The sequence below is a fragment of the Dermacentor andersoni genome, chromosome 6 (genome assembly GCF_023375885.2).
Source record: "Dermacentor andersoni chromosome 6, qqDerAnde1_hic_scaffold, whole genome shotgun sequence".
NCBI lineage: Eukaryota > Metazoa > Arthropoda > Arachnida > Ixodida > Ixodidae > Dermacentor > Dermacentor andersoni.
Genome location: NC_092819.1, coordinates 42,348,445 through 42,492,623, shown reverse-complemented (window position 1 = coordinate 42,492,623; position 144,179 = coordinate 42,348,445). Strand labels below are relative to the sequence as shown.

Sequence of the window (144,179 nt, the reverse complement as noted above, 5' to 3'; positions counted from 1 at the left end):
ACGTTAACACGGTATAGTCCGGCAGTTTATAGCCTTCCCACTACCTCTTTGTAAACTGAGAACAAAGAACCGCAGCATTAGAAGGTCCGAATCAAACAAAACTCGAAGGCTACTTAAATCTCGCGTTATACAACCCAACGTAAATCATTTCGACATTGAATAATCGGTCGTTTAAAACCAGCCTGAGAACGTGAGGGTTCCATGAATAACGCAACCAAAAACAAACAAACAAAGAAAAATACGCTCGAACAACGACGATGTTACGTTGCGTGCGGCATCAGAACGCGTGCCGCGATGCAGGAACGAGGCGCGGCGGATTCGAAGCGGCGGCAGCGGCGAGTAACTCATTTGCAGACCGTTGAGCGCCGCAGATTCGAAGACGCGATAACCACAAAGGCGCGCACGTTTTGCGAAGAGAGAGAGAGAGAGAGAGAGAGAGAGAGAGAGAGGAGCAAAGCCACGCGGGAACACCTAGGAGAGGAGACGAGCAGCAGCGTGTTTCTGAGCCAGCCAGCCAGGTTTCAGGCGAAAAGAAAGAACACAACCAAAACAAAGCCAAAGCCTAAAAAAGCAGCCATAACCTGATATAAGGCACTACTACGCGCGGACAGCGGCGAAACGAGGCTCAAAAACGCCCGCGCCGTATTCTCTCCGGCTAAATCTACCGGCCACGATCTTGTACGAGAGTCGGCCGCAAGAGTCGATCTCGAACTCTGTTTGGGGCCCATAACTTATCGGGAATTGTTTTGGGGCACGTCCCCTTCTTCGTCCAACTCTCTCTCTCTCTTTCTCTTTCTCAGCTCTTCTTTCTTTCCTCTTCATTCTTGCCCTTACTTCCGAGTTCGGCCGCCCTTCGCGCATTAGCTTCTCTCCTCCTTTCCATCTCTTCAACGCTTCTCCCATTCCTCCTCGCTGGTTTCATCGCCACGCCATCTTGGTCGCCGCTCCGACCGGCTACCCCCGGAGGCCGGGGCGAAGAAAGGCTGGGATGAGAGCTTGGAAAAAGAGGAGCGTTCCGGGCCCGGCGGACCGCCGCTATTGCCCGCGATAGACGCCTCTTGTGTTTAGATAGCTAAACAGAGGGAGTGGTCGGGCCCGCAAACGAATAATTAATGTGCTCCTCACGCTTCCTTCCACTTCATGACCGGGGTTAAATCCGAGTGCCTTTTCTTCCGTCGAAGTGGAAAGGCGCCCGCTTCCTCCCCTTCCCCCGGCCCTCTCGGCGAGCCCATCAAAAGCAGCAACAACAACATCGCGCCTTTTGTCTGCGACCTATAGGAGCGCGTGGCCGTGGGTCGGGCGAAGTAAGATGACGACGAAGAACGAGAACAATAACAACCACTAAAGAAAACGGCAAAAGTGGTGCGCGGCGGGGGGTGCATTAATCTCGAAGCTCATTGGCCCACCTCCTATACCTCTACGCGCCATCTCGAGGGGGGCATCGATAGTCCGTGCGCGGAGCCACACGGAGACGTCACGTTCGAATCGCCCGTTGCACGGGGTCGCTTCGTCCGCGCGTTCCCTGCTGCAATTTGCACCGACACACTTCGGGTGGGGAGGGGGGGAGAGTGATAGGGAAGACCCGACCGCAAGGAAAGGACATCAGCCACCGAACGGCATCACTCTCAACTTCACTGCGATATCTGTATACCCAACGCTTCGCTTGAACGACCTCCTCCGCCCGTTCCCGAGAGAGCTCTCGCTTCCCGAGGAGGTCTCAAACAGACGCTCGGATCAAGATTTCCGTCCAGTTAGAAGAGACCTGAGTCATTGAATGGACACTCTCGTGACCACATAGAAAAACAAATGTGGAAGAATTGGGCTTCCTGGATTCTCCGCAGCTTTCTCTGGGCTTGTCATTTCTTAGTCTTAGATCGAGATGCAACAGATTGAACTGCGTTGTAATGGAGAGAAAATTTAATCGACCTTGACCAAACGCACACTAATGTGCATGCGGTGGATGAGAAAGTTGCCTTCAAGCGTGCGGATATAATTTGGCATGTTCGAACGAATGACATAATGAAGATGAAAGCAATTAATACACAATAAGCCCTTCGATAACATTTATAACAAATCAATGCTTTAAATGTCTTCTGCAGTGTTTAAGTTGTAGTGTGGACATTTAAGTGACCGCGCATTCTTTTCGAATAAGTCTTGATTTTCGCATCGGTTCGACGGGCAGCGCCTCATGTGATGACTGTGGTCGCGAGAAGGCTCTTCAACAAGTTCTGTGTTACTGTCCTCGCTACAATGTACAGAGACGGTCAGTCGCGATAGCGCGCTTTGATCAAAGGCCTTTATCGGAGGAAATCATTTTAGAATGCCGACCTCACAAGTAATCGCAGCTGAAGGCGATGAGGACACTGTTGCAGCTTTTAAGGACAAGAGGCCTACATAAGCGGCGGCAGCCTGAACTGGTGATCGTTGTGCTACAAGTGATCATATGTTGTGATAGTCTGCGGTGATAGTGATAACAGACGAAGAGGAAACGAAAAGCTTTGTACACCATGTACATATAGCAGGTAATAGCATGCACGTAGCGATGCCGAAGAGCGCACCAGCCCGACGGGGTGACTGGTGGGCGACTCTCTCTCGAATAACGGGACAGTTCTGCCTTAAATCCCTTTGGCAGGAACGAGGCAGGGCCGGTGCCGACGTCAACCGCGTCGCTTTCCACTTTCGCATAGCAGAAGTCCAAGCTACATACCACCGGTCTCCATGGCAAGGGGTCAGTAGTTCTGTGGAATTCTGAAGGCTGTCAGTGGATTAGTCGGGGTGCTCTGCGCCCCCCGAACGCCTCACGGAGAGGGTTCGGCAGTTTCCTGGAACTTTGCAGGTTGTCACCAAGGGCAACCACTTCAGAAGAACGAAGGGAGAGGGGGAGCGTCCGTTGCCTGGATGTAGGTGTGGCACAACACTGTGCTCCCGCCATCTCTCTCTGCTTTCATATAACTTTACCTTCCCCTCCCTCGTTCCCCAGTGCAGGGTCGCAAACAGGATTTTCCCTTCTAGTGAACCTCCCTGCCTTTCCCCTTCTCTCTCTCTCTCTTTCTCTCTCTGTGCAGACATATCAATCTCTCTCTGTGCGACATGTTTGCTTTCATTTTCCCCGTTGTATAATTTTAGAAGGAACGTCGCATGCAGCCAATGTAGAGACCCAGTCAAGCTGTCTAGAGCGGCTTTTAGCCCTGAAGACCATGCAGATTTTCTGGATAAATAACGATTGATTGATTGATCGATTAATATCTTAAGTTGTTTATGGATGCGTGTATGTGTATTGCCTCGCACTTGTACCAGTAGTAGTAGTAATAGCAGTAGTACTAGTAGTAGTAGTAGTACTAAGTAATAACTGTGGCAAAATACTACAATAAAAACCGCATAGTAATCAAGAAGTAGCTAAATGAATAAATGTTCATTACCGCAATATGCATGTTGTGGTAGAGAGAGAGAGAGAGAGAGAGCATGGAAAGGCAGGGCAGACAACTAGGCTGAGTCCAGTTGCCTACCATACACGTCGGAGGGGGAGGGGGAGTGAAAGAGAGAGAAGGAACACATGAGTCTATATCGCACTTTCATATGCACTAAGTTAGGTGCTGGTTGTCTACTGTCGGGCACTCAAGTCTGTTGCCTTCAGGTTGTGAAGAAGCGCTCGAATGGCTTTCTGGGCTAGTGTGGTAAGTGTAAACAGAAGATTAGAGGTGGGCGAATACCATTTTTTTTTAATCCGAATCGAATTCGAATATTAAGTATCGAATATTGACTCGAATAATCAACCGCAGACGCATATACGTACTTAAACCATAATATTTGTTTCTGTATAGTTAGGTACCACGCCTGTGTGCCTAGTCAAAAAAAAGAAGAAAGAGAGAAAGAGAGAGACAAATTATTAGGGCCAAATAATCAGTTTTAGACACAAGATTATGGATTGTCATTAAAAACTGCATGAATAGCTTTTCGGCATCTTCAGAGCCTGGTTGCAAACAAGCTTTCAAAGAATGAATGGCTTCTGTACTAGAATCAAGCTTCACAAGTATGCTAAATGTGTGGTTGCCGAAAAAGAATTAAGAAGTTGTGGTAAAAGATAAGAAAATCAAGAAAGCTGCTCAAGGACTTGTGTGCCGTAAACACATGTACGAGGGCCAGTTGCAAAAATAGAAAATCATTGCTCGTAGCGTTAAAGATAAAAAAGCTACATGACTAGCAAAAACATTAAATAGCGGACTACAAGCAATTCTCACAGGTTGTCAGGAAGGCTTCTTCTGTGAAGACGAAAAAAAAGTTGTCCTTATTTGCTTTGTTTCTGCATACATGCCTTCGAAAACAATTGCCATTGTCTTGCTGCTGATAATTTGCGATACCTTATTTAGCAGATGGAGAACAGTAACGCAATTTTAACAGTTGGTTGTTGTGAAATATTCGGTTAGCTTCAAATGTTCGAGAATACCGAATAGTTCCTTTTCTAATTCAAATACGAAAAGCTAGTGTGGAATATTCGATTCGTATACGAAACTTCAGATAAGCATCCACCCTTACGGAAGTTATATTAAGGTTTGGTGTGAATAACATTAAACAACTTGTTTTGTGCAGCTTAGTGGTTGATTCCAGTAACACGTATTGTCCGGTTAATTTCCCATAGTTAGTATGGAGTCTGGAAATGAAAAAATTATTGCGTTTTGCAAATCTTGAATTGGTGCAATTGCCAGTTGATGACAGAAAAGTGACTGATATATTCAAGGTATGTCTAACGAATTAATATCCGATAGATGTGGAGCGTAGGCTCACTCCTCGAAAGGAAGCGTAACAGCAAGTAATATAATCTACTGGAGGTTGCAGGAAGAGGAGGAGGAGGGGGAAATAAAGAGAGAAGGCAATGATGTTAACCAGAAATGTGTCTGGTTGGCTACCCTACTCTGAGGGACGAGAGAGAGGGAATAGAAAAATGAGAAAAAGGAATTCTCAAGGTTGAAACGGCGTGAGAAGGGAAGGCCCTCAATGTTATACGTCTTGGTGCTTGACGCCGGTGACCTACCACCGCCCCTCACCAACCTCAACGAGGTCGCTCACTCCGTAGCACGAGGCCTTGTCAACCGTGCCGAAGACAGCGCAGGTGCACCCGCGTAACGCGATCGCCTCACCAGTTACAACGACCTTACGAAACCAGTCTATCTCGAAAGAAGAACCTTCCCAATCCCTCATCACAAGCTAAACAGAGCACAGGCAACCCCCTTCGCCTGTTACAGACAAACACGTACCCCTCACTAACACGTTACCATAGGATCTACCCAGACATCTACCCTAGTAACACTTGCAAGATCTGTAAGACTCAGGCAGCATCGCTTCCCCACATGCTACGGGAATCTAAGCACCAATATTCGACAATTAATACTGTGATCCTCTCGTCAAGTTCTTGAGTACGCCTCCGTGGTTTGGGGCGACACTTGTAGGTTAAATTGCGAGTTTCTCGAAAATATGCAGAAAAAGTTCCCATCTATATTTAAACATCGATTCTGCCAAAAGCCTTCCATCTCCATAGAGCTAACACAGACACTCACGTTACCTACCCTCACCTGTAGACGAAACAAATCGAATGTTCTTATTATTCACAAATTAATACATGGAAAAATCCGCTGCTCGCACTTCCTTTCTAATGGGCGCTTTAACATACTGCAGAAAGGCACAAGGCAACAGCGCGCCTTTCAGCCTTCAAATTTTTGAGACCCTCTATACGAAGTGCAGGCAATATATAACGCCCATTCAGATTGCCTGTATCTCTTCATGCCTAATTTTAATGTTTTGCTTAAAGGAGTTGCAGAGGAATTTCAATAACTGAACAAAAACTCTCATATATCTGTTGTGTGTTCCGTCATTCTGTAATCCTTTTTTCTGTTTCTCCACTTTTGCTTTGTATTCTCTTCGGGTACAAATTTTATGCGCTCTTAAAATTTCTATTCGCGAAACTATTATTCTTTTTTTGTGCGCGCGCATGTGTGCATGTGTGCGCAGGCTTGGCATATTCTTCCTGTGCATTATTTTGCCGAGTTCGCCAGCACCAAGATCCTCGACTCGAGGTTGTTCCTGCGCACTTTCATAAGCACCTTTAATTGACTGATTGATAATTATTATTATATGAAAACACACACGCACACACACACACACACACACACACACACACACATATATATATATACTTCTACTACTACTTCTTCTACTATATATATATATATATATATATATATATATATATATATATATATATATATATATATATATATATATATATATATAAGTGTGTGTGTGTGTGAAGGGAAATGGCGAGGAGCAGGTTGCCAACTGCCACCAAGAGGGGCACAAAGCCTGCCTACTCTTTTAGGAAGGAGGGGATAGAAAAAGCAAGTTAAGTAGAAGGAGACGCTGCCATAGTGTACGGCAATAATTCGACGCATTAGTTCGTGGACGTCGCCTCGCCTAACTCGGGGCGCAACACGCCCAATCGGATTGCCACAGGGAAATCAACGGATGTCGCCAACATAAAATTGAGTTTTTCGTATTATTGCTTCAATTAAGTTTTAGAAAAGAAGTCACTGCTCAGAACGTAGATATGCTTTTGACATACACAGCTGTATACAACGAAATACTTCTACTACTAGTGCTACTACTAGTGCTACTACTACTACTACTACTACTACTACTACTACTACTACTATACTACTACTACTACTACTACTACTACTAATAATAATAATAATAATAATAATAATAATAATAATAAAGAAAAACAAGAAAAAGAAGAACGTTGCAAGCTCCCGGCCTCAGGAGCTCAAAAAAAAAAAAAAAGAGCTCGTCGTCTCTTCTTCACGTACAACAGCAGTGTTTCAACGTGCGTTCTGCGGAAGTGGCGAGAAAGACGTGCCTGGCGGAGGCAGGCCGGATTGCGTTTTGCAGGAGCCCAGTTACGCAAGTCGATATCCCATTGGCGGCTCCATTAACGAGCGTTTCGCAACGACGTTCCGCCGAGCAATTGCCGCGGGCGATCGCTTTCGAGGCAACGACGGTGATGTATGGCCTCCCTCGCGTGCTGCAACCGTCTGCGCCTCGGTTGCCGCCTTGGCTCGCTCTCTCCCTCTCTGAACCCTGATTGACCTATGCGGGTCGGCTTCGCCGGAAAAGAGACTCCGGCGGGTCTGGTGTCAAAAAACGTGGCAGATTGCCACAACCCGAGTTGCGATACTTCGAGAAACCCACTATTCTGCGGGAACTGGATTTCGTGGTAGCCTTTGTATATATAGAGAAACACATATACCAAGCCTTCCGTTCCCGAGTGAACGGGCCCTCCTCGCTCTATAAAAATTTTTGTTGTTGTTGTCGTTATCGTTGTTTCAGGCAGTGAAGTGCGCACAGGCACTGAGAAAGCGTACCTGACACGTTCTGTCTTCAAATGTTACACATAGGGTTGCTTCGCCGAACTGCGTCAGCAAGTAAATGAAAATCTTGGCTTGTGTTATAGATCGAACGCACGCAAGGACCACAGACACAAAAGCGATCGCACTCACAAACGTGTGCCCGTGAACGACGGGTGACACTTGAGTTCTGCCGTGACACACGTCGTCTTGATTCTGAGAAGGGCTGCAGGTTTCCCTTTACAGGAATCGGGCTCTTCTTTTTTTGAAACGGAAATCGAGTCACGAGAAACTCCTAGGTGGCTTCGATGAAGGGGTAATTTGGATCTGGTAAGCAACGAGTTTTAGGTGTCTGCTCGACTATCTCAGTGCCATGCTCATCAGCATGCTGCCTAAATATCAGACGTCATGCGAAAAGATATAGGCGAAAAAATAATTAGCATGGTCTTTCCCATCGCTTTCTGACTTGCTCTCGCAAGCCTAACGGACATCACCATTCTGCCCACAAAGTATTCATGAATCGCAAACTAACAACAACCAAAACTGTCACGTCACCCCTCTTAACCAATTGCGTAATCGTTAATGAAAACACGAGAAAAATCCCGCGAGCTCCAGTAATACAAAGCATACACAATTGAAAAACCACCAACTGCCGATTGCGCAAACTATACTACTAAAATATGCGTTCATCCTAACCGAACAACAGCATGAAAAGATTATGCTGCTGGCAAGATTTTTCAACGTGGGTCACACCACCTCTGCTGTGGTGCGACGAGGGCTACCTGCGTTATGATGGCTGTGCGCATGCGCGTCGCTCTGAACCAATGGCGTCTCCGCCCTTCCTCACGTGCCCTACACGTCGTGGCGTGCCTCAGCGGTGGCTGCAACCTCCTGGAGAAAAAAAAGGAACAAAAAGCCACGTGCGGCCGAGCCGCGACGAGCCGAGCCGGGAGGCCGCCGCGGATTCCGGCGGATACTCTCGGATATCCTCATCGGTCTTGGCGAAGCGGCTCGGCTGACCGGCAGCCGACCATAATCGGCGACCGTCATCTCAGCCTCTCGCCGACGGTATTGAAGGAGAGGAGGGTGTGCCGCTGCCTTGCAGCCGTCGTCTCTTTGAAGAAAGATCCCTCCTCGGAGAAAGCGCAAGAAAGAGAGAGAGAAGAAAAGCAAAAATTCTCGCGGCGCGCCAAAGTGATAAATGTGCGGCCCAACCCACTTCTTCAATCATACTTTCGAGCCTTCCATCGCCCGCCGTGGCCACCCCGTCCACCCGAAGTCTGGCGCGCGAGCGGAGTATAATCACAAACCTTCGTCTTCTCAAGAAGTTGGAGGTTAAAGAAAAAAAAAAAAGAGTAAGAAAGGTCTCTTCTCAAAGAGAAAGGGTTTTCCGGATTACGCAGCCATCCCCGACGTCGCCCGGCTGCAACCCGACGCGAAGGGTGCTCACGGCGTCATTGAACGTGAGGCGGCCGCGGAGTCGAGTATACCTGCCGCCCAAAAGGCAACGGGACACTCAATATTGAGCAAGTTTCCATAATTCATCATCGCGACGGAAGCTTACTTTAGGTCTGTCGCGCGAACGTTATAACGACTTCGCGAAGGGTGAGACGGAAACGCCTGCGCAAGGGGCTCGTTCGTTCGGAGGCGGTAATCACACCACCCTCTCGGACACACACACTCCATGGCGCTACACACAACGGCTCACACTGGGCGAGCGAGCGCCATACTGGCTAAATTGCAGTCTCAGTCACCGGAGCTGATTTAGAATTGAAAGCTGGCTGGGCTCAAAGTTCACTTCATCCCTTTTCAAAAACGACACCGGGAGCGGTCGTTGGGAAGATTGATCTTTCCTTTATTTTGAAAAAAGTCAAGCCCGTAACCGAGTGGCAGGAGCTCGTTGTTAGTATAGGGACGAGGACCTCCCTTGGAGACGGAAGTAATTTGCGCGCATATATAGCTGAATGCCGCTTGATACATGTGGCGTAAGGCAACCGGTAATGAAGATCTTTAGATATGCGGTGCGAGGGCATCGCGAAAACGGCCGAGATGCTCGTAACCATAAACGCCTGACGTTCTCGGTTGATGTAACCGTGCCTGCGTGAGGTGCTGAGACCAGATCAGCATTGCAGATAGGCACCGTGCTATAAGGGATATAAAAAAAAAAAGTTCGCTACGGAATCCATTTGGCGTACTGCATTCAAGGAGATCTTTTCCGATGAGATGAATTTAGAATCAAAATGCGCGCCTAAACCGGCCCCTAAAACGTATTGTCGCATACTGGCTCTTGACTGAGAGCGTGCTTTTTGAAGATTCGCCAGATAAGCTCTGCAAACTGGTCCATCGGCAGGGCGGTGAATCAAGCGCTGCTCAGGCTAAAGGCCTGTAAGGCTTTAGCACGCCTTGCAAGTAGGAATTTAGATGTTCTTATGATATTTAGATCCAGACATTGGGTCGAAGCTCTTGAGGACATCAGCGAACACGGGAATATGAAACGAACCGGAGTACCACCACATCCACGCGTGTTTATTCCCGGATGACAGCATACTACAGAGCACGGCTGTAGACCTTCGACATGGTGCGCTTAAGCTTACGTGCGCGTGTGGTATTACAGATAGCCAAATTTATTCCGCAGCCTTCCATGATGATCTGCCCTGATGATCTGCCCTGATGACACCTACGCAGTCAACCAGTCAATAATGTAAGATATCACTGTACGGCAATTCCGCGACATTCGCAGCAAGCCTAACGGTGGCATTCTTAATAACAACAACAACAAAAAAAAAAAAAAAAAAAAGCTAGGAGACATTGGCTTGCTTGATATACGGTTACTTTCCCCGGTGACATTTGAACAGACGTTCAGTCGGAGTATTATCCGGCCTTGATCGCTGGTCTAAATCCACCTGCGGCTACCGCAACCACCACCACCCACTAGTATGTGCCAGACCAGATTATAGCCTACACCGCGAGAACGACCAACAACATCAGCCAGGATAAAGCTTATCCTGAAACGTCGTATATCGGTTGAGTGGTCAGATGTTCAACAGTACACACCCTTTCGATATGATAGGGAAAGTATGGCAGATTTACTCAATGCGTGTTTCAATGCGTGCTTGACTCACCGCGGTGCCCGAGTGGATATATGTCGTTCTACTGCTGGGCTCAGTCGATGACACACCGCTGTCGGAGGAAAAGGTCCTCCGACCTTGACCTACAACTATACCTGCATTCACAAGGCCACAAAAGTCATACTGCGCTTCTTGAATGTATCTGGACCGTATACGAACGCTTGCGACTGCTAGCGAACATTCCTCAGTGAGTGTGTTCAAATTGCCTGCCTCTATATATTTTTCTTATCGTTCCTTCTTCTTATTATCTACCTTTCTCCTTTTCCCCTTCTCCAAGTGTAGTGTAGCTAACAGAGTCTGTCCTCGGTTAACTTCCCTGCTTTTCCTTCTTTCATTTCTCTCTCTCCCTCTGCTGCTGCTGGGCGTGCGGTCTCGGCTTCGTTTCCCGGCTCCAGCGGCCGCACGTTGATGCGGCCGAAATGCAGAAACGCTGGTGCACTTAGCTTTAGGTGTACTTTAAAGAACACCAGTTGGTCAAAATTAATACGGAGTCCGCCAGTGCAGCTCCTCTCATAACTCAACTGATGCTTCGCGACGTTAGAGCGAATGAATGAATGAATGAATGAATGAATGAATGAATGAATGAATGAATGAATGAATTATAATGGCGGATTATTAATGGGGAATTATTAAATGGCGAATTGTTATTAATGGGGATTAATGGGGAATTATCATAATGAATGAAAAAGTCCTGCTCGACCGACATGGTGAGCGCTACGCACAAGCCCGTTTCTTTCTTTCGACGTTCCAATATATCCCGACAGCACTTGTGCGTCTGTTCACTTTTGACAGCCTAGCGCTGACGTGACGTTTACTTACATTGCGATTCCCGGGAAAAAGGTGCCATTGTTGACGCTAGAGCTCGTCTCCGCACATTCTTTCATAATCAATACAGGAAGCATTCATAATTCGCTAATCTGTTTTAGCACGTCGTTTCGCCTTGTGCGCAATTATGCACAATGAGCACGGGGAGGCGCGTTTCATGTTAATTAGTGTTTACTCAGAGCGGATCATGTCTGATGGCCAAGCAAGCCCTCCGGCATAAATATTAACTTTGGCGCTAAGTTCGTCTCCGGAAGTGAGACTTTTCTGTTTTCGACCTCTGAGGAAAAACACATCCCTAGCCGCTTGCGAAGGGAGGTCTTACGGAAATTGGAGAGAAAGAACAAAATCAAAACGCAGAACGAAAGTCGAAGCTCTAATAGAATCAAGAAAAACTTCACAGTACTGTCGCGTTAAGTTCCTATCCCAATCTCAGGCTTGGTATGGGGATTGAGGACCGGCGGCGGATAGCCGCCCACTTAAAAGTCGCTCCGAACAATATGAGTCGGAGAAATCTCGGCAGGCTCGAGATTTGCTTCGTCGCTTATCAAAAACGTTGGTCGTGAGCGAAGAAAAGAAATGGATTTGAGATTGAGAGAGCGCAGGGCCACCGCCGAGAAGTTTGGGATGTCTTCGATCATCTGGTTGTTTCGCCGATTGCGGATAACAGCCGTGGACAAAAAAACAATAAATAAAAAAAAAAACTTAGCGCGAGTTATCAGAACTAGGCAGCTGGCCCAGGCAATGCGCGGAGGGGTGTCCCAGACGAAACGTATAGGCCAGGGACGCAGAAAACCGCACGGATTCAATCAGCGCTTGGACAGGGGGCCTGTCATCTGTCTTATTTCGCTTCGGCGACGGTCAAAACAAACAAACAAACAAAAATAGGAGCGGGCAATGTCTGTGTTTTTTTCTTTTTTTTTTGCCACAGCGAGACAAAATAGCCGAGGGAAAGAAGTCGAAGAAGAGGAAGAATAATGGAGTTGAGGAAAACAAAATGCCGTTGAACGAACGATTCTTCAGAGCGTGAGGCAGGGTGCTGCCGATGCTGAGTGGAGCCACCCTGTAGCGTCGACTCGTCTGCTTCTGGACAGCAATGACAGCGGGCCACGTTGTCATCGTCTGCGACCGACGGTGTAACCAAAATACCATGCAGCACTTTGGAAGCTGCAGCGGCTCTTAGGTAACTTATGTACGCCGAATTAGCGAAGCGCATGTGAAAGTTGACAATTACGTTCACTAGATGTTGTTGCGGTTAGTTTGTTTAGAATTGTGTAGTCTCTTTGCTACCTTCTGTCTAAACGATATCCGATCTCAACAAATAATTTTCTGAGACAAGAAGTTAAGGACTCACAGGAACCGAGGGTGTCACGTCGTTCGCTATCGCTGTTGGTGGTAGCACCGCACGTCGACCAATTTGGCTGTCGTTCTTACGTGCTGCCGACAAATACCCAACTTGCTAGCAAATAGCCTAGAAGGTTTGTTGCTATTGACCTGTATACTTTAGAAGCTATCCCTGGAGAGTACAACACGCGAGAGTGCTGACAGTTGGTAGAGTGGTGTATAGACTTACTCCACAGGTTGTGCGCGAAGAGCAGCAAAGGGATGAATGAGTAAGGTAGCTGGTAAAGTGTCTATAGAAGCCCACAGAATAAAAATTTGTAGAAGTGGGCAACCTAGCAATCTGCCGCCCCCCCCCCCCCCGCCCCCTGCTATCTCCCCCTCCTGTATCGTACTTCTACCCACCGCTTTCATAATTCTAGCGAAATGCCCGTATAGAGTGTCATGTGATGGAGACCCAGATAAAGATGTTGCAAGGAACTGTTTAATGACTACTCCCGGCTTACTCCGGGGAAAATGAAGTTGAGAGCCAAATAACAAGTATTGTAACCTTATTTAAAACGAATATTATCTTGTATCAGCTTGGTGGATTCGGGGCCTGATGGACACGTGCCAGCAAGAGCTCGGACTATCCTGCACTGTTTTAAACGCAGACGACCTCGTCTTCGCTCGTCCGCTCCTACTGCGAGCCGCTTCGCATGCCGGACTAGAAGAAGCCGGCAGCGAGGCTGCAGCTCCTAGAGTGCGCAAAACACACACGCTCGCCGCGCCGCCTGGAGAGCTGCGGTGGCGGCAAACGGTGGCATGGCGTGCACAGCGTAACCGCGGACGGTTTGTTTTGCGTCCTTGGCGCGCTCTGACAAACGACCTGGTTCTCGCGGCTGACGTTTACCCCAACGGGAGGGCAGCTGCCCGGCTCGTGGCGGGACGCGCGACGGGTCGTAGGACGCTGACAAAACACAAACGGCGAGGGGGAAGGGGACGGGGGGAGCGCAAGAAAACAGGACGCTTCGAGGTCCTCGGGGACTGTGGAAAATGCGCCTGCAGTGAAAGGAAGAAAAAGAAGGCGAAATACTCGCCGTTACGCATTCAGCGAAACCGGAGAAGAAACGAAAACGGCCAACGAGGGCCTTCTTTTACCTGGATTCGGAAGCGAAAAGAAACAAGGCGGGTACGCAACCGACCGCGACTACCGAGAGCAACAGCGAAGAGAGATCGCCGCGCGCGAATCTGCTGCTTGTCATGTCCACGATGTGCGCTATGCTTGCCCGTTTGCCGTCACGGTCGGTGCTTCCGGCTCTCCCGACTGTTTATTTCCTCCTCGTGGAAGTCGTTTGACAGACGACCAGAGCTCGGGCGAAAAGGAAATGATGAAATAAAGAAGAAAAGCAGCAACAGATTCCCTCAAGACATTTCACAAGCTTTCTCTTTCTGCGATGCAACTTGCATCGACCTAAGATGCTACTAGTCTTGATCTCGGCCCGTATACTTATTATGTAACCATCTCAGACCATGTTCAAATGATGACGCAAGGAGAGGGGGGGGGGGAGCTTTCGATTCTAAAGAATGTTAGCCTGGCAAATAAATGATTCTAATCACTAAGCTTGATAAACGACAGCAGCAGACAGCGCTGTTTTAACCGGAAACGTTTTAAAACCATTATTCGAGGCAATTCAAGGGAATCTTTAATGGAATGAAAGAAAAAGAAGAGTATTGCGGTCCTGAAAAATGTTGACATGTTGATTGATACTCGCGGTTAAATGAAGTCAGCAAAACCAAAAAAAGAGGCATTATTGTGGGAAAGGCCTATATTGCACTTTGAGCCAGAAGTGTACGGCGCTTCGTGGCAACCATAATGTCATGCTGACTTCATACATTTCACTGCATTTTCGCATCTTCGCGTCATTTGATTGCAGTGAAAGCAAAAAAAAAAAAAAAAAAAAAAAAAGGGGAAAGAAAAACCGCCGCGGCAGCTCAATGACTAAAGCGTTGCGCCGCTAAGCTCGAGCTCATGGGTTCGACCCCGGCCTCGGCAGCCGAATTTCGATGGGGTGAAATACGAAGACGCTCGTGTGCTTAGATTTGGGAGCATGCTCAAGAACTCCAGGGAGTCAGAAGTAATCCGGAGTATCCCACTGCGGCTTGCCTCATAATCAGATCGTAGTTTTGGCACGTAAAATCCCAGAGCTGAAGGCCACAAAAGGTTACCGTATTTACCTCCTACTGAGTGCTTCTTTATTAATATATTGCAAACTAGCCTCGCGACCCGATGATCCCACGCTAAGCTGGTATCGTAATTACAAAGCGTTGTCGCTACCCGACATTTAGTTCTCAATTGCTCTGTGGCCGTGCCACGCCCCAGACCACTCGGAACACAGCATCATAGCGGTCCTTCTTCATGAATTCAGGAGGATGATGTGGATCTATCTTATCGTTTCTCCTTCAAGTTCATTTAATGCAAACTGAGCGTGCTAGCATAGCCAACAGGTTATAGTTACAAAGATGACGAATATCATCCGTAGGCTGAATCAAGAAAACTGCAAATCACAAACACAGAAGCAATGCATATTTGCTCCATGCGTACGATGCTATAATAAGGCGCCTTCAGTGGCAGGCAAGGAATTGCTCAAGCAGAGTGCCACAGGAACATGTTAATTCCCTGAGTGCCGCACAATCTGTGTTGATGTAACGGGTGCGAAAGAGAAAACTACACCGTTGACGATAGTGGCGCCCTGCTATATCAGAACAAGAAAAAAAAATGGTCACGGAAAGATAGAAAAGAAGTGGTCAACAATGGATGAACAAGAGAGCCTCAGCCTGAAGTCATAGTTTTGACAAGGACACTTAGCTAAGCTGGTGTTTATTTTAAATGCGCAAGCATTTCTATGCTTACTCAACGACGAAACACGTCTGCCCGTCCGTCACGTAAGACGAGATCGTTTTTAAGATAGGACCCCCAGCAGCGACTGAATTAACCTTCTTGCTGTCTCTCGCTTCCACGCGAACTAAGCGATGAGAAGACAGCGCACACGAAGCTATCAGCACACGGCGCCCTCTGTCCACATCGCAGATTGATTGATTGATCGCGGCCGCACAATAAGCAGCCGCCGCCGGAGTACTGTGGATCACGGTTGATAATAGTTGATAATGGTTCGCTTCGATAAGAGGCAGCGTCATCGACCACATCTACGTACGCCGTCTACCATACGTGACACTGTTCAATTACGTCACGTACTACAGCATGCATCGTCCAGTGCGCTTCTTTAACGAAGCAGCGGCATCATCCAAACGCACCACCATATAACGTGAGTGAACATTGCTACTACTCGCCTCTTCGTCGTCGTCTCATGCTGGTCTCAGTTAACACTTCGGCGTTGCAATAACGCTTCTCCGTTCGGTGATTCTTTAGTGATGCTGCTCGCAATTATACCAAAATTCAGCAGCATACGACGATGAAACAGCGGGGCCTAATAGCTTGCATCATTTAGATAACTCCCATAGGGGATTGTGTATGCAATCTTTATTGGACGTTCATTGCGGATCACTCCTATATAAGTTTGATATGGCACTCACGATGAAAGGTAAAAGGAGAAAATAGGCCAGCTAGGCGGAACTGATATTTTGTGCAGGTCACAAGAGAGAACGCGTGAGCACATATGGATTCATTTTAACCTTGGTAACGTTGCTACACCAGCTCTGCCGATGGTGGCGGTTACGAATGCCAAAATATATTTTATTACGCGCTGCGCTCATGCGGGATTCGACCGCGACTGCCGGGAAAGACCAACTTTTCGGTACGACGTTACCAGCCGCGACGCAAACTTATAGCGCGGCTTTTCAGAGTTTATATGTGAGAAAAGTAGCAGCTGCCGATGAAAATAACACGGTGTTTATGTATTGTGACTTTTTGCGCACAATACTTAAGGAACATTAGCTGCTCTGTGAAATTTATAGCTATATAGCACCATATACGTGGCCGTGTCTGCTGAGGCAACGATGCATGCGAAAATCTGAACACAAACAATTTTTGCACGGTGGTTCGCATTCGCGCTCTACATCTCACCTGAAAGTGGGAATGCTGTGTGACAGCGGATGCTATATTAGTACTAGTACGGCTTTTATCCAGAATAGTAATGCAGTAAAACCAGGAGTGGTTGGTGGGAACTTTGTCCACTGTGTTACAATGGTCGCGCAGCGATTATAATCTGACGCGAATGACGCGACTCACAGCATCTGGCGTCGTGACGCTTAATGTCATCGGTTAGCCGCTTTTGTACGCATATAATGAATGCAGGGCTTACAAGCCTGCTAATGAGCCGATGAAGATGGCTCACTCATGTCTGGCTGTTATCGAGAATGTAAGCTAAGGGTGTGTTCCGATCCTGGCTGACATCGGAGAGAGTCTACGTAGATGGCTAAGGAGACAGCTAAGGCAGCTTCGATCCCAAGTAATGGAACGCCTCTGAGAGCGTGTGAAATATGATGGGAAGGCGCCTCTGCGACGTGATGCCACCTTGCATCGACCAACAATAAGAAAAAAAAAAGTTACGAAAGCACATATTATTTGTGTACTTTAACTTCTTAAGTCTCGTTGTGTTTTTCATATATGCTTGCGGATGGGAGGGAACCTGTGAAAAGCACAACGTGACTTGCATTAAGCGCGCGGGAAAGCGTGGCTCCATCTTCTTGTGCGCAGACGACCTTCCCGTCGAGATTCCAAGCTTCCCGCTCGTCTTGTTTGGACAGCAAGGTACTCATGTCGTAAGTGATAGGGAAGGCATTTTTCAGGCGAACGACGGTCAGGGACGCAGCCGCAGGGAGCTACACGAAACGACTTGTGCGTGCTGTAGACGGTGGGTATATAGCCTGCATCTCTTTTGACTTCAATGCTGTTTTAGCGTTGCTGTCTTCTTTGACGTCTTCGTGAGAAATGGAATGATAATTAAGATGACCGCTTCTTGCTTGGCCGTCAACTTCGCTTGTCTATGGCGAGTATTGGAGCGCAGCTTGAGATTAAAACTACAGGCAGCCAGCAGGCCTGGTGTTTGGTCGTTTCCCCTTGTTTCTCTGCTTTCCTTGTGTTGAGAAACATAAAAAAAGAACTATTCATGCCATGAACATATCGTCCATATATCGAATTTATTAACTAATTAATTAATTCATTTGATGATGATGATGATGATGTATAGGGTGTTGAGGCGCAAGGGCCAGTAAGGGCCAAAGAGCGCCAAGAAATGATATGATAAAGTGAATGGTGTGGTCAATGGCAACGGGTATATGGGAAATTGCTGTATAGCGACCTAAAATCATTCGCTGTAAAGTGTGTAAATGCATATGTATTAATGCTATGGCAGTGATATGCGGGGTGTAGAGGGATTCGTAGGGTGAACGTAGAAAATGCGCTACGAAGGGGCGGCAGGCTAAGATGTGTCAATGGCAGCAGCTCTACTGTCTCGCCAAAATTCTTAGAACATAAGAGCCTGGCGGCAAGCGCAATACAAGACGCTACCAACGCAGCAGCGTCCTCTCAAGAGAGACCGTGCTACGAATTTCTTGGGTTTATAATATGTAGCGTGGAGACTTCATTTAAGATACTTAAAACTGGCTTGGTGCCAAATAATGGTTCCTAACCGAGAAACATTGCTGGGTGAAGTGGGATATGCTTTCCGTAAGCTAGTGAAAAGTGCTTTTTCCTTTCAGCCACTGCTTCCGAACGCTCCAGCAGCGCGTGAAAACTATGAATTTCAATTAGGTCGCATGGTCTCCGCTCCTTCCATCTTGCACTCTACTTTGTTCTCAGGCTTGGTTCTGAAAGTTCACACAAGAGTGATTGCCTATAGCCAAACCGCGTTCGGAACGTTGGCAGCGCATTTGCGTGCTTTAAACGCTGCTAACACCGTGAGGCTTCGACAGCACACCTGCGCTGTGACCTATAAGGAGGTCGCAAAGGGAAGCCACGTGTATGACATGGACTGCCGAGCGGAACTCCATCCCGGCGCTCTAGAAAGAGCTGTAAACAAGCGCAATAGGGAAACAAATAAGTAAAACGTCGCGTCGACTGGACAGGCATGCAATGCTGCTCGTATAGAGTAAAAGCTATGCCAGCGCACGGTGTTGCAGTTTGAGAATGCGCGATGGTGCGGCGGCGACCGTATACGTGTGCGTCTCGTCACCTGCGCGAGGGCCTCGTTGGGGGCGGGGAAAGAGGGGGGTTGACGTAGTCGTGGGAAAGGGGAGGGGAGCAGGGAAGTAAGGAGCCGCTTGAAGGTGTGTGCGACGTGGAACCGGGCGGTGCGGTTGCCGCCTCAGCCGGTGACAACAACGCGCTCCCCTGTCCCGCGTGGGACACGACACGAGAGGGCTGTCTGTGTAGCGGCGAAACCCTCCGTGTTCGCCTGTCTATCTCGGCTGTCAGGGGGCGACGCAGCCTTCTTCGTCTAGCCGACCGCTCCCCTCCCCTCCGGCCCCCGCGAAGCGCGGGGCATCCAGCTGCACGTCCTTTCTACACGGTCGACTGGCCTTTCAGTGAGACCGCAGCCGGAGATATGGGGCGCCGAGGAGAAACAACACCGCGCCTTCCGCCCGATAGCTCAAGTGCTGCTGCATCATAAGGCCTTATCTGGCCAGCGGAGCGAATGGTTAAAACAAGGTTGTATCACCTGGTGTGAAGCTCCGAACGAGACAGAGGTTTACGTCCCTTGTACAACACCTGTTGGTCACTGGCTAAAAGAAAGCAAGGCGAAGAAATGCGGGGAGGTCGATCAGGCGAGCGTCCGGTTTGCTACCCTACACAGGGGAAAAATGAAAGTGGAAAGGCATTCACTCTGCTTACCTGGTGAGCGATACGAAGGATTAAAGAAATTGCGCAGATCCAACGCACACGTTGAAATCTACGTGAAGAGAAGCTTTCGTGAAGCTCCTAATTAAATACATAATTGAATGCGTACAGTTGTTAAGAAGTTGTTAAGAACCGTTACAAACTTACTTTACTCAATACTCTTGCCGAAGGAAACGTGTCATTGCACGTAAAATAGGCACGTTGATAAGCACCAGTTTGATCGAACACCTTTGCGTAGGTGTTAAGTGCCGCCCATTGTTGTTGTTGTTGTTGTTTACACATACTAGCTAGAAAATGAAGCATACTTACTGCAGTTGCATCGATTAGTTAAATAATGAATTATTATTTATTATTATTATTTGTTTTGAACACATATACAATTAACAGGAAAGGGACAGTGAGGAGCAGGCTGGCAACTGCCACCGGAAGGGGCACAACGACTGCCTAAATAATAAATCACCAACTACGACAAAAACCAGTACATTTGACATTGAAATAAAGATGAGAATTTACTATTATGGACTTTTAGTAGTAGCGACCCCATGAAACGGGACCACAGAAGCAGAATACAAGGGAATATTGGAAAAAAATCGCACTTGTGTCTTCTAGCGTATTGTTTAGTAGAGAAAGCAAAGTTATCGAAAGAAAAAAAACAAGGAACAAAAACGAAACGAAAGAAAGAAAGAACAGAAGAAATAAATAAATAAATAAAGGACTGACGTGTTTCTTCAAACAAACATCGAGCAGCGCTCCTTAACACCTTATGAGTGGAAGCTCAACAACTCAACACGGCAGCACGTGCGAGCTTCTTCACATGAATCGAATTCTTCTTCCGCGAGACGGTCACAATGCCCCTGCCAATCAAAACGCCAGCCGCCCCCCTCACGAAGGCGGGGCGTTCTCCTCTGGAAGGCGGCAAGGGCGCAGAAAGATGACATGCTCAGATAGGGCTCCTTATCTGAGCTCCGGTTCCTTTCATTCCTGGTGCCTTCTCATACGTTGAGGCCTTCGGCAATGCCATCCGCGTACTATAGGATGCATTCAGCACGCGCAAGCACGTGCACCCCGCTTCCTTGGAAAAGAATAAGTATATATATATATATGTATGTATGTATATTTTTTCTTTCAAAATACCTTACTTTCTCACTTGATGCCGTACAGACCCTTGTAATAGCCACACACGCTCCGTGCATTAAACAAATGTTGAAAACAGACGAAACAAAATAAAACAAAGCAAAACAGAGCAAACAAACAAACACACAATTTTAAGGTTATAGCCGTATGTAATCCAACCCATAAACTTTGTAAAAAAAAAACATTTTTTTGAGAAAATGTCCCAAGTGTGGATTGCCTGTGAATTACTGATGTCTAACCGGCCAGAAATGGTGTTACGCTGGTGCATTTTGAACAGTACTTGGTGGTGCTACTCAGCCTGTACATTGAATTCATAATCTCAATAGAAGGCTACGTCCTCAACCCATACGATTGCCTTTACTACGACTACGTTCTTAACACGTATACAGAATGCGATATCCCAATACAGGCTGCGAGGTACATTGATTGCTTGAAGAATTTGTTCTTACGCCCCAAAGCAACGCATCACACAAGAATGATATATTGAAATGGTGGCTCTAAGCCTATTTGGGGAAGACGAAAAGTTAAAGGTAGAGAGCGCTAAGCCTATGGAAGCTTCATGCACAAAGTCGCAACGGGCTACGCGAGACGCTGTTTTCGAGGGCTCCGCATCAATTCGCCCGGTGATGCTAGGTACACGATCGCATTACCGTTGCGAATTCATCGTAAGGCGGATGCCATAGCCAGGCACCGAACCTACGACCTCGTGTACACCAGGAAAACGCCGTTGAGACTGAGCCAATCTAGTTTCATTTTGTCAAAAATGAAAGAAGTCAGTTCCGCAGACTTATACTTGCACGTTGGGGGAAAAAATTACTCCTTTATTTCAACTGCATTGCCAGCCATGCTTTGCCTTACGCAAAATATTGATAAGAAAGGTGCAGCTGTTATACAGATGTATACGGTACTTGCTTGCCTACAGCACGCGTTCCCAATAAAAGCAACTGAATAAAAGCAACACTGAATGCAAGTGTTTTGTTGGAGCACCTGATTTGTTCTTTCCCTTCTGCCTAGAGCGTCGACTGTGTGCAGTGCTATGGAAAAAAAAGAAATAATAAATAACTAAAATGAAAACGAGACAATGCACCGTGACATGCCGGTAGGCGCAATGTGGAACCCTCTATAGGGGAGGCTTTGAGCGGCGCAAAGAATACTTCTCGTCGCCGCTCCCTTGTCAGAGGCGTTCACGGTGTATACCTGGAAGGCGCGGAGCTGCTGTGAAACGTCATCTTCATTCATTGAAGCGACACCTCGGCCTTACACAATGTCCGCGTTATCCACAAGCCCTTCTATTTCCTGCTACTGTTCTTTTCATTTTTTTATTTTTTTATTTTTTATTACAAGGTGTAAAAACACCTACCGCTAAAAAGAACTTCGCCTCTTTCTGGCGGGAAGCGTACACTGAAAAACATTGCATCCAGAATAGTCCCCTAGCGTGCATGAAGAATAATTTTGTCAGGGTAAAAACACTCGGCAATAGCAACACCCTGTTTCATATAAGAAAGATATGAAGAACGACGCTACTGAGCCACGCCCCTAAATGTGTCATAAAACGACTGCTCATTAAGGCAGAAGGCCTGCTGATGGGGCAGGAGATATCCACAACGCTTACTGCCACGTATAGGAGCCACTGCACCTTCCTTAAAGAGTAGAGACGCACGAAGGTAATAAATAATACCATTGGTGAAAGCTTTGACTGGGGGAATAAAAAAAACGAAGCGCTAAAAATACATAAAATCTTCCCATATTTACGACCTCCATAAAGAAAGCCTCGTCTGGTCACTCAACAGAGAGTCACGCATTGCGCTGCTACGAAGTACAAAATCGTGCACGCCAGCGTGCAGACGAGAACAATGGCGCATAACACGCGTGCCACGCCACTGCCAGAAAACAACAACAAAAAACAAACAAACAAACAAAAAGCTACATGAAAGCAGTTCATCCGCCGTGGCCATTCCAGCAACAAACGACTTGTGGTTCACTGCTAATGGCTCGGTTAGGATGACCGCCGGTCGTAATCTTCGCACGTGTAGCGGGCTAAAAGGTAGCGCTTCTCGGAACTCCTCGTTCCTCTCGTGGTCATCTGCCGAGGACATTAGCAACGATATAAGTTAGCCACGCTTAAGTAGACCGACCTAACCAAAATTTGTTGCTCTACCTCTGTTGAAAAGCAATGCGGCAGTCTCGACGCCTCGCGGAGACTGATGGCGAGTGCTTCCGCGCGCTGACGTCACTGGGAACCTCCGCACGACGCCTCTCTTCCATAGAATCAGACACAGAAGTACCTATGGCTGTGGAGTCACAGAAACATTATGGTGGAACCGATTCCAACGCTTTTCGTTACATGCATGGGGCGCTTTGCGTCGCTACGCTTCAGGGAGGCCTCCTGTGAGTTACATTTTTTTGCCGTACATTATTACGGCACATCCATCCAACGTCGTCATAACTTGCAAATATAATTGTCAGTCCTATGTCTAATGGTGCCGTCGTTTAACGCCTCCCAGAAAATGCACCTGGCCTGGGAGTTCGGAGCTGCGATGAAGCGATGCTGGCTGGGCAAATATGTCTGCCGCAGGACGAAGAGACGAACGTAATGCACTGCAAGTTGTCTTGCCCACGCGCACTTCCCTCCGTCTGCTCCGCTCGCGCCAATTATCTCGGCATGGCAGCTGCCACCATCTTCACAGGCTGCGCTGTCGCGTGTTACGACAGTGGTTCCGGGTTCTTCGATTTTTTATTTCAATCGGTCCAAACAGCGCGCTTTTCAAAGCGACGCCCGCATCAAAAGCCTGTAAATTTTCCTGCCGTTAAACCGTTTCGCTGTCTAGAGGATATAACACCTTAACGAGCCTAGTTGATCGCTAGAAGACGGCCGTAATCAAGACGAACCGTTGACGCTGCCGTTTCATCCCGCAGATCAATGCTAAAACCGGCTTTCCTCTGTAATCTCTTGCCGAGAAGAAAGTTTATTCGCGGTAACCAACTCCGGTGCACACGTGCTCTGACTCCGAAAAAAATAAATAAAAGCGCAGCAAAGTTCGTCGCGTACTGGCTTCTGAGCCAGAATGTCCCTGGCCTCACAGGAAGTAAAGTTCACCACCTTGCACGTCGGCATGCATTAAGTCCTGCATAATCAACGATATGTATTTTTATAACGCCGAGAAAAAAAGAAGGAGCATTATGAATGTAGGACAAGGCTTCGGTATGCTTCCGCACCGGGGATGTAGAGGATATCGCTTCATTCTTCTACGTGAGATCGGGCACATGGGTAGCACTACTCAATCTAGGAGTATTCTTGGTTCTCTTCGTTTCTTCTCATAAATTCCGACAAGAGCGGACACTGCGGACATCATCACTTTCAGCGGATTCTGCTATCGTACACAGGCAAGTGCACAGGAGTAAGCGTACCCAGGTCCGAGACCTTCCCTTCCGCGCAGTAAGAGAGAGAAAAAAAAAACAAGAAACGAAGAGATGAAAAAAAGGTGGGGGGAGGGGGGGGGGGGACGTTGCCTCAGCAAAAGAATCTAGAAACTTTCCTCGCAGCCGATCGCAGCCCGGCTTCTTGACCCAAAAAACGAGACTCTCGCCTTCCATGACGCGAGCCTCGATCTCTCGTCGAAATCCGGCGGGATTCTTGCGGTCGTCCTTCCCACTCGTTTTTTTCATCGCACTTTGCGCTCTCGGCGCGTTTTACCCGCCGCCGCCAAGTCGGGGATTTTTTCGTCGCCGTGAGCGTGTTGAGCCCTTTAACCCCGCGTAGAAATATGACGGCCTAAATAAACGTGACGAATGAGAGAGGAGCCACGGAAGCGGCGACGGCGCCGAAGCGATGTGGCGAAGCGAGGCGCGGTGGGGAAGCTTGCGAGTCCAGGGTGTATATGCGATATGCTTGAGCGGCTACGAGATAGTTGCGTGCAGAAAGCTCGGTGGAGAGGAAGCGGAGGGGCGGGGGCGGAGTTGTCTGGTTACCTAGTGTTTAACGACGCGATGAGTCGGGCGCAGCTGTCCAAGTTAAGTTATGCGCTTTCTTTTACAATCTTCAGTAAAGGGCTACAAGAGTGCGCAGTATCCCCGTATATATGCGTATACGGTCTGATAAGTTCTCCGTTTCCTGCAGGCTCTCCGAAGGAGCTAAAAAGAATAATTATGCATGGATACCGTGTTCATTTCGCAATGCTTGTAAGAAGTATGTAGTCTTAGCGGAATGCATCCAAAATGCGCCAATAATACGTCCCCTGCATTATTTGTTTCTCTGCATTGTCACTGGTGTTTCACGTTGTAAGTTTCAGGGTGGCAGTTCCCAGCCGGATTTGTTAACTGTGCCGCCGCGCCACAATGATACAAAATTCTTTCTCTTACACAGCCGCTCTTTTTTGCACGTTCATTGAAGACACGCTGGTATTCATCTAGCTATACGCCGTTCTGTAACCACAACGCATACAGTAATACTCAAATGGGCATTGAAAACACTCTCTTGTCGCCAAATTTCTCTCGTCATTTGTCACTTTTGTGGGTCATGTTGCCAAAGTATGCTGTGTTCCATAGCATAATAAATGTTAGACTCTGTCGACTATTAACAGACTAGAATGAAGTTCAAACGCCGTAGAACTGCTGAGGGGCCTCGGTACTAAATCTCTTGAGGATCTGCAATGAAGCCAACAAAATCACACTAAAGGTAGCTCAGGATATGCATTTATGAAGCAGTAATTTCTCGAAACGAACGTCAGTCACACGCAGGCAATAGCTTTCTCGATCTTTCTGTTCATCCGCCAAGTTTTGTCAACGTTGCACCGAACTCGCTTACTGGTTATAGAGACCAGCGTGGGCCTGCTGGTAGTGAGACGCAACTAGAAAACGCCTCGAGAAAAAGAACACGTAAAAGAAGTTTAGAGAAGGTTTAAGTTGGAGCGGGGCGGTGAAAGATTGAGCGAGCAAAGGGGAGAGAAAGGGGTCGCTTTTCTTGAAAATGCAAATGACTCGAGAACTATACGGCGGTGCTCGGCGATGCACGAGCCATCTGACTTCTTCTCCTCTGGACCGGAACAGGGAGCTTCTCTCACGGAGAAAGAACCTCGGCAGTACCGCAACGGCGTTCTCTCCTGTCGAGACTTCGAAAAGCAAGGAGGAGAGAAGAGGAACCGGGGCAGAAAAAAGAAAAGAAACGAGAGAGGACGCAGAGGACGCGATCCCAACGCTCTCAAAACATGCAACTACTAACATAGATCATCGCCGAAATGCCCAAATAACTCACACTTCTTCTCTTCACAAGCGTTTTCTCTCGGTTCACCGTGACGAGATTACGGCAAAGTTGAACCAGCACACACGGTTACGCTCAACTACGGGAAGAAATAAAGCGTAGAGCTTAGGAGAGAGCGGAAGAAGAGAGGTTGGGGAGATCGGGTGCTGCCACTAGAAGAAGAAGAAGGAGAAAAAAAAATGAAAGGCGCGCGTCTGGAAATCCCCGCGCTTCCGCGCTTGCAGAAATGGCTAGTAAGTGCGGCTCCTCATAATACGCGTTCTCGCTCGCTCCTATGCATGCGACCTAGTCGAGGCACAAAAAAAGAAAAAGAGCCGACGCGGTGAAACCTGAGCTTTCGTCGGTCGTTCGAGTCGCCATATCCAAATAAATTAAGGGTCTCAGGATCGTCTTAGAAGAGCCCGCCCGTAAATAACGGCTGCTTACTCTTCTTCGTCGCACGCCTCTTGTTAAGCCTCTGTCCTTTGAAGGCGCGCTTGCACTGAACGCTTCGCGGGGTTAAAAAAAGGAAAAGCAGAAAAGAAACGGTGCAGTGCTGAGAGTAACGTGGTGCGTACTTGTTCGGTCGCTGATAGCGCGCATTGGAAAGTACGCCGTACTTCAACGATGTTTCTGGCAAGCCTGTTTCTTATAGCTCGAGAAGCGTGGTCACGAGAGCACTTTATATATTATTCACGGCGAATTTTGGGAAGGATGAGGGTACTACAGGCGCTTAAAGCTACGCAAAAGAAAAAAAAAAAGCTGTATAGGTCGAAATTGGGACTGCCAAGTGAAAAAGCTAGCAGTGGAAAAGCGCATAAGAAAATGCAGTACTATATTGGCAAATGTTATTCATCACCGACAAAACATTTAAAATACTTTTTATACCCACAAGCAGAAGTACTACATCATACCAACACTTCAGCTGATGTTCGAAATAACTGCCCCATGTCCCCCTTCATTAAAATAAGTAATTCCTACTGCTTTCTTCTGAATTATCGCTGAAGCAATGGCTGCCTTCACATGCGACATATTGGAGGGAGGCAATCAAAGCTACTACTTCCTGAAAGACACACGAAATATCGTGCTCAGCGTATATAAAGGGCAATGGGATATCGTTTCTTCTGAAAAGTAATTGTTTGTTGAATAGCAAGCCCTCTAAATTACAATTAACTTACCTGATAAGCAAAAGTTAAGGACAGAAGGTGGGGTACATGTAGTTAGATAATTAAATACTGATTCGCGCATACGAACGCGACTACAAATTAGCTTACTGACCATGTAGTATTCTGATATGTGGAAGGCCTAGCATTGTTCAGTCGCACCTTTAGCGACACTGCACGTATTTCAGTCACACTGCTTCATACCCAAATATACGGGACACCGAAGAAGTTGAAAAAGAGGAGCGGGAAAAGGAAAAAGGCGCCCGAGCTCGCCGCCATCACGAGCATGGCGCTGGCGTCGAGGCTTGACACTTCCGGTAGCCTGCTTATGTGACTCCAAGAGCGCGCTCTTCCGGTGCCTCTCCCGCCACCCCTCCCACCTCCACGCTGTTATACCACCTTTTACAGGCTGCGCGTTTCTTTCCCTTCCATCTATTCTTTCTTTCTCTTTTATTTTATTTTATACCGGAAACCTTCCGCGGTAGAAAAGGATGCCTGTATGCACCACAACTCTCCTCCTTACCATTTTTTTTTTTTTTTTGCTGACGCCCATACACGTTGTTCTTATGTGTTCTTCGTAGCCGGTAGCGCGTGTTCTTTTTTTTTTTTAATGCTTCGTAAGGGAGGGCAAAGGGGTGGCTGGAATTGCTCTTGGAATAATGGGGCGCAATATGAAAGGAAGGTTTTCTTTCACCCCGCTTGCACTGCCCTGGAGCTCGCGCTAAGTCTCGTGCGAGCTTTCCGCTGCGCCCTCTAGCGCCCGAAAATTTCTTCAATGGCGTGTCGTCGCGGGAGAGCGGAAAGTGCTTCATCATGTCCATGTTTTCTCGGTGCCGTCGCGTGCGTCGAGGGGCAAGACGAAGCCGCTCCATATTGTGAGCCCGAGAGCTCTACTTTACGACAAAAAAAGAAAAAAAAATCTAGAAGGAAGTCCAGAGAAAGAAGAGAGGAAAACAGGAAAAAGTAAAGATGCGAAATATTATGCCCAGAGAAAACCTTTCGCTGTTCTGTAGGAACAGGACCCCCTAAGATAACGAAACTTCGTGATCACCTACTTTGAGCGCTCAAGCATGCAAAACTAAGACGCGTGCGAGCTATTTCTTTCAGCGCGGCATTTAATGCATGTGCATACGGAATTCAACGTTCAGTCCTAACTTGCTGATCTGTCTTGCTGGAGCAACTTTACAGACTATAAATATGCGTGGCGGCTGCGTTTGTTGATAGATGAAACGTTCCTTTCTGCGTTCCACCTTCTACTGGGCGCCTAACTTGTCTGTAAAAGAGAGCAGGAACAATAGCAATGTGACAGAGTATGAAAAACTTTCTTGACATGCTGAAACTGCTAGTTACACATTGTAGTTGCTGAGCTCTCTAAAGAGTTGCCTAAATCACTACAGTTTTCGGCATGACGTGACATACTAAAAGCTGTGCAACAGCTCTTTTCGTCCCTTAAGTCTGCTTCATTGAGATTAAAATGAAACGATGGGAGAATATTCTCTATCTCTTCTTTATACGCCTCCAGTACTTTTCAGAAACCTCAGTAGTACCCCTAATACAAACGATAAAAAGTTCCGCACAACTTCGTGAAAAGGAGCAGAATATTTTAGAGATATCCAGCACGTGAACACTTTAGTATCAGTATAACGTAAAAGGCGTACTTTATATTGCACAACACCGTAAAAATAAATAGGTTAATGGACAACACTCTGGCAGAACAGCCTCACAGTGGCGTCTTCCATGAGAGCAGCTTAAGATCGGTCACATTCGTTCGTTATAGTCATTCAGTCACTCAGTCGTTGATGTTCCGCGGCAGCACAAGAGCTATGAGAAACGCCTTAATATAGGGCTACGTATTAACCTTGACCACGTGGGCTTCTTTAACGGAAACAGAAATTTTGACAAGCGGTGATTTGCACAATCCGCCTCCCGAAGAACACCGTCACTGCGGCAGATAATAAAAACCGCAATCTCGCGCTCAGCAGCACGACAGTACTCACTTTGAATTCTGCAATAAGTTAACTGCTCGCGCTTTGTCGCTGAAACGCGGCGTCTGTGATTCCAATGCATGTTACGCAACACAGTATCAGTGTTGAAATAAGGCTCAAATACGTGCCTCGCCTTTCGTTCGCGTCTGGCAGTTGTCCAAATAGTTGCAGCAGCTTTCAAAATACTTGCTGCGTATTTGCACCGGCGCCCGAGAGAATCGGCTGAGCCAATGCGTTATTCGCTCGACGAAGGCACCGATCGCCAAGAGGAAATTGCGAAGCGAGTCTTGGTAGGGGCAACGCAAGACTTTGTCCAGCTTTGTAGCTAGCCTTGAACCGGGAGAAGCTGCCGCCTGTGAGACAAGCTATACTGCGCGCGAATGCTGTCGAACGGGGCTATGTTTAGACAACTCTCGCCATCCAGCATTCAGTACCCATAGCGACAGCCATCGACAGGAACAACCGGGGCAAACAGAACATCTCGAGTCAAACTGAGCGGCCCTCGAGACTGCAGCGTCGTATGTTACCCGATTCGCGATGCATCGAACACGCCACGACGGGCGCAAATAAGAACCGTGCTGCGTCGTTGTTCGCTGCCCCTGGGCGATGTCGTGCCTGGCGTTCTATTCAAGGGAAAGAACCAGTGTGTGCGAACAATACAGTTTCGACACGGTAGGCGGGCCACGGGTACTGGCGGCGCTGTAGAAATTAAGGGTGGAGTAGGAGTAAGGGCAACGGGGAGTAGCCTTGGATACAATATCTGCTCACAAGTCACCAGTGCTATCGTTCGTTTCACGCTTGCGCTGTTATCACGCGGCTATCAAGACAAAGGTCTGCCAATACCTATTGTTTATACACGCTGCAGCGTTAAGACAACTCTTCTTTAGGTGACAACTACAAATGTGTGAGAAAGATCATGTGCCTTCGAGAACACCGTCTCAATTGGTTAGCGTGTTCGACATCTATTGTAGTATGTCGCAGCATCTTTCGCAATATATGTAAGAAGCTTGCTCCGCTCGTAACATGGTGTCACCTACGTTTTCCTAGTGCGTTGCTCGATTCAATAAAAACTGACTCAAGCATCTCGAGACACAATACAACATTCATCCGGACATAAACCCAAAAGGGACATGACATCAAAGAAAACGACTTCAATATACACATAAACAAACTTCACATACGCTTCTTCGTCTCCTAAGTGACAGATTCCTTCGTTCTGCAGTCCCATGTGTATTTATTCGATGAACAAAGAACACAAATGATGTATGTAAACTACACTTTCCCAATAGTAGTAAGCGGGGCTTAAAGTACTGACCGGCCAGTTTGCAACATCCCCGGCAGAGTCGGTATAGCATCCCTCAGACAGTGGTAATGCATCCAATGTCAACGTTTCACCCGTTGGCACGTTCCGAGCATAGCCAGTCGGCATAACCAGACCTCCAACAGATCGGGAGCTGTGCCGGCTGGCGATGACATTGCAGGCTGGAACGCCAGTAGCCTTCATTAGCAGTGGCACATACACAGCCAGTGACGGGCTTCCTCACTTATCCAGTGCTCCCGGTAGTTTGGGATCAGCGATGGATCTAGAGCGAGAGACTAACGCTTCGCCGAGCCTGCGCCTGGAATGCGGCGTCTAGACTTAAACCCTGTATTTTCAAGGGACCCACCGTGGCACAGTAAGGCCCAATAGCATCGAGTTTTGTTGTATTACGTCACAGTATAGTAGAGAGATACACAAACTTGCTCCGGGACATTAGTAGAGAAGCGTGTCGCACAGAATAGTAATTTATGAACGGCACTCTCCAACAGACCCATTAGAAACCGACGTTGTCACCTCTGTCGTCTTTCCTTTCAGGTCCGATTCCATGGGTCACGCCAAGGCGTAGAACCTTCATTTTCTATTTTCTCCATTCTTGTTCTGACGCTTGCGATGAGGGATGAATGCAGAAATCATCGGAAAGTCATACTTAGCCGTGCGTTAACGAATTACCAATGTTCAAAATAAAACCGGAGACTCCCCAACGGCGTGCAGTATGGCTCACAACACACGTTGCGAAAGTCGAACATTAAACAGTAGCTAGCCGTTTGCACACTGGCTGAAAGCACCTTAGGTAGTATGTATATAGTAAGGAGGCATACTTTCTGCGAGGAGTGATCGCTGAAGGGATGACTGAACGAATGCACACCAGCGGACATGTGCGGACTTGCAGTGCAAGTGACTCTCATTGTATCTACAGCCACCTAGAAGTGCGCTCCTCCCAATAACTTATCTTTTGTGCAGCCAAGACCATTAGTCTATTCTCTCCATTGCTCTTTCTGATTTTACTCTCTTTCTCAGTGGCGATTTATCATTCATGTTGTTGGGACCATTGACATCTCTCGCCTATTTTCGCTGACATTTGGCACTTAATAGCAAATCACTCCAGGAATCTCAGAGGGAAACTTGAGGTGCTAGCAGTATACGGCAAACTTTAGCAAAATATTCACCTCTTCATATACTCTGAAAGGTATTCTAGTGTGGACTGCCCAGCCTGTGAACTAACGGCAACATTGGATCATATATTGCGGCAGTGTGAAGCCATCGGCTCCTCCTTCAGTGCAGATTGGTGGGCTGAGCTCTTGGGCAGCCCCGAACTTAACGACCAAACCCTGGCCGTCCACAGTGCCCGCGATCAGGCCATCATGCTTGGCTTGGCGGTCCCTACGTGGGACTAGCAGGGTGGCGCAGGGTCTCCCCTGCGTCTTCTCTGGATCGAATAAAGTTATCTCACTCACTCACTCACTCACTCACTCACTCACTCACTCACTCACTCACTCACTCACTCACTCACTCACTCACTCACTCACTCACTCACTCACTCACTCACTCACTCACTCACTCACTCACTCACTCACTCACTCACTCACTCACTCACTCACTCACTCACTCACTCTCACTCACTCACTTTTCAGAGTTCGTCGTAACACGTACTCAAAATTTAGGAAGGAACGAAAACGCACTTGAACATAAAATCTCAATTGTCTGTCGTAACAGACACTTCACTGCAACGCTACATGTGTAAGCCCCAAGATGTCTCTCGGGAAGCAGTAGGCTACAGTTGAGCACAATGAGTTCGAAATACGCAGTGTTTTGCAAATTTTGCGCACTGTGCGTCAAAACGGGGTACCTGATTGAGCCCACCTAATACCGTTGTTAGTAACAGCTTGTGTCCGTTCACTGATTCTTTTCGTATGTGTGTCGTTATCGTTGGTATTCGTTCTTACTTTAGTCGTACATTTTACCTAATCCTCATTGATGAAACTGACGGCCGCCGGTGGCTAATTTCGCTACTATTTGTCAAGATGTAAACGGGAACCAAAGTTTAAAAGGTATCGGCATCATAGTTTTGGTTCGCGGTGAAACAATGGATTCACCTTCCGCTTGCCTTATCTGTAACGGCATGATTGACGGTAGCGGCATGATTGCTACTATGGCTGTTCGACGCCATGTTTACGACATGCCGATTGTTTCGTTCTGCATAGCTATTGGACAAGCGCACGCGAGAGAAACGCGGGACGTGACGTCATTATAGCGACTACGCGTTACACAAGCGCGCGTACCTATGTCTATGTCAGGTGGCTAATGTTAAAACGAAGATAGCATTCGCGCTGTGGCAATGAAAAGTGAAAACCTGTTTGACTTAACACGATCGTGGAAGCGGTAAAATGTCGCACAGCCTCTGCGCAACACTAGCAGCTACAACCGAAGGACAGGGGAATGTGCACAGATCACGAAGGCAGTGAAAATAACCCAGCGTCGCAAAGGGGCGAGCTGCCACAAGGGAATAATGCGAGAAGTCGTCACGTGACGCACGCGCCCAAGAAGTCTCAAAGAACTAGGCGCTTTTGACACGCGAGGAGTGTGTATGCTTGCGAGTGTGGCCTAATCTTAGAGCGTCGGGCTGATGTGCTGGAAGCCAGACGTTCAATACCGCCGCTTCCAACTATTTTCTTTACGCTGAAGTTATACGAAACTAGGCGAGGAAGGAAACCTACCTACAGTGTCTGGTATGAGGCAAAGAATTCTTCGCATTAAAAAAGAAAGAAAGCCTGCAGAGTTAATTGTACCAACCCAAAGTGAAAGCGTCACAGTCAAGACTCGCGACTGCTTTCGCGTGGTTTCTTGTTCATGGCTACCGCTTCACCTCACCTGTCCTGCTACTGTACGCTGACATAACGATGACCAGAGCTCAGTGGGCGGCGTATGCACTGTACCTTGCGTTGCAGACATAAACAACCAATGTCAGGAGAATGCATTTGGTTTACGGTCACTGTAAAATCGGGAGAGCTCATGTGCTACACATGATAGTGCGCCTTTACTTATCTTTAACGATGCGTGCTGTTGCCTGAGCCACAATCTCAGTTACCAGTAGTAGTACATTCACGCAAGTAAATACTTCTAATGGAAAAAAATCACCTGCTGAACTGAGAAAATGAGTAAAGCGGGCTTCTTCCCACAAACACTGTTATTGCGGAAAAGCCAGATTTCACGAAGGCTTTTTTATCAAGTTGAGCGCGAATGAGCGCATTGACGGAGGCAGTGTTTTGTGGCGATCAATAATATTTACCATTCCTATTGCCAATCATGTATCACGCAGACCGACAGGTCCGGGCGATGACAGACGGTGCGACAAGCCAACGATGAAGCGTGGAAAGAAGTGGAAGTAAAATCGCGTCATTAAGATTTACCGCCCCTGGTTTTTGAGGCGCACCTCAAGCAATTTTTTAACTGCCGACGGAGGGATTATAGCAGTTCTGGCTGCATCGCAACAAGCCGTGATCGCGTTTGATTTTCAGACTGCTGTTCATGACGTCCTGGGGTCACCACCTCAACATAGATAAAATCATCCGATTTTTTTTTATTAGCGGATATGCTGGATAAATTTTAACACCGCGTAGAAGCAAACTACACCATATCACATGCGATAACAACACATCTGTAATTAGACGATGAACAAGTCTCAACGCATCACATGTTGGCAGAGTTCGAATGCAACGTGTAAAAACACTGTTCTATTCATTAAACACCATACTTATAGTAAGAGAAGTACACGTAAACAGTCGTATGCATTAACGTTATCTAAACCACGTAGTTTCTTCCTCTTTCTTCCGCTGGAAGAGCAATTTTTCTTTTACTGAAACTGGAGCAAGACGTTGGTACTGTTGCATCGGGATCACGAAGCAAAGAAAGCCTGTCCGCTCCGTCTCACAGAGCTTTGTCTTCCAACGCCGCGCGCGTGCATCTTAAGCGCGTTCCATCTCCTTTACCGCTCAGAGAAACAGCCCGGGTATCCAAAGGATAGGCGCGACATCTGCGTGCTCCGGGCCCGGAAAAAGGAAACGCGCTTGCGGTGGCAGGATTAGGAGCAAGATGGATGCGCTTCTCGTGTATCACTCCGCGTCCCTTCACTGCGCTGGCTCGGACGCGCCCGAGTACTCACGCAGAAGGCCAGGCGAAGAGTGTACGTGCGCGTACACAAGAGGACACGCACACACGCGCCCGCAACGGTATCGTGCGAGACGACGTGAAGAAGGTTCACTCACCCTTCGGTCGGGCATCCCGCGTGAGAAACAGTGCAGATGCGGGTCCTGTCGGAAGAGGTGGGCGCGTATATATCTGTACGCACTCTCCTTCTATAAGCAAAGATACTACTCCCGGCTTGGTCCCGGCGTCTGAGGTTTGGATCCTTCGGCAAGGAAAGTCGGGGGCGGCTCGCTCCACGACCCAGCTTCCTTGAACGAGTTCCTATTTGAGATGGAAATATTTATCAAAGTTAGTGGAATTACTCAGAGTTGGCCTAGACTCGATGCGAGCAGACCTGGTGTAGCGCTTTTATAGGGCGGCGTCCTATAGCACACGTTGCCCCTGTGTATGTGGCTCCCCCCCCCCTTTTCCTGATGGTTTTCCGTTTGTGTCTATTTCTCACAGGGTTTCAGCGAAACAGTTTATGCCTGGAGAATATTATTGCAAGTAAATTTACGCTGTATTAGTTTAATAATTATTTGATTAATTCAATTATTCATTGTCTACCGAGAGGACTTGCTTACGAACATTATATGTGACAGTGGTGTAGCAACAAAGAAGCTTAGTTATCGGGGCAGTCTATTGTCCCGAATCAGGCAAGGGGTCGACTCACGGGTCTCAGTTTCGACTGTATTGCCAGGGGCGCAAGGCATAACTAACTCTCACTGTACTCAAACTAACTCTCAAGCATAACTCCCACTGTACGAGGCCGCTGCCTACTCACTGCCCATCCTTGTCTCGATAAAAACTACACTTTCTGCTAGTTTCGCTGTTCGTCACGGGTTAATTTCGGCTGTCACGCTTTGATGTCGGCTCAGAGGTATCTCCAAAGTACACAGACCTCTTAATGCAAGATCACATTATATTCAACTCCTTTTCTTGATTTCTGATATTTAGCTACAACATTCTGGAATGTGCCACTGGATGCCTCGGCTTACACAACATGACATACAGTTCAACGGAGGAAGCCTAAAAGCAGTGAAGAAGAAACTAGGAATAGGCAAGAAGCAGATGTATGCGTTAAGAGACAAAGCCGGCAATATCATTACTAATATGGATGAGATAGTTCAAGTGGCTAAGGGGTTCTATAGAGATTTACACAGTACCAGTGGCACCCACAACGATAATAAAAGAGAGAATAGTCTAGAGGAATTTGAAATCGCACAAGTAACGCCGGAAGAAGTAAAGCAAGCCTTGGGAGCTATGCAAAGGGGGAAGGCAGCTGGGGAGGATCAGGTAACAGCAGATTTGTTGAAGGATGGTGGGCAGATTGTTCTAGAGCAACTGGCCACCCTGTATACGCAATGCCTCATGACTTCTAGCGTACCGAAATCTTGGAAGAACGCTAACATAATCCTAATCCATAAGACAGGGGACGCCAATGACTTGAAAAATTATAGACCGATCAGCTTACTGTCCGTTGCCTACAAAGTATTTACTAAGGTAATCGCAAATAGAATCAGGAACACCTTGGACTTCTGTCAACCAAAGGACCAGGCAGGATTCCGTAAAGGCTACTCAACAATAGACCATATTCACACTATCAATCAGGTGATAGAGAAATGTGCGGAATATAACCAACCCTGATATACAGCTTTCATTGATTACGAGAAAGCGTCTGATTCAGTTGATACCTTAGCAGTCACGGAGTCATTCCGGAATCAGGGTGTAGACGAGCCGTATGTAAAAATACTGAAAGATATATATAGCGGCTCTGCAGCCACCGTAGTCCTCCATAAAGAAAGCAACAAAATCCCAATAAAGAAAGGCGTCAGGCAGGGAGATACGATCTCTCCAATGCTATTCACAGCGTGTTTACAGGAGGTATTCAGAGACCTGGACTGGGAAGGATTGGGGATAAGAGTTAATGGAGAATACCTTGGTAACGTGCGATTCGCTGATGATATTGCCTTGCTTAGTAACTCAGGGGACCCATTGCAATGCATGCTCACTGGCCTGGAGAGGCAAAGCAGAACGGTGGGTCTAAAAATTAATCTGCAGAAAACTAAAGTAATGTTTAACAGTCTCGGAAAAGAACAGCAGTTTACGATAGGAAGCGAGGCACTGGAAGTGGTAAGGAAATACATCTACATAGGGCAGGTAGTGACCGCGAATCCGGATCATGAGACTGAAAAAATCAGAAGAATAAGAATGGGCTGGGGTGCGTTTCGCAAGCATTCTCAGGTCATGAACAGCAGGTTGCCATTTTTCCTCAAGAGAAAAGTGTATAACAGCTGTGTCTTACCAGTACTCACGTACGGCGCAGAAACCTGAAGGCTTACAAAAAGGGTTCTACTTAAATTGAGGACGAGGCAACGAGCTTTGGAAAGAAGAATGATAGGTGTAACGTTAAGGGATAAGAAAAGAGCAGATTGGGTGAGGGAACAAACGCGAGTTAATGACATCTTAGTTTAAATCAAGAAACAGAAATGGGCATGGGCAGGACACGTAATGAGGAGGGAAGATAACCGATGGTCATTAAGAGTTACAGAATGGATTCCAAGGGAAGGGAAACGTAGCAGAGGGCGGCAGAAAGTTAGGTTGGCGGATGAGATAAAGAAGTTTGCAGGGACAACATGGCCACAATTAGTACGTGACGAATTAGTTGACCAATGAACAGCCTTGGTCTGGGCCGAAATTTCTCAGAACCTTCTTCTGCGCAGAAGCAGATCCCCGTGGAACAAAGTTACAAGTCCATTACCCTGAATGCTTCAGCGTGGCGCGTTCAGTTCAGCGCAGAAATGTAGCAAACCACATACACCCACGTGTAAGACGGTAAAAATGTGAATTTTCTCCTCGTTATACTCGTTTTTACTTGTTACGTTTAAAAAGGATTCTGACGCCTGGTACTCATCATACATATACGTTAGTTCTTCTTCCTTTTGTTTTGCATGTTTCTGACAGCAACCGCTTCTTCTTATAACCCTTTCACTGTTCGACTTTTTTTGTCGCCTTCCAAGCTTGCGTCAGTAACCGCAACCCAGCAGAGCACGAGGGAATGAAATCCGCGCCAGCAGCAACAAGATTATACACGGCAGACGCAATCTAATCCCAGCTCGGAGAGCCGCGTCTGCTTACACACGCACAAACACGCAAGCGCCTTAGATGCATCACGTCCGATTTCAAGGAGGGTGCGCGGCCGACCGAGACGTCGGGAGGAAGCGCTTCGTTCGGCGCAGCCAAAAAAAAAAAAAAGGAAAGAAAGGTACAGAGAGCTTACCCGCGCTAACAGAACAAACATTGCGCACTTTTTCTCTCTTTCATCATGCCCGCGATATGCGGCCGCAGATCTTGTCGAAACCACGCCTAACGGTCCGAGGCGACGCAGCGGGCTCCTGTTTCAGCACCCTTGACGCCTCTACGCGAACGAGAAACATGCCTGCTAGCGCTTGCTTGCACTCGGGCCCTCATCATGGGATGCTTCGCCTCCTATCGCGCTGGCGCGTGCGTGCGCGCGTGCCCGCATATAACTCGACCACTTCCATACAGCGTCTACGGGAATAGCCAGAGCGCATATATATCCTTCGCGAAGTAGAGCTATTCTTGCACTGTCTGTAATCGAATTTTCCTCGCGCCTTGCGGGCTCACGTTCATACTCCTCCCCCCCCCCTTCCTTTCCCTCCCTTTGCCTCCCTCTCCTGGGTGTTGTCCACGTTCCGAACGCGTGACGGCGCTCATTCCATCTCTCGATCTCTCGCTCTCTGCGAATGTTTCTTCGCCGCACTATGCAAGAGTATTGCAAAGAAGCCAATCAAAAACTGCCAAAGTAAGGAGAGCGGTCGTCGGCGGACGCAAGAAGAAAAATAGAGAAAGTAAGAAAAATAGAGAGAGTAAGAAGAAAATAAAGGAAACAAAAGGAAGGCGGGGGGAGGTGTGAATACGTAACAAGCCCAAGTTTCGGTTTCTTCGTCAGTCTACTCTGTCGTCGTTGGCGGCTGCGATTTATGCATGAGCGCGTGCTATCAGGAGGGGCAAGGAGGAAGAGGAATAGAGGGGATGCGGAGGAAGTGAACAAATAGGGCTAGGATTCGAGCCAACCCATAATAGTTTAAACAAGTAAGCAAGAAAAAGTAAACAGAGAAGAAAAGCAATCTCACACATTTCATAGTTCGTTGACATGACATATGGGATGACGCGAGCTGCATCAACGTTCACAATGAGGCGGAATGTGAATTGCGTGCGTAGAAATAGCCGACCGAGGAAACTACTTCAGAAGCCAAGTCCTGGTACTTGCACACTAACTTTGTTTTCGTAATTTTAAACAAAGTTCAGGACTAAAAGATCGGTGCACGTGCTACATGTGGAAACGCAGATATTGAAACTTTTATAAAGCAGCATTTACCAAATGTGAGTTCCACCACTTTAGCCTCAAACCGAAAGACGGCGAAGCACACTTTGCTTATCGTTGGAGATAATTAATTAACCAAGAATCAGGACAATTGTCCCTGACGGCATACTTCGAATATTAATTTTAAAAATTCAGCAGAGACACTTAAGCCTGCTCACGTGTGGGAATGTGAAAGCATTAGACAGTTTTATAGACCTCGGAACGCCATGAACGCGCTCATGCTACACATTCATGACGTGGCGCCACCTCCTCCCCATTGGCTGCGCCGCCACGCGCCCAATGACGTACGCACTTGGCCACTCCTCTAGTCAGCCAGGTGTCTGCGACGTGACGTGCGCAATGACGCATGCACTAGGCACACTTTTAGTCATTCAGAACCGTGAAGCCGCCTTTCAAGAAGACAACCAGTAATACACCACATGGTTCGTTTATGTTATTAGCACTCTATTCATCATGGAGAAGCCACATGATCGACAGACATGCCGAGCTACCGAGATCGACAAGGTCTGTCTTTCGAGAAGAGGCTGCCCGAGTGTGTAGTGTGGCTGGATTTTTTTATTCGGCACCTGAGTGCATTTTGCATCTAAACGCTTGTTTGTTTGCCAGATTTTTAAACTTTTGTTGGATTGCGTAGCATGTGTGCATTTGTTTTTCATGTGTGTCTCAATGCAACTAATTTTGGCATGACACTACTAATAATTCCATGCAATAAAGAAGAGAGAGAGAGAGAGAGAGCCACCGTGATGTTGGGGAAGCGTGCTCGTCTAGCACAACGGAGACCCGGGTTCGATTCCCACCCTGGCCAAAATTTACTAAATTTTCTTTTCAAAGCTTTTCATTTACTTTGTTTACAGGACGTCAATTCGGGTACTCTTTTGACGTGTTTTTACTCCTTGCGCCGTCGGCAATTTTTGGTACCATCTGGAGGTCACGCCGATTTTTGCGTAATGTGGCATATAACGCTTTCGCATAAAAAAGAACGAGAACCAGATTTGTGCCCAATGTTGTAAATAAAGAAAACTATTTTTGTTTGAATCATAATGACAGAAATCAAAGTTGCTTTTTTCGTCAAGTTTGTTGTCTATGCGGAAGTAATTCAGCGTTAAATGGGTCAAAGCGGGTGGCGAACGGAAAGCCAGTCTGAGCACTCTGAATTACGTATATATCACCTCATTATACAGCCATCTTCACTTCTCGTGTTAATATATCCTTCAAGAGACAAAAAGATGTGGGATTTTGCGTTCAAAGCATTAAAGAACAGGCACAACCTCCATGGCTAAAGACCGCATTGCTAGACTAGCCACCCTGTATATATGTCACCAGCCGGTGGTAAAAGCTTTGCCACATGATTTCTGGGGCGATGATCAACCACAAAAATTTTTGTTACAGCTTAATCCAAATTTAGCCGCTCTGTCACTTGTAAAGCCAGAAATAGCATCAGCATGACACTATTGAATCATTCAAAATCACACGAATTTTTAATTCACAGAAGAAAAAAAAATAGAATGCTAACGTACACGTGACGTCTGGGTGTGCATCGGGATCATCCGTCCGTGAGATGTATCCTTGAAAGGCTTCGTGAAGTTTTCAAAGCGTTATGTCTTCTTGCTTACCATAGATGATGATGGTGCTCTTGTCAGTATTATGCAGACGGACCTACACGCACGTAACCACGCACGCACATTGCTTGGCTCCACACGGGTAGCCGGCGCTGAAACTTCGCAAACCGACAGCTTTGCCCGCGAACGCACAGCCTATAGCGAGCAGTGGAAACAGTTTACAGTTGCACAAGCAACGATTTCGCATCAGCAAGTTCATCGCTCATACTGAGGCACCTGTGCCCAGCTCTTTACCTGATTGGGTGCCGCGTGGTAGAACGGAGGAGCGCATGCGCACTTCGCAACGTACACAGCCATGGACAAAGCTTGGCTGGACGCAACGGGCTCAAGTAAACGCTGATACTTACTGGCACGCGTCTTTTACGCGTCTATTATCGTTGAAAATGTCGCGCCTTCTTCGTAAGCTCCCTACAGGACGGTGTCAGCTTAAGTTAGCTGCGCGCTCGAACTACCGCAGTGCCTCCTGTTCAGCGCTGGTACCCTATTATTGCTGGCTACAAAAGCCTTAAGATGTGTAGTCGAGAAAACGGCGAGAAAAATTTGGCGAGGCTCCGCTACTCAACCTGCCGTCATAGTATGGTGACCGCACACGGGCTGAATGCGTTGAGTGTTAAGGAACTAGCGTTCTCATGCCGTTCGCGTAGTCCGAGAACTTACGTGGTCACGTGAGAAACTCCTATAGCTACATACGCTCGTGTGCAGCGCCGTCAAGTGCCTTGCTGAGACATAAAAGAAGAAAAGAAAAAAAAGTTAATGCTTGAGTGTTCCTTTCTTGGTAACGTTCTCTCAAGTGTGTATTAAGAGTCGCGTCTGCTCAAACCAAGCCAAGATGACGCGCCTACCCGTGCGCTGCGCACACACAGAGGCCGGCGGCAAACGACTTGGCCGCGCGTTTCGATTCGCGAGAGTGGAAAGTTTCGCGATAGGACCAGAGTCGAAGCGTCCGTCTCTCTCGGCCTCGTCCTTGTAGTTGTGCTAAGCGCTCGTCCGAGGCGAGTGATCCCTTTTCCTGCCCCCCCCCCCCCCCCCCCCCCCCCCGCCCTCCACTCCGCTTTCCGAAAAACTTTCGCCGGCGTAGGCGGGAGGCCTGACGCTGTGCGCCAATTGGCAGCGCAGTCCGTTCTCTCAGAGGCGCAGCCCAGAGGAGGCTAGCCGCTGACTGCAACAGATGCTGCTGGCGAGCCTCCTTCTCCTTTACACCGCGCAGTTTCCTGCGTCGCAACCGGACGAATGCCTCGAGGCATTCAGAGCTCCGCGCTATTCTCAGGTTTCGATAGCCACGCTTGCGCAGAATAAAGTCAGGCTTGGCTTTATTCTCCACACGGCGGCGCTCCGCAAAATCTCAATGCAGTAAACTTTCTTCAATTACAGCGATAGCTGCCCTTAATGCTGTACTTGCTCCCGATTTCACGGTGCCTATCACCGGTATCATGATTTATTTATCTTTATTTAGGGGTCATCACAGGGAGGGTTACAATGATAGCTATTCATACACAGTCTAAGTACACACGCAGGTATAGAGAAACACAGAGACGCAATACTGAATGCACGTTCAAATTCGCGCATATAATCTTTATCGACAATAAAGCTGGCTAATGCATTTCCCATTTCTCTTTCGTCGGAAAATAAATAGTAGCAAAAGCCGTCGCTACGCGATAAGTAAGGGCCAATGGTCCTACTATTATTTGTTCGAACACTTCTTCCTGAGATGTCGAATACACGTGTCTTTAATGTTTCTATACACGTCCCTCTAAAAACTCTAACCGATTAACCGATGATTCTTCCTGCGGAACTCCAACAGCTATAAACCACGTGTATTTAGCATATATGTAACTGAATCAGTCCGTTGGTATTTAGAGCAGATGAAACGGGCCATCAGCCCTTGATTTTTTTCTATTTTACCTTATAGAACTTTCTGGTGTGGGCTCCATAGTATGCAAGCGTACTCCAAGATAGGACAAACAACTGACTTATCCGCTATAAGCTTAACATCCTTAGTAGTCCGATGTAATTGTTATCTCAAGAAGAACAACTGTTGGTTAGTCTCTGAACAAATTGTTTCAACATGGGAATTCCACTGTAGTGTATGCGATATGATGACTGCTAAATACTTGAAGCTGCGAACATTAAATAGAGCATTTTCCCTAGTGTTATATGTAAATCGAAGCTCACATTTGTCTCTGGTGATATGCATACATGTCGTTTTATTGTAGTTGATTTCGATGTCCCATTTTTTACCCTACGCATCCACCACTTGAAGGCATTCATCTAGCTTAATATGATTGTGTACATGTTACTGGCGAATAATTAAACAATCAGCAGCAAAACGTTTTACCTTTATAGGTGGAACAAGTAATTAAGAAATATCATTATGGTATAGAATAAACAGCAACGGTCCCAAGACGGATCTTTGGGGTACCCCTCAGAACACCTGCATTGGACTTGACGTGTGGTTATCTATGCGTGCTGTTTGCTGACACATAACTAGGTAAGCTTCTATCCATTTTAATACTTCATCATTGAGTCCTAATTTACTGATTTTGAAAAGTAACTTGCGGCACGAGACTTTATCGAATACCTTCTGGATATTTATGGCGATGACGTCAGTTTGTAGTCACGCATCTATGGAGTTGTAAAAATCATGTAGCGTTTACTTCAGCTGTGTCAGGGAAAAGGTCACTTCTGAATCCATGCTGATATGAACAAAGTAGTTGATTTGTTTCCAGGTAACTCAATATGTGTTTAGCTAATATACGTTCCATAAGCTTGCAGCAGACTGTCGTCAGTGCTATGGGACGGTAATTATTTATATGCATGTGGTCGCCACCTTTAATAACCGGGATTGCTGTAGTACTACGCCAGTCCATTGGTAATGAATGAGTTCTAAGGGATGATGAACGTCTTTATTTGAGAAAAACAGAAAAAATTAATTTCTCCTCCACCAGGATTAGGCTATCATCGTTGTGGCTTCGTCATGGTGCCGCCATTTCCGCGCCATGATTGCTTACGATTCTTCAATCATGCCAATTTCGAAACTCCCTTATAGCTACGATTATGCTCGGACACACTTCTTAAAGGAGGTGGGGTGAGTGTAATCGACTAAAGCGCCGCCAGGGAAGCGACAAGATGAAACTCATTGGCACCCATCGCTTACTACAATGTGGCTAATCCCTATGAAAGAGGCCCTGATTGAATATACTCTTTATTTGACTTTGCTTACAGTTTCTGCCGAGATATTTTATTACCGGGCTCAAAGATTGGCATCTTATAGTTACTTTTGTTGCTTATAGGTGACGTGAAAGTGAGCAGTAAGTAACCCGCACTGTTGGCTAATCACTGTGTTCTTGTTTCGAAACATGGGGCCAAGAGGGGCTTCGCAATTTGATTGAATGAAAAGCTCTAATTTCCTCGCGAAGTCGTCATCGCAGTGGACTTGTGCCGTCGTCGTTGAATATACGTTGCCGCACAGTTTGAACTCAAACAGCTGTCAATGTGTGGACGGCAACTGACACTTTCCTTCGAGGAGCACTCTACCACGTTCTTCTGCAGTTTGTTGATTCTTTGGACGCGTAAGACCATGAATCACTATTCTGCGTATGTGTATAGTCACTTGTACAATGTACGCAATGCCTGAGAAAGGTTTTTAAAAAAACCTGTGTTTTCTACTTCTTGTTGTCTCTCTCTCTCTCTCTCTCTCTGAGATAGCAAGTTGAATTCTTACGAGCCGCTGCGGCATAATTGTCTCAACGAGTAGAACAAAACAAAACGTGGGAAGACAAACATGCAGGGAAGAATAAAAGCACGTGGAGCTGCGACCGTCAGCGCCCAAATGCGAGGCAAAGAAACCAATAAGGCAAGCCGCAATTATCTGAACACGAAAGTGAAGGAGTAATGTGCTGGTTCGTGCATGTCTTTTCGGCTTTGAAGACAAACTTCTGACACTACGATTCTGCAAGACAGATTCTTGGCAGCGTTTACTGTAGAGATAGGTTGGTCATACTTTGACGGCGATCAGACGATACTGACTTTTTTTTGGCATGTGCGGAGCCGGACACTAGTGGAAACAGCTCACTTGCATTCAGTAGCTCAAAGCAGCCTAAATTTGTTATGAAGGCCTGCTGATTAATCTAGTGAAGTGCTTACAGCAGGAGTTGTCGGCCTTGTAAGTTAATGCAGTCTTTGCGAGAAGTGCAGGTGATATTGGTGCTGATAAATTTATGACAATGACGGCAATTACCGTAAGTACGTCTTAGTTGTAGGCCATTAACTATGCGCACCGTCTCAGTGGAGAAAAGTAAACGCAGTGGAGCGCATCCCACTAAATGAATTAGCATGCGCTCTGTAGAGTAATCGACTTATTGTGATGGCGCATAATAACTACAATTTTTGTTACTGCTTCCCTTTGAATTACCCAGGTGATGGAAAACTCACCAGGGTGAGGCCTCTGCCAAGAATCTGGGCACGTATCAGAAAAATGAAGTTCTTGCGATATAACTGTTCGTAAGAGCATATACCAGCTTATCATGATGTCAGACATGTTATTAGCTGGCTGGTGAATGGCCAAGAACGTTTACTAGCAAAGAGTCTTCGAGAATTCCACCACTGAATTCCCATGAAGCCTGGGTATGCAGTCAGCACAATCGGGTAGCAGTATTCATTATGTGATCAAGAGAATTTTCTTTCTTTCTTTCTTTCTTTCTTTCTTTCTTTCTTTCTTTCTTTCTTTCTTTCTTTCCTTCCTTCTTTCTTTCTTTCCTTATTTCTTTCTTTCTTTCTTTTTGGCAGGTTGCACGCCGAGAGATCGTGCAGAAATTCTTTTACTTCTTTTTTTTACTAACCCACGCACTGCACGAACTTCTGGCCCCAGTAATAGTACAGCGTCAAAATGTTGTCAGTACGTCAACGACAATTTCTGAAATGGATAAGACGGCGCACCAGCTACGACGAACGAGGCGTGCAATCAACGTAACCTCATCACGCCGCCTACACGCCACGCGCTCAAACAACCTCGTGCATCCCCAGTTCGGTGCACGCCGAAGGAGCAGCACAATGCGCCGCCGCGTCGTGCAGCCGCATGCGTCGTCGGGGGACACCGCCACGACGCCGCCGCCGCAAGCGGTGGCGACGTCGGCGTCCGCCACGCGCGCCTTGCTTAATTCCCGTAATGGCCTCGCCTTCCCTTAACCCCTTTAGATCTTCTTCCCTCCCGTCTGGACCTGACACGTCGTGTCCCACGGAGCGCGAACAAGCCGGAGCGTCAACTAGCCTGGGCACCCGTTTATAGGGGAGAACCCCCCCCCCCCCCCCCCAAACTCTGGCACTCCCTTTCGTATTTCGCCTCGCCGTCTTGGATTTTACCGCTTTTCGACTGCTCACTTCCCGGCGCAAAATTTAAGAGGTCGAGCGGCGCGGTTTATAATGTGAGAGAACCCAGAAAGGGAGTTCGGGAGCGGGAGAGTGCGGGGAAGGAGGTGTAAGGGGGTCCAGGGGAAGCTGCGGCGCCTCGGGCGCCGCAACGCAGGGCGCGAGTTGGAGACGCCCGTCTCGAAGCGGAAGGAAGGAAGGGGGCGCTGAGGGAGCCGCGCCGTCTCGGCGACGAGTCAAAACATAATCTGGAACCGCCGAGACGGTATACGATCCAGTGCGGTGAGGAGAGATGGGGAGGCGGGAGCAAATTTTCCCTGACTGCATTCCGCCCTGTCGCCTAGTTCTAGACAGCGGTTTTTTTTTTTTAAGTGAGGGGGATGGGAAGCGAGCAGAGGGCTATGTTTGGCCGAGCTGTGGTTAACCGTGTCAGTGACTTAGAACTCTGAAACATGCCCGTTGTCTGTGCACCTGTTGCAAGGAGAACTACCGGCCGAGATCGCCTTAGGGAGCAGTATACGTAGACCGTGGATCCAGTGCAGCGTTAGAGCTGCAGGCAACAGTGTTCCGAGCATGCCTGCGAAATTCCGAAAACGGAGTGGCTTGAGTCTTAGCTGCTGGACTTTAGAAACGTCACTCATGGTGCATGGCCGTCTGGAAACTGTGTGCGATGTGCTCAGTGAGTTCTCCGCGGCATTGTGGCTTTGTACTTTAAATGCAGCCACTCCTTTCTGCTAACTTAACATTTTCAAAGCATCGTGAAAAGTTTGCAATATGGTGTTTGCTATGGCAGTTTTATAATGATTTTGACAACTACAATGATTAATAAGTGCAACAGGATTTCCACTGCTGTAATAATGGGAGTTCCCGAAAGACACGTGTCGGCATCGCAACTGTGTTTGACCGTGGAACGAGCATCCAGACGTCGGTTAACACGAACACGCTCTATCTCATTTGTCACATGCCGAACAACTAAAAACTTGGGCAGACACATAGCTACTCTACATGTAATTTTCATAGAAGGATTGTTCATTTCGCTAATCCGTGATCATCGCAATGAAATGTTTAATCTAAACTGTTGGTTCTCATCGTATGGGGCTCCGCACGTCATCAATTCGCGTTTCGTGGCATAAGCTAGTGGGGCAACCTATTATCTCGTTGTTCGCGTCTCTCGTTAAAAAACATCAGCCCGAAAATATACACCCGCGAGGAAACGCGTAACGAAATTGGTTTAGGTGCAGGTGCTTAAAAGCTCCCAACGTCATTTTTTCCCTTGCCATTGGACCGGCCCTTCTATTATTGCGGCAACACTGCCGCCTTAGGGTGCACCAAAATCGCATCACAATTCTGGCTTAGCCTTGCGTCGAACTACAAGCCGCAGGCGCCTTCGGTAGATCCAAGCCCACGGCTATACAGAAATCACCGGCGCTCCACCGCACAGGCGATGTTGCATCACTGCCACTATAGCAACCGGAGCCGCAAAGCCTGCGCGGAGGGCGAGAAGGAGTTGAAACACGCGCGTATATCTTCGTTACTTGACTTTGTGCCGAGAACGCGAGAGCATCAAGTTTTAAAGGAGTGCAGCTGGCGGTGAGGAAACCGTTCTGTTCTCGCAACGTCCCCTTCGACGACTCCATATAGCCGGCTCGCAGAACCGTAAGGCAGCGAGTGGGCCCACAATGCTCGCGCGCGCCTTTCACGCACGAGATGCTACCTTTGCCATAAATTCGCAGTAAGCAGGAGAGCACGCGTTCCCTCCATTGTGTTCGCCTGCTCCGGCCCGTGCCAGGCGCACTCGCCTGAAATGAAGAACGTGCCCGTAAGGCGTGTACGTACAACCTTTGTCCCAGAGTAAACAAAATAGGCGAGAACGCCAGAAGCGATTACTACCCCTACACCCCTTGTGTTCCCACGAGAAAGTACTTTACAAAACCACGCGGTGTCTAAGCCTACTCGCCCGAATGAGGGAAAGCGTGTTGTACAGCGTGCAAGCGCCTGTTGGCCTCGTCTGGGGTTCTGGCTTTGGATTTGTCTTTTTGGCTAAGCGCGCGCGAGAAGGTACGATACTGAGAGCCCGCGATGACACGCCCCTGGCTCTTGCTCCGTGGCGACTTAATCAGGTACGTAGCCTCTGGAGACGCGGTCCGGCATGCCGCTCTTCGAAGCAAAGAAATGCCGCTCTCCGGAGGAGCGTATTTTGAAGCGAGAACTTTTAATGAGTTCGCTGGCGGCGAACTTCACATACGTTAAGACCGGCTCGAATACGTGTTGTCGAGCACTCGTGCAGTTCTTAGGAAGAAATTTCGGCCCCCTTGTGAGCGTGAAAATGTGAGCCGAAGTTATTCAGCCTTCGATTATTACCAACTTTTCCTATAGTGTGAAGAGAGATGGTAATCGTAATGCAGTCGTCATAACGCTCTGCGAATTCACTTTTACTTGATGCCGATGCTAAGCACCCAATACAGAGTCATTGACTAAACACGCCTCGACAGAGCGTTGCAACGGTCAGTTCGACATCATCGCGGCCTTTATTTGCAAGAGAAGCATACTTTCAGCCACGCAGGCATCGATGGTTGCATTTACACACCGTATCACATAAAAATAAAAAAAATGATATAGAAAGAAGGAGAATATAAATATAAAGGAGGATTTCTTCAAGAAACACTTGACGTGGTTCTTTACACACTCAGCCCTTTTTACGGAAAACAGGCGCGCACAAATGCGAGAAGGGGGCCTCTAGGTAGGATGTACCGGTACAGAGTTTTTGGCTCCTCGAAAACTTTCTGGCATTTGTGCGCGCCTGCTTTCCGTAAAAAGGGCCGAGTGTGTAAAGAACAACGTAAAGTGTTTCTTGAAAAAAAAAAAAAAACTCAGTGCCCTTCCACTCCCACTCTCTGAAGAAGGATGACCAGCGAAGCTGTGTATTGTTGCGTACTCCATGGTAGCGCATCGTACTGCTGCCGAGTTCTAGCGACGCCTGTTTATCGAAGCTCGACCGACGTTACTATTGAGTAGCGTGGCGTTGTCGGCGGGCTGCAGGCATCCCGTAGACCATGGCGACCAGGCAGGGACGGCACGATTTCTAGTGCGAAACTTGCGCGGTTTATTCAAAGGTTAGTGAAGGATGATAAGAAGCGAATGAAGTGTTGTAAAGGTACACTTCGGAGCCCCTTAAATAGGCTCTCTAAAATTGTGGGAGGGATCTTGCTCCCGTCGACATCACGTGACAGGCACATAGTCTGGTTTTTGAATGGCCTTCTCCGTAGATACCAAGCCTGCAGCAAGAAAAGAGCGTCCCGCCTCCGTAGATACCAAGCCGCAGGGCCGGGATCGTAGACCGCTTATCCTTCTCTTTCGCGCGTTGCTGGTTCGCGGAAGTTCTCCTGTAGAGCTTGACAATTCGAGGAAAGGGTCCCTCTGAAGTCGCACACCCTGCGGGGCGGGGCGCCCGCCAGACCGGCATACACTCGAGACAACCATGGCGAATTAGGAAGTCACACTTCGTTTCAATGAGGCATGGTGGTCGAGAATCCATTTTGCACGGGGTGCTAGATGCCAACCGTAACAGTATGCGGGCCCCTTAAGGGCGAACTGCACCTCCACCGCGGGTCGGCCCGGCATTGCACTATCTTCAGGATCGGTCCACGTATGGGGAGTGCTTAACGCCTGCTTCCCCTCCGCCGTGGGTCGCGCCGGTATTGCACTATCTTCGGGATCGGCCCACGTATGGGCAGTGCTTAACGCCTAGTTCACTTCCGCCGCTAGTCGGCCCGGTATTGCACTATCTCCGAGGTCGGCCCACGCATGGGGAGGGGAGTCTTTCGCTTACGACATGAAAATTTCCTTGGACGATAGAGGTATACAGCTTCGCTGTAAAAATGGTCCGCTGGCGTCGTGTATAAGATTCCTTCAGAGTGCGGCAAGGTATATATCGGCTAAACTGGGCATTGTAAATGTTATCGCCTGCGAGAGCATGCGCTATCAATGAAGAATGGGACTGGCTCGCGTTTGCCATATCACTGCAAAGGGTGCAAGTGTGTACCTCTGCCGGAAAGCACATGCACATTACGAAAAAGTAAGGATACGGTGGCACGGGAACAAGCAGAGGCGATGTATATCAAAGTTTGGTGACCAGTGTTCGCTGATTGTCTCTTCACGGGAATGAGTTTAGTTTCCTGGCTGATAGGACATGATTAGGCTTGGTTTCTATCTCATGTGACCTCGCCCGGGTACGTTCTTGTTCGCACGCCTGAGGGTATATAAGTGAAGCATCGGGGAAAATAAGAATCAGTGACGAGTGTGCGCCTGTCCGTTGTCTTTAATTCTGTTGTCCGTGTTCTATATTTTTGAGCCTAAACCGTTTCTATAAGCCATGTACCAACTAGCCCGGCAGCAGACGTTACTAAAGGATAATTCTGTTGCACGGAAACTCAAAGATCAAGCCCTTTTCCAGCTGCCGTTTGAGGTCTGTCTGAGTGGCGGCGGCCGCTAGGTGGCAGTACTGTTTTCAGGCAAGCACGAGCCGACGAAAAATCCCAACCAACTGGAAGTCTAACAGCCTCGCTGAAAAAGAAAAAAAAAAGAATTAAAAGCTGCACGTGTAATCACGAGCACCCAAACTGCAGCGCGACCGCGTGAGGAAGTCCTGGGCACTTTCTCGACCGCGAGCGGCCTTTTTTTTTTGGGGGGGGGGGGGGGAATAAATGTACGTGCTGTCTGGGCGCCCAATGGCCAACGCCGGGCGCTCCGTTATTTCACCGTCCGTGTATTTATTAGCTTTTTTTTTCCTTCACACCTTAAGTCGATATCCCCTCAGAGCATTCTCGTTCCGCTTCCGTCCATTTCCTCCCGCAAACACAGTGTGCGCGAGGCATTAACGCCAGAAAGACTACAGAGCTTTTTCAAAAAGAAAGAAAGAAAGAAAGAAAGAGAGGAAACGAGGCACGCGCGCACAAGCTCGCATTCAAGCGAGAACCTCATCGGGTCCGCGGGGGTAGGTATTAGAGAAGAGCACGGTCCGCCGAAGAAAAGGACAGGGAATGAAGGAAGGAAGGAAGAAAGGAAGGGAAGGAAGGGAAAAAGGGCTTACGAAGATCGAAAGTTTCGATCACTAAACACAGTGCGAATGGTTCGCCGCCTGTCATGGGACCAACACGCCAAATCGCCGCCTACGCGTGAAGCCCGTATAGGGGCGCTTCCACGCACAATGGGGCTGGAATGAGCGTTGTGCCGCCTTGGCGGGCGGCATAGCAGCGCCGCGCCGGCCCCCGACGCCATTACGTATATGCGATACTACCTTTGCTTTTTTTTTTTACTTTTTAAATGTTGCTTTCTTAGCAAAGCGGCAGGAGTGAAAGTTCGTGCGCCACGCGCCCCGATTGATGCATAGCGGGATGTTTACCGTATAACGGTGCAGCCGTCCGCCAATGCCGCTGCGTATGTTTTGATGTCCTAAGCCGTGAATGGTGCATGAAGGTTCGATCACAACGAGCAATCGGCAGTTCTACCGGAAGCAGAATTATTGACACGTCCGGGGCTTATAGGTGTAAACATTTCCTTAGCACAAGGAAGTTGCCACTAGTTGTATACTGGCACGCCCATAACGCACCCCCCACGAGGCGTTAGAGTTCGTGCGACGTTAGTTTTGCGTCGGTCGATGAAATAACTGCAAACGAAAGAGCCGCTGTGGTTTCTTACGTTACGAAATTTTGGGGACGCTGAATGGGCACACCCGCGAATCACTTGCTGCTGTTCCGAGACTCTTGAAATCTACATTTCTTGCTATCCGTTGAGAAGAGGATTGAGCTATAGCCGGCTCGGCCACTACAGGAGGAGCATAATATCTACCTACTTCAGTGAAAGAAAAATATACGTAGGGAAAGGAGAGTGAGTGTAGAAGAGGTAGGAGATGTATATGATGTGTTCCAATTAAACACGATGAAGTTCACGGATTCATATTCTTTCAGCATTATCCACGAAGAAATGGAGGAACTTCGGTCATTCGAAATATATCCAGACGTGTTAGCCAACAAAAACTGCAATAAAGGATTTAACAAAAAGACAGAACCCTGTCGAAACAAATGCGCGGATCAAGGGCAGAGAAATAAAATAAATTTCTAAAAGTAAGAGAGCGATAGATGCATACGAATACGTCTTATATATAGGAATGCAGGCAACAGAAACCATTTCTGTTCCCAAATAATCTATCGGACCGCTGTCCACGACAAGACCGCGCACGACTGTGAGAACGATTTTGTAAGAAGTGTTCCAACGTAACGTGAAGCGATTCATTAAGCCAACTTATTTCCGCGAACAGCCTCCGTTTATTATAAAAAAAAAAAAGGAAAACGGAGAATCGCAGCCTTCATCCAGAGGTCTGTCTCGAAGACAGTCCACGCAGCACGCTTGCCTTCTACACGATCAGAAGCGGCGGTGACCGCCTGTCCCCGGCGTCGTTCTCTCCACTGTACCCCGGTTTCCGCCGGCTGCCCTTCCCCCCTCCCCCGGTCTCTATCGGCGCTTCGGTGTGCGAACCAGAGCACCTGCGTGTGTCACTTCGCGCTCGCGGTTGTGTGCGCACGCGCTCTGTCTCGCCAAAGGCCCATTCAGCGCAGAACAGCGGACTAGGCCGGGGTCCCGGTCGCCCGGCGGGCGGCGAAGCCCCCCGCGACCAACAATGCCGACCGCGTTATGGATTGCCCCTCGCGAGCGAGCGCGCGTACTCCGTAATTGGGCTTCTCGGCGGGTGCGCTACGGAAACTTGGGACGCCCGTCTCCCGGCCTGCACGCGCTGTGCGTACACCTCGAACTTTAGCAGCCACGCGCAAAGAAAGAGGACCCTTTGTGCGCCCCTTGGTGGCCCACATGTGTAAGGCCAACGTTTGCTCCCTGTTTCGACTTTCGCTTATCTGTCTTTATTTCCGAATTTTTATTCCGGCCACCTCCGTTTCCTCTCCACTTGTTTTCCGCGCCGTTCCTCTTAGGTCTGAAAGGTGCGTCCTTGTTATCGTGTTTCGTCTGCCGTTTCGCACTGCGCACAGGAGGAAAAGTAATTGCGGGAGCGCAAGAGAGAGAGAGAGAGAAAAGAAAAAGCGGGATTTCATTCCGGACGTTCGTAGTTCACTTTCATCCGCTGTCAGCGGTGTCGTGTGCTTGTAGCTGCTGCCGCTGCTGCTGCTGCTGCTGCTGCTGCTGCTGCTGCTGCTGCTGCTGCTGCTGCTGCTGCTGTCCCAGAGCGCCTTGTCACGCCATGACAGAATCATTCGGCTCTTGCAACCTCGTAACCTCCAGATCCTGCCACAACATATATATAAAGCATCCTGCGTGATCTGTTTCCGCTTTTACGTGACACTTCACCGTCTCCCTACCTGACAGTGACCTCATTTGGGAGTTCAGGCCACGCAGAGTGTCGCTAACCGAAACGAACGCTTGCGTCAAACGAAAGAAAAGAAAAAAGAAGGCATTGTAGCTATGTGTACAGCAGCCTAGCCGGCAAAACCTCTACATGGTCTCACTTGATGTGAAGCGACCTTACTGTTTCGCCTGCGAAGAGGCAGGCAGTGCTATTAGTGCCTAATCATAATTGTGGGCAGTGCTAATTGCAGCACATGCACGGTTCAGAGGCTACCTTGAAGCTCCTGAGATATGACTGCCAATTCCTTCGATGACCAGTCTTGCCCTATGCACCAATTTTAGAGAATTAGTTCACGTATAAGCGCTTGAACCTATTTAATGGATGCCCTCTATCAATGAGCGAAGTGCTTGCACCACGGTCGCACCCTAATATGTAGGGGTCATGCCGTCAGCGTCCTTCGTGGCTTCTTAATAGACAGCGATGTTATGGAATGCTTCTAAGTAACACTTCTGTTTTGTTGTGTTTGAGGTACAAATTCAGTGTTATGCTCTCCGTTATAATTTTATGAACAAGTTTAGATATCACTCATATAATCGATTGGAGTTGTGTGATTCACGGAATGTGATGTGGTGACTGCACCAAATAATTTGTCCGGGCTTCCGGTACTCAAGTCCGTGATGAGACTATATATGTATGCTTGAGGCTTGTGTTACATATGCAGTGATTGTTGTTTTCGTTTTACTCTCTCCTCCTTCTTTTATTTTTTCTCGTTCCTAGGTAGTGTTTGGAACTTGGGATAGGACAGCTCTAAAGAGGCTTACGGTTCCATTTCTCTTCACGCAGTAACAGCAGGAAAAATTTAACAACAGCTATTTTGCAGCGTAGGAGTTCTTGGGATATCGGTATCGTGCTTTTGCGATGCGCAAAGCTGCGAAAGCACTGCTGCGTCTTTTTTTCTTCTTTTTTATGTTCACCTGCCTTTGTTCCCGCATGTAACTGAATCACGAACTCGAGCGTGAGTGTACGGGGTGGTAACTTTTGTTCTAGTCTTCTCTTTGATATTTCTTGTCCTCTTCCTCTCTTCTACAATGCAGGATAGCTCTCCGTTCTCAGCCTGATTATTCCGCTTTCGTTCCTCATTAATTATCTTTCTCTCATTCTCATTGATTGGGCTATTAATTATGTCCTTGCATTTCGCTTAATAACTTACGCACCTCCTCTCAGCTATCGTTGATATGGGAAATAATTCGCCAGTCACCGACCGATTCGTTCGTTCATTCGTTCGTTCGTTCGCTTCACTCACTCACTCACTCGTAATACCTTCTACATCCTGTCGCTAGCTAATATCACTCAGTTTCATGTGAGAAATTTTCTAAAACGATCATCGTTATCATCATTAACAGCCTAGTTTATGGCCACCGCAGGACAAGGACGCGTGTCTTCAAACGATAACCAATGACACCTGTCTTTCGTAACCTCACTCCGTCATAGGCTTGTAAATTTAATTCTCGGCAGCACACGATTGCTTTTCTTATCCCTTGACAGCCCGTATGCACGAGCCTCTTAAGTTTTATAAGGAGCAACGAGCTTTATAAATTCATTTACTACCTAGGCACTCAGGCCATGTATATTTTTTTTCATTTAGTTTTAACAAAGACATTTCATTACTCCCAGCACTCTTCCCTAGGCACCACATTCTGTCGCTGTATCATAAATCATCGGTAATCTGCTCAGTGCATTCGTTACATGAGGCGCCCAACAATTCCTACTATCGTTAACCTTAACTAAGATATCAGCTACGTCCGTTTTCTATCTAATCCACCCCGCTGCCTTCCTGTGTCTTAACGACAATCACTATCACCATTTCCACTTCCATCGCTTGTTGCGCGGTCCTCGGATTGTTCTAGTGCTTTTCTTGCTACCTCCAAAGCTCAGTCTACATAGGTTGGTGCTTGTAGACGGCGTACTTAATTTACAAGGAACTATCCTGTTCCTACTCATACTAAAATGAATGTAGATCCAATGCACATATTGGAACCCATGCGAAGCGAAGCGGTTGTTCGTGTGCATAGAGTCCCAATGGCAATGTGTACAGTCGTGTTGGTATTCGCCCTATTGAACACGTCATCTCACGCAATGCTTATATTTACGCATTGAAAAGGTTACAACCTCAATGTCGTGTAACCTTTATGTTTACATACAAGGGCGTTCACAAGATACGCCCAAATGGAAACACCAAGTCAGCCTTATGCAGTGTGAGATATCTATGCAGATATCTCACGAGCACGAATGCGATGTATGACGCCCGTCGAGGATAGGATGATCGGAGGTGTATGTACAAAGAAGTACGACATACCTAAATGCATTTAACGGGCACTATGACGAAAAGCCATTCCAAACTGTTTCTATTGCATTTCTGCGATCAGTCCACCGCGATTGGTCAAAAAATATTTCGGGCTATACCCGCTTCGCCTGTCTGTCGTGTGACGTCACGAATACCACTGAAACTCCCCGTGTGATATGACGTGTACACGCTGATTGTGCGTCATTAGACCGAACATATGAAAAATAATTATTTGCGATTCCCCTCCTGTTTCGCCATGAGCCCACCGCTATTGGTCAAAAGCTTTCGGGCTGCGCCCACTTCGCCTTTCTGTCACGCGACGTCACAAAACATCAAAAGCCCGGCCCGCGAAAGTGACGTTTAAGCATTAAACATGCATTAAAATACCGAACAAAACTGATTTTTTTTTCAGTATAGCCAGATACTACACCGTTCCGAAAGAAATGTATGTTTTACATTGTAGAGTTCCGTACATATTGTGTCACAGTCGCACCTACTCATTTTGGAGGAATCGCCAATAATATGCACATTCCCCGGGCCCCCCATAGAATTTTTTTTTCTTCATTAGAAAGTTGGCTCTGCGGCATAAAACATGTGAGGCATGCATTTTATGCGCGCAGTCGACCACAGCCCTTTAGGGAGCACGGGATCTCAGGAAACGTTGAATTTCCGAGCACCCTGTAACAAGTACCAAGTAAAACCGTGCATGTTGTTCGCATGTACTTTAGTATACGGAAACAGCGTTGTGATGTGTGAGTTTTCTTGTTACTATTACAGGCTGTTCGGAAATACAGCTTCTTGCTTGGCAATTCGGTTCTTTAATTTGGCTTGTGGACAAAAGAAAGAAAATCAGATTAGGTAGATCAAAAAAGCTATTGCACATCTTGCGCTGCCAGTTTAATTAAGCGATTTGTGTACTTTAGGGATACTTGTAAGCCGTATCCATATGGGCTGGTTTTAGGCAAGGAGAGCTTCGCTTCATTGCTGCTTACAGAGCAGATGCTGTGCAGTTGCTACTTCAAACCTGAATGACGATACCGTTGAGCCTTATCTGTCGCCTCTTGGTACTTCAAAACCAGACTTCGTTGGCGTTTCATTTCGGGTATTGTTAACAACAGCATAATATGCAAAAATGTCTTCCCAAGAATCATTACCGCAATGCATGCAAGCAGCCACGTTTGCACTGTTAGTGCCGGCGCGGAAGGTGCCATCTCAACGACATCATTTTGCCTTCGGTTTTCGAGTTCGTTCTATCCTTGCGCAAAAGAGTGAGACATTTGTTTTGTCCGCTTAGTAGGCGCAACGAGAATAGTTGTCCATTGGTCGCACTTATATTGCACTACAGATGCGGAAAGTAGAATGCGCGTGTAGCATAGAACCGTAGCTCTGAGAAGAGGGCACAAGATAGATGATAGAACGAACGGCGCACTCAGAGCGTCGCGTTCGTCCCGTCATACTTCTTGCGTCTGTCTTGTTAACGATACTGTTGCTCCTTTAAGCGCGAACTGACTAGCCCAATAACAAGTTCTGCTATGCCGTCTAGTAAACCTGTTACGGCACGGCAAATAGACGAAATGACTAGTCAGTGCAAGCAGAGCTTAAATCAATTTAAATGAAAAATGGCTTTAAGCCAGCTGCTTGTCTTTGCGGCAGGCGAAGAGTTCAAAACGAACAGTCCCCTGTCTGTCTCCTTGCAAGCGCGACCGGTGGTATACACTTGACGATTTCAGCGTCCCCGAATTCGTTCTCAAAACGCTCGCAAAAAACAACGGCGGCGGAATCAGGGCGAGACACGACTCGGGCCCAAGGTCCCATTCGGCGAACAGAGCAAACCCGTTGTTCTATGGAGAGAACCATCTTTCTTCCTTGCAACCGGTTCCGCTGCGCGCCTTACATTTTTCATCCAATGCCTGCGTCAAGAGGAAGTCGTTCATGAACTGGTTCAGATTCAACGCTTTACAAACACCCACCCACACGCACGCACACACGCACGCACGCACGCACGCACAGACAGTAGAAGAGGCAACTGTACGTCTTCGCGAAGTCGCAGTTTCCGGCACGTCCCTTGGACGCACCCCAACGAATGTTGTTGTCCCATGCACAGTGGCAGCATACAGAATTTCACCAGCGTTCACACACTTTTTTCGCTCTAGGAAGGTTTTAATGGAGTGTGCCCTTCCGCCGAGATGCCATCCGAGTGAGCGCCATCCGCGTTGAGCTAATGCTGCGCTCTTTCTTTTTTTCTCTTAAAGAGTACCAACTACGTATGACCTTACTTTGTTGAAAAAGAAGTTAGACATACTCGACATTATAAGAACAGAAATGAGAGTGAAAGAGAGCGTAAACTCTCTTTCCTGTGTCAGCACGAATGTACGCTTGTACGTTTGTACCACGTTTTTCTGCCCTCGTCCTTGAAGTATAAATTGGCGACCTCACGGAGAGCAATCGCGACATATTTTTTGCATCGTGCCGCCCGGTTTCGATACATTCGTTTCACACGAAACTACAATAATGCTGACATCACGTCATAATTGTGAGCCACGGGGTGCCATGCTTTAATTCGGTGGAGGAAGCCCCTCCTCCGGATACTTCGGGATGGGACGACACTCACACCAGCCATCGCTTGGGCTTGGGGTCAACGATGCGAAGACAAAGTCCAGTGTCCGAAGTGCTCCGCTCTCGAGTCGGCAGCGGATACTCGCCCTCTACTTTGGACGTACCCCGGGACAAAGACAGTCCGCGAAAGTGCGCTTAATGGTGTGTAGCTAAGAACTGACCAACCTGAAGACTATGAAAGATGGATCATAGAGAACACGTTCTATAAGTAGTTTTTATTGTATCTGCATGAAACTGGCCTTCATGCTTGCGTTTAATTACATCCTATGTAATTACACGGCGCGGTAACCCAAGCGAATAAATAACATTAAAAAATCGGTGATCGTGTGGAACTCACCACCGAAGCGATGACAGCATAGTCGACGCGCAGCAGAGAAGTATTAGTGCGCGAAGTGAATGCGTCAACTCCAAGCGACGCACCATGCCGAAACTGCGTCGGTGACAATGCCATCGTACTCTCGCAATACATGCCCCACTTTGGAAAAAAGAGCAGTGTGTTGGAGGTAATGTTAAACGAGGCTGTTCTGCTTTTATGAGTGAATGGGTACCTTTGTTGCAACAGTGAGCCATGTTCTAAAAAAAAAAAATGAGTATTGACGGAGGTCTGGACCTCTAACTATTGGTATAGCAAAGTTTGCTAATGCCCGGGGCTGGTTTAAATGCCAGCACCGCAGAAAGCACGGGGATCGAGCGCGCCCTAGGACTGGACTGGCCAGCTACCTGGCATAAAGAGCGTCACAGTCAATATAAATATCCCCCGTTTTTCTTTCTTTTACATTTTCTTCCTTTCATTTCACATTACTTTCAAGACATTCTGTTTCTTTTTTTTTTAACCAACGCAAATGGCCAAACCAAAATCTATAAGGAAAAAAAAAAACTTAGCCTACTCTCCATACCATACCATACTCTAACGCCTATAATCCATCATGTTCCACCAACATGAAGAAATGAAAGTAGGCGGACGGAGCAGAAGTATGCGAGGGAATGGGGAGAGGTGAGGGCGTGGGGAATAATTTTCCCTACGTGGCGGAATTCGAGCCTGCGACCACGGCGACTCACCCGCCATCAAAGAAGACAGGCCATTTTATTCTGGGAATCGCCGAATTACAAGACGTCCCACAAGCCGGGGGAAGCGGGAGGGGGGACGGCGTGCATTACGACGCATTTTATCCGATATACGTGAAAGAAATAAAAGCAACTTCTCCTCCTAGAAGCGTGCAATCTTCTTGTTTCCCTCTACCAAATCGTTTGGGCGTGCCCTGCCACCCGTTCCGCTCGCGCAACGAGTAACCAAATCGCACGCAATACACGAAGCGACGATCCGATGACAGGCGCTTATGCACGCGACGCGACCCCGCCCCCCCCCCCCTCCCCCGCCATAAAAAAAAAAAAATGTCTCTCAACGAATACGCACCCGCAAAACTGCCGGCGCTCAATTTCGCAGAGTCTACACCGACACCACCAGCACGCCCGTACTTCGAACGACGACCGCGAGAAGAGCCAATAAGGGAGACGATGTTCGGAGCGAACGCTCGAACGCGGGCCCGCAGGCACGCACGCCAGCACCGCTAAAAGGGTCATGACTTCGGAATACGCAGCTTGCTTCACATCTCCGGCGCACGCTATAGAAGTGCGTGATGAGAATCCCGCCTTCCATACGATCGTGCAGCGCACGAGCATCCAAGTCCCGTCGCCGACACGCTCTCTTGAAGGATCGCACCCTCCTTTCTCCTTCGACGCGATCGCAAGCGTGATCGCGCCCGCGTGACTATGCAGGATATGTTCGTGCCAGTGCCTTCCAGAAGGACGAGCGACGCGCCGAACTCGACGGGGGCAGATCGAGTTATAAATTTAGGAGTGCCTCTCCGCCTTCCCCCTCGGCCGGGCAGCGGCGCGCCGTACACGCGATCCTGCAGACGAACCGTTTGCGTTTCTATCTTTATTATTATTTTTTCATCTAGCGTATTACCTTTCATTGACGACTCCTCATTAGAGTAATGAAAAGTTGCCGCATCAGCGCGGACTATCGAGTGAACGGCGGTGTCAAAGCACGCGTATACGGCGCGAGGGAAGGGCTTGCCCGGACGGCTCTCCGGCTGACTGGTCGCTAACTGGTCGCGAGTGAACGAAACACGAGAAGACAACCCTCCGCCACCTACGTATTCTAACACCGTCGCTCCCGCACGCCTGCTTGTGAAGGACAAAGGAATACAAAAAGTTGAGATTACTAGAAAATGACACGCAAGAAGCTTTGGGCACTCTGGATGTAGTTCCGTCCCGTCCCCCCATTCCTCCTCCGTCTTCTACTTTCTTTCTTTCTTTCTTTCTTTCTTTCTTTCTTTCTTTCTTTCGTCAACGGCGAGCTCATTGTTCGGCGGGTGCTCCACGTGGCACGACGATGGCGTGTCTTGATTTACGTCCCGAAAACACGGGTATACACCGAATCGGCTTGCGGGGCCGCTGGGCCCGCGCGGTTTGTCCGGCAAAGCGACCGCTGGAGATCGGCCTGCCTCTCTCCGGTTACGGCGCGCCCGGGGTAACGTAATTTACGACGAAAAAAGCTCTCGCGATCGCTCGTCAGCTCGCGCCGCGCGCAATCACCGACTTGATTACGCCAGCTTCCTCTCGTCCTCCAACGATAACAGCTCAGAAAGGGAGAGAAAAGAATTCAGAAATTTAAAAAAAAAGAAAGAAAAAGGAACAGGATGTTTTCGATTAGGAAAGGACCTTCCAGAAAAAGAAAAAAAGAGAGAAAGGAAAAAGAAAAGCGTGTCAGGCAAGTATGTAGACCAAGTCGCTGACGCCGAGCCGAATAACAGTCTTACCCCGTATTTTCCGTACCGCCGTCGTCTACGCGGCGACCGCGATCGGCCTCAATCTCAATCTTAGCGAAGAAGCTCGATCTCAACCCGGTAGCGGGCCTTGTTTGGTTTAGCCATTAACGGTCAAATTAGGTCAATAATTTCTGCTCCTTGCAAGGCACTCATCTTTCTTTCCCTTTTTTTTTCGTTTAGCCGGTCAGCTAGGTCGTGAGGGTCGTTCGCGTCGCCCTAATGAAAACTGGATGGGCTGAGTCTCCTTCCTGCTCTGTATATCGATGCCTCCACGCGCGGAGTGTAATTTTCGACAGCAATCAAGACGTGTAATGAGGAGAGTGGAAAAAAAAGAAGTGTCCATCGGATAAAGCGTAATAATTTTTCTCGCGTTATACTGCGGCCCCGTGCGGATTGCTGTCGATAAAATTAGCCTATTTGCGGGGCGAACCGGACTGGAGCACTTGCACCTATTTTGTACGAAGGAACAAATGGGTGATAATCGACGCGACGACAGCGAGAACGGAACGAGGTTAGCAGAAAAATAGAAAAAAAAAAGAGAAAAGAAAAGCTGCCGCTAATCAATTCCGCTAAGTGGCGCTCTAGTCGTTTCACGGATCTCCTCGTAAATTTGGTCGGAAATGACGGTTGCCTCCTGCTGCAGCTCGTTGCGAAAGTGTAAAAATTTAGCTCTAGAAATACTATTTCAAATCGTTGTTAAGGCAAGTCCACACCGTTGATTTTCTAACGCACCATCATCACTGTACGTTGTTAAGTGGCAAGATATACAAAGTAGTGTATACTGCATGGTCACGTATAGATTTATAGTTTTTAAAGAAAACCCTTGGTAGCTGAGGGACAGCTGTTCTCGCACCTCTAATAAACATTGTTACATAGCCACGGATATTGATATTGAAAGCGACGATGTAGTTCTTTTTTCACACCGTCCTGACGGTAGGCACCTTTATTTCCTAAAATCTAAATCATACTTTTCACAGACTTACACCTTTACTCAGATTACTGACGAGCCAGAAACCCACCTGTGCTAATTTTGCGGTGATGCGATCTGTTTTGGGAAACGTCATTGGGGCACTAACATAGCGCTGTAGCAACCTTGCCATTGCGTGAAGTCAATGCATTCAAGGAGGGCGCCACGTTGCAAACAGCAGGATCAATGAAGTATATAGCATGCAGAAGCGTAGACAGCGCGACAATATGAGGATCCCATACACTGTGGAACTCAATATATACGAGACACCTTTAGTGACGGTGCGTGCGCTAAACATGCTTCAAATTGCAACATATTGCTACGAGAGCAGCCATGTTGATACGCCGCTGTCGTCGTGCCATATTATCGTCGTTAGCGCCATTCAATATGCCCATGTCGTAGTCATATATGTATTATTGTTGTTCCTGCCATCGTCGTCATTATTCCGTCGTTGCCGTCACGTCATCCCAGTCATCGTGACGTCTTCGTTGCTGTTGTCGTATTCGTGTCATGTCACGGCATCATTGTCATCATACTGTCTCATGCCGTCGCTCAGTGTTCAACGTCGCATCGCTCTCGTCATTGTAGTCGTTGTCCGGCTCGCGTCACAACACTCACGCTGACTAGCCATGCATAAACACATTGTGCCATCCGGTAACACGGCGCAGAGCAGAGACCTCAGATGCGAGATAGATAACCAGATATTCATACAGCCGCAAAGTGGGAGGGATGACGCGAATAATACCTGGCGGTAAATATACAGCCTGCACGAATAATTTGACTAGGATGACTCGGTGCAGGCGTGTGAGCACGCGGCTGCTTCTGGGCCTCCGCTGGCTCCTCCTGGCGCCTGTATGATGTATGACAATAAGCACAAAATCTGCCTGCGATCTCGGAGGCCATGTGCGCACTAATGGCCTCGCGCGCATTGTCAGCGCGTAGCACGCGAAAGATCGGTGGCACTGCACGTGCGGCGCAACGCAAAGCGATCGGCATTCTCATTTCCCGTGGTGCTTTGGTGGCTATCCTGGTGCGGCGTTTGTTAGTTTCATGTTAAGAGATGTGAAGTTCATGTTAAGAGATGTGAGGGTCATGTTAAGAGATGTATACCACCAGTACAACACGCAGGTGGTACTTCTCCGCGGGCCTGGAATGTCACGCAGTTCGAAGCACAACTCGTAACGCTGCACGAAACAGGCGAAGTCCGCGCGAATGTCTCGCATAGAACAAGACAGAGCCTGGTCGATCGCATGATAAATCGCTCGTAATTCGAAACACGTTTGGCGCGCACGCAACTTCTTTGTCGTCTGATCTCACGTATCTCGGCGTTCACCCCCCTCCCCCCGTTCTTCCCTCGCATCTCGCGCTGTCCGTTCTACGCTTTAGTGTCGAGCGATGTTAGGAAAAGACAACGATACGGGAAGCGCAGGAAGTCAAAGCGATCCTAGACGTGGAACACTAAGGCCAGATCTGAGAAGACTGCACACTTTCTGCTTTTTTTTTTTTCTTCCACCAGTAGCTGGAGACGTCCCATCGGATTCCCTTCAATCCTCTCCTTTCTTCTTCGCTGTCAAAGCCTGACGGACGAACCTGAGATTGCTACGGTATCGCGTAGTAGCTGCAGGGCATATATCGCGCTCCTTCGCAAGGCGATGCGTTTCACATGTACTACTTATCTCAGGTTCTGGCGGGACCGGCTCGCAAAAGTCAGCGAAAGCTTCCTGGGAAACTCGAACGCCTACACTTCCACCACTCGTCCTCCCCCTTTTGCCCCGATGCACACACACACATAGTTCCCGCACGTGGAGTTCTGACAAGTTACGAAAAAGTATTCGCAATGACGCACCGAAGAAAGCGCGTTTTCTCGCTTCTATGCCCGTACTTGCCTTCGTCAAGGCCGTATTCGCTATGGAAACGCACGTTTTCGGAAGATACTGCGACGTCCCCTGCCTTGGCCGATGTACGCCGGTCCGCTTTCGCAACGCCAACCTTTCGGTGGGCCGCAAGTTGTGTGCGCAGTTACGGGACTCCGAGCGGAATGGCGTTTTCGTTATCGAAATTCTGGGAATCTCTGCAGAAAGCGCAGGGAAGGGGGGGGCTCTAGTGCGAGGTGAGAAAATGTGGAAATCACTTTCTGGGAAGCCAAGGGAAAGAAAAGGCACTCGATCTGGCTTCGGGAGCTGACCTATGTACGGAGAGCCGGGCGATGGGGGAAAGCAAAGTTTTGCAGATCCTCGCCGCATGCGGCGACCGCGTAAGGTCAGAGGTTGTGTAGCCAGACATACAAAAGATGTTTCACGCTAAAGTTGAAGCCCCATAGAGGATCTCTAGGCCTGAGAGACCTTTTTATATGTGCCAAGAGTACGCTGTCGACGCTCCAGTCAGAGTCAGTGCACTAATCGACCACTGTACGCACCTGCGATAGTATTTCTCACGAAAGAGCCTGAAATAGAGCTGAGCATTAACAGGATGAGCGCAAGATAAAAATCAATGTTCACCTGGCTAGAACAACTCCAGCCAGGGGGACGCAACTACTAACTATTTTGTTGCGATGCTTCGGGTGTGTGAAGGGAAAGACAAAGTGGAGCCGGCAAGACGGCAAAGTAATTTTTCGTCTTTACAGGGTATGTACACAGGTACGCACGGTGCGGTAATACCTCATTACTTTGAAGGAAAGTAGAAGGAAAAAAAAAACGTTACAAATGGCAAATGCAACGAAGTTTTAACTAACTACTCAGTATACTCTAAAGCGCTGTGACACCAGCAGCGGACTCGCAGAGATGTCGACGCGTCACGTGTCGAAGCGAATATACGCCTACAGTGCTCGCTTTGGGCCTTACCGGGAAGATTGGTACAGCGAAGAGGCCGAACCTTATTCGTCCGGCGTTTCGTCTTTCCTTTTCTGTTTTACCACGTGCGCTTATTTCCGAGCAATACAGGGCAAACGTTCCGGTAATCTTTTTTTTTCCTGTCTTTCTTTTTTGTTCTTCGTAATCTATGAGCTGCGATGCGTGAGCGGACAAACGCCAGAATCAATAAGGAACCGCGGGCGTCAAAGCCTGAGGCGTCACCGCCTCCCTTCACGGTTCGATGACGACGGCGTCGAGGGACGCGTTTTTCACTTACACGCACGACCCGGTGTCACTTTCATTATCGCTTTTCCAAGAATGACGCTTCTCTCTCTGTGTTCTTTTATATATATATATATATATATCTCGCTGTCTCTTTGTTTTCGCCTTTAATGCTCTTCGTGCATAACGTAATGACACACGTGCCTCACACCGCCGTCCAATCCAATTACAAGGCTCACCGTCGTCGCTGTCGTCGCCATCGTGACGGGACTGCGTGCGCTATTCTTTGTCGACGCCTACACGACGCAACTCGTGCGACTGGTTTGACGCGGCAGTTTCTGGGGCCCTGGCACACGTTGGCTTTCTTTTCCTTGTCGTTTCTTTCCACCACGGGAGGGACGAAAGCGCTGACTTAAAAAAAAAATAATTTGGTGTTTTGCGAGCGAAAACCACGATGTGATTGTGAGGCACGCTATAGTGGGGCACTCCAGATTAATTTTTACCACGGGGGATCTTTTACGTGCACCCAATGTACGGTACACGGGCGTTTTTGCATTTCGCCTCCACTGAAGTGCGGCCAGCCCTTCCGCCTGTTGATACACCGATGCCCTTCTTGTCGCTAGAACGAAACTTAGAACGTTAGAACGAAACTTCCGAGGACTCACTCACTCACTCACTCACTCACTCACTCACTCACTCACTCACTCACTCACTCACTCACTCACTCACTCACTCACTCACTCACTCACTCACTCACTCACTCACTCACTCACTCACTCACTCACTCACTCACTCACTCACTCACTCACTCAACAGTTGTCTAAACGTTAGCCCCAGATACATTTTTTTATTAGACAAGGAAACTTGTATTCATATAGGAACAATTGACGGAGACAAGTCCACTTGTCTAATGATGAATTCCAATGACGGAGTCGGAGCAAGTTTTTCTGCTCGTTTCGGAGCAAGTTTGTTCCAATGACAGAGTGAGGGCGGGAGTAAGGTGTTCCAATGAGAGAGTCGGAGTGGATTCAGAGCGGGAGTCACTCCGTGGAGCAGAAAAAGATGCTCCGCCAAAATCGGCGGAGTGGACCGGAACTCTGCGTGACGTATTTCCTTTACCACGTTTGTCTGCTGGGAGGCGCCACCGGTCACGACTCGCGAGGAAGCAAAAGCTGCTGCACGCTTGGCGAGATATCCATTCCGCACTTTAAAAAAAAAAAAACAGGCGAACGGCGCTGAAGAGACAAGTGACCGGTGCGGTGGTGCTGGGATCAAACAGCGGAAGGAAATGACAACACGCAAGGTATCCTGGGTAACTCGGCGATAGAAGTTCCGCTTCCGCCTTGCTCCGGCGGCGCAGGTTGTGTTCCACTCGCGGATTCGAAGGCGTTGCTCTACGCCAGAGTCGAGTGCTCGCTTGCGGAATCCGTCGGCTGCTCCGACTCCGCCATTCGAATTCAACGTAAGACAACTTTCTGGGGCATTCAAGGACAAGCTACAGGGGCGGAGCTTCTGCACATGTGTTACCGGACCAAGAAGTCCGGTAACGTTTAACAGCGCTTTCGGTTTTTCGAAACAGACGCTGGAATTGACGCAGACTCTACGTGCGACGGTTTCGCGTTTGCCTAGACGTGGAAGGGAAAAGTCGCAAAATAAGTCAACTTCAACACTTAGTGGTGTGTTTTGTCTTGTTTAGCTGTTGTAAACAACAAGTTTTCTCTTCACCAGCTTAAACTACCGCAGATGAAAATGTGGGTCTTTTTTTTAGAAGCATGCTCATTCGTGCGCGCTCTGCCTTCGTAGCTTTTCCTTCACTGCCACAGAAAACTGTCCGCGGGCATAGCAACATTCCTTGTTTGACCACGGCTGATCATTCCACGGTAAAGCGAACTACTGATCCTAAAGCAGCTATAGGAGCGTCCAAAAGGATGAAAGCTTTAAGTATCTGAAGATGTCTCGCGGAAGCTCACGATACAAGAAGCGAGAGGTCGTTTATGCTTCTGTGGCAGATGGCGGGGGGGGGGGGGGGGGGGGGGCAGCCAATAGTTCTTGGTAAATGACAGTAATGCAGAAAATGCAATATGACATTTACGATAGCACTCGTATCGTGAAGTTTCTCAGCCACACTGTAGTGGCGCGTTCACACATAAGTGTTCGAAATATGAACCAGTAAATCCCATGCTGTTAAAGTGCTGTGGTGTTAAGATTTGCTGCTAGTTGTTAAGAAATATCAATGTGCGAAGAAGCTGAGGTATACGCATTCTTCAGCAGCCCTCCTTGTGTTGCCTTTTAGAATGAGAATTGGTAATAGAACCTTTGAAATCGCTGTACATCCGTCGGAAGACGCAGCCTCCTAGTTCAACATTCCCCAAGACTCCCATAATAGCTTCATGTGTTACATTATCGTATGCGCCTTTCACGTCAGAAAATATTGCCGCCGACAATCTCTTTAGGCTTTAGGCTCAATCCTTTAGGACAGATCCTTCTTTTTACCGAGGACGATGCAACATCGCACCGTTGTGCATGTCATGGTGTGCCTCAAGGTAGAGTGCTAAGCCCCACATTCTTTAACCTTGCGCTGTTCATGTGTAAATTTACGCAGACGATATCTATACTTTGGCATCTGGGGTAATGCGTCTCCACGTCTATGCTCCGGCTCCGGCTGTGGCATCGACTGCGGCTATAGTAGTGCGAACCAAGTTGTATTGTTCTCCACTGTGAGATGCTCCAAAAACTTCGGAGACAATGACTGGAGCTGTCGTGGGAGAAGTGCTCATTGGTTGTCTTCACGCGCAAGACAATGAGACCATGAGTGGTTAGAATTAATGGACACGCAATTAGTTATGAAAAGACCCACGGCTTTGTGGGAGTAGTAATAGATCGTGACCTTTCCTAGAGCCCGCATACCTCATATATTTAAAAAAGAAACTCGCCCTGATCACCCACGCCCTAAGAATTCTTGCAGGAAAGTCGTAGGGGCATTTGTACGAGCTATGTTTCAGCTTTACGCCGTTCCGTTTTCAGTTTTTTTTTTATGCTACAGCTTGCTTGCACTGAGAAGTGCCCGTAGAACGAACATCCATGTTCTCCAGTCGCTGCAGGCTCAAGCCCTGACAATACGTCTTGGCCTTCAGAGGTGCACATCTTCGGCAGTGACTGCGGTAATCGCTCATGATCACCCAATCACAACATACATTCGCGTCGACAATTTGAGGACGCACACCAGACACTTCGCTCGGCTACACTCAGATCACTTCGCCTCCCTGCCTGCCGCTAGGCCACGGTCTGGATTTTTAGCGGTATCATTCCGGTTCGCAATGGCGCTTTACCATCAAACTCCACATCCGCAGCAAGACCATCTTTATTTCTGTGGTGCCTACAACCCATCCAAACCCTCCTAGACATTCCTGACAACGAAAGGAAAAGCGAGTTATCTTTACCCCTGTAACAGAGCACACCACTAATCCTGCATCATAACAGTGGACACATTCACGTCTACAAGCATGGTTAGGTTTCCACAGCAAACTCAGCAGCTGCAGTGTTTATTCCTTCCAGATGTATGCCATGAAATTCAAGAAATCTCGTTCGACGTCGTCGACGGCTGCAGAACTCGCCGCCACCCGTGCTGCTCTAGAGTTCGTAATTCAAGAACCGTCACAGGAATGATCCATCTTCTGTGACTCCAAGACTGTTCTCCATTGTTTGAAGTTGCCGTTTCATCATGGGCCTAATTAACTATTAGCAGTGGAAATAAGACTACTACATTCTAAAAAAAGTTGCACCCTTTGGGATGCATATTTGCCCCAAAACAATATTCGTCATCTGTCTTGCCCGCATTTGCTTTCTTTAACGCTGCGAGCCCGGTACTTTCAGGTCACGGACGGCATGCGAGAAGCGTTTTCAAGAAAGGAAACGCAAGAAAGACAGATGACGATTATTGTTGTGTGACTAGTATACACCCCAAAGGATGCAGCTGTTTTTAGAGTGTGCATCACCATGCAATCGACAAAGGACTCAACATCGCGTATCAATGGTTATCAGGTCAATGCTGTATCTATGGCAATCACCGTGTGGATGAGTCTGCCCGATCTTCCCACGATGGTATTTATTGCATAGCAATGCAACTGTCTTCGCTCGTCTTAATGGTTTGTATCTGCGTCTACAGCTCTGTCTTCCAAAATGGATATCGCGAGCTGAAGAAACCCTTCTGTGCGTCCGGTGGCTCGGAGTGGCCTTCACAAATGTCTCTTCATTTTGCATCCAAATAGCCGACAACCCTACACGCGACGACTTTGGCGGCGAGGAGACAATTGCACATTTTCTTTTGAACGCCCTCGTTTCAGTGCGCCTAGTAGAGAACTTTCAACTGCGTTAGACAGACTAGACAATCGCCCTTTGTCGAAAACCACAATCCTCCGACATAGGTCGAAAGCTTCCTCAGCACAGAAGGCGTTGAATTCGTTGCTGCGCTTTTTGAGGTCAAGTGGACTTAGTGATAGACTCTGACAAGCGTCATGGGCCACATCGCAATCATGCATAGCGTTTCCTTTTGTTTTATTTGTGTTTTTCTGCTTGTGTCTCTTTCTGCAATTTTTGATTCCCTGTGTTACCCCAGCACAGGGTAGCTACAGATGTTCCACACTGGCTAATCTCCCTGTTTTTCTCTCTCTTGGTAAAGGAGTGGGTCCAAAGTGTTACGTACGGGGTCGGGCTTCGTCCGTGAAGTTAGTGCGCATCGGTTGGTGGCAAAAGACCGACTGAGTTTATTTTCTACAAAAGACGCAGGCGAGCGCTGCATGTGTTCGAGAGGGGCAAACCCTCGGTACTTGTCCGGTGGCCGTGATGCTGGGGGCTGCGGAGAACTGTCGGAACTCGACTGGGGTTTCCGTTTCTGTTGCGATGGTGCTTCCCGCAGCTAAGAAGCGGTGTTGCGTCACTTGTACACAATACAAAGCTATGATGTCTCACCTTCTTTAACTTGTCTTGCCAGAACCTGCTGCCAAGTATCAGGAACTAAGCACTGAAACATCGAGTCTTCATAGCTGCTGGCGACTTTCAACGAAACGGCGACGGCGTCCACAGAAACATACACGTGCAAGAGCTACAATATCGCCACGTATGAATAGGAAAAGGATGATGGTCATGACTGTTGGAAGGTGCAACTGCCTAGTCATCTTAGTCCGTGTATTTCAGAACATCCGCCACGCAGCGCGCTCAAATGCGAGCTCCCAAGTTGCCTTGGTTTATGACAGTACAGCGGAGATCACCGGTAGCATAGGGCTGCTGGACACGTTGATGTAGTACGGAGCAGAAGGAAAAGATATGTTCGTGTTCATAGGGGCATATCAGGTCGAACGCCAAGTCTTACGAATAACCGCCGGTAATCGCTGTCGAGGCAATTTAGTGAAACTACGATGAAAACTAACATGTAAACATAACCATCCGTCCAAAATCGAAATAATATTTGTGAAGTATTGAAACCTAGAGCGATGCATGTGCTGCCACGGATAACAGTCATCCCGAGGAGCCGAGGGATCTTCAAGAGGAAGGTGTTTTTCTTCCTACTGAAGATTCTTAGAGACACCGATTTGTACAGCGAGGGGTGACAGCTGTCGTTGAACTATAATTTCGCTCTTTGTGGTCATTACAGTACCGGCCTTTTTTTACAAAGGGACTCTGCTGGTCAGAAGCATTCATACTGCACTGTATACGTGACGAAGTAAGAGTGATGTCAACGTCACCAGTTTGTTCGTTCTGTCACGATCATGGTGACGTAAAACATTACTTATTATGCTGCCCAGAATTCGGCGGAGAGCGAAATGCGTTCTGTGACTTGTTTAAATATACAGCACTGCCATGTGCTACCATGAAGGACCTAGCGTTTTGGCGCAACGGCCCTAGATTTTCAGGAGGGAGTTTCTTCGCCTCTTCTTGAAGTATCTTGGGCGCACCGAATTGTACAAAGAATGGCAACGTTCAGCATTACTTGGTAATCATAACCAATGGATTAATTTAGTTTAACTGCTCTGTCTGTGTGGGGCAAACTTTTGCGCAGCAGGGAAATTCTACCTTCACTCCATCTAGTCGCCTCGCTTGCCATACTTTACAAATTTAGCGACACGCTACATGCTCACGCCAGTTAGTTCAGTACCAATCACGTCAAAAGGGGATCGCGCTCGGTCATAGCAACTGCTAACTCCGTCTTCTGCGTTGATAATAAGATACTAACGTGTTTGTATAGCGGTCAAAAGAAGTGTGAAAGACGATCGAGATTCTATGCCTTGTATCAGTGTTTGGTGTTCAACTGAGCGTCGAACGCAATAAAGAAACAGCAAGGAAGCAGCAAGCAATTTCCCTAAGTGTTCGCCAAGCTTGATCAGCAGCGATCAGAACATTTGCCTGTCGTCAACTCAGCGTCAAAGATCTCTGTGTCTATCTGGCTCGCTAGAGATCTGCCGTATAGAGCACTCTCGCTTTCCAGCTTTTCCTCTGGACTCTTTGTCAGCGTATCGGAAGCGACTCGTCACTCATCGACGCTCAAGGCTTCGCTTGGGAGACCTTAAGGATCCGATGAAAACGCCATTCGCAGGCCCCTGGTGAGGTGCGCCTCGCTTGACGCAATCGGGAATGGGTCAGCACGCATCGAGCCAGGAACGAACGTGGGGGTCAGAACAGTTCTTTCTTCTTCCCGTCTTTCTCCGCTACCTCTCCCTGCCCCTTTACCCTCTATCCCCTCGTTCACTCCGAACTGCTCGCCGGTATCTGCGCACGCAGTCCGAAATCCCAGACCCCGTTTCAGGCACGTGTGGCGGTGCGAACAATCTCGATAAAAGCGTGCTGCTAGGTCATCCGCAGCGGCCATTTCACAGATTACAACAAGGCGAGCGCACGGAGGGGCGCCTCCACTGCAGAGGCGACGGACACGAATCAAAACACGACCTACCACCCCCACCATGCCACCACCCTGAAGCGCAACCATAACGAGCGAACAAAAAGAAGGAAGAGAGAGAGAGAGAAAGAGAACTATAAAAAGAAACGAACTCGCACAAGAAGGCATATTCTGCCGTCACTGCTATATCATGAGGGCGTCACAATCCGCCGGCCCGAAACAACAACAAAAAGAAGAGGGATTTCGAACAGTCAGAACGGCCGCTAGAATGACCAAAAGAAGAAAAAAAAAACACAGTTCGGAGTGGTTTGTTCTCCCCCGTCGCCTCGTGGGGTAGTCTCTACGGTTCGACGAATGCGTGAGGTAAGGCGAAGCCGTGTTTCCGCCAGCGAAAGTTGTTGCCGCGTCGCGACATAAATCAAAAGGCGAATGGGTCGTCGGGCGATATAATCACTTTCTAAGCGCCACTAGATGGCAGCGGTGCGCGGCGTTTCCCCCTGGGGAGAGATCCGCGATGCCAAACCATGGGTCGTGTCACTCAGCGGATACGGGAGGCCCATCGCCGATTCTGACTGCTTCTTTTCCCCTTTTTCCCTTTTTTTCTCCCACGTCTCTCGCCCACCTACGTGGGCAAAAACAAAGGGCCTTAAAGTTGGACATCTAGCTGACGGTTTCTGATGTAATTGGTGTAACAGTCAGATCGTGGAAGAGCATTTTGTGACGCGGGAATATTTATTGCCCGTCAACATGATATCAGATTCAATATTCACGGTGAAAATGGCTGCAAAGGCTGCCGTGTTCTTGTAAAAGGGAGACCACGTGAACAGCACGGTTGCCTACCGCATATTGCTAGTGAACAGGTCGCACGACGGTGCTAGCGAAGATGTTTAGCATTGAAGTTATTTGACTATTCTTTTTCGAGTTCAGAAAGAGTTGGCACCAAGTTAAAAGCTACCAGTGTCGTTGCGATAACTGTAAAAGAAGGGGCGCAAGTGATAAACTCCGATGAGCTGCATTCGACTGCCACTGACACACTTATGTCACTTTCACCTCCTCTCATTACGGAGAGGAATAATTCTAAGAGTATCAACGACAGTCTTGGCAAAGCCCATTTACCTTTCCCCGCTTAACCATCTGGTTACAATGCTTATGACATTTGCACGCTGCCTCTGTTTGCCGGGTGCTGCATTCGACGCTGCAAGCACCGCTAATTTGAAAAGGAGAGGTTTCTGTGCGCCTATTGAGTGGAAGAGAGCTTCCTCACAAACGTACAGAACAGTTAGTTTCTCGAAGAGACCACGATTGTGCTCAAGGATGTGTTGCGCATTCTGCGCACATCTTTTCGAGAGACTGGACTGATCAACTTATGGTGACATATTTAGCACACAAAAAAATGCTAAGGGGGAGCAATTGCGCGCCCAGTCTGCCAAGCTAGCCCCATAACCATCGAAGCTACGGAGCATGTGACCAAAGGTCATTCAACGCAAAGCCTGGTGACTCCACTTGAGACGACACCATAATGATGAATACCTCCAACATTCCTCCGACATTTTGTCTTGGAATCAGACGTTAACGAATTCTCTCTCTTTTTATTAGGGTGGGGGGATATGAAAAATAAGGAGAGGTTGACACAGTTATAAGCGCAGGCTACTGCCGTTAGCGGAACAAGCAAAACAAAAGCGAAAAAAAAGTGTATGCACTGGCGAAAGTCAAATAGTAACAATTGCAGAGTTCTACCTGCAGAAGAAAGTAAAAGGATGCTAAGAGATATACACAGTTCCGTAAACGATTGAAAGTGTACAAAAGAGTCTGAAAACACGCGCATAAGGCCAGTTCATCCTTACACAACAAGACACATAACAGCGTATAACAACGTCCGACGTGAGCTACACACATACAGCATATTATACAACATTTGGTAAAGAAAGAAGATGTAATAGTGGGGTCAACCACGATACATTTAGTAAGAACTTAATAAAATTGGTTTTTCCAAACTGTTTTTAAAAGGCACAAGTGTTCTTTCCTGTAGCTCTATTGCTGGCCATGGTCCATGCATTTCTTTATATCAGAGCGAAATGTCTCCGGTCTAACAACATGAAATTATCCTGCAGTCTTTTGGAGTATAGTATTTGTTGCCCAAAAGCAAAGCTTGCTTGTGCATACACTATTATACGCACGCTCACTCTCCGGGCGTACGTTTGAAGGTGGCAGGGTGCATGCAGTATGTATCTGCAATCTTTTCCTATTAGCAAGAAGGAGCGCTGTCAACTGAACCAAAAAGCGCTCTTGTGAAGGGTCGCGCGGAACATTTTGAGAATTTGCTAGTGCCCCTGTTAAACCACTAGCCCTTCAAGGGCCGGTGTACGTTCGAAGCAATTCAGAGTTCCCGCATTGACCCACCGATGCCGACAAGAGCTTTTGCGAGGGCATTCTCTCTGCTCCTTCGCTCTTGCTGAATGCCGCGTGGAAAGTTAACAGAGGGAACAGTGCTGATAAACAGTTCCCTTTCATACTGCAGGAGCACAGAACGCACGCGAGCTCGGCCGAAAGTAACCGTGTAATGCCCAGACACAGTTCTACATTGAGGAAAGTTAGAACAACTTTACCATTATTTCTGGTCATGGAGAGCGCACTTGTACAAACAGTTAAGATTTATTTATCATACTAGTTAATAATGACTCAATTAGTAATTTGCTTTCTGAGCTATCGACAATTAATTCACAAATCACTCAAGAATATCAAAAACGCGACTTTAGGGCATGCGTGAAATTTCGTGTGCTAAAATCAGAATTTTGGGCATTAAACATCAGCCCAACAAAGATCTTACATTGGGCATCACAAGGATAATGCACGTAGTCACGTCTTCGTGATGTAGTGTGTCCATTGCTCCACGGTTCTGGGGTGATTTTAGTGACTGAACAGCTATGTCACGTGCTGCGGTCATAGTAGCTTGCAATGCAGCGAAAATCGCCTTAGAACCTCTATCCTTTGTACCTGCACAATACCAGTCGCCTGTCTGCAGTTCGGATCACACTTCATTTTGGACCTGCGCGACAGAAGCTCCTTTGGGTAGGTTTGTATTCAATAATAAATTGTGCAGGGGGTTGTGGTACGGTCTTGTGACCTTGGGACCCTCTTCTGTATATCCTTCTTGTTGTAATCATGCTTTGAAAAAGAAAGTTTGTTTCTTGTTAACAACACTTGCTCTAACCCAGGTTCCACATAATAACTAAGCCACTTCATCTCATTATGCACGCGGCTACTCCTAAGGCACCAAACGCGTGTCTCCAAGCTGCTTAAAGAAGCATTGAAGCTTAGCGAATCCGACACAGCTGGCACGTTGCTTCACGGTGTCTTAATAGTAGTGAAAGCAAAAGTTGCGGCCCTCTGTACGCTAAGGAGTTTTATACGGCAACGCTCAAGGTGCCAAACTCTCCTACACCGGTACATATAATAATAATAGGCGCCAACGGTCCCTTAAGTATCCATGCTCATCAGTAATGAGTTATCGTGTTCGTTTCTTTTGCACCTTCGCTCTTTTGCTCAAGCGCTTCTATTTTACCAAATTTCGTCATTCTCACCGCCATGGTCACTTATCTATTGCTGCTCACGAGTCTACTTCGGAAACCGCTCTCCCCTCCGTTAGCCAGCGAGATAGCAGGAACAGCCCCAGCCAACAATGACCCTCTCAAAATAATTTCGTGATGGTGCCTTCGTGTGAAACCCCCTGGGAGACATCGAGAGATGAAACCGTACGTGCATCCCACGGGACTCGGGATCGCGCGCAGATTCCGCTACTTTCTTTAAATCTATCTTTTTTTCATTCTTAGAGAACACCGAGACCCTGTGGCTTTGACTCGGACTCGCGTCTCACGGGAGGCGCTGTGCCGGGCATTTCGCCTCGTACATCCATCTTTGCTATCGCCTGTCTCGACAGCTGACCTGTGACCACTTCTGGGACGCGGGCTATTAGGCGACTCCAACGACCTCTGTTGTGGCTGGAACGCGACGGATGCGTGAGACCACTTCGATATTGTTTCCTTGCGAAATCGCATCGTCAAGGGCCGGGAGTTCTTGGGCGGGAGTTTCTCAAGGCATGTTCTTTTGAGCGCTTCATTCTAGCGCTTTTGAAAGTTGCCAGAAGTGGTGGTAAGCGGACGGTCCATACCATGAAGGCTGCGCACTCAGAAAGAGTAAGAGAGCAGGGAATTTTAGATTTTGCACAACCATAAGTGGCTTCGGACTTTTGCTCACCCAAGGCGCCACGCCCTGCTTTGGTTCCGTTGTACCGCTTCTGCTTTCTTTTGTGTACTTTCTTGCGTTCTTTTTTATATCCGTCACTTTGCGTCCCCAAACCATATACGAGTCCCCGAAATATAAAACTCTTTAGGGAAAAGAAAATTTTGGACACCGTAGATGCGAATAACAGTTATGGGGGAAAATAAAAGAGAGGCAGCCGACTTGAGCGATTCCTTCGAAACTGCGACAGCAGCATGCAGTTCAAGCAGCAGACGATGCCATCTTCTTAAGGACAACCACTTCCTTGCGATGCACGACAACGTCGTTTCCGGTCGCTGCAATAGTGCCTGCTGTGCCCTCCTAAATAGACGCACAGACGCCACCACATTAAAAGCCTGCGTGGGGCCCAAAATTCAGCACAAATTACATAGCGCAAATGTGCAATAAGTGGTGCTCAGAACATGTCGACAACGAGATCTTTTCATCCATGAAATCGCTTCCAGCCGCATGCAACCAGGAAAAAAAAAACACAGCCTTCGAGATTGCATAGCCGTCACTAGGGCGTGGATTTTCAGTGTTGCACGGCCGGCTATAAGCTGCATATTACCGCCAGAAGCATGATTTTAACTTCCCTCTGCTTCCACAAAATTTAACATATAGCGAGACAGAGAGAGATAGAGAAGAATGAATTGAGAAAGGCAGGAAGGTTAATCAGAACAAAAAAAAATCGGTTTTCTACCTTACGCCGGGGTGTACACTGCTGTACCTACGTTGCTACCCTACGCTGATGAAAATGTTTCATTCACCTTATAGTTAGGTTGGCTTCGCTTTTTGTGACAATCGGTGCTGTATAGTGGTGTACGCCGGTGCGCTTTTTATGTCTTAAACAGATCTTAAACAGGTCCAATCTTTAAACCAGCAAGAAAAGGTGTGGACATATATCTTGCCTGAAATGCAAACATTGTCGTCCACCCGAATGTGACATGAAGCTGCAAAGGAACACCCATACGGGTGTCTCAGAAAGAACGCTTCGCAGTTGAGATCCTCGTCTTAGACTAAGATTCGAACCCGGGACCAACGACTTTCCGGGGTGGTCGCTCTACCATCTGAGCTAACCAGGAGGCTAGTTGCAGCACGAGAGCGAATTAATCGACAACTCGAAGCATAGGGAGACTGAATATGGCAAATCAGTTCTGCGGAATCCCGCAAGGGGGAGGAAGTATCATGGAAGGGAAGAATTGTTGTCCACCCGAGCGTGACCTCGTCACCTCTTGCCTGATCACGACGTGATGATAACGATAAAGACAATGCAACAGAACGACCGACGGATACACTAAATCCAAATTCTAGCTTTTACCAGCTATCGCAGTAAAAGAGCGCAAAGGAAGAAATAATGATAAATGTTCATAATTGAAAGCTCGCGGGAGATGCTACTGATGAATATTTTCTGCTGCCTGAAGTCGTGACCGATAACCAATATGGAAACTTCACACCTGGCCAAGAACAAACTATCTTATCCTTCACCTCGAGAATTTCTGCATGTACTCAAAACGTCATAACATGTGTATATTTAGTGTATTCGCATTCATGTTCTGATCTCTGGTCTTTCTATCCCTCTTCACTATATTGAAAAAAAAAAAAAACAATTATGGAGTTCTACGTGCCAAAACCAGGATTTGATCATGAGGCACGCCGTAGTGTGGGACTCCGGAACTTGGACCACCTGAGGTACTTTTACGTGCAATTAAATCTAACTGCACGGGTGTTTTCGCATTTCGCCCCTATCGAAATGCGGCCGCCGTGGCCGGGATTCGAGCTCGCGACCTCGTGATCTTTTGAAAGAAGGGGGGGGGGGGGAGGGTTAGGCGACTCGTATGCCTGGAAAACTGTTGCTTTTTGGCCTTGGCACACTTCAAAAATAATCCGTGCTATTATTACGCTTATGTGCGTCTTCCACTGAGTCACTGAGCAATGAAGTCGTCGCTACATTCAAATTGAAAAACGTAAAAGGTCAGATGCGGTATTTACGCGGCTGAACATCTCACGTTTAGCGTGGGCATTAACACGACGACGCTATTCGTGTTCTGCCTTTCACATTCAACGCTATATTGGCGCCTTTATTTCCTTTCTTCTTTCGCTCTTTTCAACAAGTCACGTTTTGACCTTGTGGTTGTCCCTTTAACCGCTTCTTGTACTTGAACTGTTCAACCAATTTTATGCTATAGGCCGGCGCACAGCAATAATTGAGCACATGGGAATAAATTTCTATTGGTTATCTATTTCTTTCTCTCTCTTTCTCACTCTCTCTCTCTCTTTTGCGCACGTTGAGTCAAGAAAAAGGGACAAAACGAACAGGAAAGCGAGAATCTCTACCACGGTCCATTTCGTGTGGATACGCTACACCGACAACAGCGTGTAACGAAGGGGCGAGAAGGCTTAGGTGAGAGGAGGCACGCTTAAATACAGGCGCCCGCCAGCAAATGACAATGGGGGCTGAGAGAGGGTCACGCAAAAGAAGGAGGAACAAAATGCTTCATTTTGGACGGCCAATTTTTTATCAATATCGCTGAAGAGCCAGGTGTGCTCACCGGAAAAGTTGACTCGTTGTTCTGACACCTTTTCATATTTAATATTCACGAGTGGTCACGTACGCAGTTGGCACGTTTCGACATGCGAATCAGTGGAGCGACTGTGACGTGTATTTCACTTCAGCCCACTGTGGGAAAGGAGCGCCTTTCATAAAACGTTAGTCTGGGACTACGCACCTAGCATACATAGGTACAGGTAATTTTTCTTTTCGTTTTATGTGTGTGATAGTAGCTGCCTTATGGTGATGTACACTGGTGTGCATATTATGTTGTAGACAGCTTCAGAGTCTGGGATGCCAGGCCTCCTTTCAAAACCAGCAGGTGTAAGCATGGATATATCTTGGTCTCTCAGCATGCATGTCTTGTGACAGTATTGAATGTTTCGTATACTTCCGGAAGCTCGCTCCCTCGTTCGTTCATTCGTTCGCTGCCCACAGACAACCACAAATAGCGAGAGACATGGACGTTGGCAATTACTCCTCGGAGAGGGCTGATCACATCATGTCGTGAAGGAGGAGGAGAAGAAATAGACGGAAATACAAGGAGGTTAGCCCGTTCTAAGACCGGCTGGCTACTCTGTGCTGGGGAAAGGCGTAAAGGGAGTAAAAGATAATGGAAAAGCGATGTTTTAAAAAAAAAGGAAAGAGCAAAAAAGAAAGGGGAGCAAGGAAAATAGAATACGGTACTGCTTAAAGTCTGTCTCTAAGACTGGTCCTCCGCGCAGAAGCGCAACAACGCTTTCAAAGCGGGATGTCTCTGCCAGTGTCCCAAGACCTTACCCTCCGTCGTGAAACTTTGCGCTAAACAAGCGGGAACACAGAAGGAAGAGACAAGGACGATCGCTTCATCATGCCTCATGCCCGCGCGCTTTTCAAGATTTATGCCTTCGAAGCACATAGTTTTTTCGGGTGCATTGAACACTACATGGATTTTACTACACTGTTGTCCCCAGTATGTTTCAACATGCAGCCACTCCATATGCTGCCGCGTATCCAACCTTCATTCTTGCACTAGCGACGCGCCTTGCTATCACGTCTGCGTGTCGACTGAAGAAGAGAAAGTCTTTAGGACACGTGACAAAAAAAGAAAAAAAAAGAAAGAACTGCCGCGCAGTGCACAATCACTGTGATAGCGTGACAAATAGTTCGGGCGGGGCTAGTTTTGCCCCTAATTAAAAAAAAAAAAGCGAACAAGAAGCTTAAGGTTCTCTTCACCTTCTGTATTTACACCTTCGGAACCAATTTTTTAGTCTGAATCCTGCATCGCACGTGCTTGCCCACACTTCACGGAAAGGCTCCACAAGAAGCAAAGTGAACTCTGACGAGACAGGATATAAAATTAGAGACGCCTCTCGTTGTTCATTTCTTTGACGTTTTGAATGGGCTCTTGCTTCTGGTTTTGACATTGCTAAAGCGCTATGGAGACTAACGGAACGACATCGGCGTTTTTCAATGCTTTTGAATGATCAGATTCGATGCTGCAGGCTTTCTAAAAAAGATTCTCTCTTCCATGGCAGCTGCGAAAGCGTGTTATGAACGTCTTTCAGTTGCTCGCTGTGTGATTTTATTGGCAAACATGCGCCCTGCAACTGCACGCCAAACCGAGTATGCTACGCAGATCATCAATTGATGACACCCTCCGCGATACCCACCGAGATACGATAATAAGACCTACGGTGTCTGTCGTGAGATGTTTGACGACCAAACACCATAGATCTTAAAATCATATCTTGCGCAGTGTCTTTTAAATGATTTATTATTTTCATTTAACAGCTTGTCTAACGTAAGCTGGCACACCCTATATATCCAGCGGCCCATATCAAATGGCACATAGGGGCTGCGCAGCGTGCTTGACGCGTACCGAAGCTGCGCAGAGCGATGAGCAGTAGATGGAAGTAAGTCCCGCGTTATCACTGCACCTCAAGAGCGGAGTGTTTGACGTCACTCAGTTACTGAGAACAGCCGTTTTGAGCCCCCAAATTCTTGGCAAAGAGGAAGAGCACGAGAAGGAGGAGGACGTTGTTGGGTGTATAAGGATCCTTACGGAACTCGTCAGCAATAGTTCCGCCCCGGTGTCGCAATTAAACAATGTTTAAGAAACCTGAAATCTGTATGTATACCACTCATTACGTCATCACTGAAAGGGTAGCACGAAGTGGGCATACAAGAAGACTGGCACAGTAATGCGTAAGAGTGCGTAGTTTGTGGGCGACCCAGCGCACAATGACGCATCGCAAGAACCCCCCGCCCCCACCCCCCTTCCTTTTCTCTCCCTGCTCGGCACAAGGCCCTGAATTTAGTATGAGAACTGTAGCCAATTGCCATCTAAGTTGATGTCACTTACGAACTTGAGCATTGTGTATCCTCGCGGAGATAACATACCATCCACGCTAGAGTGCGGGACGCCTCGACGCTGAAGTAACTGGTGGGAGTGATTTATACTAATGACAATTGAAATGTTGGCACCTGCTGTGTTGCCGGATTTTCCAAAAACAATAGATTGTCCAATGAGCAAAGGATGATCGACGAGTTTGGAGACTGCCACGCGATGATGAAACTCCTATGTGATCTTCGTGATTAAACGATAACCTGAACAAATCCGAGGGTCTGGTACTTCCTTAAAAATATTATTGTCAGTCTCGCTAACGCGTCGGACGGCAGGAACAACTTCCGAGTTTCTGTATACAACAGTTACAACTGGTTAGTAGCATCTGTGACGTGTGTCTGTGTGTCTTTGGTGACTGGGCCTTCGCGCTACAACGTGTTGTTATATTTACAAGCTCAGCTTTAAAGTTGCCGCGTATGTGGCCCGTGAAAGCCAGATAAATTCCACTCGTGAATTCCGAAGACTTGCGAGATACCAAAGAAACAGCCATCTTTTTTCCCCAGTTGAGCAGTTCAACCAATTAGCTTAATTCCCCGAATCCAACCAAACATTCTAATCTGGTTTATCGGCAACCAATCTCCCTTTCGGACTGGCATTAACAACACCGGCGATTCCACCAGTTTCCCTCGTCTCCGACATCCGAACCCCCAAGTTTGTATTGCTTACTGCTCCCAGTGAACGCTACTCACCGACCGTACGAACGGCTTACTGCCTTGCAAGTGTGCAGTTCACTTCCCGCTCTCGCAAGCCTTCCAGAGGGGAATAAAGCGGCGAGCTTAACCGCCCACTCGGGACACAGCCAAACTTTCGCGATCATCCTCGAGAGTTTCCGAACGCAACAGCGACCGTCTCCTCCCGCCGCCTGCGGGCATAAAAATCTCCGCGTCGGGGCTCTGAAGAGTGCAGCGGCACACGGATGCGCGCGGCGTTCCTGGCGACCCATCGAGGTGGGATCAAGCTCGAGGCTCATTACAATGCCTCGACAGCGGGGAAAACCCACCACCCCGGCAACAGCGTGTCTCCCGGTCCGAAAGCCGAGAAAGAAAGCAGCGAGACACTGTGGCTAGCATGCCTTCCCTCCCATCTGGCCCTGTAACTGACGAGAGCGCGGCCGACGTAGTAGCGTACTCATCACAACCAACCACAGCGGGAGAGAAAGTTTGAACGCTCGCGGAGCCCTCAAAACCCGCAAACGGTGTAAAAAGTTTTCCCGTCTGTATCGCGAGCAACGCGCAAAACGAGCGGTACTATACTATGCTACTAGACTCTGGAAGCGATGAAGGAAAGGAGGGGGGGGGGGTCACCGAGAGGAAAGCACAGGATATCTATGGTGTTATGGTTCAGCCAGGGATCTGCGTATAAGAGAGCATCGCATCGGCGCATCGCACGCGCGCGAGGAGAGCTTGTTTTGCAGCTTGCGTCCCTTCACTTCAGCCCGCTCCCCCCTCCTCGTTCGCTATCTGATCAGCTCAGGGAAGAGGAGCGCTGTCGGAGGCGCGTTGGGCAGGCTTGTGGCGGCTTCGACCGACCGAACGACCGCCCGCTGATGACCGCGGCTGCTGCCGCTGCCGCAACCGACGAGATCCCGCTCGCGCTCGCGGGCGTTGTTTAATTGCAGTTTAAACAGCGCGCAAGCTGGCTCGTCCTAGTCGTCCCGCTGGAGAACCAAAAAATCCTCACCCGTAACATTTCCCTCCCCACCTCCCCTTTCCTCCGAACGGACCTTTAGCTTCGATGCCCAGAGGGCGCGTATAATAAATGCAAGATGCACGCGCGTATCCGCTGGAGCCTGCTGTCTGAAATCCTTCCGCGTTCTTTATACTTGCCTTCTTTTGGGAAGCCGTTCTTTTTTTGGCTGATGTAAATCAATCATGGCGAGTAAAAGAACAAGAGGGACAAAAAAAAAACGCCGTTACAAGCTTTCGCTTTAGAGCCTGGAGGCTTCTCGTTCTGACGTCAGCCGCAGCAAATTGGTTTTGTTCAGCAACGATATACAACCTCTGAAGAACGTTCAGCCGCATCCTTGTGATTCAGTCTCCAAGTTTCGATACTGAAGAAGAACGCATCCTACAGACCGAGACAATTAAACCAAATCTTTGTTTCTCTCTTTATCTCTCTCACAACAGAAGATTGACCTAATGCGCAAAGCTTTCATTTCGGAAAAGGAGAAAGACCATGCTAGGGATCACGCCCGAGCAATAAAACCCCTCTGCCATTTCCCGCCAATCGAAGGTTTTCTCAGGTTGCAGAATCCTTGAACACTGGGCTTTGCGTAACGTCCCGAAAGCTATATAGCTGAAGCTGAACGCAGGTGCGCGCGCCACTCCCGGTAGCCGAGTGTAGCAGGTGACGTTATCTGCATTTACTGAGGCACTTTCGAAGAGCGGTTGCGTCACGGGGCTCCCAGTTTCTTTCCCTGATCATTGAGACAAGCACACGTGCTCCCCCCTGCCGGCGCCCCTCATCACAACTTTGTCAGAGAGAGCTGTGTGGTAGTTGATAATGTGTGTTGTTCAAAGGCGCAAGAACCAGCGATGGTCAGAGAGCGACATGACATATGGTAATGAAGGGTAATGAATTGTCTGTCTATAATGTACGAATTGTTTAAATGAGTTGCAAATGGTAGATGTAACGTGGCTGTATAAAGACCTAAATACAAGTTGCTGTAAAGTGTGTAAAATATAAGAGTAATAAAATAATGACAATGACTTATGACATGAGCTAAGAGCAGATAAGTTCCGTTACGAAGAGACGACATAATAACACGTATGCAATAGCACTGTTGCCTCAAGAGGGCCTTTGAAGTCAAGGGCTGAGAGGCGCGTGCTGTGAAAACTTCTAGCACTGCAGTTGCAGCCTTCAAGGCGAGGATGCGCTACAGGTAATCCGGACAGATGATTTATACGGTGTTTACATCTGCTAAAAACTTTAGGACCGTTTTAAACTCAAAAAGCGACTCATGGCTCAGAAAGAATGCTGGGTGAAGAGGGATGTACACACGATATGCGGAGTAAAAGTAGTTTTTACGCTGGGCTTCTATTTGAAGGAACTGGGCAAGAAGATGGAGGACTGTAAGAATGGCTCAACACCTATCACAGGTCGGAGCATGCTGTCAGTAAGGAGGTAAGAGTGTGTTCCGTAGGTATGTCCTATCTTTAACCTGCAAAGAAGCACTTCCTTGTGTCTTGTTGTTTTTTCGCATATCCATTTCCATATTCCTGGTTTGATCATATGGAGCTTATTTGACACTTCAGTATCCCACTGCTTTAGCCAAGATTTCCGCAACTCATAGCGCAAGAAAGGCGTTAACTCTGTGGAAGGGATAGCTATGTTTGTTTCTGTATACTCAAAAACTACTGACGTGGCACTTTCGTCTGCAGCTACGTTGCCTTTTATGCCTCTGTGGCCAGATACCCAGCATACTATGATGACTTGGTTGCCCAAGTACGCTGAGCACAACAAGCTGTACGCATCGTTATAAAGTGAATGCTTGTGTTTTTGTAGCCTCATTAGAACTCTAACGACGCTCAATGAGTCTATGAACACAACTGCTTTCGTAACATTCATTTGCGTTATCTGTTTAACTGCCGAGAGGATTTCTTATGCTTCCGCTGTAAAAGTGCGCGTATGCGAATTTAGTGCACCAGACATTGAAAAATACGATCCCAGAGTTGCGTAAGCAGCAACAGTAAGACATTTGAAAGCGTCCGTGCAAAATTCTGCACATGAGTACTTCGCCTAAAGTTAAGGAAGTGCGAACGTATATGAGTCTCAGGTGCGCGTTTGGATATCTCTATAAGAGAGAGAGAGAGAGAATGAAGAGGAAAGGCAGGGAGCTTAACCAGATATGAGTCTCCGGTTTGCTGCCCTACACTGGGGATGGGGGATAGGGGTTAGAAAAGATATCTCTATCAAAGAGACATCACTCTCGATAGTCCGCCACTCCCAAGGCAGTGAAAGCCGATCAGGAGCCATTAGGATATTTTCTTGACGTAGTACGCCTGTTTCTTCAGCCGACGCTTCTAAACGCAGGGACAAAGGAGTCCTCACAGACGGGCGGTTTGGATAAAGCCTCGCAGTGGATATGTCGCTGATAGTGGAATGGCATGGGTGTTCTACATTTGCTTTTACCTTCAGGGAGTAAGATAAATTTAAATGCGCGCTTTGGAGATGCAGGGACCATTAATACGACTCAGCATACAGACTTACTACAGGGTTTGTCCTGGCGACGCCTTTAGCAAGCCGGATACCCAGACGGTGAACGGGGTCTAACATCTTTAACGCACTAGGTGTTGCAGAGTTATAAGTAATGGCTGTATAAATAAGGCGTGACCGCATTAGACTTTCGTGCGAGCTTATTTATTTATTTATTTATTTATTTATTATACCTCAAAGGCCCCAGAGATGGGGTATTACATGAGGGATGGGCTTAGTTTAACAAAACAATGATTCGAGAGCAGCCTTCAAATGATGAGCGTCGGAGTGGTGCGTGACGTCGACAGACAGACCGTTCCGGTCCCTGGCGGTTTTCACGAAAAATGATCGTAGGTGAGAGGTAGTCTGCGCTGGGGGAGGATACACGGCTGTGCTGTGGTTAATGCGGCTGGACTGACAATGACCTGGTAATATAGCTGAAATGTGGAGTGGTGAATGATATAATTTGTGAAAAAGACAGTCTAGAAATAAGACTTCGCGATTCTAGATTAGTAAGACCAGCATGGGTTTTTAGTTCAGATACGCTTGCATGATAAGAATATTCAGAGTAGATGAACCGGGCTGCACGGTTTCGAATTGATTCCAGTGTATTAGATAGGTTATGTTGATGAGGATTCCAGACAGAGCATGCATATTCTAACTTAGGGCGGACATATGTAACATAAGCTAACAATTTTACTGATGGGAGAGCAAGTCTTAGGTTCCGGCGGAGAAAACCGAGGGTTCGATTCGCGGCATTGGCTAAGTTAATGACATGATGTGACCAAGTTAGGGTAGTCGAAAAGGTTATGCCGAGGTACTTATGAGTCTACGGATGAGATTTCGGCGCCATATATGGTGTATTTCCCTGATTGGCGATGCTGTCTGCGATGGAAAGAAACTAGTGAGTTTTTTTTTAGTATTTAAGGACATCAACCATTCATTACACCATAATTCAATGCGTTTTAGGTCATTTTGAAGCAAATCCATGTCTGAAGTGTTCGATGCGTCGATAAACTACACAATCGTCTGCGAACAATCGAATGTTAGAAGAGATCTCAGTAGGAAGATCATTAATGTAAATTAGAAAAAGTAGTGGTCCGAGAACTGTGCCTTGTGGTACGCCCGAAAGGACAGAAGATCGTTTAGATGGCTGCATGTTAGCAAATACAAACTGCTGTCGGTTAGTGAGAAAGCTACGTATCCAGTCTAGTACAAATGGATTAATCTTGAGACGGGAAAGTTTTAGGAGTAGCCATTGGTGTGGAACTTTGTCAAATGCCTTTTCGAAGTCTAAGAAAATCGCATCTACAGGTACGTTCAAGTCGAGGTTAGAGCTTAGATCATGAAGAAATAAAGCTAGTTGGGTGTCACATGAAAGACCTTTACGGAAGCCATGTTGAGCAGGATGAAAGAGGCTATTGGATACTGAAAAGTTTACGATCTGAGAGTAAATAACATGCTCCATTAGTTTGCAACAAACACTGCTGAGTGAAATGGGACGATAACTAGAGCACTACGATGGAGGACCTTTTTTGGGGACTGGAACAATCTTGCCTACTCTCCAGTGTTCCGGCACCACTCCTGATGACAATGATTGCTGAACAATAGCACATAACATCGCGCTCACATTCGTTTTGGTGTTTTTCAGCATTTTAACGTTTATTTCTTCGACACCAGACGATGATGTAAGTTTTAATGGATCAATTAGTTTCTCAATGCCGTAAAGACAAAAGGTAATATCAGGCATGACTGCATGATCCGAAAGAGGGAAGCGAGGTAATATGTTAACAGCTTCAATTGTGAAGACGGAAGAAAAAGTACGGTTAAGTTGTTCAGCAGTTTCGCAATCGGGAATACGATGGTTTGATACGGTGCTTATGAGGCATCTCCTGTCACTTCCCTAGGCTGCCCTTGACAAGAGCTTCAGTAGATTCACAGTCTTGAGGCATTTTACTTTAATATACTTCAGGTGGGAGATAAAAGTTAGTTTATTGCCTAATCCATAACAACTTATGTTCGCAGCTCGCAGATAGGGGTTCTCCGTGGAGATCTATCACGGGATCTCATACTATACCCCTCTTGTTCGAAAAGAGGACACGCGTACTTTTTTTGAGGGTTTAGTTTAAAACCGTTTTCGTCTGCCCATATTGACGATTTATTTAAGCCAAGCTGCACTTGTCGCTCGCAGATACTAAGATTACATTATTTGTATTCTATTTGAATGTAATCCACGTATACAGAATAAAACATTGTACGTGATATGACTGTATGGAGTGAGTTCATTTGGACAACAAATAGAGTACAGCTCAGCACACCACCTTGGTGTACACCAGCCTCCTGCGTAAATAGATGAGACAGGGCGTTATCAACTCTTAAGACCGAACGTGCGATAAGAGAGGTAATTCTGAATCATGTTCAGGAAATTGTCTCGAACTCCCATTCCAGCCAGATCACGGATAATTTCAAAAAGCCAAGTTGCGTCGTATGCCTACTCGATATCTAAAACTACTGATAAGAAAAATTGTCTGGCAGAAAGACATCATCGATATTAGTCTCGGTGCGGACAAAGTGATCTGTTGTGGATTTACCTTCTCTGAAACCGCACTGTAAGAGGTCCATTATATTGTTCGTTTCAGGAAAATGGAGCAGCCGCCGGCTAATCATTTTCTCAGAAAGTCTGCCTAGACAACTTGTCGGAGCTGTAGGCCGGTAACTACTGGCCGAAGACGGCTCCTTACCCTCTTTGAGAATTAAGGAATTATGACCGATTCTTTCCAGGTGGCCAGAATGTAGCCGGCAAAGAACATGATCTTACAGAGTCACAGTAGTGTTTTGTGGGTTTCAAGGTGTAAGTGTTTAATCATTTCATGCAGTATTCTGTCATTTCCTAGAGCGGACTTGTTACAGCAATTCAGTGAAGCCTGAAATTCCGCCATGTTAAAGGGATGATTGTATACTTCAGTGGACGGGCCTTTCCGACCCAGAGGCAGTCGCTCTGCTTGCCGATGGTGTCTTAGAAATGTACCTGTGTAATGGGATGCACTGGAAGTATGCTCGAAGTGGGCACCTTGAGAAACAGCCTCGTCCTCAAGTGTGTCTCCCTGTGTATTTACTAATGGTAGAAGACGACTTTGCTGGCGTTTGATATTGTTCACCCGGTTCCAGGCTTTTTGTTCGTCTGTGTAAGAATTGATGCTACTGATGTATTTTTGACAACTTTCCCGTTGATATGGCGCGTGTTCTTCTACCTTGTGACATAATCGCCTTGAAGTTAATTAGGTTCTCCGCGGTTGGGGAGTTACTGATGAGGTTCCAAGCATTGTCTTGCTTTTCCGGGCTTTCTTACAGTCCTCATTCCACAATGGAATACTTCGTTTCAAGGCGACCCGTTTGTTTGGAGAATGCAAACAGATGCAACATCAACAATAAACGCTGTTAAGTGTGCTACTGTATCGTCAATAATAAGTGCATGGACATGATCACAGGACAAATGTGTTAGTACACGAAACTCCATCCAGTCGGCTGAATCGGCTTTCCATCGAGGAACGTGTGTAGGACACTCAGCCTGGCTTGTAAGGTTTAAAACGATGGAGAAATGGTCGCTTCTACAAGGGTTGTTAATCGCGTCCCACTCCAGATATGGCACAGTTGTACTGTACGATAAGCTTAATTCTATGGAAGAAAATGTTTTGTGTGTGGGGCTGTAGAATGTTTGTTCTATCTTGTTAAGCAAGCAGGCGCTTGAGGAGAATAGGAAGTTTTCTATTAGCCGTCCTGTCACGTCAAAGCGAGAGTAGCCCCACAGCGTATTATGTGCTTATATATATATATATATATATATATATTTATATAACCGCTCCTTTGGATAGTTGTAGAGAAATTTGTAATTACCGAAATCGAATCAGTACAAAATCGTTCTGTTCGGTTCATCCTAGCTAACTACCATCACACTGCTAGAGTTACATTAATGAAGGGTACCCTTCAAATCCCGCTATTATCTCTTCTCAGAAAGAATCACATATTTCTCTTTTTCCTACAAGCTAATACCACAACGCATCTTTTCGCTCCCTTTGGATTCACGTTGCGCTTTGTTATCCAGCTCGTCGTGATCACGTACATAAAGTTAACGTACCCCGTGATAACACCATCGCATGCTCACAACCATTCCTTCCTAGGACTTCGATCGACTTGAATAATCTACCTGCATCAGTAGTAAGCATCGGTGACTCCCCTCGTTTTAAGAACGCACTAATCAGCATGAAATAATGTATGGTACCAAACGGTGTAATTACGTACTTATCCGGAGACATTGCCAGTTTGGTAAAGTGTATTCTTTGTGTATTTATTTACTTCTTACAACTTTTAGGGTTGGCGTCTGGCACAACGTGTTGAAAGGAATTTCAACCGACCATCTCACCCTGCCTCGTCGAAATGAGGCGTGACTTCGCCTGCTATTCTTGGCGTCCCGCTCCACGTGCAGGAAGAACTTTCTCTCACCCGCCCTTCTTCCACCAGGCCTCGTCGAAATGAAGCGTGACTTTCTAATTCGCCATGACCATTTCGAGTGTCTGCCTGTCTCCCGGAAGTCCCGCAGTGTACAGGCCTCTTTCGTGTGTGTATGTGTGTGTGGGTGTGCGAGTTTAGAGAGACCCTTTTCTCGAATTGGATCTAGAGGAGAACTTCCACGAGCCCGCAACGAGCAGAAGAGGCGGACAGGCGTCTACAATTCCAGGAGGCGGGACTACCTCTTCTTTTCAGCAGGCTCGGTATAACCAGATGAGAAAGGGCCCTCTTTCTGTGCCGGTCACGTGACGTCGACGGAAGCAAGATCCTGCCCACGATTGTAGAGAGCCTATTTAAGGGGCTCCGAAATGTACTTTTGATCACTTCATGCTCTTCTAATTTCCCTACTTCTACCATTGAATAAATCGTGCAAGTTTCGCACTAGAAATCGTCTCGCCCTTGCTTGGTCGCCATGGTCTACCGGATGCCTGCAGCCCGCCGACAACGCCACGCTACCCAATAAGTAACGTCGGTCGAGCTTCGATAGGCAGGAGCCGCTACTTCTCGTCAGCAGTACGATACGCTACCCGGGAGTACGCAACACTACCTAACTGTTCTTTTTCGGTCATTATGTAAATATTACTGCCTTTTTCAATATATTCTTTTGTTACCTGCACTGTGCATTCCTATAACTAATCCTGTATTTTTTGCTTTTGCATTATATTCTCACCCTACCCTCTGCAATGTACAACTATGTACCATGAGGATCTCATGGTACATAGAGAACCGACCGACCGACCGACCGACCGACCGAATAGATAGATAGATAGATAGATAGATAGATAGATAGATAGATAGATAGATAGATAGATAGATAGATAGATAGATAGATAGATAGATAGATAGATAGATAGATAGATAGATAGATAGATAGATAGATAGATAGATAGATAGATAGATAGATAGATAGATAGATAGATAGATAGATAGATAGATAGATAGATAGATAGATAGATAGATAGATAGATAGATAGATAGATAGATAGATAGATAGATAGATAGATAGATAGATAGATAGATAGATAGATAGATAGATAGATAGATAGACAGACAGACAGACAGACAGACAGACAGACAGACAGACAGACAGACAGACAGACAGACAGACAGACAGACAGACAGACAGACAGACAGACAGACAGACAGACAGACAGACAGACAGACAGACAGACAGACAGACAGACAGACAGACAGACAGACAGACAGACAGACAGACAGACAGACAGACAGACAGACAGACAGACAGACAGACAGACAGACAGACAGACAGACAGACAGACAGACAGACAGACAGACAGACAGACAGACAGACAGACAGACAGACAGACAGACAGACAGACAGACAGACAGACAGACAGACAGACAGACAGACAGACAGACAGACAGACAGACAGACAGACAGACAGACAGACAGACAGACAGACAGACAGACAGACAGACAGACAGACAGACAGACAGACAGACAGACAGACAGACAGACAGACAGACAGACAGACAGACAGACAGATAGATAGATAGATAGATAGATAGATAGATAGATAGATAGATAGATAGATAGATAGATAGATAGATAGATAGATAGATAGATAGATAGATAGATAGATAGATAGATAGATAGATAGATAGATAGATAGATAGATAGATAGATAGATAGATAGATAGATAGATAGATAGCAGGCAGGCTGGCAGGCAGGCAGGCTGGCTGGCTTACTTCTCTAGTAGAAGAACGGTGTGTATTTGGATGAGGCGTCTCTAAGAAGTGATCTAAGTTGCATTAGGGATTTATTTTCTTACAAGGCGGCCCTGAAAAGCATACGGCAAATGAACAAAAGAAACAAAACGATAAATAAGCGGGAGAAGGAGCGCAGATTGCGGTCGGTAGATGAAGCGCACCAGTCACTCTGGGTGTCATTTTACAACGACGACGCGGCGGTGGGAGGGAGCCCGGCGCGCTCGCTGACGCGGACCAAGGAGGGAGCCCCATTCATCACACCGGCGAAAAAGGCTCCTGACAAATTAATTCCATTCGGTGAAATTGCGCAGTGACACAGAGTGGGCTGGAACAAAGACGTGTCGTACAACAAAGTGAAAGAACTACGCCGATTAGAGCAATATGAAAAAAAATCAACGACAAAGAAAAAAAAGACGGAACGTTGAGGAAAGAGGTGCCACGACTGAAGCCGCTGAGCGCCGTTAGCCGCGAAAATAATTGTTCTCCGGCGGTGATTAATGCGCTCGCTGCGTTAGTGCTGCGTAAAATTATAGAGGGGGCGCAGAAGCGCTCGAGCCGAAAGTTTTGCGCTTCATTCTCCCTTATCTCTCGCTCCCGCGTTTCTTTATCTTTTCAGTCTCGCCCGGTGATAGGTAGAGCCGTGATGTAAGAGCTGGTAATACGTGTCAGACGCACGCGCCGCACTTCCGTACCAGTAGCCAAGCGGGGGCCCCGGTATGAAGCGCGACGGCCGGCTCGCTTCAAAATAAGCGGCACGCCGAGAATGTGAGATATATGCACGCTTCCTATAGGAGTTCGCGTCTGAGGCGAGGCAAGGTTCGGCGCCACCTGCACGGCTGCTGTCGGCGTTATTAGGATTTAATTTCCTCCACGATAGCCGTTCGGTATTGCTGGTCAGCGACTTTTCATGCCAGAGAAAGCAGTTATGAGAACTCGAAGCAATCGCTATTTATAGTATGAGCAATATACTGCGCGTTGACTTTACCTAATGAGACCACGCGGGCGTAAGTCCGGTTCCGTTTAGTCGGGGACAGGGTGAGCCTGCCTGAGGGAGCACGTTATAGGCCACAGTTCCTCGAATTCGACTGCGTCAACGCGTTGACTGACGAACGAAGTTTGTGAGATGTGCTTTGGGAGAGGCCACTACTAGAAAGATAACAGACGTCGGGAGAAATGGAGGACTGAAAAATGTTTCAGGGTGTGCGTGCCCTGTGATACCAACATCTGCAAAACTGGCGTCTCTCATTCCTCACGACGCTATATATATCGCCATCAACTGTTCTGCGTCTACGCAAACTTAAATCTTCGTTCGTGACGTAAATTTCACGCGCGTTTCAAATTTCTTCGCAAGCATGGAACATTGCGTTTTTTTTTCTATACGTTACGCCACCGTATGCTGCTGCTGCTGCGTGCACTGGGAAGGTTTAGCAAAGAACAGCATATCTGCTGTCCCTCGTCCGGAAAATGCTGATTGTGTCAACAGCTGCTCCCAATCAGAAGAAGCCTTCTCCCAAAACTTGTCCGCCAACGCAAAATGCAGCGGAAACTGAAAGCTTCCCATCGGCAGGCAGTTCGAGTCGGGAAACGAAGAAATCCTTTCGCCATTTTACAGACGTGGCAGGCAGCGAGCGAAGCAAGCTGCGCCTGCTCGCAAGCCTTCGCTTGTCAGGTATGGCGTTGTACCGAGTTATAGAGTGCTTGAAGCGCGTAAAATGCATCGGGTGTGCTCAAGAACAAAATAGAAAGAAGAAGAAAAGAAAAGAAGAGATATATATATAAATCGTACTATTGCGTCACTTTGTGTACGGAGGGACGACAGGCGAAATATTTCTCCGCAAGCGGCGCCCAAAATCAATCCTCGTCAGGAAAAGCTGCCTTCAAGTCGAGGCGGGCGTCTTTGAAAGCGGCCTCTGTTCGGAGGACGCCGACGTTATGCTCGAATATACTAGAAAACTTCAATCACAACGCGGGTCCCTAAATGGGGCGGAGCGCAGTAAAAAAAATGCAGCTGTAACAGCGTTCTGCGATAAAGTATATATCATACGCGATCGCTACACTCTGAATCAAAACGAAACACTTGGCTACGCTTTGTTTTTGTTTTTTCTTCTTTGTCTCTCTTATGGGCCGTGATGTGGCTTCGAGCGAGGAGAAAATGAGATGAAGGAGGCAAAATAGGACGAGGCGGCCAGACATGGCAGACGAGATTTACGGGGCCCAAATTGGAAACCGAAGCTCCATCTGCGCCCTCCGACCGCGCATCTGCCCTGGGCAGAGGCAAGCAAGGACAAAAGCAGCAGTGAATAAATAAAAAAGTAGGATAAGGCGACAGGAGAAAAAGAATGGACATTAGGCTATCGATGTCGTAACCGTCAAGGGGAATCAAAAGCACATGCGAAACAAGAATGTAATGGACTGTGCAAACAAGTACATAGGAGATGGTGTGTAAACGACGCAGTCCCCCGTTACGCAACAGAAGGCACAAAGTGCAAAGAGAGAGAGAGAGAGAGAGAGAGAGAGAGAGAGAGAGAGAGAGAAAGAAGGACAGAAAATGAAAGGTGCCTTGGCGAGCCTTTCTTGCTCGTCCACGCCGTCTCGGACCTGTAACTGCTGTTCATTGCAAAATCCTGTTGACACAAATGATAGAAGTTGCAAAAACTATTCCTCCGCTTTGCCTGCATTCACCACGAGAACGAGGGCTGCATCACTTTCGTAATTTGTACTCGGTACGTTTTCTGTTCTTTCTTCTTATCGTGAGTGCTTTTGTTTTGACTCCCAGGGGATACGCCTGTCGTGCCGACCATGTAGGCATAAGGATGGCGCTGTAGATCCCCTGGGTTGGTTCTCAGAACAGACGAGGCTAAAGCGGGGACTAGAACTGGAATGGCGCGCATGGCCCTATTTGTAACTGAGCTCCCCCATTGCCTGAGCACATTAAAAATTACCATAAGCAGAGAGCAAATCAGTGGCAAGTCCCCGAGGAACGTGCTATAGATAAGCGACGATCTGTACGAAGCAGGTGCGCAAAATGCTGACGTAAGTCTAGGTTAAACAAAAGTGGGCCCACACTCACAAACAGTTCTTGCGTAAACGCCATTCCTTTAGAATAGACGCCAGCTCATTCTAATAGTGAACTTACATTTACAAAAGGCAAGCGACAAGAAGCTGTTCCAAAGGAAAAGCTTCGTGAATTGACGCACTACGTTTTTCTTCATATTAATCGGCAACGCTTTCGGAACAAGGTACAGGCCAGAGTTTGCGGCGCTTTGTTCGTGGAAGCCATCTTGTGCTTGGTACTGCGGGTATTCCGCGGAACGAACGGCCCTCATGGCGGTTTGCTTGTTGCCTCACGCATACTTGCCGCTAGTTTTCTTTCGCCATGACTTTCTTGTCAGCTGCGACGTCATCAAAACCCACCGTCTCCGCGCGGGCCCCACCGACAGAAGGCGACGGGAGTGGAGATTACGTACGATTGCTTTAAGCGCGGCGGCTAAAGTAAAAGGTCCTGGTCGCCATTTAACGCCGTCGTCAACGCGTGAGTGAAATATTGCACGCAGCAAGTGAACTTATAAGAATAATACACTGCTTCTCTAACTTTAGCTTGTGCCTTACCCGTGGCTTTTTGAATCGCCCATCAGCACCTTGTTCTTTACGACATTAAGGGAACATGTTGCAAAGCGTTATTTTCATCACCTATCATTCTTTAACCAATGTTCAATCAATACTTTGCAGAGAAGCTGGCGATTAAACGGTTGGCAGCTACAGCTAAATAAAACAATCGAGGGAGTATGCGAAGACTACACTGGCTGAACTAATTCGATTAATTAGGCTGGCGACTCGATATCTTCAGTATATACGGCCAGTCACTGCCAGACCACCAACAGCATGGATTTGTCTCGTTTAGCAAATAAACCAACAGCCAGGAATTCAGTTTTAACCAGCAAAGAGCAGCGCTATTCGCCAGCTCACGGAAATTAATTTTTTTTTGTCACTGACTTACGTGGACATCGAACGGCTGTAAAGGCGCTGCTGCGCTACAACCGAAAGAGACCGGACGTAATTACAAATTCTGATTGGGTGACTGTGGCTGACCCCGACAGTGAATCATGCACAGTCTGCGCGAGATTATGCGGTGTCTTGACAAGCTGTGTGACAGTGCCCGCACAGATAGCCCTAGCCTACTCTATTCATTTCTCCATTCTTTCCTCTGTTTAGCTCATATTCAGCTTTGTAGCCCGTTTACCCTTCTCCAGTACAGGAGAGGGAACCGGAAATAGATTCTGGTTAACGTTATCTGTGTTTCCTTTGCTTTAACCTCTCTGTCTGTCTCCACTGCACACAAACTAGGAAAAATGACTAGGACCTAGGAAGCCAATGTGTGCAGCATCGTTGCTGCACTCAAACGCGCGCGCACCTGTTCTTTAACACCAGATTCTCGCGAGGCTCGAGCAGTAAATAAAAATGAAAAATAAGCAGCATGGCAAAACGACTGTGAGCAAAGCATAGCCCACAGCAACATTGTATCTTTGCTAGCAGTCTACGAGTGAGAGACGTAGCAAAATAAAGGAATATGTTAGAAGGGTACTGGTTCGGGCAAGTTGGTTAGAATTCATGATAAATATTATTTGTGCACCACTCGGAACGAGGACTGGAGACTGTGTGCGTGTCGGCCTACAGTCTTCTTTCAAAGTGGTGCGCAAATAACATTGATCGTGAAAGGAATATGCGTCCAGAGAAACGTGATCCGCTTAGAAGCCCCGCTGACACTAAGTTCCTTTTAAACATTTCTGAGGAAACAGGCTCCTCAAGCGTTGCTTCTTTGTGTGCAAGGAGTTGCACACTTTCGTCACCGAGCATACTTGTCGCTTTAAAATTTTTATTCGCACACTCCTTCGTAGTGTTATTTCGCTCACTGGTGGTGAGTGCTTATGTATATGTTATGTTATGTTCTGTGAGAAGTGGTGAGTGCTTATGTATATGAGACAGTTGCCTTGCTAGAGCCGCTTGTCGAGGAACCTCAACAACACTTCAGTCGCACGCATTGAAGTTGTAGTGTCAGGCCATGGGCCGAGGATAACTTCCTCCGACAGTCGTTGCCTGCCAACGCTGGTTAGGAAACTTTCCAGCGTCCTTCGCTCCAGCATATATGCTGGGCAATCGCACAGTATGTGTTCCAGTGTTTCAGGCATCTGGCAGTGTTCACAATAAGGGCTGTTCGATTGGCAGTACCGAATGCTGCCATGTTTTCGAGCAAAAGGACGTTAGACTAACTGCGCAGTTTCTCGAGTGACTTTCGTTTCTCGCAATGCTGCTCGCCTGGATGCGAGAGGAGGAAAACAAGGGCGACGGCAGCAGCGGCAGCGGCGGAGAAAGGCCAGCGAATCTCAGCGCCTCTGCCAGCCGGAGTGAGAACACCCTGGAAACCGTCGAGATTGTCGCGCCAACTTCTCGACTCGCGAACGGCTTCCAACATTCCCGCACGCACCACGCAGCACTCGTTGTTTCCCGGATTTCCACGGGCAATTTCAATGGCGAGCGAGCAAGCGAGAGAGAGAGAGAGAGAGAGAGAGAGAGAGACGCCTCCATGCCTGCTTTGCGCTCTCCCGAGTCCCGTGCCGGCGGCCTCATCCATTCCACGCCGCCTCGGAGCCCTGCGCCTTTCGGGCGCATTCTCGGACGGGTCGGGGGCAATCGGGCCGACACGGGGCGAGGAACGAGCGAGGCGGCGCCAGAACTTGGGCGTGCGCGTGGCATGTTTAGGGCTCCGGACCCGACGTCGTCGTCTCGCATCTCAAGAGCGGTTTGTGCTCGCGCTCTCAGCGCTCGTATTTTTCGGCCGCGTTTCCGACAGAACCGATCGCCGGCCGTCCACTCCCCTCCGCTAGACGGCAGGAACGACGAGCCTTTTTTCCCAGTTGCCGAGTCATGATGATTCCATGCAGCGTAGTAGGAAGTTGATGCAAACCTGTCTAAACGCAGTTGGTGCAATAATAAGAACCCAAAGGTTTTCGAGTAGCTTCGCGGGCTTTTTTCCCCACTGTTGTCATGAAGATTGGTTTTGATTACTCTGCACCTCCTGAAATGAAACACGCTGGGGAGATTGCTTGATGACGGCCGGCAAAGTACGGACACACATCGCAAGTACTTTTGTTATGACCAAGAATGACACCCCTATAGGAACATCACGGAATAGAGATAAAATTGATAAGACTTCATCGTTATAGCTCTTGTTTACTCGGTAAATATAATGAAAGGTAGCTTGATGTAGGTTGTTTGCTCTGTAGAAAAATCTTTGACTACGTGTTAACCACGCCCAATTATGAAAGCATCACTCGTCTGCTTGGCGCGAAGGGCATGGCTGGGAGCTACAGGTATCAGCCCATGCACATGCAAACCTCATTATCACTATCTTCTGCAACATCCGAATTTAAGTTCATTGCAAGAGAGACCTTTCTGGGATAACTTCACTAACCACTGTGCTTCGTTCACTGAACCCAAGCTACACCTGCAAATTTCTTAATCTTATCAGTTAATCTCATCCTCTACTTCCCCCTCGACTACGCTCAGCTTCTATTGTTATCCATTCGATTACTCTTAATATTTTCTGCCCCTTCGCCATCCGCCACTCCCTGGGCAGAGTAGCCAACCGGACAGCGAATCTGTTTATCTTCTCTGCCTTCCGTTTATCATTTTCTCTCTCTGTCACAGAGCGACGGTTATCTTTTCTACGCAGTACATAACCGACTTAGCTCCACTTCCCTTAATCTCGACTCAAGTTTCATCTATACCCGAGCTCGAGAGCTTGATCTCTAATCAACGCAACTGCATTTTTATCTCTTAATGTTACGGCTAATAATTTGATTCCATCACTGTTTCAGCATCGTTCAGCTTACTTTGTGTTTCTCTGCTCTGCTACAAATAGCGGTCCCATTGGTCGGTTCTTGCCTCTGCTGTACACTCGCGCAAACCCGTGGACACTCATTTCTTCTCGCGCACTCCCCCTTTGATCGCGCTGCACGCAAATTACTGGAATTTCGTGCGTCTCGGTTTTGGGATCTGGAGCGTGTTCCTTCGCGATTCCGAGGTAAACGCCACGGAATACGGTTTCCCCGTCTCGCCCCTTATATTACGGCAAGCGTGGGTCAGCGCCGTTCCATAAACCACCCTCGCGGAAGTGACGTCTTCTCCGCGATAAGGAGTCACGAAGGCAGGCCTTTGCATAAATAAGACACAAGGGGGCGGTAAGAGGAGGCACCGCTGCTTGTTTTCTCGCGTTCCGCTCGCTGGATTCGGCAGAGCGGCCGTTCAACTCTTGCGTCTGATTTGTCAGCTTTTTCTCGTTGCTGCCGAAACATTACGTCTTATCTCGAGCAAACATAGGTTTCGTCGGGTTAATCCTATTATTATCATCTTTTGCACGCAGCGCCCGTAGAAACCTGCCAAGAACGCTGTCTTCGTAGAAATTATGGGCAAAACGTCGCATTTCTTGTGGATAAAATTACAATTGAAAATAAAAAGGGCTTCGACTCCGTTTAGCTGATTTACCCTACATGCTCTAAACATTACTTGGCTTGGTAACCCCATTGTTGTTGTTGTTGTTGTTGTTGATGATGATGACGATGACGATGATGACGACGACGACGACGACGATGATGATGATGAGGAGGAGGACGACGACGACGGCCTTTCTCTTCTCATTATCCCTCTCACATTAGCAGTGTTGAGCACTGCATCGGTTCACAAATTGTATAATCAACTTATCTAAACGTCTGCACAAAATAATAAATGTTTGCACCAAATGAGCAAGGCTTACACCGCAAATTCTCCTTTAGACCATGCTATACTCGCGCAGAACAAACGGCGGTGGGTGGTTTTTGCGTCGCTACTGTCGTTGAGCCCGCCGCACACATCGGAACCAATGTTAACCCATAGGTGTAGCTGTTGGTGAGCTGCCATTCCTGTGTAGTGTATTCACACGGCAATTCCCGAACCGGCTGTTCGCTCCTTGCTGCGGGAAGTGATCGCACCGTGAGTGACTTCATCTGAAGCAGCAAGCCTTGCATATTCAGCTTCGATTAAACTCTCTGCCGCTCTCTTCCTCGTATCATGAATAAAACTGTAGCGAGTGGATGCTCGTGACGCGATTCAATACCGCTCGGTCACGTCACACTTGCTCCGCAAATTGAACCACCGATTGGTTTCGTCGCGTGAATTTAACAACAACAACAACAACAACAACAACAACAATAATAATAATAATAATAGAACTAGTAAAAATGACATTTTGACTTCCCCCTCTACATGAGAGCTCCATTGAGTGACATTAGCACTAAAAGCATGCTTCTTCGACCGACTCCAAGTGGAGGACAAAGTTCCTTTTCCCTGTGAATCCAACAGAAGCCTACAATAATCCAAGAAAGTCCACTAGGAGTGCCATACAAAACACTTGATCATCACTGATTTAGCGTTGCGGTAATATGTCGGCCGCACACACACACACACTTCAGATGTCACAGAGATATGGAGGCAAAAAAAAGATACAGTGATGTGATAAAAGAATAATTTTTTACACGTGCTTAACCGTATGAGACAAACATACAAATGATTACAGACAACAAAAAGAAAGGAAAGAAAGTATTTAATTTATGCACGCAAACTAGATAACGAAATGGACGCGGCGTCACTTAAGCCTTTGCCAAGGTTTTAGTCACACAGTAAAACGCTGTGTGTGCTTTACATGTGCTACCCGAATCATGTGTTTCATACTTGGGTGGCGTTAATGAATGCAGTAATTCTTACGTCCTCTCGAGGGGAATTAAAAAACGAAGCCGCATATAAAGCATTTCGCTTCGTTAGCGCCTAAACAGCTTGAGGCAAATACGTGGAAGAACTTATGAAGTTTTACGGAGGCGTCGTTTTAGGAGAATGCCTGCAGCGCTAATTTGCATATGGCTGGCGCCGCTCGCATACATATTCTGCCATCCTTCCTGTGCTCAGCGCTTCGGGCAAACAACGCGCCTCTTTTAAGGGAACGAACACAAAAAAACAGGAGCACGGGTTTGTCTCGCTTGACGCATACGCCGTATTACGTGAAGCATATGTTCGCACTTTTACTCTTGGACTCACGCAAGTTTTCTCGGCGCATTCTGACGACCATCCGAGGCTGGTCAGAGAAGTAAACGTGACTAGTTATGTTATGGAAGCAAAAGGCGTGTAAACACGAAAATAAAATGCGCGGGGATAAGAACCATTTCTGATGCGTTTTCAGTATAAACGGCGTGTTTGATGTATGCGGGTTTTATCATGACGCTTTCTGATTTGGTTTGATCGCGTTTTTTATAAATTATTCGGGCTATGGTCTTGTCCCCCGCGTGTGATTAGGTGCAGTTGTGAAGATACTCGGGTGCCGTATTCATTCGCGTAAAAGCGGCAATATTAATTTCGAAATCTTGAATCGCTGTTGTCTCAAAGGATGCTGGCTTATGAGCATTTATTGACAACCATTGCGACTGCTACAGATGATATTGTGACACGCTGACGAAGAAGATGTTTCAATCCTGGTCGGAAGAAGACAATGCTCTGGACTTCGCGCGCTGTCTACCATGTTGTCAGCTGCTACAATTATTGTAAATATCTTGTAAATATACGTCTGACTGTTTTTAACCCCGTAACATTTTTGGTGGAGGTTGCGGGCTCATTATGAAGACGGATTTCCGCAGCGGGCGCTCCTTGGCTGCATCTACAATGCCAGCTCAAGGCGAGGATGCTTCGGGCCCGTCGGCACCCACGCCCGCCGTCATTCTAGCACTACCCCGTGACCCAGGAACCTTTCCTGGCACCGACGATACCGATGTTGAAGACCCACCATCAAAAATTTTATTCTGTGTTCTTCGTGGCTTATGCTGTCGCGGTCACTAATTTAGCATGCTTTGGTGACATGTTGTAATGTCGGAATCGCAGCAGATAACGTTTTTGATGCTTGTACACTTAGCAGGTATTCCGAGACTGGCACCACTTTTTTGATATCCTTCCCCAAATTTGTCAGGCATAGAATTTACTTATTATTCTCCTGAAAAGCATCGTTAGCGCACTGCAGTACAAGACTACGTGGAACATCGATGTGTTTCTGGTCAGATGTAAGGGACAAATATCTTTAAAATGGTCGTTGTACTCCCAGGATTCCTGTTAAGAGGACCCGCCATGAGCGCTGACTGACTTAAATTTCGCAGTTGTAACAAGTGCCACGAAGTGGGTAATAAAAACGTGAATTCAATCAAGGAGTTATTTCTTGACTACTGAACCATTTGTAGTGTCCGCGAGAGGGAATAGTGCCTCGCCGAACAATAGTAATTCCTACCATTACTGTACTATATTGAAAGGTTAATTCAATTATGGGGGTTTACGTGCCAAAACCACTTTCTGATAATGAGACACGCCGTAGTGGGGGACTCCGGAAATTTGGACCACCTGGTGTTCTTTAACATGCACCTAAATCTACACGGGTGTTTTCGAATTTCGCCCCCATCGAAATGCAGTCGCCGTGGCCGGGATTCGATCCCATGACCTCGTGCTTAGCAGCCCAACACCATAGCCCCTAAGCAGCCACGGCGGGTATTTTGAAAGGTCACCTTCCAAAGTGGCTAAGGAGCGGTCACATTCCACTTCTGGCACGACATCGCACGTTCGATTCCTCACTGCAGCAATCGCATTGAGATTGGGATGAAATGCAAAATTATTCATATACTGAAAGTTATGTGCAAGTTAATGAACTCCGACACTTCTAAAGAAATTGAGACCCCTCCAATACAGTGCTTTCCCCGCATTTTTGTGGCGTCCGGACGTTAAACTAACTAACTAACTAACTAACTAACTAACTAACTAACTAACTAACTAACTAACTAACTAACTAACTAACTAACTAACTAACTAACTAACTAACTAACTAACTAACTAACTAACTAACTAACTAACTAACTAACTAACTAACTAACTAACTAACTAACTAACTAACTAACTAACTAACTAACTAACTAACTAACTAACTAACTAACTAACTAACTAACTAACTAACTAACTAACTCACTCACTCACTCACTCACTCACTCACTCACTCACTCACTCACTCACTCACTCACTCACTCACTCACTCACTCACTCACTCACTCACTCACTCACTCACTCACTCACTCACTCACTCACTCACTCACTCACTCACTCACCCACCCACCCACCCACCCACCCACTCACTCACTCACTCACTCACTCACTCACTCACTCACTCACTCACTCACTCTCACTCACTCTCACTCACTCACTCACTCGCTCGGTGAGTGGCTGACGGACTGACTCACAGTGAGTGTGTGAGTGAGTGAGTGTAAGTCAATCAATCAATCAATCAATCAATCAATCAATCAATCAATCAATCAATCAATCAATCAATCAATCAATCAATCAATCAATCATGAACAGTTTTCATTGAAACGTCGCCCAAAGGAAGAAACGTCACAGGAGTTCCCGTCCCTCTTCTATTGCGTGCTCGCGGAACGCCTGCGGTCGGCATATACAGGACGACGCGGAGCAGAGAGCGACCTGCATCGTCTCGCCTTTCTTTTACGACCGCTAACTAAACCGACGCCCCGCAAGTGAAATAACCGGATTAAAACGGTGCCACCGCCAAGAGCAAACAAACCCGGCGCTTCGGCGCGTACTCCCAGAGCGCGCCGGGCAGAATCGGATCCCCGTTGTCATCCGTGCTGCCAGCGCGGCGGCAAATCTAATAACGACCTGCTTTCGGAGCTCTTCCGCTTGCGCACCGCAGAGAAAACGCGAGAGCAGTGCCGAGAAGGGGAGGTCTCTCGCTAAACACGGGGAGCTAGCTGGCCTCTCTCAGAGGTGAGGGAGAGCTGGAGAGATTGGCGAGGATGGGAGAAGGGGAGTTCGCTCTTCAGCGTGCGCCACTCATCTTGTTTGCTTACGTCATTCGCTCTCGTTCGACTTGCGTTAAACTCTCCTCTCCGCACGAAACGAACGGACGAGCAGAGAGAATGAAAAACTGGGGCGCACGAGCTGTTGAATCTATCGCCTCGAGCGAGGGATATGGATTGAAGGGCGAAGAGGGAAAGTAGAATAATGTGGAGTGACATTTTAAACAAACGGTTTCTGGCCGCGCGCGATGGATCCGCTCGCGCATGCAGCGATACTTCTCGCGCATAATTCGCTTTGCGTGTTAAAACGAACTCGAAGGGCTGTTTGAAGGAACGTACAGATGTGTCTCTCCTATACATGTGCGCTATGATAACGTGTTGTTGTTGTTGTTATTGTTTTTGTTGTTGTTGTTGTCAAACTGCGAACAGTACTACATTCCAAAGTAGTAGGTAAGTATGTATGCGACGACGTTACCATTCATTGCTTAATCAGCAACGGCATTCTGCCACCAAACATGTCCCGGCAAGCAGCCACTTCACTTTATTAGCGGCCCAGCCAGCCACAAATATTTTTAAACGACAGCCGTGGCGGAAAAGTACTGCAGCCTGTGCATGATGGGTTCATTATGCTCCTCGTGCACGAAAGCCCACGCCACATATTTGCGTTCCGGATATCACGCTTATACAAAGAGAAAAATTCAGAAATGCAGATTTTTTTTTCTTTTAAGATTGCCGTTTTGTTTTTCCAGTGAACTGAGGCCATTAGTGCTACTGCAACGCCAGCGATATGTAGAGTGTCGTCAAGTAGGCAGAAATTTAAGGGAGAGAAGATAGGAGGCGCCTATTGCTTGTCATTAAAGCATGAAATTTATTCCTCGTTGTTTCATTTTCTTAGGGGTAAACGACTAAATACAGGCCACTGGAAGTGGAGATGGATACGCGTACTCCATTACTCCATTATAAGGAAACACCATTAAAATGAAATGACTGCACTCCCTGCATCCGGCAGAAGCGGTAAGGAAAAACATATATGCTTAGGTCATATGTACAAATATGCAGAAAACTGACACTGCCTTGCCTAATTTTTTTTTCTCCTGCCTGGGCAGAATACCATGACATGGAAGGCGCAGGTTCACGATGCTCTTACTGGTTTCTCTGGCTGTCAGAGGATTTACTTTATGGTACTAAAGGCAAAACAACGGATGCAGACCTACGTTCCGAAAGAAGTCTGTCGTTAAAACCAGGCAATGTGGCGTCAATCGTAACGTGTTGTGATGTGATCACAGCAGTCGCAGAGGATGTGCGAGATGGGAGCGAAATGTTCTGGGGCCATGGAACAACACTGAAAGTGCACTGCAAACAAGAGCGCTCTTAACATTTTTAACGAAGAGCAGCAACACCTCCAGGCTGTAGATCTGCACGACAGGCGCCTGCTCATTTTGTCATGTTGTGCGCAGAACATGTGCGCATATTGCACGTGCATGTAGTTCGCTGCATACTTCATCGTCATTCGCACTCTCTCCTTTTGTAGCGGCAGCAATTGTATGGACATTCCAGGCTAATTTTCGCCGTCGCCGTGATGTTCTGCATAAAGTCCAAGTGGGATAAGATCGCGCGCCCTGTGCTGTCGGTGTGAGGGAAAGCGCGTGAGGGTTAGCCGCGAAGAATGGTCGCTTCCGTGGCTGGATGCGCGCCGTCTTGCCGCGTGCCCAGTGCTGGATGTCACGTGATCAAGCAATCGCTAGGGGGGAGGGAGGGGGGAGAACGTGTCTCCTCCTCTATAATAAAATATAAAGCAAGGACCATAATCTCTTGCACTTTTGTTGCTTTCAGGCAGCTGAAGCCAGCAGGGCGATAGGGAAACACTATACCAGCCTTTCGGATGATGCTTCCTCTCCCTAAAGTGTTCGCGTAACGCCTTGGGGAGACTGCGCAGCGCCAGTGGCCTGCCGCCACACGACGTTTTATGGTATGCGACGCGCGCGCGATCAATAAAGACAATAAGACCCGGCTGCGGGGAGCGCGACCAAAATCAAGGAGAGCTTCCCGAACCAAAACACTCGTCAGTGGCCGAAGTATAAAAAAAAAAAGAAGCTGAGACGAGACATGTCTCCGCTAGTCCGCGTAGGGAGACGCAAAACAAAACGCGCAAATGAAGAACTATACAAGCGGGAGAGTGCGAAAGAAAGAGTACAGCAGGGCTCGCGTGTCAGGGAAATCCACGGAGCCCGATATTACTCCCGGTTCCTGCGTGAGTGCGGAGCAACAACAGGCGTGGCCCCGCGAATGGCAAAACAAAGAGTGAAGAGACCGAAAGAGAGGGAGAGAGAGCGCATGCCAAAAAGAATAATACCGACACGCGGTGATAAGCTGGCGTGAGGAGAAGGCATCGCTGTCCAGGCGTCGAAAGCAAATGGAATTAGACGCTCTGGCAGCGAGGCCTAAGAATAACGCGGTCCGCCCGCGGTGGCAGCGAGGCGGCGATATCCGAGCCTCGCGCCCGAGGGCCTGACCAGGAATTGAGGGAAGAAAGGAAGCGAAAAGGCGAGGGGAGGATGATGGCCTGCGAGGCTGCTGCCAATAAATTCGCGCCGCGTTGCCGATAATTGTTCTCGGCCGTCGCTCATCCTAAAACTGTCAAAGACGTCGACAACTACTGCACAACGCCACCACCTCTCTTCCGGCTTCCCTTCCCCCTCTCCCCCACTCCCTGCGCACTTTTTTTAAGCCCTCGCCACGTACAACCACTATCCGCGAGTTTCCAGAGTAGCCCTGCTGTTCTTCCCTTTCTTCCCTATACCTAGCCCCCTTTTCTAGGCTTTTCATTCCCTTTCGACGTTCTAGGCGCATGCGTTGCTGCTTTTCTTTCGCGGCTTCGGCCGTCTTCCGGGCGTTTGTGCTTCGTGACATTTTCGCGTCTATCTCTGGGAGGGGAGAAAAAAGAAAAGCAATGTCGTCGAGAAATTAGGTTTTGCTTTATCGGAAACCACGACCTCTCCCTTGCGCGCTTGTGTTTGGGAAAGGACGGAGGCGTGAAGAAAGAGCGCGAAGCAGGGATCACGGGGAAGGATGCGCGATTGTGATGTCCTATAACTTTCCCTCAGCGTTCGCTTTAATTTTGTCTCTCTCTCTCTCACTATCTACCAAGAAAGCAAGACAACAAGAAAGGTGAAGGAAAGAATAGAAGCACAGCTATGGGACGAAAGGAAATACTGGGGATGTGGCTGGATGTAAGGAGAAATAAAAGGAAATAATAAATAGTACGGGAGAACTCTGACGCCCCGCGCACGACTTGCACCGAACACCGCCGTCGAAGAAGGGGAAACGCAAGTGAGCAGAACTCGGCGACGACGTCGGCGAGGAAGAACACTGGTTCTGACAGAAAGGTGGCATCTCCCTCAACGATCAGCGGCACCTCGCACCTTTTCTCTTTACTTCCTTTGGAATTTTTGCTGTCGTCATCGCTTCCTTACTGCACCGTAAGAGAAGGAGAGGAAAAACAAAGGAACGAAATGTGTGCCGGCCTCGCCAGAGATTCTCCAGAGCAAGAAGGGGCAAAAAAAGTTTTCGCTCCTTACAACTCGGATTCGAGTTTTGGCAGAAAGGTGGCCTTCTCCTTACAAAGGGTGCTTTGAAGGAGAAGCCAGCTTGCCGTCTGCGGATAAGGCGGCGTTGCGGCGCGCGCCTCTGCGAGCTGGGCCACGCGTGACCGAGTTTTTTGCGCGCCCGCACCGCCGTCCTGACAGTTCGGATAATGGAGCGGGATCTCGCATTTCTCTCCGCTTCTTGATTGCTTATTTTCTTTACATTTACATTTTCCTGCGCCCCTGTAGTTTCTAGGGCGTGTTCTAGGGTTAGTATGGTTATGGAGGGTATAGCATCGAAGAAAGAGGCGTTAAAGCGCCGTGCATTGACGTCAGTGCAGCTTACAACTGTAGATAAGCAGTGGCTCGATACAGACGTACAGTCGTCCTAAGTCTCAGCTGCTGCGTTGTCTCCTTCTACTTTAAATATTATGCTGGTGTTTAACGTTGACTATGAAGAATTCAGCTTAGGCGGCGTTCAGGATATGGCGTCCATGACGTCGATTATGGCGCCAGAAGCACGCAATAGCAAGGTTTCGAGATTGGTATTCTATAGTTTGAGGTAGGCGTCGCTTCGGGTGTGATGTTGACAAAACCTACTAGGAGGGCGGCGCGTTAAATTTTATTGCTCGAATTTCTTTACGAACACGTAAATTCAAGCACATGTGCGTTGTGACGCTACGCCAATTTCGTTTTGCCAACACTTTCAAAAATTCGACGCCTCTTAGCGTGTGCCAGTACAGTAACCCTCGTTTTTCTTCACGACATTTCATTTCTCTAGCGCCGTATGCTTGGTGTCGTTCCGTTCAGAGCTCTGTGTGAGTGCAGAGTGCTCCTGAAAGAACCAAGTTTGCGCGAGTGTATACGTATTGGGGGGTTAAAGGTACACGCCGAGAAAATACACGGGTAACAGGAGAGCAGACACCACAAGCGCTCATGCCTGCTTTTCTTTCGCCATCATATTTTTTTTTTTTTCACACTTTACCCATACCACGGATAACTACCTCAAAGGGAAGTGCCTGGCAGACTATGCACGAGAGAAGAGAAACACCCGCAAGAAAGATGGCAAATATTGTTGTCAGACTAGCTCCACCATGAATGTTTTTACGAATTTACGAATGATATTTAAATTCAGTGGTTCGCAAAAACCTCAAACACTTTGTTCCATTTTCGCATTGGCTGCATATCAGGGAGTACGACGCACACAGAAAAATAAAAGTCGAGTACAGGAAATACAAATATGTTTTGTTTGGCCTACGAGACAAATGATTTACTGATTAGTAAGCATCGTATTCAAACGTTTAATTGCCGAGTTATTAAATCAGTGTTTTCTGTTAGCGTACATCGTGGACAGAATGTTAGGTCATAGAGTTCGAAACAATCACCGCCCTGATTTCATTATCCCAGCTTAGCGTTAATTTCTTTCCAAAATTAAAACTGCGTCGCCGAATAGACTAACACAGCACGTTAGCAGCAATACTGCGCTGTAAGTCACAAAGTAATGGGGAAAAAAAGTGGTGAATCTTATGATAAGCAAGACACTTATCTGAGGAAACTTGCCCGAATGTAATTCCTACAATGGTCGTAATTTCAGTTCAGCGAAAAGGTGACTAAAAGAGAAATGAATATGCCCAATCTGCTAATATAATTTTCAATGAATGCAAGTGCAGGTACTCTCCAAAACATGGCGACCATGACGTGTGTCCGGATCCCGCAATTTCTTCCGACGCTTGTATCATTCAAAAGCATGACCTCCGAGATTAGGTTCTGTTACTCCGAGGGAGCCATCGCTAGTGACGCGATTTGGGCACTACCTATTCTGCAGCGTCAGTGCGCGTCCGTGAGTTTGCTGTCATTGCATGGGCAGCATTAAAAACGCCGCTTTGGATTGAACGAGAAAAACCAAGGGGATCCGAGAGGCTGTATTTTTTATTCATTCAAATCACACGAAATAAGAGACAATGTAGCAAGGGAAAGCGTAAAGGAAGGTAATTGTTACGTTTAATTGAAATGAAGGTAAAGGGAAATGAAAGTGCACGAGAAGATAACTTGCCGCAAGGTGGAGCCAAACCTACATTCTCCGCATTACGCGTACGCTGGTTTACGTAACTCACGAAGTGGACGCTGAAACTTTACGGCCAATCGCTCTTTTATATACTGCAATGTATCGACGTTCAGGCACATGAGTTTGCAGCGAACCTTCGAGACACGCCGCTATACTAAGCAGCTCATCGTGACTAACACATCCCGATATAATTCTCCAATTTTTTTTAGTCGTTAAAAGTAAATACGAGGACGCGAAAGTGAATCCGAGCATCAACCACGACGTTTTCGGGGGAAAAAAGAAAAAAAGAAGAAACGAAGCGTAAACCGATTTCAATCTTCATTGTGACCCTGTGGTTTTTGAGGAAGCAGAAAAGTATAAATAATGTTGCTGGTGAACAAGGCCACGCGTTGCAAAAAAAAAGAGAGAGAAGAAAACAATAACGGAGTTTCCTGCAGGCCCGATGTTCACGCAGTTCGGGTGACATGGCTTTGCTCTTTGCCGCCTCGGGCACCACGCGTCGACCACCGTGGACGAGAATGGCCGCAGGGAGAAAAGGTTCTGGGGCAAGGGGCACAATGGCTCTGCAGCGCGGCTCTCATGGAAGGCCACCCTCGGGACGTTTCCACCTCGTCTTACTATAGCGGCAAGAGTGAAGTGCTTTTCGCAAGAGAAAAACTATAACAGACGAGAAAAGAGGAAAAATTTGTTTACTGACGCGGCACCGCGTGCCGTAGCCTCTCCGTTTTCTATGGAAATGATGTGCCCGAAAGATTTTTTTTTTCTTTTTTGCTTGCTCTCTAGTTTTTTTTATATATTTCTATGGTTGCTGTTGTTCGGCTTATTCAAACTGTTTCTTTTTCGAAGAGGAGGAGGGAAGAAAAAAAGAAGGATGAGAGAGGGGTGTTAGGAGAAGAGAGGGATTGCGTGCACCTGCGTATTAAACGAGGCTGTAACATGTGAAACTTTAGCCAAAAGTTTCGAAGGCACTTCACGAGCTACTAGAGGCGCGGGGCTCCTGCAACACGATTGTGGCAAACCAGACTTTCTCACTGGTTAACGTCCCTACCTTTCTTCTGCGACTATCTGTCTCTCTATTTTAACTCCAAGGTTGCGTAGACCACTATCTCGTTCAAATATGTAGATTTGAACGGGGAACATCCTATATGTAGATACGCAAAGTGCACGGGCCAGCAGCAGGCCTAGTCACGTACCAAGTGGCTTCGAAAGTTCTGACAAACCGTGTGCAGAGAGCTCCATGTACGGCTATTAAAAACCAGTAAAAATCAGTAAATAATTTGTTAGCGCAAGACTTATTGATCGTCTACTTTACTTGATAAAAGCACAGTGCTCTAAAGGCTCAACCAGACGTACGCGTTCCAATGCGCCCGCACGCGCCGCACCACGCCTGGGCGCGTACGGCGTCAGACGCGGAGGCTGTTTCGCGTGTCGGCGCGCGGCGGCGTGGAGACCTACAACGGCTAGGATTTCTGCGCCCGCGCCGGAAGCTGCCGCTCGCGTCAGTAGCATGACGCACCTCACATGACCACGGCGAGCCAACGTCACTTCCGGAACGACTCTTCGCGCGACGTTCAGGCAAGCTGCTTCAGCACCTTGTTGGCTGTGCGCGTTGAGATCGACGTTCTTCATGGCAGGTGCAGAAATCTTCAGCCGGCTGCATTAACAATGAAACTTTGATCGCCGAAGTGCAACGTCGCCAACCATTGGTACTGCTGGTACCGACGTCACCTTTTCTTCAGCATTAGCAGCAACGTCATCATTTTCATGACGAGCAACACTTTCTTTTTTCTGGACAACGGTCTCATGATTCAACAGTTAGCACAAAGGTCGAAAGCTTGCAGCGCAGTTCGAGGTCTGACACACCGTGCAACACGCGAGGCGCGTAGCACACGAGTGATGCTATGCCGATGCTGCTGCAGGTTTCGCCGGGCTCACAATATTCATATTAGGTCGCAGTTGAGCTGAATGACCCACAAGGAGTCGTAAAATATGTTTCTGAAATATAAAAACAAGTTTTAAGCTAAAATTATTGTGTTTTCTTGCAGTATGTAACACATTGCTTAACGTGGCCGTTAAGCGAAGGCTAGACTGCCTTGAACATGGCAAGCTAGCAACACTGCGCCGCCGCGACGAGACGCGCGGCTACGCGCGGCAACTCGTGCATCGTTTGGGTGCGCGCCCTCTTCCTCCGTCAGGCGCGGCGCGACGTCGAGTCAGCGCGGCGTGTGCAGACGCATTGGAACGCGTACGTCTGGTTGAGCCTTAAGGGGCGACGGAGCTAGGCGTCTGATGACGGCTTGAAGAGTACTTCAATTCCACCCCAGTATGGATAGAAGCGGAGTTGCAAACAATAAGATCGGAGAAGCAAAAACAAAATGGTGGGGCAAATGTTATAATTGTCACCTATTGAAACAGCCTCTGTAAACTTTAGGAAAGCTTGCTGTTGGGCTAGTTGGTACGTGATTCCTAAATTTAACACAGCGCCAGGAAACTGGACAAGAAAGTGAGACAACTAGAGGTTTATTTCGCACGACGCAAAATATACACTGAAGGAACAGAGGTGAGCAGTACGAGAAATGAGACAAGACCACGGCAGGGAGGAGGGGGGTGGGGATGAGAAGAAAGGGGAGAAGGGTTGGAAAGATGAGCCTTTTTTAGAAATCTCTGTAAATTAAAGTCATACGCATGTACGCAATAAAAATAGCTCGTGGTTTCCCCAATTAGGTTTTGCAATGTGATCACATAAGAGTGAACAATCTGTTCAAGATATTAAATCATTTCCGTTCAGCAGATGTGCTCCATTCAAATGTTCGGGGCGCTCAAAGGGGGTGAGCATACTCAGTGCTCCTGTAAGATGTTCCGAACCAGCCAGCCAATGCGTCTGAAATTTGGCGCAAGTATCACGTTTTATATGAAAGAAAACACGATCATTCTAGTTACATTCGCATGAGAAGGCGCGAGACTGTTGTCAATCTTGACTTTCTCTGCTGAGGATAAACAGCAATTTCACGCCACTAAATTATTTACGCATAAATAGAGCACTATTACTTATATATCTGCCTAATTTGTTAACGCAAGACTGAAAAGCTAAACAAGTTAAACGTGAGAAAAAATTAATAAAGCGTTTGAATAAATGGAAGTGCTGTGCCAATCAGCCTGCGTTGTCATTGTCGATTTAACTAAAGAAGTATTTCAGCTTCTTTTGTGATCGGCTAGCAAGTTGGGGATCTTCACTTCGTACTAGCTCGACTAGAAACAGTCGCACCATATCCTTGTATCGTTTACTACTATTTTTTACGCGTAAACGTATAAGGCTGCCTATAACCGAATTTCTATTTCATTCCTTGAACAAAAGAGACAGAACAAGCACCACTCCAGTTCCAGCCACCCGAACGCTTTGATCTTTTTTCTTCGATAACTTCATTTTCCTAAATTTCAAGCAGCTACCTCCTGCAGCTGAAATTATTATATGCGCACTTCCTCCAAGTCTCTCTCTCTCTCTCTCTCTCTTCATTCCTGTACATGGTAGCAAACCAGACGCGCGTCTGGTTAACCTCCCTGCCTTTCCTCTTTTCTCTCTCTCTCTCTCTCTCTATCATCCAGTTGGTTCATCTTCCTCTTCCGGCGTACTCACTTAACGAGGATGTAGCCGGACGGACATCGCTTCCACCCTAACAGGTTGTTCCCTGTCTTTCATCTCCGGCGGCATAGAAAGGTTCCCCACACTCCAACAACCTGCCTCACAGACTACACCACCTCCTCTCCTTTCTGTAATATTTACCGCCGTCCTCGCCACGCACGAACACACCGACTGAAAACCAATGCGAGCGCTGCGGTTTTCACCCGAGTGCAACGCAAACACGGCGTGAGCCAGCGTCGTCCGTTCGAGTGGATTCCGAACGACTCACCCTGTACTCTCAGAGACGGACGGACGAAAGGCGAAAGCGCCGGGGGACAGACAGCGGAAGAAGACGGTCCCTCGCGGCGCATATGCTATGTGTGTGGCGCGCGCGCGTCCCGAAGTACGCTACACGCGTGCACACAAAGGCGTATGCGCGTCTCAGCGGAGGAGGAATCGCATGACAAGAACCCTCCGATAATCCCATTCCGACTGCTGCTGTTGCTGCGGCAAGAGAGAAGTGGAGGATCCAGAGGATGAAGGAAACGGCGAACAGGGTCAATCGCCGGGCGCATTGCTCGGTGCCTCTCGCGGTATAGCGGCCACGGAAGTATAGCTATATGGGAGCTAACGCCAGAAAGAAAGAGAGAGAGAGAGCCACCCTGTATATTCGATTAGGCAGCTGGTTTCTTGGCTCCCCTTCCCACTATGTGTGCGTATTCGGCCGTTTTTCCCGCCGGGCTACTCGACTGTTCGCCGGGCTCCCTTTGAGTGCTCCCTTTTAGCTCCCTGGAGCCTGGGAATTGTTTATGCCCGGTTTCCGACGCACGGCGAGCTAACCACGAACGCGTGGTTACGCAGTGTTTACGTCAGCCCTAAACCGAGCAAAGGTTGATATAGAAGTGGCGGCGAGAACCGGTTTACTTGGCCCTCCGGGTTGTTAATAAGTCAATATCGCAGCTAGACGCTTGTTGCGTGACTGTTTATCGGTTAGTGGAAATTGCTTTTGTACAGTGGTGCAGCGCCGGCGGCTCTTATCCGTCGCTTCTCACCTCCCGAACAACTCTCAATTATAGGGTACTTGCGCCGTATCGACCGGAAGTGCACTGGACAAATCGATCCTTTCCTTTAGCGCGGGAGTGCGATAACGTGAGACCTTACACGTGCATATACGTATAATGACTTCAAACTGTTTGTGTGAGCTGGACCCCTTTACAGTGTCGCAAGCAAAGGAGCAGTTGTTTTGAGGTTGCCTATTACAGTGGCTCTAGGTTACAAGTTAGGATGATGTGCACATGAATAGAGGGGGGAAAAGCGTTTATGGTGGAGCCGTGACAACGTCAAATTCGCGTTCTTTCACACATAACGCCGCATGCATTTTACGTGACATCACCAACCTAAAAAGGTGTTCGTCTAGGTCTCTTATGTAACATTCCGCCCTGTCCGGCGCTTCCCACTCTACCCTTGTACTGTACTACACGCAAGCCATACACAGAATATAAAACGCTTGTTTGTAAGAGAATGACTTCGTTGCGGTTCATAAATGTCCGGATGTTTGGCTTAATTGGGTAAAACAGGAATCGAGGATGCGGTAATCTCAAAATAAAAGTAAATTATTTTCATACCTATGGTGCTGCTCCGAATAGAACAGTCATTGACTGAGAAGGCTCTAAAATCTTTGCTCCATTTGTTAAAAGCAAAAAGATTAAAAATGGCCGACTGTAGCAGCCCACCAGCGTAATTTCTCTCTAATTTGTTAAATATATTGCCATCGCCATGTCCCTCTCACACGTGTAGGGTAGCAAACCAAGCTAGGACTTTGGCTAATGCCCCTGCCTTTACGTTTACCCATTTTTCACTTCCTCTCTTGAGCCAAAAAGCCTTAGTAAACAGTATTCCACATTCACTTGCTATCCCTTTCTCCCTCGTCCCTTCTGCATTCAAATACAAGGCACTCGATTGTTTCCGCAGCACCACAACTGTCGCAACAGGGAGCTGCACGTAGTTCAGGCACGACTACTTGCAGCTGACAGCTTCTCAAGCCAGCATCTGCACCATTCTGCAGCCACCGCGAACAAATGTGTGAATGCAGTGGGCGCCGGCTAGCTCGCATTCAGTCACAGCGCATTTTTTCGTATTAACAGCCCTGGCGAAATGTCCTCCGAGTTTTATCGGTACTGCTATGCACTGCCTCGTCGCCGAACCTGCGCTTTTTGTAAGAACAACAAAAATTACGAAGATCTAATCGCGGCATTAGCGCATCAGTACAATTCCGTAAGGTGTGCTACGATGCTGATAAAAGTTGTGTATCTTTATTTGCAGATGTTCTAGTAACGTAAGTGGATTCTACATGCAAAGGAAAGTCGCAGTAGCACGTCGTTGTTGTGGAGTTTTAGTATTTCGCACGTGAGTGAACGTGAGCACTTTGCATAAGCTCGACATTATATTATAATATGTGCCACGCGGGCGCATACGTTGGATTCCTATCACTTAAAAAAGGTTTTGCGCAGCTTATAGCCACGAACTATATGTAAAACGCAGGCTACGTATGCAAACGGAGCTATTTCTATCGCGCGACGACAGCATGCATCATCTGCATTTGGCGTTCGAACGTAACGCGCGTTAGAGCACCCTGGCATTGGGAAACATGGCGGCACTCCTGTGGCCACTTTTGTGATTACGTCTTCATTGTTAGACATTATCGCTCACGTTTGATGACGGTATTGTTGCTTTAGATTCATGTCATTGTGCTTCATCCTCATAGCTCTGACAAATGGCGCACACAAGAAGAGTGGCAACAGAATACAGTTGACACACACGCAAAGCGCTACAAACAGTACCCTGTTCTCGCCTGCGCCATTCTTCAATGCCATCAGTATTAACTACTAACGAGCCCACTTTTCCACACTGACGCTTCGGCAACAAATGTCGGGAACGCGGTGCTGCTTTCGAGATAAGCTCTAAGCCCTAAAAGTTTGTAGGTTCAACGAGAGCCGCTGCATATGGCCAAGACGCGGGCATACACTTGGCATTTTCGCCAGTGAGATAGCATTGCAACAGTTTCCGGTAGCGTTCCGCTGCTGCACAAAGATTACTTGAGGCGCTACTACGCCGCGTTGGCTTTGCTCGCGTCGCCTAATTCCGCAGCAAAACCTCGCTTGCCTCTGCGTTGCTCTTTCCACACTATAAGCGCTTTCTTGCGTAAACTTTAGAGCGGGTTTTTTTTTTCTAAAATTGCGGTCGAGGTGCGCAGTGCTAGCCGTGTTTCGACAAGGGACTGCATGCATCTTGCAAACGCGTTAATGCAAGTGCCTGCAAACTACACTAAGTATTCTGTACTGCTGGAAAAGCGGAGTCTTTTCTTTTCATTAATTTTTTTACTTTCCTATATTGCTGTCGCTACGGTATCATATATCTCACAGTGCGGCGCTCGCACGAAGAACCTTTACCGAAAATACTTTTATTTTTAAACACGTGAATGACCCTTCTTCCCAAGACACAAAAAGCTGAAAACGAGCTCAAAGAACAGGCCGAGGATCGCAAAATAAAATTCAACGCTTTCCACAAATTTTGCTAAGCGTCCTGGGGTTTTCTACAGCGTGGTACAAAAGGCAAACGAACATTTTTCACTGGCGCAGCTGGATGCGATCTCCTGCCACATGCACGAGATAACTGCCTCATTCTTGCCCTTCGTGTAGCTGTAATTATTGCTTCTTTTTCTTTTTCCAACGCTTGAATCCACCACAAGTGCCCTAACGGCCTCGTTCGCAGTCTCCCACAGAAAAATGAGAGAGCGTCTTCACACGAAGCACACGGTAAGCACAATCCGCTGGGCACAGGGTGTAAGTACACATACGTCCCCACTGAGCAACGCCGTAAGCGAAAAAGAGAGTGGCAAGAGGAGAAGCCGCGCTGCAGGGGCCCGCGGTAAAGAGGAAGAGTTGGGCGTACATGAAAGGCAGGAAATGCTCTCGTACGCAATCAGGCCACACTTTGACGCAGACTGCCCCGCGATTTTGTGGGGAGGACAGAAAACCGCCGCGGTGATGAGTCAGGAAAGAGGAAGCGCAGGCACGGGGTGGCTCCCAGACGTTGCGGTTCTTCCTCGGCGGGCCTGGAGGTGTACTTCGCCGCCGCACCCGTCACCGCTGCGGGTTGCCACGACCAAACGGCGAGTCATTAAGGCCGCGAATGTCTGTCTGTCTTACGAGAGCGGCCCCGACGAGGTACGCAGAGTGCGCAGCCCGCCTTTTGAGACTGCCAAGTCACCGGGAAGGCGAATTGATTAAGCCGAAGAAAAAAAGAGTGGAAAAAAAAATTGAGATTGGGGAGCCAGTTCAGTTATATTTTTTCCTTCTTTTGCCCCGCTTTGCTGCAACCCTGGTTTTTTAAGAAACTTTTCCGCTTTCACTTTCCCCCATGCCATCTTTTTTGCTTTTACCTTATTTTCCTTTTCTTCCCTTTTTTCCTTTTTTTCAATATACTTTCCTTTGATAGCACTAAATGTAATTCTCAGGCCTATACAGGAACCGTATAATGCACCTATGCGGCTCCACGTGACGGTTGAAGAAATTCAGGAAGACTCAGAAACGATAAGGCTGCAGCCGACGCAGATGATGCGCGTGCACAAACAATACAGATGGCTAAAGGCTCAAAACTTCTCGGAACTCATCCAGCGGAAAGTTGACAACGACGCTTAAGCTACAATGAGAGTGCATCGAAGCACAAAGGCTTGCTTGTACCAACAAGGAAACCTGAGTCACAATTTTCTAAAGATTATTCTCAATTTCCATTCTTTACGCACTTCGTCGTTGATTCGATAGCCATCGCACAGCCGTTATCAGTGGGATAAATCACTTGACATGGCCGAGGATGCAAAGGGAATACAATCGAAGGGGAAGAATAAACCAATGAAAAATACGGCCTCCTTACCGTGTTATTGTTGATCTTGTCGTTTTCAACTAAAAAAAATTAAAATAACCTTGGTGGTGCACCAAACCTTTAGAGATGATGGGCGACTTTATTGATATAAGCAACTTATCTGATAGTATGCAATAGTTGGTGATTTGTTTTATCTAATGATTATTATGAAAGGCGACACACACCCAGTCACGCATACCCAGTGACCTAAGTTAGTGTCAAGGACGTTTATTGAAGAGCACCACACACCCAATGTTACATATCCAGTGACCAAAGTTGGTCCAATGGTCACTGTTGAACGTGGCTCCCTCAGCACAGCAGCTCCATGCTCTACCCATTTGACCAGTGACCCGAGTTTGCGGAAAAGAGGTCAGACGCGGGCATACTAGTACATACGTACCGACATGCCGCAAACTGGGGCAAGTTCCCAAATAATGATAATAGCATTAAAAGGTCACTGTTACAAAATACAGTCCCCGCAGCACATTTTATCTTCTATTCGTGCTTCGGCATAACAAGGATATCTAAGGTTTCTTGTTTTGAATTATTTTTGCCGGCACTCCACTTTTCGGCACCGATTAAGGGCGACAAGATGAAACGCGAACATCGTTCGAATTTCACGGCTCGAGCACGTGTGAAACATCCGAGGCTTTCCATCAAGCTCTTATGATACACTGCTCACACAGCTAGGCATGTATGGACCATGCTGCCTACTTAACAAGTATCTCCAGCCACCGCATGCTGAAGTATTCCCACCGCATATCAGTCCTACAGCACGTATAATGAAATGTAGGGTCTTCAGACGCAGCGCAGTCGTGGGCTCGCCTTCTGATTAGGGTACTATGCTGGCTGTTTTTAGCCTGTTCTTTTATTCTTAAGCGCTTCGAAAACTGGGAGGTAATCGTAAACGCTTTTCTTCAACGTGTTTTATGCAAAGGACCTTTACAGAGAAAACATTCTTACCTACCTGGTTTTTCTCACATACGGCTTATACCGCCTGTGATCTGTAGAAGATTATGAAATCCATAAACAAACTATGACTGGGAGCTCAGTGAAGCACATATCTGCTCTTGAATTCTGAGCGAAATAAGAGCGCTCTACGAGAAAGCTGTCACCTTTGAGGCATCAGTCAACTGTAAGTGCAAGTTCACAAGGCGCCCAAAGTCAGTATAGCACGTCCGGGCTATGCTCCACCTTTCCGAACACAATAAAGCACGCGCGTACATCCGCAGAAGCGTTAATGAAAATTAACTTTAGAAACAGCAGTTTCATCTGATTAATCACGAACCTCGAGCCTCAGGTAAAAACACACCCTCTAGTTCTGGCTTCGTCTCTCTTAGAAAGAGCTCTCGTGTGTTTACATACATTCAATTCACAGTGGCAACACGGAAGCCGGTGCGCACATAAGCGACGCACCGTCATCAGGCGTGCGCCCCGTGGAAGGGTACAATCAATCGTCAACAGTATAGCGCAGCTCTTACAATAAAGTCCGAGTGCACTCGAGAACCTCGCGTCGTCATCGGGAAGGGAAGGGGGTGGGGGGCTCCCACTCGTCGAGGCAGCCAGCGGTCGTACAACGAGAGGAACAGCAGCAGCATCAGCCTTCACCATAATTAAGGGGACCACCGCGGCTCGGATCCGAAGGAGATCGGGAAGTAGGGGAGAGAAGCTTCAATGCAGAGGAGGACGGCGCGCGGGGTTGAGACTCGGCGGCAGCCAATTTCGAACCCGGGGTCCCCCCGGACAGAGTTTGGGACCTACGAACGGAGCAGCGAGCTCTCCGGTGGGCAGTCTTAATTGCGTAGACTTCTCTCCGTGGAGAGGGGAAACAAAAGGACTGAGTGCCTCTCAGCGCGGAATGCGAGAGAAAGGGTCGCGGCAGTAACCGATCGCTCGCGAGCAAATGAATGAAATAGAAAGCGAGCTGTTCGTTTCGAGATAGACTGCTCTGCTCGGACTCTGCGCCTGCGAAAGGAGCAATAAGGGCTACGAAAGAGGGGGAGAGGAGGTAATAGAGATGGAGGAGAGGGCATTTGCTCGAGTATTGGCTTCCCCGGGTTCCCGTAACAAACGCTGCCTTCGGCCGCTGCGAACAAATGTTTGCCGTATCGGAAACCTCGCCTCGATGTCCCACACGCGTGTTCCTTAATTCTGGGGACATCGTGAGGGCGCACACATTAGAGCGGTTACTATACTACTGCGGGTGTATTGAACGACGAGGAGAGCCGAGCCGTAACCACACCGCAGTTTCCTGCCCCCTTAACCACTGTTTTCTTATTTTTCCCTTTATCTTCTAAAAAGGTTAACCGATCACGATGGAGCAGCAGATACCAAGAAAATCGGCGCTTAGTAATGAAGTCGAGTTCTTCGAAGCGGAAACAGTAAGGACAGAGATATAAACTAAAATACAAGAGTTCTTCGCTATTGCTCAAGACGTACCCGGCGTTCGAGCTCATTATAATGTATTGCTTGTCTTCGCTTGGAAGACGAAGCACGTAAACTACGAACTAGGCAGAAGCAGAAACGAAGTGTAAACCCTTAATAAATAGCCTTTAGCTTTAACACCTTTGACCTTTTTGATGTACACAAGTGTACTTATCCTTTTTCTGGCGACTGCATTTCTCCTGCTAACAGCCTAATGTTATTGCTCAGCGCAAGAAAAGCCGGCATTACTTGAAACTTACTCGAATGCTATCGTTGAGTCTATCTGTTGTGTATGTTCTCACCACACCTTGTTTAATCAGATTGTATGCGCGACACGAATTGTGTAGTACTTTCTGGAAGGCACACGGGCACCAGCGATTGCGCTGGAACCTTCGACGAGTCATGTATAAAAGCCGACGAGCTTGACCGGCAAATAAGATTTTCGACGATTGCCTACTGTGTTCGCCGCTGTCCTCGTGCTTCGAGTGTCACGTGTCTATGTGGGCACAGGTTCATCCAATAAAATGTTAGCGTCGTGATTTACAGTTTTGTTACTGTGCTCTTTGCCGGCACTACAACGTGACAGTACACTTAATTCATTCATGCATTTCAGTCACTCAGGCAGCCCGTTTGAAGGTTGGCGCAAATTTTCGTTACATATTTGTTCGGCAGGAAGTCGTCGGAGACGTCGGCGCACAGAACTCCTGCGCGCGGAAATGATACCTTGCTGGTGTCAGATTGAGTTCACACGAGTTTAAGGTTTAGGTTTATGAGATTGGAAATGTTAACTTATGAACCAAGGACCAGCGATGTGTTATTCGCATCTTCTAACAGAGATACAAAGATATCTTTTAAAAAGTGAGAAAATGTCCTGCACCCCCCCCCTCCCGCCCCCACTGCTCTTCATCCATGCAAATTTTGAGAGCCAGAGCAACTTTAAGCCTACTAGTACTTCCTGAGAAACAAAATACAAACAAAAAACACGAAGTAATGACAGTGGATACATACCTTTGCATAATGCAGCTATGAAAGCGAAGTCAGTAGCGATCAAATGTGCCACCAGTAAGCACATCGAAAGAAGGCGTATAGAGTTTCGGCACGTCAGCCGGTTTTCCCAGATTCACAATTTCTTGCTTCTTTCTTTCTTGCTTTCTTGATTTTCTTGCCTTTCTTTTCTTTCTCACACCTTTTTTCAAGCACGTTTCCTTTTTCTCGAAACTGTTCTCCCTGTTACAACCCCTTTGTAAAACTTCTACAAAGTAGGCATCTCTCATCTCTTTTGCAAAGTGAATATTCAAGAAACTCGCCACCCAAGCTTTTACCAAGCCGAGAAGAAAAATGTTAAAAAAATAAAATAAGAAATAAACATCCAATATGATATTTTTAAAACGAAAAAAGAAGATAAATGTGAGCAAGAAGAAATGCTCCGGCACACCATCGTTTCCTCCGACACCCGACACTAAAGAATGCACGTCGCGAAGCGCAGAGCAAGGCGGTTCTTCATGCAAAGGGAGACACTTGAAGCGGCGGCAGTTTCTCCATCTGAGTTTAAGGAGCGCTTCGCGAGAATGATAGTTGTCTGCGGAAGAGTTTCAGATTTCGCAGGAGCAAACTTTTCTGGTCTACATTATTATTCGGACTTTTTTTTTTAGCCCGCCCTCTTTCTTTTTTTACATAACCTCGGCTCTCATGAAGACAGCTTCCGTGCTATACATATACCTTCCTTTTGCTCCCAAGAAACGTAGTTCGGCGAAGTACTTGTACTGAGAGCCAGTAGGTTCCTTTATTCCTTTTTTTTTTTTTCACTACTTCCTTCTGGTTGCTTTCACTGCAACGCATGGGAATACTGTCGGCTATAAGAGTAGGCGTAAGTATGGGAATGTATCTTAGAGCTTGCGAGAAAGAGAGCGTGGGCGTATGCTTGGGAAAGCGAGAGAAAGTTTTCTTTTTAACCCTGTGTTCGCAACAGTAAGATAGGGTCAAGATTGTAGCTGGACCAGTTTACGTCGACAGGGTCTTGGAGCGCCGATAAAGCTATTTTTGTATTTACACAAAGGCTTGAGTATGACCCGCCGTGGTGGCTTAATTGATATGGTGTCGCACTGCTAAGCACTAGGTCGCGAGATGACATCCCGACCGCGGTGGATGCACATCCGTCGGGGTGAAATGCAACAACATCCGTGGTGCCGCGCATTCAATGCACGTCAAAGAATCCGAGGTAGCCAAATGTAATCCGGAGTGTCCCACTACGGCATGCCTCACAATCAGATAGTAGGTTTGGCAGATAACACCCCCGAAAAAATATATGTACAGTAATTTTGTGTACTATACTAACTGCTGAATGTTTTGTGCACCTCTTACATAATTTCTTATATAGTTCCCCTAGGCCGTGCCCTAACGATTGCACGCTCTAACGACACGTAGCTAGATAAGTTTCAAGGTACAGCTATTTTCCGTTTGCAGCTCTCCTCCTTGCACGTTGAAGAACCCCAGCTGGCTAATCCATCCATCCATCCGTCCATCCGTCCATCCGTCCATCTGTCCATCCGTCCATCTGTCCACCCGTCCATCTGTCCATCTGTCCATCCATCCATCCATCCATCCATCCGTACATCCATCCATCCGTACATCCGTACATCCGTCCATCCGTACATCCATCCATCCGTACATCCATCCATCCGTACATCCATCCATCCGTCCATCCGTACATCCGTCCATCCTTACATCCGTCCATCCGTACATCCGTCCATCCGTACATCCGTCCATCCGTACATCCGTCCATCCGTACATCCGTCCATCCGTACATCCATACATCCATCCATCCGTACATCCATCCATCCGTACATCCATCCATCCGTACAGCCGTCCGTCCATCCGTCCGTCCGTCCGTCCGTCCGTCCGTCCGTCCGTCCGTCCGTCCGTCCGTCCGTCCGTCCGTCCGTCCTTCCGTCTCATTTCTGCTCCCATCAAGCATCAGGACTAAGGTATCCGTGTTCTCAGGTCACGTTGACATGTTCTCAGGGCTTCAGGATGCAAGTTGGAACAATCATGCTACCCGCATTATGTTTCATCGAAAGTAGTATTTTAATAGACGTACATAAGAACAATTAATATCGGTACTGCGTCCGAATGTCACCTTATCGGCTTCAAATATAGTGCAGTAGTCGCGAATGTGAATGGTCATATCAGTGAAATATGAGGGCTCGCTTCACGGTATTCGGTAAACTATTTCACGAAGGTACAAAGGCTTCAGCTGTCATCTCCTGCTCATAAACAATTTACTCTGCTCCTTTTGTACGAAACGGTGTGCTAGGCTTCACAGCCTTAGGGATCGGCCCACTCTTCCCGGTCTTTTCCTCGTACGTAACGCTATGTAGACCACTTCGACATTGTACCGCATTAAAAATTAAATTATGGAGTTTTACGTGCCAAAAACACTTTCTGATTATGAGGCAGGCCGTAGTGGAGGACTCCGGAAATTTCAACCATCTGGGGTTCTTTAACGTGCAGCTAAATCGTAGTACACGGGTGTTTTCGCATTTCGCCCCCATCGAAATGCGGCCGCCATGGCCGGGATTTGATCCCATGACCTCGTGCTCAGCAGCACACCACCATAGCCACTGAGCAACCACGGCGGGTATTGTACCGCCTTCGTGATCGGCCGAGGTAGAACATGTTTTTTAACCGGAGTACAAGTTCTACCACTCTTGAAGCGTAGGCCACAGGACATAGACATGGGTACATACGATTACATAGAACTCCATCGGAGATGACGCAACAATTCGCGTTCCTCTCGCTTACTCTTGTTCAGTTCTATAACTATGTAGAACTCAACAATCGACATGTCGTAAACATGCGTCGAATGACTGCAGCAGAAGTCATGCCGTCGCCGTCATACAATCGGCGTCACCGTTATCATCATCTCGCTGCTGTCGTCACATACACGTACACTCGCGTCTCGCGCACAGCTGTTCGACTGACACAAACACGTTGGACCACCCGTAACGCTTTGCGGAACCCTAAACAATTCTGGATTTCAAGCTACCTGCAATATGCTTCGCATAACAACGATTTCCACAATGAGTGGGATCTGTATACTCTTTCGTCCAATTTCCTCTTTCTTTACCGTATCATTTTTACATTTCAATCAAAACGACAGCTTGATTTGCCATTTGTCTGTTGCCTTCGTGTGGCTGTAACTAACCTTACCTGTCTGTATTCGACGTCGGCAACGGCAGTGTCTAGCCCGACGATACAACTGTAATTAAGATATACACAGCCGCCCGCGGGTTCCGCTCGACCGATCTTAATAAGTGTAACGGTAATGAATATGAGTACTCACGTGAGCAGTCGCTCAGGGACGGTCGGGGGCAATTCGGAGGATTACCAGGGATTTACGTTAAGACCACGGAACCCTAATTAGGATTCCCCGACTCTGGTTCCTTAATCAACGTCGAAATCCCCGTGCACGTGCACTTCTGCATTTTATGACCTCCATTAAGACGTGGCCTCCGACTGCCCCTGAGCGCTTACCCAAGCTTGCGCACTCGTGCTAAGAGCAGGCGAACGTTCTGGTCACCAATACATCTGCATCTTGCCGCGAGGCAACACGTAAGCGAGCGTAAGAGACTACGCTATTAGACAGACAGGATGAACAAGCAAGTGGTAACTGTCAGGACAACATCAATGTTTTTTCGGCAAGTGATGCAAAGTAAGAAGAAAGGCCTCTCTGGGAGCCGGCTGTCATCGCGGTCGTCGTCGTTGTCGTCGTCGTCGTTGTTGTCGTCGTCGTTGTTGTTATTTCGAGAGCTTTGCTTTCACTGACACAAACGGCTGTGACTGCACACAATCACCCTTCAGTAGGCAATTTCCAGACTAGATTCTTAACTTTGCATAACTGTTGAATAGTACTAGCTTATTTTCCTTAGATGCGACACTATATCTGCGAAAAACGAACTCGTTTTTTACAGCAGTGGTGGTGCGGCCGTTCAGTTCAGAGTTCAAATAGATTCGCGCTGTAAGCTCCGTGCACGTTTTCTCGCGTATAAGCGGCGAAGTATGGCTCTAGTATAATCTGCATCCAGTTTACAGCATAAACCCGCGTAATAGACACACTCGTGTAGTAGACACTCATCCACAATTAATGAGGGGCGGGGGGAGGGGGGTAGATCTACGGTAAACTCATTTTTCGCGAAAATGCAGGCCCGAACCCTCGTTATCACGAACCATCGTGCAGCTATGTTGCCGAGAAGGACACTGTTTTCCACGTGTCGGCTTGAACACAGAAAGTTCACAGAAAATACACACTTCCTAGCTCATTCACCTTTACTAAGCTTATCGTTAATTATCGAATATCTCTGGCGTGCGCGCCTGTATTCAACTCGCCTTCGCTGTCTGAAACATACGCTCGACGTCAAACGCAGGACTATATGCGCACATTAGTTGGCTTGGCACGACAACCATGTGCAGTAAATGCGCCGGTTTCATGGCATATATACGTGACAGGTAGCTGTGAGCGGCTTAGCTTATTTTACTTAGTCTTATTTTTCTTACAAGCTCGCAACTGCCTCAAATGCGCATCGTTTATTTAGCTAGAACGTGCGCACGCGCTATGTATACATGATTGCATTGCACCATAAACAACGCGTCACTTCTTCATCACGTGACACAGCAGGTACACGAAGGACGCGTAAATTTTGTCTGCGCATGAGTGCTAGAAAAAAGAAAAAGTCGAATAAAGCCACTGTGCCTTTAAGAGAGAGAGATAGAAAAAAAAAAAAACAACGGCGGAAGGCAGGGAGGTTAACAAGACGGACGTCCGGTTTGCTACCCTGCCTCATGGCAATGGCACTGAGTCTTCGCCTAGTTGGCGCACATTTGCGGTGTATCGGGGAAAAGCGGTTGCTCCCGAAAAGCAACGCAATGTACGCGGGATGATATGAGGTGATGCGAAAAAAAACAAAAAACGTCAAATGACATAGAACATACGCCACATGCGCTTGTGGTGCTTGTGAGTGCACTTCCTCTCCATTGTGACGAAGGCTTGTACATCAGGGGACATGTCAGCCTTCGTTTGTTTCGCCCCATTGCATCTAATAAAGTTATCCAGTGTCCTAGAAAGCGCCCAACGCAAAAGCAGCTGGTGAGCAGCGCCTATAAACGATCATGGGGTGGTCATTTTCAAGTTTTACACAACGAAAAAAAAATTACTTGTGGCATAGAGCACGATTCCATTCCTTGAGCTCGACTGTTCAGAGGGGTGGACATTACTTGCACGAGAAGTCGAGACATAGTATCAACTAATTGACGTAAGTTCACTAATTAACTTCTTAATTAATTACCTTTCGGCAAATATCGCAACTTACGAATTGTAGAAGGTTGGTTTGCAAGACATATCTACTAGGAAGAAATTTTGAGGTTTACGAGGGTTTCGAGATATGCATCATCTACATGGCGGTAAAAAAATCACCGTTGTTCCACTTACTTCTTTAACAAAACGCCCTTCTTTATGTATTGAAGCACTAAAGTAATCGGAACGCCCATGTATTTCGTCGCGCACTTTGGCAATAAATATCTCAAAACTGGCTTCATCCTGAACATTCATTCTAAGCGGATACGCCTTGCAAGCTCACGGGCTACTATTCGTAAATTGCAATGTGCGCCGCAAAGTAATTATTTCAGAAGTTGATAAATGAATTTGCGTTAAATAGTTGAATACGTGTTTCGGCTTCTCGTGCAAGTAATGCTGCCCTCTTTGAACATTCCAGCTGAATGAATGGAATTCCGCCGTCTGCGACAGGAGATTTTTGTGTGTGTGTGTGTGTGTGTGTGTGTGTGTGTGTGTGTGTGTGTGTGTGCGTGAAAATTCGGTAAAACCTAAAAGATGATCACCCGGTAGAGTTCGACACACGCGCCTGAATATTCCGCAGCGTGGTTTTCAAGGCGCGCCCGTTTAAAACGCGCTTCTGGGAGATAGCAGGTTGAAGACCGAGCTCGGATCGGAGGAACTCCGCGCGGGGCGCAAACCGCCACACTTCGAATCAGCTGCGTCGGCGTTTTAAAATATTGCACTCGGGAGAAACTCTGACAGCTAGCACGCGCGGGGCTCTGAATTTTGTACTGTAGCATTCGCCCCCCCCCCCCCTCTTTCCCATCCCCTCGCTCCCCCTCGAACCGCATCTAAACTTTCCGCTTTTCGGAAAGAGCCCGAAGTATACGCAGTAAAAAAAGGAACAAAGAGAAAAAGGAACAAAAGAAAGGAAACGTAAATGGCTGGCCGACGAAGCACGGCCGATATTACAAACAAGATTCGATGGATCACGACGACGCGCTATACTACAGAGATTGAATTCGGGCAGGAATCCTTTCTTTTTTTCCTTGCCGCTGTTACGAAATAGAAAGAGATAAAAGGCGAACGCGCTTGCGTGGTGAACACATAAAGACATTTGCGAAGCGGAGACAGCATTAAAAACGGTTTCGAATCTAGAGCTCTGGCAAGAAAACAACGCTTCGCGAATCTGGATCGGATGGGTGCGCATCTGTGTTGCACGAATTGGAGGGTTTTCTGCGAGAAGGGAAGAAGGGGGAAGAGAGAAGGAAAGTTTTGTTGAGAAGACAGAAATGTCATGAAACTAATAAGAAAAAGAAAAGATACACGCACCGCCTGCGCCCACCCCTCGAATACGCGGACGGGCAACAAAACGCTCGTCGGAGCAGCGCGACGGCTGGTTGGAACCGCGCGTTGCGATCGCGTATACATCATTTATTAAGGACGCATTTGTGTCCGCTCGACGCGTTTTGTTTACTGCGCCTGCATGTTTTGTGCCGCCGCGTTCGGTCGCAAACCAGTTGCGTGCAGCGCGAGCGGACCACGCCGACGGACGAACGAGCAGCGGCGGATAAGCCCCGCGCAGGCTTCTTGGCGACGGAGGAAGGAAGCGGTCGGCTGGACACGTAATAACGCTTATTAGTCGCTGAATTCGGCACGCGAGAGGCCACGAGCAACTCGTCATCGCTGTCGCCATCTGCCTAATTAACGCACAACCCTGCTGTGCAACGAGCTTTCCCGGAGACGACGCCAATTATGCGCATCCTGTACGAGCTGAGAATGCCCGGCTCCGGACGGGTTGCTACTGGAAACTCGGGCAATTACGCTCGTTCGAATAAAACATCACCGCTTTTGCTGAATCCGGTGGCTCGTTTGCAATCGATTCCTGTGCCGTAGTCACGTTCATGGCGCATGAAGAGCCGTTCAAATGCACGTTTGACCCCGTCCAGTGGAAATGGAAGAAAGAGCAGCCGCAGCCACTTCCTCCTCGCCCACCTCCTTCCCACCACCCCGCGCCTCTAGCTCGAGGGTGATTGTGCTTGCCGACATTTATTCGATCTATCATAACCAGGAATACCGGACAATGCGTGCGATATAGCTTATCAGCATCCCACCTGTAGAGCATTTGCGATGAACCATGATGGTGCGGTGGGTGCTGAAGCGACGCTGGTATCCAGATCCACATAATGAGCGGGGGCTTAAAACTGATAATTTCAATGAACTATATTATAGTCTATGAGATAACAAATACATGCATGTCTTAACACAGAAACGCCAGTTAACAAGTTGGTGCGTATGCCGACGTATTGGGATATCCTTAATGTAACCGCAGTAATGGTGCTTTGGCATTCGTGACGCTGAGTTCGTCACCTTCTTTTCAAGGAATACCACGTCGTTAATCACTGCGTTATGAAATGCACCTCCATTCCAGGGTGTCGTTTTCATACAAGACATTTAGCAAACCCAGCATCAATAGCATCGCCTGGATCACGATGCGCCTAAAACACTCACGTCTCGGCAGATGAAAATCCTGGCCTCCCCCGTTGCGCGTCACTGCAGGCTCGAAAGCTTTGACCATCTAGAGGAACGGTACAGTAAATCAGCAGCGACTGGCGCAACGAGTTAGTTGAAAGGGCTACTAGTCGTTGCGGCTTCATTTCTCGGATCCCCAACAAAAAAGGCGTGTCGCTTTATGAGAGCAACGTCAACTGCACACAACAATCGTAGCTGCCGACGCAACACAGGCTTCCGTATCCGCGCGAACCCCGCTGCGCAGCGCAGACCGCGTTTTCTCGAAGAGCTCGAAGGATTAAACTGAAAGCTGTTAGAGAGAAAGAAAGAAAAGAAAGAAAGAAAAAGAGAAAAAGAACGGTGACAAACAGGGAGTGTGAGCAGCAGTGCCAGATCGGAACTGGGGATAGAAGCAAAGGCGACGGCGCTCATTCAAAGCTCGTTGCGTTCTTCGCCGCCCCACAATGGCGGGTGATTGATACGCGAGCGATCGCGCCGCTGTATTCGAGCCGTGTGCCGTGCAACGCGCGCGCGCGCACTCTCTAGCGTGGCACGAGAGAAAAATGTGACGAGGGGTGGCAGCGGAGGCGGCGAGAAGTGGGAGGAGCGTTTCAGCACTCCTGGCCCCCGTCGCGGAAACTGTCGCGATAAGAGCTAAGAATTAAAAGGTTTCAAAGAAGAAAAAAATATGTTGCGCGCATGAAAGATTGAGTAGGAAAAGAGTGAACGGTATCGGTGTACGCTCAAGCGCATTACGGCAGTGAGACAAAGACGTCGCATGCATCCCGTGTGGAAGAGCGGGAGAGCTTGAAGCGTGTATCAATCTGACGAAAAGTACTGCCTGAAGTTCCCCTGTTCCGTATTCTTTCTTTTTTAAATCTTGCGTTCAATTCCATGACGTTTTCAGGAGGCAGCCGTTCTTACAGCGCTCTGTTTGCAATTTTTGCGAGCTTTTTTTGATGCCTGCCTTCCTTTTTGCGATGATCTGTTACGCCTCGCCTCTGGTCTGAGCTTTTGCCACCGTGCGTGACTTCCTCGTACATGTTCGAAGCCTATTATTTTCGCGTTTACGTAATCCCAGGATGATGGACCTTAAACTAATGTGAAAGTTTAAACAGTTTATAAAGCAGCCGTTCCTACAGCACCGCCCGTTTAAAAGAGTCGTCGCATGAGTCTGTAATGCACAGATACGGTTCTAGCAAGACAGTATAGTAGAACAGTCGCCTGGTACATGCATTTGATTGATATGGATTACAGCATATGCTATACTTTCCATATACTCGGGCTATTCTTTTTTTATCCTTCCTGCCATCATTGTTGGGTAACACGAGACCTTTGCGTTCCAAAAGCTGGCGTCCCACAAGTTGATTGGCAGCTTATACAAAATGAGGACGGTGATAAGAAACATGGAGGAAGGAAATAAGCTAGGAGAGAGTATTGCGTCCGCAACCGAGCCTTGGCAGCGAACTCTCCGTGAAGCCATTCTCCTCGCTTTTTCCCTCGCAGTATCGGCCCAACACGTGACCTCTGAAACAGTCTATTGACAGAGAACATTTCGTTCCCGGCAGTTTTTATTTGATGCGGACTTGTTCGGCTGCCCTGCGGTCTGTCGCCTCACAGCAATTGAGCATGCGGTGCAACATGCACCAATACTCTTCACTATTTCAATGAGTGCCCGATAACTTATCAGATTTCCCGTTTGCTAAAAGACAATCGAAACATTATGATCCCTACTACTCACTTTCAATTATTACTTACTGATAAATTAAAGAGAGCACTATTAATTCGACTTTACCGGGCTATTTCTTCATTCACGTCCCCTGCTTGCTCCTAAACAAGCAATGTTCTCCTTTCCCCACCTCCATGTTTTTCTCTCTTTCCTTTTTTCCCTCAGCTTTCACTCTGTCGGCTCCTTGTTTACGCCGGCAAAAATGGAGTTTTTCCCCGAGGAGAACACGACAGACGGAATGTTTGACTTCTCATCGCCCGTGCTATTCGCTCTCTCCTTACATATACTTGCGCATTTGCACATTCACTTCAGATACCTCCCCACTGCTTTTCACGCACACACGCCTCTCCTGTTACTCTTCTATATCTGTACTCTTGTCCCTAGATTATCATGCATCTCTGAGTTCCTGATTTTCAGTAGGAACCTCGGCGAGTACCGGCACGAAGGCTTTTCTACCTGCGCTACCCGGCTCACCACCATGCTGAATCTGCCGGGCGCTTTCAAGGCTCAACAATCTGAAGAATCTGAAGTTTCTCTCTTTTCTTTTCTTTCTTGTTGCTCTTTCTCTTTCTCTATCCTGTTTTATTTCTTTTCTTTTCTTCTACATCGAATATTTCATCTCATTTCACGTATAAAACACACGGACGGAGTTAGTCGAGACGTTACATGCCATTTCAATACTCGCCTTCTCCCGAATATCATCATCAGTTAACGTCAACCTTTTACTACCCACTTTTACTTACCGCGTACACCTCGGTATTTTTCTTTCATGTATATTTGGCGTTTTCACTAAATCTACTTTTCGCTTTTCTAACTCTCTTCATCTTTCTCTTAATTGGTTTCTAACCTGCGATACCTCTGCTACTGCGGGTTTCCCTCCCATTCAGTTAGGTTCTTTTTCGAATTGAAGGGCTCAAAAATATGCCCTGCCATAGCTCTGCCTGCACAGCGAGAGCACTAAATTCTGCCACGTTCTCACACGAAGATCACGTGTTGCGGGCCGGTACGTTTGGTTTATATCGTGTTTCGCGTTGCTTTCACCTAATTTCCCCCTCCTTCTTGATAAGCAAGAAGCAGCGCTTATCACCTGTACGCCTTCGTTATGGTATGCGCTTAGCAATGGAAAGGTGGGCAGTTTACATGTCCTAGCGGCTCCCTCCAAGTGCGCAAAGCCTTGTGTTATCCTGGGTGGTCTTCGATCATTTCTTCTTTTTCTCGACTCATTCATGGTGTTTTGCACACCCACAAATTTTTAAGTGCTTGATGAGTTCTCAGCACAGCTCCTCGCGAATCCGGGCACGTATTTCCAAAATTTATCTCATAAAACCACTGTTACCGATTCGCTCTCACGGTGGCTATCATCTAGTTATTCTTTCGTTTGAAACAATGATCGGTGCTTATGTTTCGACTAACCTCAAAACTTTTTTAAACCTAAAAAGAAAGCAGTCCTCATTCATCTGTGCGACAGAATGCACAGGCGATGTCTTACAGCCATTTATAGCTGCGTGCGCCCTGTCGCAACGTTTCCGCTCGATGCTATTAGACAGTTTTCTTTCCTCTTTGATGACATCATCTTCTACAATCTTCGTATTGCTTCCGGCATAGGTTACTGTATCGACCAGATGGTCGTTCTCCTACAGGTACGCGTTGCCGATGCCAGTCGTTTGGGCTCCTCGGGAAATGAGACAACATGCTGAAGGACAAGATACAAGTAGTCACATTCATCACCCACGCTTCTCCGGGTTTGATGTTCCGAGCCTTGTCCAGTCCCAGCAGCGGTGCTAGAGCGTTAGAATTCTCGTAGTCCGCATTCCAAGCGAGACCATGCGCAGTAGCGCAGGACAAGTGCCGTTTAACTACATACATGCTAGATACGCAGAGCAGCCGGACATTCTTGCCTTGAGATAAAAGGTGGCAGGCTGCATCGCGTGTGTGTGCTGTCTGGAAATTTATTTCATTCGCTCACGCGTGCGTTCAGGCGCTGCTGTAAATATGAAAACCTTCCGCGAAAGGTGCCTATTCTCGAGATTCCGCGCCACATTACGGCTCAAACGAACGTGGCACTCGAGTGATAACTAAGGCTGGCGTCAGCCCATCGGGAGTGCTATACAGAACTAGAATTCTAGGTCACTCACTCTAGGGAGCGCGAACATGCGAATGCACGCATTCCGGCGCCGCATGTCTCTACACGTTATCGCATTATTGGCTATGTTTAGAGTGCACGTGTTCGATCAGCCTTCTGTTCCCTCGATGGGCGGCTCCTTTGTCGCTAGATCATCAGTTTCTGCAAAGCCAACGTAGACACGCTGTCTCTACTTCTTATTTGAAGCCCGAGGGAGTTATACACGCGCAGCATAGTGGTCTGTGTTCTTCGACAGGCTGTGCGGCGCCTGTGGGACTGACCCCAGTTTTCGCATTGCGTTTGCAGAGCGACGAATAGGTCTAGCGTCGTAATGGATACTATGATAAAAATATCGGTTCACGGCCTTTTTAATGTGCTCAAAGAGTGACGCCACTTTCAAGGCTCAACAACCTGAAGAATCTGAAGTTTCTCCTTTTCTTTTTTTTTTCTTGCTCTTTGCCTCTCTGTCATATTTTTCTTTCTTTTATTTTCTTTTAGATCTCATATTTCATCTCATTTCTCGAATAAAACTCACGGACGGAGTTTGTCGAAATGTTACATGTCATATCAATACTGGCCTTCTCCCGAATATCATCATCAGTTAACTTCAACCTTTTACTTCCCACTTTTACTTACCGCCTACTCCTCGATATTTTTCTTTTATCTATATTTCCCTTTTTCACTCAGTCTCCTTTTCGGTTTTCTAACCCTCTTCATCTTTCTCTTAATTGGCTTCCAACCTTACTGATTCGCTCTCGCAGTGGCTATTATCTAGTTATTCCTTCGTTTGAAACAATGATCGGTGCTCATGTTTCGACTAACCTCAAAACTTTCTTAAACCTAAAAAGAAAGCAGTATTCATTTTACTGTGCGACAGAATGCACAGGCGATGTCTTAGAGGCTTTTATAACTTCGTGCACCCTGTCGCAGCGTTTCCGTTCGATGCCATTTGACAGTTTCCTTACCTCTTTGATGACATCATCTTCGATAACCTTCGTATTGCTTCTGGCACAGGTTACTGTATCGACCAGACGGTCGTTATCCTACAGGTATGCATTGCCGATGCCAGACGTTTGGGATCCTCTGGAAATAAACACCAGCGCTCATCGCTGGTGTTCAGCACGCGCCGCGAGGCACCAGGCCCTCTTGCCGTACACGTCCTAATCACAAAAGCGAGCTTCGCCTCATAAACACGCTTATTGTGGAGAAGCGAGTCCTTGTGAGCGTTTCGTGCGCTCGGGACGCCTGGTCGAATGGAGCTCTTTTAGACGTGCCGCAGGTTCCCTTGACAAAAGCTGCAGCTTAGTTGCGTATTTATGGCCGCTGAAAATAAGTGTTTAAATAAAGTCACACGGACGTGCGAATAGCCGTTTGAAAAAACCAAAGTAAGCGGCGTGGCTTTCTTTTTTGTATATCCCGAGGCGAAAGCTTCATCCAAGCAATCTGGGAAAATACAGACACGCACAAACTAATATGCATATATGCTTTGCAGTACGTCTGTATTTGTTCGGTGTGTCGAAAAGAAGTGGTCGGAAAAATAGCTGCCTGTATAAATCCGTGTAATGCCGCCAGCTTGGACTAAGAGCATCTCGCTTCTGACGAGCTGCTTGCAAGTATACAAGTGTTCAGATTTCCTACGTATAGAAATGTAGTTCAAAGAGAAAATGCTCGCAAATTCGCGAACATGTATCATGTGGCTTTTATTAATATTCTTGTAGAGGAAAAACCCAGTACACGTCCAAGTCTCAAAAGACCGCGACGAGTCATTGAACAAACCCACAAGCGACTCTAACAAGCTATGATCCGCTTTCATAACAGGGGGTTTTGCCCCTGATGTTTTAGTTCACCGTATCTATCCCGAGAAACTTATATGCTACCATTAGGGACAGATTCTCAATTATTTTCGTTCGTAAACAAGAGATGCTTTAATACTATCCGGCGTTCATCCGAGCGCGTGGTACGCGCTGGCTCGCGTTATCTCATTATCGCAATATATGAAACTCATATGGTAACAAGAACGCTGGCTGCGGCACCTTGCGATACGGGCAGGTTAAATCGCGTCAGTCTTTGAGCACTTTAAAAAGGCCGTGAACCGGCATTTTTGCCATAGTAGGCATACGACGCTATACTTATTCGTCTCTCTGCAGACGCATTGCGAAAACTTGGGTCACTCCCACCGGCACCGCACAGCCTGTCGAACACAGACCACTGTGCTGTGCGTGTATAACTCCCTCAGGCTTCAAATCAGAAGTACAGACAGCGTGTCTACTCTGGCTTCGCAGAAACTGAGCTCTTTGGCAGATTACATGCCCCTTGAAAACATTTGATGCCGATAGGACACCGTAATCATGAATTAGCGGCGGCATTGCGAGGTATTCTTTCGCCCCATTAAACGAACTAGGTAACAAAGTACTGATTTCTGTTCAACACAGAGCTCGAACTATGGATAGATGTGTTGGCAGGGTAATGTTCATATAGCTTGCTGTTTTCTTATTCTTTTATATTTTCTACTTTATTTTCTTTTTTATGCGAGAATCGCAACACGCTGGGTCGGCTTAGATTCGAAGAATTCGTAAGTAGCCGTGGCTACTATAAAAATGGCACACCGCTAACTGGAACTCTAAAGCACAGCACTGTAGCCATTACTATCAGCAGCCGCGCATTACTACAACTCGTTTTAACGGTATACGCCACACTGACCACGTGCAGTGCGGGCAGAGTCTCTTTTTTCTTTTCTTCTTTCTTTATTTTTTTACAAGGTTCACTTTCGAAGAGACACTGGCGCCGAGCACTCCATGTTTGAGTGTTGCCTACAGTGAACCAGGGCAAGCACGTGGCTGGCGCTCAACGTTGGTAACAAATGTTATTTACTCTTTTGCGGCTGTTGTCGTTTACTATCATTTCGACCGGATTACATCCGAGGAAAGATTTCTTTTTCTGAGTTTTCAAATTTGGGAGGTCGGCTTGGAATCGAGGCCCGCATATATATTCGAGTAAATACGGTATTTCCAAATGTCTTGTCTCGAACACTAAGCGTACACGTCCACGCAAGCACGCACACAGAGTGCAGTCCTTTTCTTTTTCTTCCTTCTTTCAGAGTATACGAGAACTAAAGCGCTATAAATAAGCGGAAAATAATGAACTGGGTGCTCCGCATCACGGCAAACGGCAAGGATGTTCTCGTACAAGGCGGAGAAGACTGAGGAGCACGACCATCCGGGAAGTTTTTGCCAGTATAGAGATCGGAAACACAAAGACGACTCTGCTGCTCCTGATAAACGCTGATGAAAGGGCCTACGGCGCAGGCGTCGAAGCTAGGGAGCATGAATTGGTACGAAGAGAAAAGTGTAGGGGAGAAACGAGAAAAACAAGGAATCAATGGTGTAAGACAGAAAAAAAAAAGAACGAGAGAGAGAAAATGGTAAGGGAGTGCCGTTTGTTTCCTTCCTCTGTTCTCACTCAGGCTCAGGGCACTTCCTATTTGCGTCCCGTTGCTTATCGAGAGAACGCGAGACAGCGAAGAACGAGTATAACAAAAATAGGACCATAAAGGCGTGCAACGTTGGCGTATAGGGACTGTCTGTTTCGTAGGCGCCACGGAAAGTTGCGTCGTCGAGACCCATAGTCTGCGCGCTAATTCGGAGCAGCATGCCGGAAAAAGAAGACGCCTTCCGTCATTGGAATAATTTACTAGAGGATTCTGTCTGCACCATAAACACAGCACAATTTGTCCAAAAGCTGAAGAGCGTTTTTAACATCAATTGATAGTCATATTCGAATTCCTGCGTTTATTGCCTTTCGATATTAGGTCTTGCTTTGTATACACGTACGTTCATTTATATGCATATTTGCTTTCTTAATGTTGCGAACAATTTCTGTGCATTTCTTCTTTTGTACATTTCTGTAACAACCCTAAGTAATACCCAGAAAGGGCCTTTAGAGTATGAGAGAAAGAAAACAAAGAACGGTGATATGGTTTTTTGGCATGGTACTGAGAAGATATTGCTGATTCTACACAGGTTCGTGCAACGCTATAGCAAGCACCAAGAGCTGATAAAAGGCACATGATTAAAATAAAAGTAGATCCACGATCTGTTATGAGGCACGCCGTAGTGGGAGACTCCGAATAAATTTAGCGCATGGGGCTCTTTAACGTGCGCCTAAATCTAAGTGAACGAGCGTTTTTCTTTTTTTGCATTTCACTCTCATTGAAATGTGGCCGCCGTGGTCAGGATCGAACCCGCTACCTCGAGCTAGGCAGCGCAATGCCGCAGCTACTGAGCTACGACAGAGGGCCCCACGAGAAAAACGCTTTAGAAGTGTTTCAACGGCGGATGTAGTTGATATCAGATGCCTTGAAGGTGCAAGTTTTGCTGCTCAGGTGAAACACGCAAGCACAGTGACGTGTAAACAAGAAACGTGAGCAAAGTCTGTGCGCGTTTCGTGTTTACGTGTCAGTGTTCCCGTGTGTGTTTCACCCGAAGAGAGCAATCTTGTAACCAACAAGAGCATCACGCGGGCTTTCGCGCATGCGCGACGGTTCACCGGTGTGGAAGGCTTCCATCACGATTTCAGTTGTAAGTTAGCGCTCGCGTGCCCTGTTTTATTCCTTCAGTCTCGTGTTTTTCTCGCTATTTAAACTTTTCTTTTTTTTCTTCAATAATGCGCCCCACATCGCTTTCTCCTGTGTTCTCGACTGTCCGTTGTTTCTGGTCATTGTGACACCTTTTAAACAAAAGTACGCGAAATTGTGCTCGCCAGTGTATACGCGCGATAACTTGCAGCGTCACCGTATAAGTGTTACTCTATGAGCTCACTTTCCAAGCAGCCTTCGAGGCACAGAAACGTAGCTTGTGCTGATTATCAAGAGATGAAAATACCGGCAAATACAAGGGGCAAGCTCTCTGAGAGCACCACCCGCAGTGTTCGTAGGTACAGCGGCGAAAGGTTTCTACAGAATGAAAAACCGATGAAGGAGCACCCCCGAAAAAAAAAATAATATGAAAAACGTTCCGCTCTGGAGACACGTCAGCATTATGTGCTCAGTGGAATGAAAATGACTCTTGACCTCATCATGTGCTACCTGTCTGATATGTGCCGACGCTGAGATACACATGTATGCAAAAATATTTTTTTAAATGCTGGCTCTCCCGTAATTGAGAGTAGATGTAAGCATGAAATGGCTACCGGAGAAGCAGATTGGTTGGATATGATGATGAAAATGTGTGTAGTGCATGTTCTCAACAGCACACCACAAAACACTACACCGCACCACGCCATACTGTTCACTAGTCCATAACGCAATAGTTTTCTGTCGCAGACCGAACCTCATTGCAAGTCTCGGTCAAATAGCCATCGGCGGTGCGCCGGTTGCTACCGGCTTGGACGCTGCTGGCGCTGCCGGTGCGCCGAACGCGCCACGGGCCTCGCGGTCCTCTGGCGTTGAAAATAGCACAGTCAACTCTGTCTCAGCGCCAAAACATGACAATCAAGTGTATAGTGCCCTGTATTCGCCTTTTGAACGTCGCTACTGGAAATGAAGCTGTTCTCTTCAGTGTACTAGAAGTTAACGCTTGGGTGATATTGTGAACAAACATTTAGAAGAACTCGGAAGCAATATTTTTGTATCTTGTTTGCGAAGTAACTAGCGTATGTAATGCGGTCTTGACTGGTTGCCCGGATGATCTCGTCTTGTTCTCGCAACTTGCCCGGATGTTCTCGTTTGAGTGCCCCGATAACAGCTCTGGCTTTTGGCTCAATATCTATTGAAGGTCGCCGACGAGGAGAGCTAAAACATTTCATGCTTAAAGAACCTGGATCCGTGCCAGGGTGAACTTAACGAGGCAAAACATTTCATGGGAACGGGCTTTGCCGCACTATAAGTGTTACTGCCGTGGTGCACCCTTTACAGGTGCAAAATGTGGCAGCTGCATTTCGGCGTTCGTGTTGTCCACTTCTCTACTCTTGTGTCCTGTCTGCACGCCTCACTTCCTTTTTTGCATAATGAATCCTTACTAACTAGCTCAGCTTTCTGTCGTTCTAAGCTGCAGAAGCGCGCTTATTACATAGCAGTGGTTTCTGAGTAAAGGAGCATCGGCTCATTGCAACTATTATTGCCGTAATGCAATCTTTCTGGATAAAAATGCGGCGCTTTTACTACAACGGTCCCCCTTTACGCGGCAAGGGCATACACGTTAGGAAATTTAGCCGTATTATGATAACTATTACCATAATAAAGTCGAAAGTTGGGCGAGTTCGCGCTGTTCACATTATGAAAATATTGCCATAGTGCACTCTATTATTTAGAGATTGACAGCTCGGCAGTTGCAGCGGTGCATTATTTATAGGGATAAAGCTCTGGAATCAGCTTCACCATACTATATATAATAATGTCGTTGTGCACACTTTACAGGATAAAAAAAGATGTTCAGCTCTAGAAAACAAGCAATGTACTATGCAAAACACAACGAGATAGACGACACTAGGCGACAACTTTTTTTTTACAGCTGAAAACTTTGACATTCTCCATTCTGCCATAACTGCCTGTTCTGACATTTCCGCCAGTACAAGAATTCTTCATTACGATCAAACCAGCCCAACACAGAGTACTTCGGCACCACAATTCACTCGCATCGTTTGCAAGCCAGTCTTCAACAGCTTCTCTGAGTTATTAGTATTATTGCCATGTTGCAGTACTTACATTAGAAAAGTTTGTAGGCTAATATTGGTGCTACCGCGATGCGCGTTTATCTAAACAAAGATAGGGGGTAAGGTAGCTTCATCGGATTATATTTATTACTGCCATAGCACACTGCATAACACAGCATAGAATAGAATAGAATAGCATAGCATAGCATATCACATCTTTGCAGGCAAAAAAAGATATATATATATACATATACGAGAGCGCCTCGGCTCAGATATTATTCAGTTTCGAGAGGTAAAACCTTTAGGTCTCTAACTACTATCAGACACCACGAAAATACCCGATACGAAAGCTTTGCTCCCAATTTAGAAGATAATCCCCTGTCGTATCAACGCCGCAGACTTCACGGACCACTGCCGTTGCAAAGAGCACAGACAACTCAGTCTCAGCGCCAAAAGATGGCACTCAAGTGTATCATGCCCTGTATCTGCCTTTTGAACGTCGCCTATTGGAGATGACAAATAAAACTTCAGCGTACTAGAAGTTACAGTTCGATTGATATTGTGAACAAACATTTAGAAGAATTTGGAAGCAATATTTTTTGTAACTTGCTTGGGGAAGTAACTAGAGCATGTATTGCTGTCTTGACTGGTTTCCCGGATGTTCTCGTTTTCGCAACTTGTTCGGATGTTCTAGTTTGAGTGCCCGGATGACGGCTGTGGCTTTCGGCTCAAGGTTACTTGAAGACCGCCGACAACAGGAGCTAAACATTTGTCATATCCACAACGTGCGACAAATGATTGAATGATGGGGTTTAACTTCCCGTGGCACCACTCCATGGGACTATGAGAGTCGCCGTACTGGAAAGCTCCGGGTCATTTTTGACCACCTGGGGTTCTTTAACTTGCACCTAAAGATGCGTAAGTGCTCGAGCATTTTTGCCTTTCGGTCTCACGGAAATGCGGCCTCTGCGGCCGGCAGTCGAACCCACAACCTCGTGGTCGGCAGCAGAACACCGTAGCAGAACGCCAGTGCCCCCGCGGTGGCTAATGTAGGACCAAGCACTTCACAAAGGAGAGCGAGAAAGCAGGTGTTGACATTGACATTGGCATTGTTTCTTTCGCATTCCGTCACTGTATGAGATTGCTCAGGTGACGACAACCTGAAGAAAGGTGCAAGTCTTGGGGCCACTGTAAGTGTTGCATCTTAGAGGAACTTGTATACAGCGTACAAGAACGGTGATGAAAGAAGGCGCATGCGGACAGAACGTCCTGTGTTATTCCTTGGACTTTGCTATTGTTTTCTTTTTTTCAGTACACTTTCGTGCTACATATTCTTCAATAATGCGCAAGGATGCTCTCGGCACGCAGATTTAACCGGACAATAGCGGAAAACTCAGAGGGAAAGCAGGTGCACATCCGCAACACAACGAACAAAGTACAGTCAGTCGGCCACGAAAGTTTACAGCACGCGGTGTTTGGAAAAAAAATCTGAATCTGCGCCAAGCCTGGGAACATATATTCTCGTATTCATTTTTTCACTGTGTAGTACAAACTAAAAGCCCCATGTTTTAATGGAGAATTAATTCTCATTTGTCGCGGAACCCGCGTCCCATTAACTTTTGTGGCCGAATGTACTATCCTGGACAGGTGAAAGCCGAATAAGAACAACCAAATTAGAATAGAGAAATCGGAAGGTCAGAAGCTAAGGTAGGGTGTATATTAGCGTGCTTTATTACAACTTCGATGTGCAGCATATAGCCTTCCGTTTAAAGAAAAACGAGCCGCATCTCGATTAAGAAATACTCCAAAGAAATTGCTTAATTTTTCAGTGTGTCTTACACCGGTGTCACACGGCCACTTTCGATCGCAATCGAGCCCGATACGAATCGAGATTTTCGACCGCGATTGGCACCCTCCCACACCTTTCGTAAAGGAGCCAAGCGCGACAGAGAAATTTGATCTCTACAGGGCTCAATCGCAATCGAAAGTGCGCCAGGTGACAGCGGCATAATTGTCCTGATTACCTTTCATTTGCCCACGACCACATTCGTAACCATGAGACAGACTCACCAGAAGTGTGTTTGCGTTTCTGCAATATTTCTTGTCATACGCCCCAAAATTTACCGAGAAAAGTTGGGTATGTTGTCTCGCAGTTAGCTACAAGTAAATTTCTCCTGGAGTTTCATCCTGGAGAGCCATTTCAAGTGAATACGCCGTGCAAACTCACCGGCTACAATTCGCAAATTGCAACGTGTGTTGTGAAGTAAATAATGAAACAATTAATTAGTGTACTTAAGTCAATTAGTTGAACATGTGATTTCGCGTGCTAGTAATGTCGGCCTCTTCGAATAATACAGCTCATGGACAAAAATGATGCTGTCTGCCGCAGGCGATTTTTGAAAATTTCGGAAAACTTAAAAATGATCCCCACGTCACTTGTGTGTCGATATATATAGTCACTGCTCAGCAAAATTGGTGCCAGCCGAAGGGTCCTATATATCGTGAGTGAGTGCCAAGTGTGCATAAGTTTGTTTTGTCGTGCGCATCATCACCATCGAAGAACGTGTGCGGTCCCAATGCCATTGGTTTACCATTGGTTTCCCACATAAAATTTTCAGTTTCGTCCAAAAGCGGAGCATCGAAAACGACATCAAGGTTTAGCGTTACGTTTAGCGTTACGTTGCAGGCGTCGCGACTTGGGGGTGCACGAGATGAGACCAATGGAAAGAAACCGTCGGCGTTAAGTTAACGTCCAAAGGAAGGATTACATAAATTTAGCTTGACGTTCACTGCTCGTTCCGCCCTGAACAGTGTATGCACTGCGGCGTGGTCAATTTTTTTTAAACCTCCTTGGGTGTGGTAATGAACGACAAGGGGGAACCCGAAGGGTCCGATACGTGAACTTTTTGAGCAACCAGCTGATCAATAAACCCTCGTACGCTACACGAAGACATCAAACACTGCCGTAGTCGAGACCCTCGCTAGGAGATGAACGAGGAGATGGAAAGCCTAGGGGTCTGATTTCTCTGAATCACAACAATAAGAAGCCAACAGATAATGAAGCCAAGGAAAGCAAAGGGAAGTTACTTGAAATTTGAATTAAAGTGTAAAAATGATATATTAAATGGAAATGAAAGTCGATGAGAAAAAAAAGGAAACTTGCCGTCGGTGGAAGCCAAACCCACAACCTTCGCATTACTTTGATTCATCCTTTCTGATACACTTGAATTAAACATACAAATAGATTCTCATATGCTTTACCTCGACTTCATTATACGTATGGTGGCTTCTTATATGCTTGCGTGCGGTACGCACAAAGGTGCTCAGCAAGAACGCTAATGTGCGTGTGCACAACGCTCACGCCAACATTCGAAGCTAAAGTCCCTAGATTTCATGCTCTTGTAGAAGCGAAAAATATCTAGGGACTTTAGTCGAAGCCAGGAACGGCTGCCTTCGCTCCAGCGGTGCCGATTGAACAGAGCGTAACGGTGCCTCCACAACGCTAAACGAATCCCTGAACAAAGATGTTTATTCTCTTTCTCTCTCTCTCGACGTGGTTTTCTCGATTTTGGAGTCAAACACACTGAGCCTCTCTGAAGGCCCTACATTCCTCCGCGCGCGGGACGCGCATGCGCCGTCGATAGGAGGACAGCACGACAACGGCGAATGCGCCTCGAGCCTCCTTATGTAATTGCTATTGCAATACTATTAAGCGGCGATGGCAACTGGTATCTTACTAGTTATAAGTTTGCCGGGCTAGCCGTCCCAAAGGGTAAAAGCGTAATTCATTTGGGACCAACGTGTATGAACGTTGAAAGGGTCTATTCTCGTGTAGGCAATTTCTCGGCTTTAAATGGTCCCACTAGAAAGCGAGGAGGGGAGGGAATGGACGCGACCGGCTTGGGGCGTTTTCTCTCCACGCGCCGACTGCGCATGGCGGTCGCACCGCGGCGCGCGAAGATCACGGCTTCACGCTGCAATGCACCGAACTGCCTCAGTGTCGCAAGCGAAGTGGCAGTCGAGGACCACTTCGCCATGCGGCGCTCATTCTTCTCGATCTGGCGACGACGCGGCTCCTCAGCGCCGGAAACGTTCGAGCCTGGCCGCCTTTTCATGTCGGGCCGAGCAGAGCTGCATCCCAGACACCCGCTTCTTTCCGCCCCCCGCGGGCTCCTGCTGGCGTTCTCTATGCCGGCTCGCTGCAGCGGCGTCGTATTGACGGAACGTTTACGTGTGAATGCGGCGTTGGGTCTTCGATCGCGTGGCAAAAGCGCCATGGGCGTATCACTGTATGGTGTCTCCCTTTCAATACAGACGCTTTTGTGCCAGCGCAACGCGCTGTGTTTTCTATGCGTCGCTTCTCTTATTTCTCTAGTCGAATGTGAGATCGTGCAGTAGAAGTTGAGCGGAGACGAGTTGGCATAGTTGGTGTGTTCGGAAGGACGGCACGAAACTGCGAGATCAGAGGAGATGGGAAAACACACGCGACTTGAGAGCCGATCACGTACGTTTACGTTCATATGTTCATTCTATACCCGTATTCTCTTACTCCCACCGTCTGTTCAAATACGAGGTTCTGCTTTGCGATGAA

General features: G+C 47.5%; 1 long non-coding RNA gene across 1 annotated transcript; it reads right to left on the bottom strand.

Annotated features, from left to right (window-relative positions):
* Window positions 1–34,207: 34,207 nt before the first annotated feature.
* On the bottom strand, window positions 34,208–129,766 carry LOC140218736 (uncharacterized). Its single transcript, XR_011894909.1, has 2 exons — window positions 129,090–129,766; window positions 34,208–34,829 (listed from the first exon to the last, which is right to left on the bottom strand). It is a non-coding gene; the product is annotated as an uncharacterized lncRNA (long non-coding RNA).
* Between the last annotated feature and the right edge of the window lie 14,413 nt (window positions 129,767–144,179).